Source organism: Natrix helvetica, assembly GCF_964273705.1.
Source record: "Natrix helvetica genome assembly, chromosome: Z".
Taxonomy (NCBI): Eukaryota; Metazoa; Chordata; class Lepidosauria; order Squamata; family Natricidae; genus Natrix; species Natrix helvetica.
In genome coordinates this window covers 97346992-97459096 of record NC_138554.1, presented here as the reverse complement: position 1 = coordinate 97459096, position 112105 = coordinate 97346992, and the positions used below count along the sequence as shown (strand labels likewise).

At 37.8% G+C, this 112105-nt stretch overlaps 4 protein-coding genes across 9 annotated transcripts; 2 read left to right on the top strand and 2 right to left on the bottom strand.

Annotated features, from left to right (window-relative positions):
• Positions 1-441: 441 nt before the first annotated feature.
• WIPF3 (WAS/WASL interacting protein family member 3) lies at positions 442-34178 on the top strand. The gene is made up of 8 exons (XM_081969838.1): positions 442-601; positions 14397-14629; positions 26394-26526; positions 27608-27739; positions 28829-29593; positions 30189-30308; positions 31693-31794; positions 33672-34178. Exons 2-8 carry the CDS (start codon positions 14426-14428, stop codon positions 33710-33712), a joined length of 1497 nt encoding a protein of 498 aa, XP_081825964.1. The 5' UTR covers positions 442-601; positions 14397-14425; the 3' UTR covers positions 33713-34178.
• A 3240-nt stretch (positions 34179-37418) lies between these two features.
• SCRN1 (secernin 1) lies at positions 37419-58691 on the bottom strand. Of its 3 annotated transcripts, none has more exons than XM_081969846.1 (9): positions 58513-58691; positions 51294-51453; positions 48516-48697; positions 46136-46338; positions 44465-44659; positions 42741-42906; positions 40450-40555; positions 37857-38016; positions 37419-37589 (listed from the first exon to the last, which is right to left on the bottom strand). In XM_081969846.1, the coding sequence occupies exons 2-9, from the start codon at positions 51450-51452 to the stop codon at positions 37552-37554; spliced, it is 1209 nt and encodes a 402-aa protein (XP_081825972.1). In that variant the 5' UTR covers position 51453; positions 58513-58691; the 3' UTR covers positions 37419-37551. The 3 variants fall into 3 exon arrangements, with proteins under 3 accessions (XP_081825972.1, XP_081825971.1, XP_081825973.1); XM_081969845.1 differs by having other exon boundaries at positions 40450-40630; positions 58513-58689; XM_081969847.1 differs by lacking the exon at positions 37857-38016 and having other exon boundaries at positions 37453-37589; positions 40450-40630; positions 58513-58689.
• A 4316-nt stretch (positions 58692-63007) lies between these two features.
• FKBP14 (FKBP prolyl isomerase 14) lies at positions 63008-70988 on the bottom strand. Of its 4 annotated transcripts, none has more exons than XM_081931915.1 (5): positions 70607-70967; positions 70107-70326; positions 67555-67706; positions 64884-65011; positions 63008-63641 (listed from the first exon to the last, which is right to left on the bottom strand). In XM_081931915.1, the coding sequence occupies exons 2-5, from the start codon at positions 70295-70297 to the stop codon at positions 63483-63485; spliced, it is 630 nt and encodes a 209-aa protein (XP_081788041.1). In that variant the 5' UTR covers positions 70298-70326; positions 70607-70967; the 3' UTR covers positions 63008-63482. The 4 variants fall into 4 exon arrangements, 3 of the variants coding, with proteins under 3 accessions (XP_081788041.1, XP_081788040.1, XP_081788042.1); XM_081931914.1 differs by having other exon boundaries at positions 70107-70359; positions 70607-70966; XR_014173519.1 differs by adding an exon at positions 64058-64255 and having other exon boundaries at positions 63505-63641; positions 70107-70985.
• Positions 70989-71181: 193 nt separating this feature from the next.
• On the top strand, positions 71182-104298 carry PLEKHA8 (pleckstrin homology domain containing A8). The gene is made up of 14 exons (XM_081931913.1): positions 71182-71379; positions 78368-78484; positions 85116-85271; positions 85987-86105; positions 87945-88103; positions 90365-90405; positions 91122-91237; positions 92000-92141; positions 92743-92828; positions 96192-96250; positions 98152-98282; positions 99291-99361; positions 99626-99687; positions 100503-104298. Exons 1-14 carry the CDS (start codon positions 71340-71342, stop codon positions 100695-100697), a joined length of 1494 nt encoding a protein of 497 aa, XP_081788039.1. The 5' UTR covers positions 71182-71339; the 3' UTR covers positions 100698-104298.
• The last annotated feature ends 7807 nt before the right edge of the window (positions 104299-112105 follow it).

The window sequence follows — 112105 nt, the reverse complement described above, 5'->3', positions numbered from 1 at the left end:
TCATATCTCATGTTTCATAGGTGGAAACTACCCGCAGAGCCCTCTCGTTTGATCCCACAAATGGGCGGCCCTCTGTCCAGGCTCAGAAGCAGGCTCCACTTAATCGGAATTCTAGAAATGCTGAACAAGAATCAACCTTCTAGCTCCTGAAACCGGTAATATATTCTCCTATGGCAACGGAGAGAAGCCCTGCTGGCCCTAGCGCTGTTTCAGAAAATCAAAGTTAAAGGGAACCAAGTTAAAAATTTAACCGAACTTCAGGCAGGACTAAAATCCTTCTTCTAATCTAGACCTCTTGTGGATTCCCAAAGCCCCTTGCCAGGGGTCGCGCCTGTCTGTTTCGCCTCTTAGCTTGGTCTCCCAAATTCGCTCCCCAATTCCCACCCCCTCCAAACCGCAACTTGGAAGCGGCTGCATCAGAACTCCAGGGATAAATGAGAGCGTGAGGGCGAAGCTCCACCGACGCCCCGCCTACCTTCCCACGCTGCTGCTGCTGCTGCCGGATCGAGGGAAACCGGATTCTGTAGCTTTGGAGTCGCTGCGCTGGTGCTGGCGGATAACGAAGACCGGCCGGTTGGGCTTTCTTCCTATCTTATTCCAGGTCAGTGAAAATCAACCTATGCGCTCCCTAACTCCTTTCTGTCTTGATACGGGGGCTGTGAGAGCCATTTGCCTTTCCAGCCAAGGAGTTTTACCTCCCTCCTTCGTCCTCTTCCCCCCCCCCCACTTTCCTCAACCCCATCCTAAATAGAATAAAGTCCGCCTTGTGCCGCCTGGGTGGCGTTGTTTTTCTTTCTGCTGGGGTTTACCCATCATGCTGAACCATATGCTGAACGGTACGTTAAGCCTCAATGTTGAGAATCCTAGACCTGGAGCTATTCAACAAGCCATCGTTTAGAGCGCGACGGGGAAGCGTTTCAGCTAAAAACGATATTCCTCCGGGGGGTTTTGTGGGTTTAAATTAGCACAATCCCAAACATATCTGCAAAGAACTAAGTTCCATTTAGTTGCGGGGAAGGGGCTAAGTAATGAGTTATATAACAGCTCGTCTGTTTTTCATACCCATCTCCCATGAGCAGGATACATAATACCAAAACTATGGGTATTGTAGTCTGGGATTTTTGGAGGACATAGAGTAGGGCTTGCATTCATGACTTTCACAGAGGAAAGCAGGTGTTTTACACATTAAGTTGATGCTCTCTGACAAAAGATTAGATAGTAGAAGAGAAGATAGTGCTAGTGAATTATGTCAATAAGGCAACATTAATAATAATAATGCTCCAACACTGGAAGTTTTAAAGAAGTTGTTGGATAACCATTTGTCTGGTTTTGGGTTTTCTGCCTAAGCAGGGGGTTGGACTAGAAGACCTCCAAGGTCCCTTCCAACTCTGCTATTCTGTAATATTCTACTCTATTCTATTCTATTGTGAAGGCCTTTTCTGGGAACAGATATAAAGAAAGAAAAGGTGGAATAATTGTAGGACTCCTTTTCATTGCTAATGCTGAAAATCCTGTGCCTCCAAGCAGCTACAGTTTAATGCACCAGACTACCAACAGTATCCAAACCCTCTTGATTTTTTTAACGGTGGAAAAAGAACATGTGACCTTGAAAATATCCCCTTGAAGATGTTGGTGGCTGTAGTTGCCAAAAGAAGAGCTGGAACTGTAGAACTCTGAAAAATACAGTGGATACTTGGTAGGTTGTCAAGCCTTACAGATGCTTGAAATAGATCATTGAATTGTATAATTTATGAAAGACTGCTTAAAAAGAGCTATGTTGGTTTGGTTTATAAACTGTCTGGATTTGGCTTTTGGAAACACCTTAAATGCACATGGCAGAAAATAAATTTTCCCCTCTGGTTTGACCATGGGGGCTTCTGTAGGTGGGTCTATATTTGCAAGTTGCTACATTGGCCAATGCATTTAATTATTACTTGCTTATTGCAGCCATAACTATGCAATTTCAATCTTTCAGTTGCACTTACTTAAAAATAAGTTTTGTGGAAATTCACTAGGTATAGCTCTAAATGAGAGGGTTTAGAAGAGTTACAAAGGTTTATTGAGCACAGTCAAATGAATTAGTGTTTAGCACCTGGGTTGAATTCTTGAGAACTACTGAGAGAAACCTATCTTAAATCAAGATGTTTTTATTTCCAGTTTATTCACAGAAAGTAAAGTTGCAAAAATAAAAGGGCTTCCATGCCACTGAATTTACATCAGCTGCTGAACTCTTGTTTTGTTAAGTACTTGTGTACTTAATAACACATAGATTGTGCAATTTCTGCTTTCCTGTTTTAGACCTGAGTTAGAGCTCCTTTAACCCATCACGCTCCTTTAACCCATCACCTCTCTAGGTGATCACTTCTAGTATTGAACTACTTTTCACATGAAGTTTTTTCCTCTTAACATTTAATCAGAGTAAACCTTCTTAAAACTTAAAACCATTATTCTACTGTATATTCTACACCCTGGAAAAATAGAAAGTATTGATTATATCTTCAGTGTGAGATCCTTTTAAGTACTGGTAATCCTCAACGTACAACCATAATTTCTGTTGCTTACGGTTCTTCTGTTGAATGGAACTATTACTAGCTATGATTTAGAAGCTATACTTCACATATCCCATTGCATTTGATTTTTTGTAGTATTGGTACACAGGGTCATTCTTACTTTGTAACCAACAATCCACGATCTTTTATGCAAGTAGTTGTCATCAAGCCAAGTATCCCCATGCTATATGCATTTGTTTTCTGTTTCCTAAGCAAAAGAGAAAAGTAAAAATTAATCATTTGTCTTCTATTAAATGTAATTCTGCTATTTTCAGCTTATTTTTCTTAACCTTTGAAGACTGTTTTAAATGTTATTTCTGTCTACTGGCTATCCTACCTAAGATGGTATCATCTGCAAATTGGTAAGCATTCCCTCTACCTCTTTCACCAGACTATTAATAAAGTATTGAACAAGATAAACCTATTATCATAGTACCTGACTCAGTATTTCTCTGTGATATTTGAGATAACTATGTATTAACTTAAGTATCATATCATTTAATTGTCATTTAACTAGCTTGCTAATAAGAATTTCATTTTTTGGTAATATATTTTGCTAAAATGTACATATAGTATAGCACTCCCACTATCTGCCAAATAAATGTTTAGATTAAAAATGGTTTTAAATTGAAAATATTGGTGCTTAATAAATTCATGCTGGTATCTATTACCATTTTGATATCTGGAGGTTTGAAACAATATTTTTATGATATGCTTTTAAGGTCATGAATTAATGTCAGGTTGATAGGCTTATAGATTCCTGGATCCCCTTCCAGGTATTCATTTACTTGGATTTCTGAATATGGGTGGATTTTTTAATACTTCATCCATTCCATTTGTTTTGCTTGTTTTGAACCCTTTTATTTTGCAGTAATCAAATCAGAATAGTCATCCCATCAGGTTTCGCTTGTCACATAACATGTGCACATCATGTGCATTAAATATTGTCCTTTCTGGGCTGCATTCTAGTTTATTTTTTTCATTTTGCACACATTCTGTGCATTGTTACTCTTAATTCCATTATCTTCATGAGCTAATTTTCTGATTATGTATTGAGTGGATTAATATATTCCATGAAAGTTACACTCTTCCTTTTTTTTAGCATGTAAGCAGTAGTGGGATTCAAATAATGTAACAACCAGTTCTCTGTCCTAATGATTTCTTCCAACAACCAGTTCACCAAACTGCTCAGAAAGTTAACAATCTGTTCTTCCGAAGTGATAAGAACTGGCTGAATCCCACCACTGCATGTAAGTCTACTGTGTGTAGTCAATCGCATATTAGCAATCCACCAATCTCAGTAATTAATATGATAGTCTCAGAATCCAAATGTCTCCAATAAATATTATTAGCTAAACAGTAATTCACTTCTTAATATTTTTCTTTTTTTCCCCAGTCATGTCCCAAAACTATTTGAGCCCCTACATTAGGATTTCTCAACATAGCAACTTTTCAGCTGTGAGGACTTCCGAACACTGCCCTAGATTTTGAACTTCTGTTCTGGACCTTCCAATTCCATATGAAGTTATTGTGGCTGATTTTTTCAGTGTCATTTGATCTACATGGAATAGCAGGAAATGATAATTGGACTCCATTATCATAGGACTTCAGTATACTTCAAATTTCAACAATTTGAAATCGTTGTTACATTTTTTTTCTGTGCTCCAGGCAGAGAATATGCTGCCCAGAACCCGATTATCCCAGTTGGCATGCCTTTGTTTTGGCTCCTCATGCTAAGGTGCTATCAAGTATCAGGACACACTGTCTTAAATGCAGTCACAGCTCCGCTGCCCTCTAGGATTCCTCATCTTGCTTCTTGTTCCCTTTTTTACTTCCTTGATAGCTCAAAGTTGGTATTCCTAGTAAATCAACCATTACTGTGCCACTATATCACCATCAAAGACATGCTTTATAATACTCCAACAATGGCTTGAGATTTCCATAAATCACTGGTGAGGAAATGGCTTTAGCTCTCAGGTTAGCCAAGCACAAACTTGACGTAGAGGGAAAATTTGTTAAGAACTTCCATAAATTCTTCTGTTGAACTCTACTGCCAAGCTCCTATTTCCTCTTCCTGTTCAGTAGCTCTTGAGCAAATGTAAACATAAGCAGACACATAATCAGGCTTGATATGGGACTTAACATGATGTACCTGTATTTAATAGTTTTGGCATGGTTTAGTAACTAAATTTAAATTGAGTGAAGAAAGAAATCAGTGCCAAAATTACATTGTTTCCCCCCCCCCCAATCCGCAGGAATCTTGAGGCCTCCAGATGCTGCTAAACTGTAGTTCTCAGAATTTTTAAACAGTGTTCATACTAATTGGGACTACTGAGACTTGATGTTCAGAAACATCTGGGTGATCATATGTTCCATAATCCTGTAGTGTGTAGCCTTTGCCAGTCTTATATGTTGTGGAGATAAGTCAAGCCCTGAGGTCCTTGGAGAAAAATAGATGGATACAGAAGCCTTTACTAAATAATTTATTTAGAGGTGAAATGACTAAACGAATAATTCAGTAGGTACTTCTATGTTATCTCTATGTTTATTGCAAGTCTGATCTTTTAAAAAGAATTAAATAACTTTTAAAAATGTATTCAGTTGACTACACAGTAATCTTTAGAAATGTGGTCTGGAGGAATAAATAATACAATACAATAGCAGAATTGGAAGGGACCTTGGAGGTCTTCTAGTCCAACCCCCTGCCTAGGCAGGAAATCCTATACAGTTTCAGACAAATGGCTATCCAACATCTTCTTAAAGATTTCCAGTGTTGGGCATTCACAAGCTGTTCCACTGATTAATTGTTCTTACTGTCAGGAAATTTCTCCTCAGTTCTAAGTTGCTTCTCTCCTTGATTAGTTTCCACCCATTGCTTCTTGTTCTACCCTCAGGTGCCTTGGAGAATAGTTTGACTCTCTCTTCTTTGTGGCAACCCCTGAGATATTGGAACATTGCTATCATGTCTCCCCTAGTCCTTCTTTTCATTAAACTAGACATACCCAGTTCCTGCAATCGTTCTTCATATGTTTTAGTCTCCAGTCCCCTAATCATCTTTGTTGCTCTTCTCTGCACTCTTTCTAGACTCTCCACATCTTTTCTACATCCTAGTGACCAAAACTGAATGCAGTATTCCAAGTGTGGCCTTACCAAGGCATTATAAAGTGGTATTAACACTTCACGTGATCTTGATTCTATCCCTCTTTTTATGCAGCCTAGGAATGCATTGGCTTTTTTGGCAGCTGCTGCACACTGCTGGCTCATATTTAAATGGTTGTCCACTAGGACTCCAAAATCCCTTTCACAGTTACTACTGTTGAGCAAAGTATCACCTATACTGTACCTATGCATTTCGTTTGAGCAAAGTACCACCTATACTGTACCTATGCATTTTGTTTTTGTTGCCTAAATGTAGAACCTTACTCTTTTCACCATTGAATTTCATTTATCAGATAGTGTCCAATGTTCAAGTTTGTCAAGATCCTTCTGTATCTTTAGCCTATCTTCTGGAGTGTTGGCTATTCCTGCCAGCTTGGTGTCATCTTCTAATTTGATGAGTTCCCCATTTATTCCCTCATCCATGATTACTACAGACACAAACAAGCTTTTAAGAGTGGTGTGTATGTGGTGAAATATGATTTTGTGGTGGCTTTTGGCTGCAAACAACAATGTTATGGAACTTGCCCCTGAAAGAAGAACACATATTAGAAGCATCCATTTGGTGAAAGCTCCTACAAATATTTTTAGTGCTGGAGAATATTACAGTTTTCATTTGATGTGTTATTTTACTTGTTGCTTCTTTATTTCTCTTATTCCTTCATCCCTGACTTCTGAGAAATTCAGAGTTTGAAGGAGTCATTTGGGGTATGCTCAATGCAAGAATCTAAATTAAAGCATGTCTCTGTCCTCGACATGAATAATGAAGAGAACCCATCTTCCTAAGCTGTTGGTTAAACTGTTCTTATTGTTGAGAAGTTTTTTTGTAAAATTCAAGTAGATTTTGACTTTTTGATAACTTTATCCTGTGTACCTGCATTGTAGGATAATGCAGAGTGGAACTTGACCTCCTTCTGACAACCTTTCAAGCACTTGAAAACTTTTCCCACCTCTCCTTACTTATCTTTGTCGTCAGTCATGCTCACTTCACACCATTTCTTCTCATGAAGCATAGATTCCAGTTCCCTGATTCTCTTTATCTTCATTGAACTGATTGGTCTAACTTTGTAAAGTGTGGTGCATATAACAGAATGTAGTACTCAATATACCAAATAGAGTGGAACAGGTACTATCTATGACTGTAATGAGAATAACAAAGACCACAGTCAGATAGGAGAAATCTGAGCCCAAAGCAGGAATGTAATTTGAGAAAATGTCTCAGACTTGATCCTCCCTAGTTCTCTTAAATATAAAGGCAAGGAAGGAAGACTTGCAAGATTCTGTTACTGTAAGTAACCTTATAATAAAAATAGTATTAACATCCATAAATTGGTCTTCTGGTTGGACTATTCCAAAGGGCTGGCAGTGATTTAGAAGATGTACTTCTTTTGATGCAACTTAAAATAGCAGTTCAAGTTCCTCAGTTTAGATATGAACAATAATATCAGAGCTGATTATGATCAGATTCTGTAAAAACGTGTTTGGCTGTTAAAAGAGATACAGTGGATGTAGAAAACTTTAATGGAAGTTTGAAGAATTAAAATTCAAGTGAATTGAATTTCAATGTGAATAAAAGTGAGTAATTTAAATTTATATATGAACAGGTACCTATCTTGTATAATGCCTTGTTGTGAGCGTTAGTCAAAAACCATGGCAAAAACAAATCATGACTAATCATGGGTGACTGATTTTTGATGATCAACAGCTGCAGATAACATGGGGAATTAAAGGTCACAAAATGAATAGGTTTACTTTAGATAACTGGGCAGGTATGTCTGATTTTGTTTGTGGAAATATTGATAACCTTTTATATGGGGGAATTGTTTTAATTTTGATTTGGGACAGTTTTAATCTTTCTGTCATTTCAAAGTAGCAGGAACCTGTGCTTTTTATTTTCAAGAGTTGTAATGGCAGAGTATTCCAAGGGCTTTAGAAATGGAGTTGAGGGAATACAAATTGCCAATCCAGGTATAGTATGGTCTGTGAACCAGCCCTTGTATTTGATGTATGTTTCCAGCATTATTTTCCCCAGAGGAATAAGTATTTTCTTTTAGAATACCCATATGAAAATGTAAGTACTTTTGACAGGTCCAAGTTAAGGCAATGTGTAGTCAAAGCTAAAATTTCTAGCGTTCTAAAGAGTCCCAACATCTGGGAGAGAATTTTGTTTTAATCTAGTCCTTGAAAATCTAATTGCTTTGAAGATAGAGTTGAATAGAAGCAAAAGTAAGAGCAATTTACTTAATTGTGAAAGGTGCAGCTGTGCTGCACAGCTGTTCTTAATTCAAGGCTAAGTCAAGGCTAATGTCAGACGTGTTTGGTTAATATCCTTTTCTTGGATTTTTTTTTTAAGTTGCTAACCTAACCAATGGATTTAGGACTTCCTAGAAGTCTTTATTCCAGAATAACTCCAATCCTATCCTGCTTAGTAGTTTCTAAGTCCAGAAAAGGTCACACAGGCGTATGATATGGAAATAAGATAAATACATTTATTTTTGAATTGTAGTTCAAAGTGCAATTCAAAATGAATATTAAACCATTACATTGTTTCCTAATTTAAGCTCTTTTTTGCTAACTTTATAAATTGTTAATTATCTTGCCTTATTGAGGCTCCTCTAACATAATGTTTATGAACCAGTTTGATAGTGGTTAAAGCATCGGACTAAAATTGTGAGACTGTGAGTTCTCTCTTAGGCACAAAGCCAGTCAGTTTCTTTCAGCTCTAGAAAAAAGGCAATGGCAACCCACTTTTGAAAAACCTTGCCAAAAAAAACTGCAGGAACCTATCCAGGCAATCTCCTACAAGTGGACATGACTGAATGGGGGGAGACATATATTTTCCTGATAAAATAATTGTCTTACTCCTCCTAAATATTGTTGACTCTTGTTCTGAGAAATAACATTTACATTTTCTACCAACTATATCCTATCTATTTCTGTTTAAAAGCAGCAATCTAAAAAAAGATGGAGCCAGCCAGCAAATAGTTGATTTGAATTAATTCATTTCAAAATGCAATATTGGGTTTATGACTATTTTTACCCTGTGAATGCATCTTCATAGATTATAAAAATATGTATCTTTTAACAATAAAAATAATGAAGTAAAATATTGGACAGTTCATTAAAATGTATTATGTAGTGGTGTTCTGTTATTTCAATCCATGTTTGGTGTGGTTAAATTTTAAAACTACATGACTGATAAAATGGGAGGGAGTTAAATATCACAAAATGGATAGCTTTATTTTAGAAAACTGGGCAGGCATGGAAGAGGAAAGATCAATTTATTTGGGAGAATTTTCCTGATAAAATGTAGCCGTTTAGCTAAACAGAAAAAAAAATTATTCTTGCTATTCTTTACAGGAGCAAACATACTTTGATATAGGAAGTAACTCAAAGAATGAAAGAACATGTCTTCTTATTATAATGTAAGACTGCATATTATGTATACTATCCACAAACAGCTCAAAACTGGGGCCACTGCCATATTCTGAGTCCCCTGTGCATACCTAGATTTCCCATTTCTCGTATCTTCAACCTTCCTGTCTAAATTTCCTGAAGCTTCAGTTAAAGGGAAAATCTAATTTCATCCAGGAGTGGGTGCATGCCTCAAAAAATATTTTTCCTAGAAGATGTTGATTAGTAATAGCAATAGTTTTTCTTTGCAGAACAAACCCTAGACACAGATGACTCAGTCTGGAGGCCATTAATGAGGTAAAGAAAGAGCTGCTTAAAATAGTTGTGGAGCATTATGCAGAATATAAAGAGCCTTTCTGGAGTATACCAAAAGGCTTTTTAGATGAGGGTCCAGTCTCTCAAACTATCTAACCAGGTGTCCTCAAAAGGTCCATATTTGTGACATGTGAGCAATAAGCGTTAGCAACCAGACTAGCTGTTTTGAGATCTAAGGAACCATAGTACAGAGGGACTTTCTCTGGCAAAAAATTTGCTGATACTCCACACTGTCTATAGGAATTTAAATTTTAAACCTGTTGAGTGTGCCTGCAGAACCCTCCTGTTTCTGGTAGTACCATTGGCAACTTCTTTGCTGCCGGTTGCATATAAAATGATGTTGTGCACCATGTCACTTACTGCTTCCCGGCCATAGACAGCATAACATTTATGATGTTCACATTAGATTAGATCTTCAATTGGTTTGCATGGTGTCGGAGACCATTGTTTAAGAATAATGTAGGAATTTCTTCAGGAGAAGAACCGTTACTCAAGAACAAATTCTTAATAGTGATAGAAGCCAGGTAAGAAGAGTTTTACTCTGGAATATTTATATTGATTACTGAAATTGATACCTTAATGATGTGCAAGCCTTAAATCCTGTCATCTTCTGAAAATGCAAAATGAGTCTGCTGGAAAAGTTGGGCCTAACAAATCCAGAGACTTTGAATACCATGAAAGAGTGCATGGCTTGCCCACTCTAATCTATACTAAAGATCCCCATGACATATTTCTAGGCCTTCTGAATAAATAGAGATAAAGGGTAGCACTAACCATTGCTTTCTTTGAGAGTATGTCTGCTTGCCCTGAAAAACGCCAAGTTAAAAATGGGATGTTAACTGTTTCCTTGTGCCTTAATAGTCGTGTTTCTCCAAATTCCTGTTTCTTAATTTTTTTTTCACTTCTGTATTTTGTATCAGAGGATTCTGGAAATTGAAATCCACATGTCTTAAAGATCCTCGGGCTGAAAACATTATTTAGTATATCATAATACATAGATGTGGTAGTATATATTAGTGCTAATAGAGTAGGGTGCATAATTCAACCAATAAATGTTACATTCGGCAGTGCAAGCTTGCTTATAGAGGTTGTTTTTAAGTATACTTTTTCCTCTGAATAATAGAGACTGTACAGCTATGTTTAGTTGCCATGGTACAATTATGACACAAATAGAAAGGGGGGAAGTTAAATATTTCAAGGTTTTAAGGTTAAGTATAACGGGATCCAATTGTTCAAGACTAAATATCATGGGAGTCTACAACTTCTGCTGCCTATCCTACTTCCCTTGACTCACAGCAAGGTGGGGGGGAATGAACATGTCCTCCATATGTCTTGCAGAAGAATAAGCTGCAGAGATGGGTGACATTAGCATGTGTGAAAGGAAGTGAGGGGGAGGAGGATAGATGAAATAACAGAAGTTATCTGAAAATGCAGTTCAGGCGACAGGTTTATGATGAACTGTAGAAATTCTATTCTAATAAATTCTAGACCAGAAAAAAATGGTAAAATAGTGACCTTCATTTCATCTTTAAGGAATTCAAAAATTGGAAATCGCATGCAGGTTTTGAAGAGGTCCAGGTACATGAGATGGTAATACATTATATGAAAAAAGTTAGTCTTCAAAAGCTTTAGTGACAAATAGGGATAAAATGGGATTGTTAATCCTATAGTAGGTGTGCTTTTGTGGAACTAATATGAAGCCTAGCCTCAAAGTTAAGTACTTAACAGAATAACAGAGTTGGAAGGGACCTTGAAGGCTTCTAGTCCAATCCCCTGTTCAAGCAGGAAATCCTATACCATTTCATATAAATGTTGCCCCATTTCTTCTTAAAAACATTCAATATTGAAACACCCACAACTTCTGGAGACAATTGGTTCCATTGATTAATTGTTATAATTGTCAGGCAATTTCTTCGTTCTAAATTCAATATCTCCTTGATTAGTTTCCATCCATTAGTTCGTATTCTGCATTCAGATGCACAGGTGACAATATCTTAATGGTGGCAACCTCTTAAATACTGGAACACTGCTATGATGTCACCCCCTTCTCTTCATTAAACTAGACATGCTGAATTCCTAGAATCATTCTTCAAATGTTTTAATCTCCAATTCCCTAGTCATCTTTGTTGCTCTTCTCTGCACTCTAGAGTGTCAGCATCTTTTTTTATATAATGGCAACCAAAACTGGATATCACATTCCAAGTTTTGTCTTACCCAGGCATTATGAAGTGACATTAACACTTCATGTGATCTTGATTTTATACCTCTGTTAATCAACTTAGAAATGGATTGGCTTTTCAGCAACTGCACAAAAAATGCTAGCTCATATTTAAGTGTGGCTCATATTTAACTAGGACTCCAAGATCCCTCTCGCAGTTTCCACTATTGAGCCATGTTCTACCTATTCTATAGCTGTGCATTTGTTTTTTCTTGCCTAAATGTAGAACCTTACTTGTTTCACCATTGAATTTCCTTTTGTTAGATAGGGTCCAGAAGTCAAATCTGTCAGGATCTTGAGCCTAGAGTGTTGGCTATTCCTTGATATCATTCCTTGATGAGTTCCCTTTCTATCCCCTTGTCTTGGAAGTCAAATTACTTGTAATCAGAGCAAATGCTGAGAAGATGGGGTATTTTTTTAAAAAAAGTTTCAAAGATACGAATGACAGATTGCTATTTACCCATAAAAATTAATGTATGCCGTCATCATGACCAATTGGACCTGAGGGAACATATTTCTGGGGTGGGTTCTGGCAGAAACTACTGCTGATTCGTTCAGGGACGCACACACAGCCCGTGCATGTGCAGTACAATTAAAATTGCTTTGCTATGCACAGAAGCAAAAACTAAGATGATTTATTTATTTTTATTTATTTTATTAGGCTTATAAGCCGCTCCCTCTCCTCAAAGGGACTCGGGGCGGCGTACAATAAAAATACATATCACATGTTGCACGGAGGAGGTATAAAAAAACTCACAACATCAATTATTACAATTCATAAAATAACACAATAATAATAGAGTTAAAAAACATTAAAATACCCTAAAATTTAAAATTGCCAGGGGGATTAGAAGATAGAGCTATAGTTGAGCCAGGCCGGCTAGTTGGAACAGGTGGGTCTTGAGTTTCTTGCGGAAGGAGCGGAGATCAGTAGTAGTCCTAATGTTAGGGGGGAGGTCATTCCAGAGGGCTGGGCCCATCACAGAGAAGGCCCTGCTCCTGGGCGCCGCCCTCTGGGAATTGGTTGAGAATTGGTTCGGGGGCTTGTCAGGTGTGGGTCACTGCCAGTTTCAGTGACTGAGGCTGCCAAGCTACTATCGGTTTGGCCGAACCAGTAGGAACCCACCACTGGCATTTTTGTGTCATTGGTAGTGATACTTGGGCTTGGAACTAAACAAAGTCAGGGTTGCCTAATACCTGGACAAAAAAATTTAGTGGAATATTAAAGGTGATGTAGAGGTTGAGAAATTGAAAAATCATCCCAGAAAAAGACATTGGTAAATCTGCATTGCTACCAAGAAAACTGCATATATATGTATACATCATCATCGGGAATCATTCCAATTTAATAACAGGTATGAAATAACGTTGATCAAAACTATGATGAAGTACTATAGTGGCCACAAATAAAATTGCCTCACATGCTTCTTTTTTTAATTGCTTTACAAAGTACTGGGGTTTTTAGTGGTGCATCACACACCATAAATTTGGTTGTTGTTTCATAGTGATCATTCTTATTTTCATTTTGAGATATGTGTTCAACAGAGCAAAGAATGACTTGGTGGAAGAATCATGAAAGCTACTGAAGGGTGGAGCTATAGAGTGGCATTGGCTTTTGCATAATTGATTTGTGTCACTATATTATTTGTTTTAATTAGTAGCTTCCATTTAAATAAAGACTTGCTTATTTTCCCAAATTACTTGATTGAGTGGAATAATTACATTTAGTAAAAGAGGATGTTGGAAGTCTGAAAAGGGGGATCAGAGGGGGGGGGAATATATTGAATCTTCATTACCACATCTTGAGAGAAGCTTCTTTCCAAACTCTAATTAGAAATGTCATTATTTTAACATTACTCATCATGCCACTTTTGTGTTTTTTTTTTTTAATTTTTGAATGTCTGGATAGAAATCTGTAATTCATTCTATTTTGTGTTAATGGAAAAAGTACCTATGTATAAAAGTAGAATTCTTTCTGAGAAGATGGTTCACAGAATGCTGCATAAGGGATCTAGCATGTAATTTGATTTGACTTTCAGGAAGAAAACTGACTTTCTTATAATATAAGAAAAATAGATTGGCAAATATATGTTGAATACATGTTCTGGCAGCAAAGTTGGCATTGAAGATCAGCAAATTCACTTTATAGAACAACCACAATGTTGATAAAAGGATTAGTCAGTCAATGTAATGGAGTAGCTACTGTAATGGCATCATTGCTATTCTGCTATACATGAACATATAGTATTTGGCCAGTGATCTCAATCTGATGTCCTCTAATGTATGGGATTACAATTCCTACAATTCCCAAACAAGAAATTGAATAGAGTATTAGTCTTTCATTTTCACTGAATTATATGTTTAAAATGCAGAATAGGGCATAATCATAAAATCCTCCTTTAAAGCCTTCTTGAGTTAATCAATGCGAAGAGCTACAATTGTTAAATGCATATTTTACTTAGAAACTAACAGGAATTTCTTTTGTGCATGTGATTTATCTGCTTATCATTGAGAGATCTAAGATTTGTAAAAAGCAAAACAAAGCAACCACCTTATAACCTAAGTCAGGGATGTCCAAACTTGAGAACTTTAAGATTTGTGGCCTTCAACTCCCAGAATTCCCCAACCAGCCTGCTGGAAATTCTGGGAGTTGAAGTCCACAAGTCTTAAAGTTCCCAAGTTTGGACACCCCTGACCAAAGTGAAAGATGGGCATTTAGTTATGTATATTGATTTTCCCCATAGAGCATTCGATCTCTGATTGTGGACAACAGATGCCTGTGTCACCGCCACCACCACCACCTCCTCCTCCTCTCCCACCCTCTTCCTCTGGAGGACCACCACCTCCACCTCCTCCTCCTCCACCACCACCTCTTCCATCCTCTTCCGGAGGTCCTCCATCGCTAACTTCCCCTACTTCTTTTTCATCATCATCTGGAGATCATCCTCCACCACCACCACTACCTTCATTTCCTGTGGTAAGTTTTTTTTCCCCTCCTGGTTTGATTAGACTTTAAAGAGTGCTACTCCCATTTGCCTTCTGTAGGTGGCAGCACCTAACTAGGTTTAGCTGATCTTGAAGAAAAAAAAAGGCCAGTTCTTGTCATATCTGTTTTGGTATTTAGATGGGAGGTCACTCTGAAATCTGAGATTCTAAGGTAGATCCAAAGTTGAAAAAACTTTTTTGGATGTTAACAGAAGTTGAGCCTGATTTCTGTAAAATTTTAGTAGTAATATTACTGAACATTTAAACATATACTTTAAAGCTGCATAAAGGAAACTAATGCTACTCACAAAATCTAAAATGCTGGAGCTTTGTCAATAGCTGCATTTTAAATGCATTTTAAAAAAGTAAAATAGGAGAACAGTTTATTCTTGAAAGTAGGTACATGTATTCGTTAAGTAAATGTTTATATTTTCTCTTTTTATTTAAAGTACCATGCAATTCTTTTTATTTTCCGTTTCCATTTAGTTGATCTTAGTTGCTTGGATTTGATTTTTATAATATTTTGCTTGCACGGTTTATGTATTATGATTTCTGCATTCTATAATATAGTTTATAGCTCACCTTCTGATCTTGAATGTGTTACGTTCATCAGGTATACTATTAATCCAGTATAGTTTCAGCTCATTCCTTTTCTAAATACAAAAAATATTGTGATATTCCAAAGCCAGACAAACTGTGTCACTCTAGAAAACCTCCATATAGTTATGCTTGATGCATACAATCTTGTCTTTCTAATGCAAATATAGGAATAAAAGGGGATTTTTTTCACTTTTCACAAATTACAAAAATATTTTTTGTAGGTCTATTTAGGTTCGCTATCTTTAGAAATAGTTTATCTTTAAAAATACTTTATCTCATATTTTTTTCTTGGGTTGATTTCAGGTCAATAAATTGATAGATATCAATTGAGTTCTGAGATTAAACAATTAGGTTGATGCTTACCAGGCCAGAAGGCAGGAATCTGGTCTATGGTGGACATAATTTAAATATTAAGGCAGAAAACAAAGGAAAGAAAGCCAATAAGTGCAAAACAAGGATTCAAGTTAGTATTGTAAAGTCATGTGCAGAAAATTTTAAATCATCCTCTGTTTGGACTGGAGCTGGTCTTTAAATATACTTAAACATTTAAAAAAGTCATTAGAAAGGATATCAAGATATGGAAATTGCCCCTGGCAATATGGACTGAATGGATATTTGGGTCATTTGATCTGATCAAAATCTTCCTCAGTTCTTTAGATCAATTGGTTGACTTCTGCAACTGCCTGCTTTTAACTTTACCTCATGCTTGGAGATCATCAAACTTCTAGATAGGATTTTCTGCACATTCAGAACTTAACAGGACTGAATTAAAGTATGTTAATTAACTAAAAAGCTGTTCAGATCAATGTTTGCACTCTGTTAATCTGTGACAGTGAGAGACACGTTTCCATACCTAATTTACTTATTTGTGGACTTCAGAAAACGTATTCACAAAGTATAATATATTTCTCTTTCATATTTTATTACCTTTCAAAAATAAGAATGTGAAAGGCCATATGCAGCCAAATCTACAGTTCAATTTCTGAATAATTGTACAGATCATAAAAATTAAGGTGAAGAATCCAATGACAAAAAGTATGTGTGTGTGTATGTATGTGTGTGTGTATGTGTGTGTGTGTATGTGTGTGTGTATGATTTAAAAAATATCCCTCTGAAAATGTATTGTTGGCATAGTCATATATTGCTCTGTGATTTTCAGAGATGTCTAGAGTTAACTTTGCATTTTGTCAAGTCAAATTAGACAGTAGGCAAAAACGCGAAAGTAGGAACTGCGTAGGTGAAAAACAGACACAAGTTCAACTGTTGACATAGTTGATTTGCCTACACCATTCAGTACAATGCACGACCTTTAAAAAACTGAAGTGAATTAGTTCATGGGGCTGCATCTACAAAGCCTCAAGTAGATCAACTATTATAATCCTTCTCTGACATTTCTAAAAATGGATGATAAGCATAATTTCCTCGTGATGCTTTGTTTTTTATACACATTTTCATATCTTATTTCTTTCCATATATTTACACAATGCAATCTTTTAAAAATTGAAATAAATTTACTTCGCTAAACAAGGATCAAAAAAATCATTTCTCTTCCATCCTAGGATGACATTACATCACTAGGTGGCTTCTGTAGCTGTTAGATCAGGGCAATGAGAGGACAGACTCCAGACATGAAGGCAACAACAGCTCTTTATTAGCAGTCAAATATGTACAATCCAGCAACTGTGAGGTCTGACAGCTCCCCTTTTATAGGCAGCTGTCAGGCCTCTCAACCAATCAGGTTAACCCAGGCTTCCCGCCTAAATGGAGGACTGGAGTGGAAACCTCTATAACTATTTACAATATCTAACAGTAGCCATGCATAAATTTGGAAGGCCCAACTATTATTCAGTCCCATAAAGTACTGGGTAACCTTCCCTAATATCTATATGGAATTTTTGGAAAGGGATAAATGTAGTGGCAATTATTTGATCTTGGTAAATCTCGATATTAAGAACAGGACTTTGAAGGAGTGTATGAATTGAAACTGGCCACATCTCATATCTGTAGATAGTCACTGAACATGCATGAATTGGCAATAAAAACATGCAAATCAAATCAAGCCAAAGTAACATCAGACTCTGGATTGAACACTTTATTTGCCATTTCAATGAGAGTTTATATTTCTCCATTTATAAGTATAAGTATAGTATAATCTTTATTGTACTTAAATACAACGAAATTGGTTTTAACCTCACTGGTGCAAAAATATAACAAAAACGAAAAAAGAAAGAAAAAGAAAAAAAACCTAGCATGTGCATGGAGTGATTGTGGTTGTATTTAAAAGTCTCACAGCCCAAGGATAGAAACTATCTTTAAACCTGTTTGTTCGGCTGGCTATACTTTGATGTCTTCTGCCTGATGGTAGAAGTGCAAAGAGACACACCAGGCATATCAGGAAGATTTTATGAGTTTGATAAAGAAAAAAGATTTACTGACTTCTTTCTCCCGACAATCTAGCCTGTTAAATGCATGAGTCATTCCATCCTTTTTTAAAAACTGTACTTGTTATTTAACGTGGCATTCCTTATATAAGAAATAATAGAATATCCCCTAATGGCTGCCAAAGAAAATGAACACCAACTGTTCATGTTCTGATTTCATAAAGGAAGGTCATGGGAATTAATTTTATTCTTATTTGCAGAGGCATACGTGGGATTTAATAAAAGAAGTAATCTTTTCTTTCTTGTTGATTTTGAATTCTAGGAGGGAAATCAAGAAAGTGGGGTTTTGGGGTGGTTATTTATTTTTAACTCTTTATATTTCACTTCCCTCCAGGAGCGAGTTAAAAATGAAGAATGCGCTATATCAGCAATATTTCAAAACATTAGCCTCTAATTCCTTGCTTATAGAAGTCTATTAAAGTGAGATTAACAAGTAACAACAATATGCAGTAATCACAAGGGCTTAAAAAGACCTCCAAGGATTCCAACAATATATTTTAGGGAGTTAAGATTTTTACCCATTGCCAAGATTTTTACCCATTGCCAAATATTGAGACTTGGTAAGTCGCTATTATGCTTGGAGTATGTTGGAAGAAGTAAAAGAAGATCTTTAATGTGTCCATCTCCCAATGTCATAACAGGTAACATCGTAATCTTGTGTATCATTTCAGCAGTTTTGCTTTATTCCACTCTCTTGATAATTATAATGGTTTTGTTATGTCTTATATTGTTGTAAGAGTCTATGAATCAATTATGATTTAGCAGGACATAGGTATATAACCAAAGCTGGGGGAAAGCAAATTAAGTGATTAACACAAGGTACAAGTACAAAGATGGCTGACCAGATTTGGCCAAACACTGAACAAGCTGTGGCATTCATTCTTGTTACCTGGAACTAGCAATTGGTGAAAGCATGTTAGGAGAAAATCCAAGCAGGAAATAAAGAAGAATTTCCTGGCAAGGAGAATTATTAAGCAATGGAATATCTTGCCTCCAAGAGTTGTGGGTGCTCCATTGCTGGAAGTATTCAGGAAAAAATGGGCAACCATTTGTCCAAGATGGTATGAGGACTCTTACTTTGGAAAAGGGGGTTAGAATAGAAGACCGCTAAGGTCCTTCTAGCCCCATGATCCATATTCAAATGCTGTTATGGCACACATTACAGTGATGTAATCAGAATCTGATTGGCAATCAGAACTCTCTAGTATAAGAACCTGGATGGGAAATAGAAATACAGTAAATATATTTCGATTGGGGGGGGGGGGTGTAATTCAGTTTTAAAAATAAAATGATATGTTAAGATTTTTTTCCTACTCCTATTTTCCTCCTTGTCACATTCCAACAAATTGTATTCTTATGAGGAGAGAAAATAACTACTGTGTAGTATGTCCATATGACACAACCTGTGGACATATGAATGAAAAACAAACCCCACAGCTGTTGGTTTCTAAATTTAAACCAAGAGTTTGCCCAGCACTGGACCTAGTCTAATAGCAGAGTTACAGCAAAACTATCAGGAAAGCTGCTGGAAACAGAATTTGAAGAGATTATTTAAAAATAAGGACTTTTTCAAGTTATGTTTCTTCAGTTCTTCACAGTAAGTATGCTTGATGCTTTCCAAAAGAAAAGTAATTGGCAATACATTTCATTTTAATGTGTGCCATAGCAACATTTGAATATGGAACATTCACCATTTGAAAATAGTGTATAAATGTGTGTGTGAGAGAAAGTTATCAAGGAATTTGAAGGTGAATTATGTAGGTTAATTTGTCAGACAGCATTTCAAAATGACCCTCTTTTTGGCAACAAATGTAGTCATAAGAATAGAAGCTATTAATAAGATTTTACATCATCCCCCAGGAAATCTTCTGGTGCCAATATTACCCCAGCTGAATGTGCCATCTAGAAGAGCTATCACTATATTTATGGGAAAGAGAAGGAAAATTTTGTGGCTAACCATTTAAAATACTTATAGTATTTACTAAATAGGGTCTGTGTTTTCTGCATGAACATGCAAAAATAATATGTGATCTTTTCATTATGGTTCAGATTTTTAATCAGCTATAGAGATATATTAAAATAGGATGGCATTCAGATATTATGTTGAACAGAGAATGGCATAGACACGATAGCAACATGGCTAAATCTGAATGTTGATTTAATTTCACATATATTGAGCCTTGTTTGTGAGTTATAGAAAAAAGAACCTGACAATTAGGTACAGCCTGTGGATTCCCAAGTTGCTCTCCCTACTATACTCTAACATTAAAGGCACTAGCCTTATTACCCTTTAAATATGCTTTTGTCATCTGTCTTGTGTTTATCACAGCATGAAAAAGTTGAAAACCAAATTATTTCTTCAATCATGGCTTTCAAACATTTTTAGTTTCTGCTTTTATTAGATATGTTTTTAGGTAGAATAAACTGCAAGTTGGGAATGTCACAGAACAGCCAAAATGAAAGTTCTAGCAAAAGCTAATTGACTATGTTGATAAACAGACAATTAAAAATAATTACACTTAAAGGAAAATGTGATGTATGACTGTTAAAAAAAGATTTCAGTATTTAATATGAAACTATTCCAAAATGCTTACCTGGCCATTTAGGACAGCATTCACCAGTATTCTAGTACCGTATGGTGCTGCTTAATTTCTATAACAAGGGTTAAACATTTAATCTCTAGCAGATTTCCTTCCTTTCCATTGTGCAAGAAGTAAGTTATTGAACCATGAGAGATAACAGCTTTACATATGTTTACAGGAGCACATCTTGCTTATTTCAGAACTAAACCTTTTAGGGCTAGGACTGAAATATAATTGATTCAGATCTTTGGTTTAATAGTCAGCCTACTCAGAATGATCTGTGCCTTTTGTTGCAGCCTCTTATCTTTTGGAAGTATCTGTGTTATTTGCCATTTTGTTTCCTTTTCCTTGTTTAGTTCTTTGTCTCCTTTAAAATGATGCTTTATTAAAAGAGGATCTCAGTGAGTCATGTTCAAAATAATAATGTTCAAAATAAAAATGCAGTTATTTTGGCCCTGTGGAAAAATCCAAAATCTATATTAGGGGCATTAATAGAGAGATTTACAGAAATGTGCAAAGTTTTGAGATCCCATCAGTGAACAAGATGGGGAAGCAAGAAAGGCAGAGATATGACATGATAATAAGCCATGAGGTCTGCAGTAAAGTCAGTCCCAAGTTGAAACCCTTTCCTCACTTGCACCTAATTATCATGTCAACATGGCCTGACAACCTCTTTATTCTTTCATATCCCCAGGAGTTGCCTGTATCTTGTTCTCAGCTTGCATCTTTGGCCATTCTAGTTTTAGAGTAGCTTTTTCTTCTTAATTTTCAAATCAGGTACAATCTGACATGCTTTGCTGACTCAGTACCCTTCGACTCCCTTAAGGGAGGGGATAGCCCAATGCTGATTGACTATTTCAGATTTCTTCAGACACACCCTATCCCCTGAGTTTCCACTCCCCTCTGCTGCCATTTTGTTTTCCTTTCATCTGGGTAAAAGGAATTGAGGCACAGTTGCTGACTGAGTACAAGTTTGGTGCTTTTTGAACCATCAAAATAAGCCCATTGAACTTACAGTGTGTCCGTTGGGCTGGCAAAGTTACTTGTCAATGCAGGAGATTCACTTCTGGTATATTTAGTTACTAGTCACTTAGTTCAGTCTATGGATTGGTAGGTTGTGATGGGTGGGTGCATGGGTGAGCTTCCTATGTCTTTCAAGACCTTGTTCTCCTACTTCATCTGTCTGATGGGTATACTTTCCTGATTTGGCAGAGAAAGTGTAAAGCATAAGAGGGAGAGAGTTGCTTGTTACTACTTTGCACTTTCTAAAGCCCATCCCTTCCATTCCCCTCCCCTCATTATGATTTTGACTGATAGATGGTATTCTATTACACTATGATGTCCAGAAAGTGGAAGAGTAAAAACACCAAAAGTTTTCACCATGAATTTTGCTTAAAACACACAGTTCACATGAAATCAGAAAATCCACCATTACATGCAGCCCTTTCTAGGGCAGGGGGGGGGGTCAAACTGGCGGCATGTGGACCAGATGTGTCACATGCTGGCCATGCTCACCCCCCATTTAGTGAAGGGGAAAAAACCTCACAATATGTCACAAAATGACGTGATGCCGCAAGCTTGACACTCCTTTTGTAGAGAAAGGAAAACAGTTTTGAGATGCAGTGGTTTTAAAATCAAAACTGGGAAGTAGCACTTAAGCTTTATTTCTTTATTTGAAAACGTCTATAAGTTTTAAATGTAAGTTTTAAGTTTAAGTTCTCATTTAAATGGAGAAAACCATATTTTATTTGTCTCTTAGATATGTTTAACTGTGACTAGATTTTTGCCTGGGTGTAATAATTCTGCTAAGCTAAAATTAAATAAAATTCCTTGTGTAAATGTTCCTTATATGAATGGATGTGCCCATCACTTTAATATCAAAGCAAACACCCAAATACATTTTTATGTAATACAAAATGGTCACAGCAGAATTAAGGGGAAAACTTAATCTAGGTCAACTTTCAAATGGATTCTGGTGATGTATGAAGTTTCTGTATAGGCAGATCTGTCGGTCTACCTCCAGGCCGAAGGAGCTTCCAGATCCGATTATTATATTTTGTGATTTTTATATTTTATTACGGGACAGCCTTATTTTGAATGGCATTACCTTTCATTAAAAGTTTAAAATATAATTCAATCTTTCTCAACTTGGTGCCCTGCAAATTTAATTAGCACTGTAATTACAGCAGTTCTAGCAGCTGCAGTCCCAACACATTTGCACTACCATTGAACACTTGATTCCTCCTTCCTTGTTTCTAACATTCCCAATTAAAAGATGTCTTTTGGAGCTGAATACTGTCCATAAAATGCAAATTGACTTTAAGTTTTACTATGATATCAGTTCCACCAATCATCCTGACTGCTTTGGAAGCAACAGACTTTATTATTTGGGGTTGAAGTCCAAACTCAAAAGTTGAACCATTGTACCGTTTTTGTGTAATCATTAAAGCATCCAGTTAGAAACCAAAAGACTATGCTGGGTGATTTTCCAGTGGGAGAGAGGGAGTGGTCACGTGTGGGTATTCTAAAAAGCCTGATTGGTCCAAAGACTGAGAGTAAACTTCTTAAATACTCCTTCCTTCCATTCCTGCCCAGTTTCCTCTCAGTCTCTTGGTCTGCGGGGTGCCAGCTCCAAGCCAGCTGCAGGCCTTGCGTTGTGCCTTTCCTCGGGCTGGGAGAAGCGGCGGCGGCACCATGAGGTGCACACGAGGCGCCGGAGAAGCCGCGGCTTGGTCAGGCGGCTTCTGCATGCTCCGATGAATTATTACGAGAGAGAGGCGCAAAGGGAGTGTGCGCAGTTTGCCGCGAGGCCCCAGCGCCATGAGGCTTTTCCCTTTTTACCGCAGGAGGCGGGGAGAGCCGGGACGCGCAGATTCGGCCATCCTTGGCCTCGCACTAGTTCCGGTGGCCATTTTAAATAGGCCACGTGCGCGCGGCCTTGGTTGGCCTGCAGGGCCGTTTGGAGGGGCCAGGCAGAGGCCTCAGGCCTAGTCGTTCCAGCTCCCAGTGCCAATCCAAGGCCCTGGCTCCGGTAGGTCCTACAGTGGCCTGAATTCCTACTACATCCGCACGTCCGGACACGTGAGTAGGGCTATGGAGGACGGCTCAGAGATTCCCCAAGGCTAGGCAGAAGGCCTGGCTAGGGGGGGGAGGACTTGGGGCAGGGGTTTTCACCCGGGGATCCCTCGGTCAGGCCTATTGCGGCACTGCGTCGCTCTAGGGCCTCCACCAGGGAGGAGGCCAGGAGGCATAAGGCCCTGGAAAAGACCTTCGCCAGGGCCGAGAGGCAGGCCAGGTCTGCAGGGCCTCCCTCTGCCAGCACATCAGGATCTCCTATCAGGCCTCCGTCAGTGCAATCCTCTCCTCGGGGATTCAGTCCCTCCTCCGCTTCAGTTTCCCCGGCCAGGTCCCACAGCTACTCCAGGAGAAGGGGGTCTCCCTCCCCCTCTCCTTCGGCCTCTCCAGGTTTGGCAAGGGGGGGGTCAGGCTGATCCCTTGGAAGGGACGTCCAAGGGGCATTACGCCTCATGCAGGCTGGCGCCTCAGGGTTCTGGTGATCTTTATGGGGACATGGAGGATTTGGAGCGTCTTCCTGAAGGCATTAAAAGGCTTATTTCTGCAGCCATCTCTCAGGGCATTGCCCAGTGGGACAGAAGTTCCCACTCTGCTAGGTCTCAAGGGGGAACAGGCTGTCACCAGTATAGAGCCTCATCTCCATCCATGGTTAGCGAGGCCTCGGTCATGGGGGAGGAAAATCTCCAGGATATGGGATTCTCGGAGGACAAGGATGCGACCCAGCCTGATCCTCCTTCCTCCAGCCATGTTCAAGGTTTTCCTGAACAAGGCAAGGAAGACCACCAAGGTGGGGACAGGGGATCCCACGGTTCCCCCACCTAGGGACCCAGATATTCCAACATGGCCACAAACAAGGAGGAGATTCCAGCCCCACCCTTGTTCATGGAGGTCCTGACCAACCAGTGCACCTGCCCCTCTAATTTCTCTAACCTGGGAAGTAATGACCGGCGCTTCTACAATATAAAGCAGACCTTTGCCCAGGCCATTCAATTGCCCTCCATTGACACCCCGATGGCTACCCTGGTCTCCTCTTCTCCGGTGGTGTCCGGAGATGCAGCGGATAAATTAAAACCTAGGGATAAGCGTGCAGAGCTTACCTTACAAAAAAATTAACGCCATGGTACGGGTCATAAAATCGGCCTCTGCGGTCTCATATTTCAACCATGCTACAGTCGTGACTTCGCCAGCTTCAGGATCGCATTCCGATCCAGGATGAGCGGTTACATCAAGACCTGACAAAAATATTGCTGCGTCTCAGTTTTCCGCTGATGCAACTTTGGACACTGTAAAATTTGTGTCTAGTGCTTTGGCCACCTCAGTTACTTCTCGCCGTCTTTTATGGCTGAGTAACTGGCAGATAGATAACAAGGCCAAGTGGAACCTAGTGGCCACTCCATTCAAGAGCCCTAACCTCTTTGGAGAGGCGCTCAACCCCATCCTAGTCGAGAATAAGGATAAGAAGAAGGTGCTCCAGTCTAACGCCAAAAAGCCTGAGGCTCGAGCCCACCCTTACCGTAGGCAATCTTACAGGGCTCATACGTGACCACTCCCTCTCTCCCCCTGGAAAAAGAATGTTGGTCTTACCTGAACATGTCTTTTCAGTGGGGGAGAGGGAGTGGTCACGACCCACCCTAATCGAGTTATGGGGCCATGGGGAGGGCCGGGAATTTCCTGGGAGGTTTGTTATTGTTGTGTTTGTTTTCAGTTGGATTGTTTGCCTTCAACAATCAGGAAACTGGGTAGGAATGGAGGGAAGGAGTATTTAAGAAGTTTACTCTCAGTCTTTGGACCAAACAGGCTTTGAGAATATCCACACGTGACCACTCCCTCTCCCCCAGTGAAAAGACACATTCAGGTAAGACCAACATTCTTTTTCGGCCAGTTTCTTCTTTCAGTCTTAGAAAGAAGACAATGGCAAATCCCTTTCAAAATAGCTGCTATGCCCAGTCATAAGAAATCAAAAATTACTAGATGGGACAACAATTATTTTATTTCAAGGCTGCTGAAGGGAGATCTGTAAATGAAAGTTTGATTATACCTGAATAGAATTCCTTAGTAAAGTGATTCAGTGTGGGATAAAGGAAACAAATGCAAGTTATTTCTTTGCCTGATCCTAATCATGTTTTGTGGGTGTATATTCCTTTGATTTCAGTTGCTTTGATTCCAAACTGATATGATGTACTTTCCACTATCTTCATTGATTAAAATAAATAAAAGACAATTGATATTTTTTTATATTGGCTTTACTAGCATAGTCATCAGTATCGTTGTCTGTGATTATCAGCTGAAATGGAAAATGAATTATTTTAAATAAAAGTAATTCATATTGCATTTGTAATCTGTAATATCTTTAGTTAAAAGAACGTTTGATCAGCATGTTCCACTTGTCAATCACTTACTAGAAAGCTTTGTTTTTATTGAAAAAACCTGTAAAAATTCAAGTAGGCCAAGGATCCTGATAGATAGTGATGGAAGCACTATATTATCCTGAGGAAACACCTAGTAAATTTGGCTACCAGATTGTAATTTAAAATAGCAGACACTGACAATACTTAAGTGAATGCCCCAACACTGGAAGTCTTTAAGAAGATGTTGGATAGCCATTTGTCTGGAACGGTATAGGGTTTCCTGCCTAGGCAGGGGATTGGACTAGAAGACCTCCAAGGTCCCTTCCAACTCTACTATTGTATTGTATTGTAAGTATTAAAAAATTGATACTTGTGACCAATTAGTGAAAGCCAATATGATGTAGGGTTTAAGGATGTGAACTATAACCAGGAAACTTCAAACTGCAGTCCATCCTCAGTCAGAAGAGCTAGGACTCACTCAGCTTTATTATGAGGAAAAGATGGAGAAGAGAATAGTATACTTTGAATTCCTGGAGGTAAACATGAAGTACATCTAACAAATACAATTTCTGGCCCATGTTTTAAGATGCTGATGTTGACTGTCAAACCATATACAGTGTGATGATCATCAAGGAACCAAACATTGCTAGACACATCTCCTTGTCCTTGTCTCTCCTGATGTCTGGGATTTTGACCCATTATTTTGACAGGCAAACACAGAACCACCCAAAGTGAAAAGGGAGGAATCCAAAAGTCGAAGTGCTTTACTACATGAGATCCAAAGAGGGACTCGACTGAGAAGAGTATCCCAAATCAATGATCGCAGTGCTCCACAGTTTGACCGTAAGTCTTCTGTTTATGGACATGCTCCAATGGCCGCTCAGTCCTTTTTACATTAAAAGCTCTTTCTTGGCAGAAACCTTTATTTTTTCCTTGATTACAAAACTCTTTAAAAGACTCGCTTTCATTTTTCTGATGAAAGTTTCTTATATTGGCTTGATTATTTGAAAACTGTTAATGAATCTTATCAAGCTAACATTTTTCTTAAATATTCTGAACTTCTTATTAATTAGAGGAATAATTTTCAAGTCTTCCAATTACCCCATATACAGTATTTTGGATTTTGGATTCATACTGTATTTTGTATTCATTCTTAAATCAGTTCTTAATTCCTCCTCCTCCAGTTTATGACTTTAATTCTTGCACATTTCCTGTACAAGTGACACATTTTTGAGCCTTTCTTTTTTCAGCCATTCTGAACACTTGTCATTCAGTCATATCTTTCATTAGAGAAATAGATTGACAGTTTTCTATGTAAAAAAAATGTTTCCCAGTTAATTCAATTCCCTCCAGCCAAAATCAATAAAGAAAATTGCAGCAAAGAATGCCCAAGATTCCTTGAAAATTAACAAGATAAAGAGGAAGTAGTGGAAGAAAGAAGCAGAAAAGGGAAACATATTAATCTCAGCAGTAATTGCTTGAAATTATAGAAAGTCAGTGTCAACACCTAAGTTTCTGTTTTAAAGAACAATATACAGTATATGCAGAGTTATATTATTTAGATTACAGGGAATATTTCTGCCTTAATATATGCATCAGAAAGTCCTGCTTTTTGTAACGTTTCGCAACGTGCTTTTTGTAAGGCATAGAGATTCTACATCATAACTAAGCCATGATACAGTTTGCTCAGTTATATATTTAGCATTTCGTTACATATTAAAAGTATTTTTTCTTTGGCTTAGTGTATGCGTGAATCCAGCCACAGCATGTTTGAATCATGCTTACTGGCTGAATCCTGCCACGCTTAACCATCACTGTGTTGTATATACATAGTGATTAGCCTCTGTTCGTTTTATGCCAAAAGAAAAAGAGCAGAAAAAGAAAAAGCTGACATAATACTCCTTCTTCTTCTCCTCCTTCACAGCTGACAAAAGAAGGCCAAGCAAAGATGGAGGAAGCTCTGGAAATTGTAGCAGTGAAATTCCTCAGGCATTAGGGAACCTTTTTGCAGAAGGATTCCCTGTTCTGAGACCAGTGGGCCAAAGAGACTTAGCAGGTAAAGAATACAGTTTGCAATGGAGTCTAAACACACACAAAAAATCAGAATATTTTTGTGATATAAGTTAGGACATACTAATTTGTACTTTTGTATATAAAATTAATATTCAAAGAAGAATTGAAGATTTGGAGTGCAAATAAGATACAATTTCTTGATGCATGTTAGCTATACTTCCTGTGAATTGCATAAAATACAAAATCACTTTGGTATTCATTGAGCAGAAATCAGTTATTGTGTAGTATTTATGTTTGCATTAACAACAAACATACATATTCTGCACATTATTTGCAATATATTTTCTCTTATTTCATTATATTAGGGGAGTTTTGGTCATCATTTTTGCCTTGTACAATAAATTAACTCACAAAACCTCAAGGCCTTTGAACGATATATCTGTTTCAAAATAAGTATAATCAAGCCAGTTAATAATCATGCTGCTAGGATTCATACTAGCTGTTATTCCTGGATAGTTTTCTAGGACAGTCAAGGATAATGCAACTTAAAGTAATAAACATTGTTTATTACTTATAAACATTGTTTGTCAACCAAACAGGTAAAACAAGGTTAAACTAACAAATCAAGCAAGTAAGAGAGGTATATGAGAAAAACAGATTTCAGGCACAATAGGTTAATAAGCTACAGTGCTGTGTGGAAAGACAGCTGTTCCTGAATTCACCAGAGTGTAACTGTTGCCTGGAAACATTCATCTCACCTCTGTATGGTGTAATTGAGATGTGCAGGAACAGTTCCTCCTTTCTACAGTACTATTTTAGTTTGTTTTTTGACTGGCAACAGAATGAAGCAACATTTAGGTCTTACTGATTCCCGGAATAATGGAATTGCTGGATCTGTAGTCTTTGAAAATGAATTGGCAGGATTAGAATAGCTAATTGATAGTAGGACAATCGATTTAAGAAATTAAGTTAGAAAAAAATCCTCTTGTTTTCTTCATTTGAATCCAATAATCTGGATGAATTATTTAGATTTAATTACAATGAGAATAATTTAGACTATTCAAAGAAAGAATTGTTGGCTGTAGTTTTGAAAATTAAAGGTGATTTATTTGCTTTTGCTTCATTTTTTCAGTGAATAGGACTGGAAAGCCACCTATTGCCAAAACAGCCCCAGTCCCACTCAACAATAATGGGAACTTTCAGATCTCCCCAGGTGGACTTAAGCAAGCAGATGAATCAGAAGCATCCAAGATGCAGAGTGCTATGCCAGCTCACCCCAGCATCTCTGCTCCTTCTACTCCTACTTCAGTTCCATCTTCTCCCTCTCCACCTCCTCCTCCACCACCACCACCATTACCATCACCATCTCCCTCTGGCAAACCATCTCTTATCTTTCCCCCTCCTCCCCCTGTACCACCTCCTCCTTTTGAGCATCCTAATAAGTTCCCTTCTCCAGACATGACTGCTGCTGCTGCTGTATCCTCTCATACTAGAACTCCTAAAGGTCACCTCTCCCCATTGCACATACCACCTCCACCACCATTACCCTTGTCTCCATCATCCCCCTCTGGGCTTCCAGGCAAAATTAATGAATGTTCCAGCCCAAGCTCCTCCCAACTCGATCTGAAACATAATTCTCCCCCCATGCCTCCACCACCACCACCACCTCTCCCAGGATCTTCTATGTCTACTTTTTCTTCACCTAGAACCTCAATGTTTTCACCACCGTCACCAACCTGTAACAGTGCCTTGAACAGCAGCAGTGATTCCGCTCCCCTAATGCCTCCCAAGAGCCAGTTGCAAAAGCTTCCCATTCAATCAGTGCCTCTTCCCCCTACTCCCCCAAGCACACAGCAAGCTCCTGCAATGCAGAAAAGGAGACAAGGAAGAGGTGGAGGTAACTACTTTCAATGGCACCCTATTGGATTACGTCCTGTGGAATATAACTCGTATTGGGTACGGATGTCCTTTCTATATACACTTAGGAGCGGAAGTTAGTTGGAATCCTTAGTGTTGTACATTGTGCAACTCAGAAATTGCTTTAGAATGTAACTACAATCTCTCTCTCTCTCTCTGTCTCTCTCTCTCACTTGTCCATGGAGGACTACATGCCTGCTTGGGTTGCACGACTGACTGAACGTGCAGCCTTTAACAGATTGTCCAAGGTTATATCTGCCCGTAGGCCAAAATAAGTTTCCTATAAGTCAGAGAAATTGTATCTAAAAGTGATAATACCTCACTGAATATGATGATTTGAACAGAATGTTATTTTAAAATATACGAGGAATCTATAAAAAGAAGCATGCTGGACAAAATGGGAGAACTGACTGCAATCCCACATTGGTTAATTGTGACTAATCACACTGCCTAATTCTGAGAATGAATAGGTTATGTGTATGTATGTTTTGCTGCAACTTTTTGGAATAAGAGTGAGCGGTAAGAATGCAAATAAATACTTGATTCATTCTTTTTTGCATGTTTATTCTTCTTAGCAAAATTGATGCCACCACCTGTTCCTCCTGCAAGGTCTCCCACAACTGAGCTCACAAGCAAATGCCAACTCACACAAGTATCTCCATGGCCACCAGCTATTCAGGACCCAGGAATTACAGGTAGCACTATGTCATTTATTGTTGCCAAGTAATGTATATACAAAAATAGAACTTTTCTTATCACAAGTTTACAGACTCAAGAAAGTCAGTATGCACTCATTTGCATCTTTTGCATCTCATTTGGAAACCAAGGACCCAGAGTATGGAGGAAGAATGGAGAGGCCAATCAAGCACAGTAATCCCACGATCATTGAACCAGTTTTTGGTGCTTTTGGCAAAAGTTGCTCTCATCAGAAAAGAGGACTTTGGACCAAGGAGCAACAGGACTTTGGACCACTGTGCTTTATTAAGACCAAGGTCAACGCAGCTGTTTACCAGGAGATTTTGAAGCACTTCATGTTTCCTTCCGCAAATGAGCTTTATGGGGATGCTGACTTCATTTTCCAGCTGCCCACACTGCCAAAAGCACCAAAACCTGGTTCAATGATTGTGGGATTACTGTGCTTGATTGGCCAGCAAACTCGCCTGACCTGAACCCCATAGAGAATCTATGGGGTATTGCCAAGAGAAAGATGAGAGACATGATACCGAACAATGCAGAAGAGCTGAATGCCGCTATTGAAGCATCCTGGTCTTCCATAACACCTCAGCAGTGCCACAGGCTGATGCTTCCATGCCATGCAGCATTGAGGCAGTAATTGCTGCAAAAGGGGCTCAAACCAAGTACTGAGTACATATGCATGCTTATACTTTTTAGAGGTCCAATATTGTTCTATGTACAATCCTTGTTTTATTGATTGCATGTAATATTCTAATTTTCGGAGATGGTGGATTTGGGGTTTTAATGAGCTGTGAGCCATAATCATCACAATTATGACAAATCACGGCTTGAACTATCTTGCTTTGCATATAATGAATCTTATCTCATATATTAGTTTCACTTTTTAAGTTGCATTATTGAAATAAATGAACTTTTGCACGATATTCTAATTTTTTGAGTTTTACCTGTACAATCATAGTTAGCAATATACCTAGGAAAAAACTCCAGGATCAACTATTATCATTATTTATAAGAAAACACTGGCAAATCATTTCAGTATTTTTACTAAGAAAACTACTTGAGTATTTTACTAGATTGATCGATCATAGAATTTAAACTTTTTAAGTGAAACAGTAAGATACAAAAAAGAGGATTGAGAGAGACTACTGCAATTCTAATATCTTTAGAATTGTTAGAAGTGTAAGGGGCTAAACAAGATTTAAGTAAAACGTACAGAATTTTAAAAATATGATAAAATGATGCAACTGAATTGAGAATATGCTGGATGGATTATTTTATTGTGCTTGTGTATAACATTCTATGATGGGTGCATATGTAGTACAAGCTTGTTACTTTGCTTATTGTAATTCAATATGAATTTTAATAAAATTAAACTCACTCCAGATGATTTTGAATCGAAATTTACTTTCCATTCCGTGGAAGACTTTCCTCCACCAGAAGAATTCAAGCCTTTTAAGAAAATTTATCCCAGCCAAGAAGCAAGAAGTAAGTCAACATTTCTAACTCAATATGATGTGAAATGCTTCCTAAATAGGGGCTATTATTCATCTTGGCCTTCTAGTTATGAGAGAGTGTAATGCATGGAACAGTGTTTCCACTGTAGAGAAATGTCTGCTGATTAAATAGTGCAATTTTCAAAAACATCACAGGAGCCTCCATTGATACCCACAATTTGTGGTTATATAGACCCCATGTGTCCCTGTGGTATGACTTTTGTCAGCCAGATCGAAATCATTAAGATTATACCCTGGACCTCTTTGTACTCTCCCATTTTAAGAACAATGTCAAAGCCACTGAAACTTGTTTTTGTTGTTTTTGACAATATATCTTAAAAGTTTCTCAGGCTGAGAAAAATTATCCTAGAGTGATTTGTTTACCTTGGATTCAAAACTGGTTTCAGTATATGGCATGGAGTAACCTGGGGATAGAAATTTGAGGACATGTGATAGATGCACTCAGATTATGACCTACATAGCAGACACAGCCAGTCACAAATAATCATTTACCAGAAGGTGAATTATTATTAGAACAATTATATACATACATGTCATTTTATTATATTGTATATATGTGTTTGTACATAATTAGTCAGCCAGTTTCATGTAATGGTTAAGTCTAATTAAATAAAAGCTAATCTTGAGCCAATCATTTTCTCTCAACCCTAGGAATAAGGCAATAACAAACTACTTCAGAAAACCTTGCCAGAAAGACTTGGGATTATCCAAGCAATCAGCAGCAGTCAACCTGCATGCATACATATATGTAATTGTTCTAATTAAAACTATAATTGTTTTATTAGCATATTCATATTTAAAAGATGAAAATGTTAAACAATGCAAATGAACCCTTTGTGTACTCAACTAATCTCAGTAGGACTCTGCCTTGATGCAAAGGCAATATGGTGCAAGAAACTGGTAGCTTTTGAAGCTGACTTTTGGTTTATTTTTTCACTTCTTAAAAATAGGTATAAAACCATTTAAATGGTTCTTTTAAAAAATAAATATTTTAAGAAATGACAGAGGAGATAAAAAAAATTGAGGCCCTTGAGGCAATCGTCAGTAAAAGTACAGTGGCATCATGGTGCACTGTTGCCTACCAACTACTAGATTAGATGTTCTGAGCAAGCCATGTCCTTTGTGCAGATTGCTAATTTTGGTTGGATAAGAAACATAGTACAGGTGATCCTTGACATACAACCATTAATTTAGTAACTTTGTTTAGAAGTTGCCGTGGTACTGAAAAAAATGGCTTGTGATTGTTTTTCACATGACCATTGCAACATCCACATCATCACTTAACCAAAATTGCTCAAGTTGCTCTTAGCAACTGGTATGTACTTATGACAGTTGCACTGTCCTGAGGTCATGTGATCACTATAACTTCCCAGCCCTCTTCCAACAGGCAAAGTCAATGGAGAAAATTGGATTTACTTAATGACCTCATTCACTTCATAATTGGGGTGATCTGCTTAATAAGTGAGGCAAAAAGAGTTTTAAAATGGGGCAAAACTCACTTAACAACTGCCTTGCTTAGCAATCAGTTGTGATTGTAGATCAAGGACTATCAGTACATATTGGGAAACTGCTATCTTAAGTCCTATGTCAAATAGATACTTCTTAATCCTCTAAATATATTAAATTGTTGTGATTTGAGAATCGTGTGTGCAAGCTACACATACAGTGTATGCCTACATGTGTGTCTTAGTTGAATTCAGAGGTATTATAAAGGCTTTCAACTGAGATAAGTGGTCTATAAATTTGCCTTGGTTTTCTCAGATTTATGGCTCAAACCTCTTGATTATTGGAGAAAGAAATTGATAAATGTCATGGATAATGTCATGGAAAATATCTTTCTTTTTACAGATAAAGCAAGCAACCCCCCTTTGCGAACACAAGCAAGATGAGATCAAGAATTCAAGGGTATTCCCAAAAAATCAAGTTCATCAATTGCAGTATAAAATGTAGGGCATATTTTTGTTAGTCATGTGATAGCTGCAGGCAAATATGGGCACTTAAAAGACTGCTGGATGCAGATGGGCCAGAATGGGAATGCATGTTCAGTTATTAAAAAAAATTGCAACATAATGTATTTTTATTTAAATTGCTTTAAAACTGGCCTGAATTTTATTTTTAAATGCTATGGAGTATTATAATTTACATAGCTATTCTTTCTTTTTTGGTATATTTTGGTAAAGTAAAATTGATTGCCTGTACTGTACGCAATTCAGTTGCCCATGGAGTTTCTGTTGTAATTAATTCATGATTTCCAATTGATTTACTGATTTACATTATATAATATATAAATTCCTGGCAAGTATTCTCCTTTGTTTTCTTGTATATAGCTTTTCAGTGGTGCATATGTATAGATTTCTAAAAGAAAGGAAAACAAAACATTTTCCATTAGCTTCTTCAGCCCATCAGACTAAGAACATAAAATGTTACTTGTAGTCCTCAACTTGTAGGCACAATAGGGATTGGAAAATGTGTTATTTAGCTGTGTGGTTGTTAAGTGAAGTATCTCATGACTTATCTGATTTTATAACCTTTTCTTGCCACATCATTAAGCAAATCATTTGCAATCCTTATGCAAGATATGTGACTATAACTTGCAACCTCCCTATGATTTGGGACTGTAGCAAATGATCATGACATGACCACAAGTTATTGCAACAGTTTTAAATATGACACTATAACCAACTGCCCGAATTACAATCACATGACCATAATCAGTGATCATAAATGCAAGGACTGTTTTCTTCAGTGCCATCCTAACATTCAAAGGCTGCTAAACATTAAGTGAGGACTACTTGAATTAGCAAGCTTCCATGTGATTCTGCGAAGACTGGCCCATTTGATGCCTCTACCCATCAGAAGCATTAAAAATGCATAAAACCAGAAAAAGTTCTAAAATGCAAGATCTACTTTGAATATTTTAAATAGAAAAAGCAAGTTCCTATATCTCAGGGCATCTTGTTTTTGAGTACAGGGCCAAAAGATGCTTGCAATACCAGTTGCCCCTACAGAGCAGAGTAGAAAGATATTCCCCCCCTCCTCTTTCTCCAATAAGTGGATTCGGTAACAAAATTCCTTTGAATTAGGCGTCGACACAGCCTACTAGTAGGAAGAATATGTGAACTGGAGCATGGAGTAAAGGAATATATCTTGTTTAGGAAGCATCTGAAGTCTTAAACTAGCTGTTATATATTTGGGCCCCAAATACCCCCATTGCTGACATTCCTTTGTTGCTTTTTGTGGAAAGCAAAGTTGTGTGAGACAGGAAGCTATGTTTGTCATATCCCCATTAGTTTGGTTATTAAATTTTCTTGAATTCGAGAACTTATTTCCAGAATAAAAAGGGGGAAGGAATGAGACTTTTCTACACCAAGGAAAACTAAAAGATATTATTTACTGAGCCAGACCTTATATTTAAAAACAAGACACAGAGCAGTAGTGTCTTGACAATGATGACTCAATTAGAAATGACATGTAACCATCTTTATCTGCACCGAGACCTTTAAGTATGAAAATTATTGAAACATTTTAAAAATTTCAGACTGTATCCTAAATTAATTTTAAAAAGAGTAGAGGAGAGAGAGGAAAAAAGGGGATAATTTCCCATTTAAATAACCTTATAACATATATTATGACATATAATGTGATTTAATAACTTCCAGAAAGTAAATAATTTTACATTAATAATCTTATTTCTTATTGGAAAAAAGAAAAAAAAACATATCTAATGCACTTCAGAAAATAATATTAAAGTATTTACTACCCAGACATTATTTCTGCACAGAAATAATTTATTAATTTGGTCAATCATAAATGTCTAATACATATATCCCAAATGACACCAAACTCCTGATAGCAACTTCCTACGAGAAATACCTAAAATGTACTAATTCTGCTTCAATCAGGTATTATACATCCTGAACACATCCTCAGGGAGAGAGCATGATCAAATCTTGAAGCATAGTTGGAACATTTAGAGTTTCGCAGAAAATGTCCACAAATCAATGCATTTACCATATGGATTTTCCCCTTCTCCAGCTGTCTTTTGATGCCATTATTCTTTGAAATTTTAAACCATAAAATAATAGCTGTTTGCTATACAAACTGTCCATATAAGATAAATTGCTTGACTAAGGAAAGTCTGTAGATCTCCATAGTGACAAGATATATTGGAAGAACTAGAAAAAAAGTCTGGCCCTTGAAAATTAATTCCTTGTACAGTGGAAAAATACTTTCCTTAGTTTCCTGCATAATTTTTAAATCTATTATTCCCCTCATTAATCTGTGCGTCATTCTTGACATCTGTTTTATGAGTGTCCCTAGTTAATAATATAAGCAGCATTTGTGACGTGATCACAATTGTTTAGTTGGAAGTTGATAGTTGGAAATGTTTAAAACATCAGAATCCTGATGTTTTCAATTATAGGATTAGCACCATAGTTTTGAGATTAGAATCTGATCGCCTGTCACTGCCTGATGGCATCACTTTCGCAATCACTTTCTTCCATACATCCATCTTTTCATTAAGAGGTTAACAGTAAGAGGAATGACTTGCTGATGGCCAAGATGAACTTGGTAATGTCCAATGTTATCTGGATGCATGGACAATAAGGAACTTATATAAGGAGAATGGATTCAGGATACAAAAACCTGGAGGTAAATAACACTTTCACTTTCAATTGCTTTAAGAAAGTAACTCTAATTTTATATTATTGTTGAATGTGGGGATATGAGGGAAATATGCATCATAACACAAAAACCAAGTTATATATCTGTGACAATGAGATGCAAGTACACTAGTGCAAAGTTTCTTATGTCATTACCACACATGCCATTTTAACTCAATCTTGGTTTGCTGCAAATGCAAATATATTGATCTCATTAACTGTCTGTCGATCAAAGTGTGCAAATTTAACCTTGTTCATCTGAGGCTATCTTAGTATTCATAATTATATAACAATGGTAATTGTTGTTTATTGGATTAGATCCTGTTCTATTTTAAGTAGCTATAAATGACTGCTGCTATTAGGCAAAGTAGTAACAGACTTATTAGCTGCATAAAGCAAAGGTGATAGAAGATATCCTCACATTCTACCTCACTTGAAACCTTTCCAACAGATTTCTAATAATATTGGGAACATTATAAACCAAACATTTGGAAACCTGTTTCAAATGCAGCACAAAGAAATATGAAATAATGTGGAATAGAGAACTAGGTGGGCTATTTCTCTAAGGCTTATGTAAATTTATTTCATTCTCATTTAAACTAGCATTAGTGAGAAAGCATTCCATTGCTAAAAGTTATACCCTTTTTAATGGAATTTCCTTTTTTTTAACATTTCCACATTTTCTATTCAAAAATATCATTTAGAAGTTATAAAGTGGACCATCTTTCTTTTGAAAGTGAATCAATATTTTGAAGGGAAGTTCTCGAAAGATCCTGATTAATTTGAAAACAACATTGAGACTTCTACAGTCTTTTCTAAAATTATTCATTTCTAAAGTTTTGTCACTCAAATAAAACAAAAATTCCAGCATTACACTGGCCAGCATGCATCTACTAACTGAACCAATCAGTGAATCTTCTCTTTTAGCAATACACACAGGACAACACGTAATGAAAAAGGATGTTAACTGGATACAGCTACTGAGGAAAGTTTCTCTAGAAAGACGAATATTTCCTCCCAAATTCGGCAATATGGTGAGATTATCTTTCAAGGCTTGAAGAGTTCTATGTTCTTGTGCAAAGGCTAACATTGTCTATGGGAACTGAAATGAAAAAATAAAAAATAAAGTCTTAGTTTACAAATTACAAATGCCAATCTAAAATGCAGGAGAAATATATACATATAGCAAAATAACCAAAATGTACTGAACTTGACTTCTTATTCCTATATATGCCAAAAATTGCTTTGAAGTAATTTAGGTTCAGGAGATAGAGAAGAATATTAATATCTAAGCTGACTTTTTTACTTTTAGAAGAACATTTGCTGAAATGGGAATATTAATGTGGGGGGAAAAAACATGAAGACTCACTTCGTTTGAAGAATTTAATTTCTGTATCTACACAGTCATAAAAAAGGTCTTCTATTTCTGAAGAATCAAGAATCTCAGAGCTAGAGAGTATGCCTTCCATTGCTTCCAAGCCCTGTTTTTCAAGGCTTAACATTATTCTTCTTAATGTCTGACCTTTTTCCTAAGGAATGCAAAGGCCAATAGGAAATACTGATTAAAAGGATTTAAGCTGCAATCTTATACAAATGCTTACAAATGCATCCATATAAAAAATCTCAAGAAACGAAAAAGTATGAAATGCTGTGCATTAACTTTACATATAATAAAATTTAACAAATTATAATCCAGACTTTCCTAACTTGGTTACTTCCAGATTTTGCAACATTCAGAATTATCAAAAAGTGTGTAAGAACTGCAATTCCTACAATTCCATGTCAAAATTCTGAAAGTTGCTGACTAAACACATGGAAGATGACCAGTTGGAGAAGATTGGAGTATATAGCAAGAAATATACTTCAATCAGAATAGAGCTGGAAGGGATCTTGGAGGTTTTTTAATCCAAACCCCTGTTCAAGCAAGAGAACCTATACCATTTCAAACAAGTGGCTGTCCAATGTCTTCTTAAAAACCTCCAGTGATGAAGCACTGACAATGTCTGAAGGCAATCTGTTCCACTGGTTAATTGTTCTCATTGTTAGGAAGTTTCTCCTTAATTCCAAGTTGCTTCTCTCTTTAATTAGTTTCCGACCATTGTTTCTTGTCTTGCCATCTGGTGCTTTGTAAAATAAGTTGGCTCCCCTAGTCTTTGTGGCAGCCCTTCAAATATTGGAATACTGCTATGATATCACCTATAGTTGTCCTTTTCTCTAGACTAACCATACCCAATTCCTGCAACCATTCTTCATGTGTTTTAGTATCCAGGCCTTTAAAATAATCTTAGTTGGTGTTCTCTGCACTTTTTCCAAAATCTCAAACATCTTTTTTGTAATGTGGTAACCAAAACTGGATCCAGTATTCCAGGTGTGATCTTACTAAGAATTTATAAAGCAGTACTAATACATAACATGATTTTTATTCTATGTCTCTACTTATACAACCGAGAACTCTATGCCGCTGCACACTACTGGCTTATATTTAAATGATTATAAAAACACTTTCACATGAAAGAGATTAGGACAAATGGGAATTCCCTTAGAAAAACTCTATTTTTTTCCAATAATTTCTCTAATTTTTTTCAGCTATAATTGGGGGGGAGGGGGGAAGCAAGCATCTTACTTTGAAAAACTTCCAAATTCCTCTTGCCATTTGCATGCATTGTCCTTTAATTGACAATACTTAAAATTATAAAAGGAAAAAATGGTGGCATCTTAGGAAGAACAATTGTAGTATTATTTTTTTTGACAAACCCGCTATTCATTCATGTATCTATTGAGATTCTCAGTCATCCAAGTCGTCGTCGTCCCAAAGGTGCTTTTTTCAAGAGGCACTGGGCTTTCTGTTTTTTCTTTGAAGACGTTGCACTTCTTGTCCAAGAAGCTTCTTCAGCTCTAACTGGATGGTGGAGAATGGAGTGATTTATACTCCTTACAGACAGTAGTTAAGGTCACCTGGATGTTTATCTGTGTCATCAGGGTCACCTGAGTGGTGCAAATTGGTGTGGAGCCTTCTTGGAACTGTTGAAAGGACTCTAGAAAGTCCAGTTGCCTTTTGAAAAAAGCACCTTCGGGATATTCATTCATTCATTCAGTTTCTATGGCTGCCCATCTCCTATAGTGCACATGCTCACTTGAAAAAAAAGTTATTGAAGATACTATTGTAAGCATTTCAGATATAAATACAGATATAAATAAATCTTTGCTTAGTGATAGTAATTGGAACTGGGATATCTGTAAAACATAATGTCATATCACCATGCTAGCTTGCATCAGCAGTTCCAGCAGCCTCAATTGCCATCTTTAAGTGAGTAATGTGCAATCTCAGCAACCCATGATCACAGGAATGCCTTTCGCAACCACCTGCCACTTCCTCATTGGCTTTGCTTGTCAGAAATTGGTAGTGAACGTTGCAAATATTGTTCACGTGATTGCAGGTTGCTGCAACATTATAATAGTGAGCCAGTTGCCCAGCATTCAAATTGTGATCATGTAACGGGGGATACTGCAACAGCCACAACTATGAGGACCTATTGTAAGTATCCTTGTTCAGCCCTATTGTACTGTCACTGAACAAGTAGACATTAAGTTAGGACTACATGTAGTGCTGTATTGGACATGCATGCTGGAAAAAAGCAGTTGGAGATAATATTGTTAAGTATTTCACCTATCAGTATAAAGATACAGTAATTATAGAAGATAACATTCAGTTTTTAACTATATGTGGAAAGTTTCTTTTCTTCTATTACAATGCATGCCTCTTTCTGATTACAAAAAACATCAACATGTATAATATAGAATTAAGCTATCTAGAATTATGCAAAGAAGCAATCAGCAATAAAAGGAGCACAACCTTAATATATTTTATAGAAGTATAAGAGAACTGCTTTTAAAATGCAAACCTGGACTGAACAATCAGTTTAGTAATAATTAATATTCTAAAATCGAATTGGAAGCCTTACCTCATCACTGTCTAAGATTAATCGGGCCTGCTGTTGCGCCTTGTACAGTTCATGTCTGCGATCAGGTTTCTCCTGAAACTGAGGATTTTTTTTCACAGGATCTTCACTACCAAAAATGGGTGATTGAATTTTAGGTACCATTTTCATACCATCCACAAAGATAAAAGGTTTAAATATAGACCTGAAAAAGGTTGTATGAATGGCCAACTGAGTAATTATAGTTACAGATTACATTGTCACCTAGCACCTTTTCCTACAAACAAAAACAACCTACCCAAAATAAATCTGAGCATATCAATTGCATTAAAGAATAGGGTAAATGTATGCAATGCTTTTGACAAACTGTATTTACTTTTGCTTATAATTATATTAAATCTTAAATAATCATGTTAGGACATTTTTATTGCCACTGATCACTTTTTTAATTGGTCTGTTTTGTCACACTATTCTGCACAAATTAACAGCAACTTTATGTCACATAAACTATCCCTTCAAGGATATAGGCTTTTAATATTGCAATTTTCTGTATGGAGTTGCTCATATCAACTGGAATAGACTCTGTGCTACTTTTAAGAATTGTGTGCAGTGCCCTTTTGCTGCTTCTGAATCCTTCTTCCTTTGAAATATCCTGTGATTAGAACTAATGTCTGGAATTCACAAAACTTTTGGTTCAAATTTCTATTACATCTAAAAATAAATTTAACATAATTTCCAATTAAAATATTTTTTGATGTTTTAAATACAAAAATCTTGCAAGTAATGGACAAATTACAATGCTGGATATATGCCAATATGATATTTCTTGATGTATTATAAAGGTTAAAGGTTTTCTCTGTCCAGTCATGACCGATTCAAGGGGTTGGTGCTCATCTCTAATTCTTGGCCAAAGGAACCTGTGTTATCTGAGAGATGGTTCCATTATCATGTAGCCAGCATGAAGTAAGAAACAAAGTAATCTTCCCACTGAAGCCGTGCCTATTTACCTACTTGCGTTTTCCTGCTTTCGAATTGTTAGCTGGGCAAGAGCTGTGGCAAGTAATGGGAGCACAGTCTTTGGATCTCAAACCTGGGCTGGTGACTTTTTGGCTGACAAGCACAGTGTCTTAAAGCACTGAAACATTACTCCACCCCTTTTGCATTATACTTTTGTATAAATGTTCACCTATTTGCCTTTAGCAAGAAAAATCCAAACAGTTATATTCACAGAAAGAAAAGATAAAGATGCAGGAAATGCTGACATGGCTAAATTACACATAAGCAAAGTTATTACCAAAAGAAAAAAATATTAATACAGTTCCAATGAAAACTTACCAATATACTAAAAAGGTTACCAGTTATTCCCTCCAGTCTCTCTCATTAGTTTTATACATTCATAAAACAATAGTGGCTTTATATATTTCTTTATAAATATGAGAATACCTTGCATTTTGTATCCAAAGCACAGGTGTAACTATTTATACCATTTATGTTACATCTAATAAGGTTTAGAGATTTTTAAAGAATTAGGTCTTTTCTTCAGCTTAACATAGTTGCTGCTCAATCCCAGAAGGATACATACTTCAATTAAGGAGGCTCTGATAGTGCCCTGCTCTGAAGCATCTTTAAGCTTTGGAACAAAAGTACAGCATACTTTAATGGATGTGTGCATGTTTTCTAAAACAACCCCATAGTATTAGAAAAGTAAAATTTAAAAGTTGAAGTTCTAATGCAGTGCAGAACAAAGAACTCTGGTAAAAATTTAATTAACTAATGTGCATATAACTTAGATATATGAGCCCAATATAAATAAAGTAGATAAAGAGTAATAAATAGAATAAATTAAGAAGAATGAAGCAGCCTTGATATCCCAGGATCCGTTGCAGGCAATCTACAGGAAAATAGCTAACACAGCTGAGGTATTTAAATGGACAATACAGTAGATCAAATCCGCTAACACAGTATTTCTCAAACTTAGCAAACTGAAGATGTGTAGACTTCAATTCTCAGAATTCCCAAGGTAGCATGCGAGAATTCTGCGAGTTGAAGTCCACACATCTTAAAGTTGCTAGAATTGAACAACACTGAGCTCATCTATCCTTTTTTTCCACTCTTACAAAGATGCCTTTACTCAACTACTGTTAGATTTAAATTAGCAGCTGCAAAAATAAGCCCAGAGATTTGAAAAAACAAAACAAAATGCTGAACATTTCTTTACATAATCTTATACAGAGAATAATGTATATTTTACCCATCCAAGATGTAAAATTAATTAATCTTTGAGACTATTAAAAAATGCTGGTCTTCTAACATACTTGGATGGATCTGGTGTGCCAGTGAAAAAATGAATGCATGGGGAAGTCAGATTCTGAGGTAAGATGGACACCATGCTTGCTGTTGTAAGAAAAGAGTCTGAATCCACAGAGATGCCATCAGCCTTGTTACGTAATAGGTCAATCATTGTTTCCACAGTGATGTTGCCTGGAAGAAAAACATGGAAATTGGGAATTTAGCAAGGCACGATCACTTCAGGAGGAAAAACTTTGCCAATTCATCTGGGAGGTAACAGGTTGTGTGAGACTTTTTGACTAAAATAGGGAAAAAATGAATGCGTGATGATTAAGTAGAATAGATCAGTGAAAGAAAAGTTGCAAACATAGAATAACAGGTAAAATGGACACAGAATAAGAAATAAATTAATCATCATAACTGCTGTAAAAAAAATGGAAACCACTTCTTTGTAATATTTTTCTTTCTTTTTCTTCTATTTTTTTTCTTTCTTGAAAGAAAAGGTTGCACTTTGATTTTCTTTTATTTTTCTTACTTTATATTAGTATTAGTTTTTATCTTACTTTTTAAAAATAATACATATAATTTTATATATTTATATAATACATAATTGTATATGTATATCAGGGGTGGGCTTCAAAAATTTCAGTAATGGGTCCTCTGCCCAGGTGCTGGGTGGGCATGGGCATGGCCTAGTCGGCCTCCTGCACCACAGCAGGGGGGAGCATTTGGAGGTTCTCCGAACCAGCCATAATGTTAGCAACGGATTCCCCCGAACCCAGGTGAACTCATAGCAGCCAACCCCTGATGTATGTGTGTGTGTGTGTGTGTGTGTGTGTGTTCATATGTATATGAAACTGCTTGCTTCAAAACCATCCATACACAATGCAATATGGTTATTCTCTATTTATTGCCAAGAGACAAAGGAAAAGATCCAGCAGTGTCCACAGATATATCAAAAATAGGAAAAAAGCAAGTTGCAATAATACATGCAGGGAAAGAGGCGGGACATCAAAGAAATCTCCCTTTCATACATATGCCTGTAAAGGAATTGTGATTTATAAAGATTTTTCCGGCGCCCTTATGTATGTGTGCCTAATCTAAGCAACCTCCCAGATTTTGTGCAATCTCCAGCTGCCACCAACTTTCAATATGACATCATTCTTTTTCAGGCCCCTAATATAGTTCATAAAGCCCAAGTAAGACCCTTCCTTAGCTTGCAAATGCTTGTGCCCCAGATCTAACTGAAGGTTCCTCTATTATATAACTCATTCTCTCAAATATCACTTTTAACATTGCAACCTAATATTGAGGGTAAAGTTAAACAGAATTATTAGAATTCAGAAAAGAGCAAGGGCCACAAAATAGATGCAAAATGTAATGTGGTGTGGTTTTATCAATTCCTCTTTTTAGACAATTGGAATTCATCCTTCTCTGCAGGATGAATTTGCAACTTTTCTATCATTTGCTATTTAATCAACTGGTCAACACAATAAAGATTATTTCTAAATTTTCTGAGGAATTGTTCAATCTTCTCCTATGCAAAGGGTGTTGAATTCCTTGCATGAGATCATTACCTGGATAGGACCTGGCATTCTCTGTTCCAAGTTTCTTTTGTGCCCTTTTATGCATACATTATCTAATTTATTCTCTCTAAAAATTTTGCCCTTGGTAGTAATAAATTGTCAAGTTGCCCTCCTGCTCTAATCTTGTACTTTTGAATCAGACTATGGGCAACAAAATTACTTGCCTTCTTGCTTTTTTAAGATCTCCTTCCCCAAACAACAATTTGAACAATCATCAACTTGGGAAAATACTTCAGCAAAATTGAACTCCTTATCTGTGCTCCACCATCCTTTACTTTCTGCATAACTTCTAAGCTCAGGGTGCTCTGCGTCGATTTTTGTAGTTAAGGACAGACAGTTGCAAATGCACTTCACTCCGTCTATAGAAACAAAAATAAAACATCTAAATAAAATATGGCATTAAAAAAACTAAAGTGAGATCCAATTTGCATTTTAAAAAACCCTATTAGCTAAGTGCTAATGTTGTAACAGATTTAGAAGAGTCCCTCCACTGAATTGTGCAAAGCAGTGACAAACTGATTCTTTGTCACCGCTGTTTTTATAATAAATAGCAAAACTTCTCTCCATTCACTCAAGTGTCTGTCACATTTAAGGAAGGTAGCAAAAATAGATGCACAGAGTGGCTAGATTGATTTGCAAATATGCAGATATACCTAATATATAAATCCCATTCAGAAAAATAATCAACATACTTGCTTCTATAATAAAACATGCTTAGCAGTTTATAAGCCAAGATAGGAGACTGGCTTCAAACTTCCTTGTCTGGTTAGAAAGAACAAAAGTATAATCCAAGCTTCAAGATGGAACAAAAGAGGCTTGCCTGGCTAAGGCTAAATGAAGTTTATTTTGCCTCACTCTTTCTAGTTAAAAAGATTTAATCTTAAGGCAGAGAACAGGGAGACTACTGGAGAGGTGTAATGGAAGTTATGGATGAGGGAAAGAGATGCTGCCTAGGGAAAAATCAAACAAGAAAAGTCACTTAAGGATCACTTAAGGTCACTTAAGTTCATGGTCACTTAAGGATCAGAGAAAGAAACTTAGGAAGGAACACCCCACCCCACCCCAATTGATTAGATGGTTAAAATGGTGATGGGAAGAGTTTGTACAGTCAGACTTGCAAGATTCTGTTACTGTGATGTAGCCTAATAATAAAGTAACTTTAGCTCATCTAGTTGTGTTTCCTGAATGGTTATCTAAGAAGGACACAGAAAATGTGAATGAGAATAAGAGAGAGAAAAAATGAACTGAACAAGCCAGAAAGAGAACTGGTAAGAACTTCAAGAATAGTTCTTACTACAAATGGCAAAACTCTGAAAAATGGAGAGCAGTAACATCAGGTAGATGGAGAAGTAAACTGCCTAAGACTGTGGTTGAAAACAATGCATTGGGGTGAGGTAGAGGCAAAAATTTAGGTTGGCAGGGAAACATCAGAGAAGCTAGGCCGATATGTGTGTGGTGTGTGGTATGTGGGTGTGTGAAGCCAACTGATTTGCCTCTATCTATTGGCTATTGATTTAGTGAAAGTCAGAGAAAAACTCTTTTCACACTTTAGTTCTAAATGATTAATTTTTAGAAACAATTTGAAGACCCTTACACCAGTCATTTTACTCTACAGTTATTTTTGAACTCAGGTCCATTTTATTTTTTGACTTTCAGATTTGAGGATTTCTAACTTCTATTTTATAAGCTGTCTAGAGAACTCCAGTTGGGTGGTGAAACAAAAATACAAGTATATATAAGAAATAAAATCTGAATTTATACAGTGTCACATTGGAAATTCACATTTTATAATATTTTCTTATAAGTAATAGATGGGGATAAAAATTAAAGCAGACCTATAATTTTCTCTGCTGCCCAATACTTTCCAATAGTATCCAACACCCAGGCTTCTTTTCTGTCTACTATCAGATAAGCAGACAGGAAAGTATGGCATGTATTTCCATCTTCATAGTAATTTCCACCTTGACCATATTCTTCCAGCAGCGAGACAATGACATCCAAGGCTTCTTTAGCAGTTGAACCTCTTTCAAGCCCAAGTCTGGGAAAGGAATAAAAAAAAGCTACCTTAGTTACAGAAGCACTTAGAATTTATCTTTAATTTATATACAGAAAAGAAGAAAACAATGTAGCTGTCTATTGAGTAATTAAGTAAAGTCTAAGCAGTGTTTTTCAAACTTGGCAACTTGAAGATGTATGGACTTTAACTTCCAGAATTCCTCACCTAGCATGCTAATTGCCAGGTTGAAAAAACACTGGTTTAAACAAACAATGATTGCATGTGTTTTCTGGGGAATTATTGGTACTGTAAAACAGCACAAATTCAACTGTATGACAACAATGCAACAATTAGCCTCACATCTTGAAAAATACATCCTTAGCAACTATGAATGGTGGAATAAAAAAGGATTTCCCTGTCTTTGTGAATATTCTTCAAGCACAATACTCTCCATACTGATGCTGTTCATCTATGTTGGTATTATGTTAGTAAGCTCCCAGAAAGCAAAACCAGCATCTTGTTCAACAGAGGTTGAGCAAATCTATCTTGGCTATTTCCTGGAGCCCTAATCTGTATCACCTGTAGATCAGCTTTATGAAAAAGAGAAAAGGGAGGAAGAGAAGGAGAATAATTTTGTAGTGGAAAAGTGGCAGTCAGAGGAAAAGAGTAAATTCCTAAAATTGTTTACTATTTTTAAAAATGCTGCTGGATAATTTGAAATCTGTTCCAGATAGATTTGCAAATTGTTGTCTTCCAGATGGGCAGGCTGTTGGATAAACATTAATAATTTGTGGTTCATTAAAGTGCTTCAATGAATAAAATAGCTTACTGAACAAAATTCTATTTAACAAAAGAAGGATGCAGAAATACAAGCTACTGACTTTTTTTTAAAGTGCCAAGAACAGTCTGATTAGCAGTTTGGAGTTATAATGAATTTGGGTTACAAGAAAATATATCAAATATAATTACTATTAATCTAGGACGAAACAATGGAGGGAATGAATTTCTATGTGTGTAAGGGAGGGAGGGAGGATGGATGGATGGATTTTCTGGGTCTGTAAGCTGATCTCAGAGAATATGTACCTTTAGCTGCTAGATCTTCCCCATGAATTAAAAAAAAACATTAATATACTATAATACACTGATTGAACAGAATATTGCTAGTTTAGGGTTGAACTGTGGGCTTCATAAAGTCTGGAATAAGAGTTACACTTTGTATATAATCTTCATGTATAATCTTCAAATACACTTCATGTGCATCACTATATTTGAATGTATTTTGGTTTTAAAACAGAGTGACCAATGCAATAATATTACCAAAAGTACGTACGTACGTACGCACGTACTTACTTACTTACTCTATTGAGGGGCAAATGACATGGGTTTTGTAATTTGTTAACTAACATACTTTGTATTTCAATTTGATTTATTTATCATTTTAAAATGATGTTCAGGTTTATTAGCTTTTAACATTCTTAAACTGATAAACAAGCTGTAGACTAGCTCCAGATAAGAAAAAGTTTGTTAGTACAAATTGGGGTGGTCTGGTTTATTTCTTTTGTGAACTTCAAACAACCTTTTCCCTCCAATTATACCCTTTATCATGTAAGACCTCATTTTAGTGAACATGTGTGATATTATGGGATGTAAATATATAACATGTTTGACTTAGAGGTGATATGCTGCTGTTCGCACCAGTTTGCCTGGTGGCGGCAGTGCGAGGCTTTGCCCACTCACCCTGATGTCATCACTGACCTTCTGCGCATGCTACCGAACCAGTAGTGAAGAGAATAGAATACCATTACTGGTTTGACTACATGTAATGATTGCCTATGCAAAAGGGAGGTTACTTTTACCCTGTCCAATCAACTTTCCCCTAGCATTTTCTTTGTTGTGTTAACTATAAAAAAGAGGGATGCATAGGGTTCAAGGTTTTCTTCCTTCCTTTTTCATTGCAAGATCTCATTTTATCAAGGTACCCTAATAAATTGCTTTTAAATTATCTTCCAGCTCAGATGCTTATTGGGAAGGTAAACTGAGGTAGAACCTAGGGCCAGATTTGGCTTTCTCTGTCTGTCTGTCTTTCTATCTATCTTTCTATCTATTTCCAGTGTCTTGTATGATTTTCAAAATCACCATATCAAATGATACATTGTTTTAATCTGGTAGTATTCTGGAACAGTCCCATAAATTCCTTGTTCATAAAATGAGCGTCTCACCTCACAAGATCCATTCCTAGGAGAGCTTCAGTTTCAGAGGCTGCTTCTCTGGCTAGCACAGCTTCATTAGCAATGAAGACTCCATGTTCATTGGCTCCCATTTCAGCCCCCCAGAGCCAGGAAGGTCTGCTCAGTATAACAGCATTTGTCTTAGGTACTTGATCTATTTCAATGTATGTGCACTGTATGGAAAAAGGAGATTCATTTATTTATTTAATAAATGTTATCCCACCTTTATTACTTTATAGTGATTCAAGGCAGCAAACATTCATCATGCTGCATCTTCGTCCTCTTTTTCCCTGCAACCTTGTGAGGTGGGTTGGCCTTAGAAAGTGACTGGCCCAAAGCCAGACAGATGGTTCTCATGGCTAAAACAAAACTAGAACTCACGGTCTCCAAATTTCCAAGCCATTAGTTTACTAGATCAAATTATTACTCAGTCTTCATCTTAAAATGTTAATGTCATTTTAGATTTTGGACTGGACTACATATAATTTTTATCTTAATAAACACTAAAGCATTCAGGTTTTCATGAAATTCCTAATAAATTCTTCCGCGACCTGCAATGTTCAAAATCCCCAGTTACAATGGCTAAATTCTAGGAATTGCTGTCTGAACATCATAAGTGAAACTAGTTTAGAGAAAGCCATTGTATTGTAGTTTATTATCTTATTATAATTAAGTATGAACTACATAAGCAGCCTTAAAGAGTCATAAGAGGGGCTAGGTGACTTTTGCCTACAATCTTTTTAAATATTTAAAGATTAAAGTTTTCAAATGCATTCATGATCTTAACACGTAACTCCTGATGTGTTGAGGTCATGAATGCATTATTATATACTTTATTCATTAAACATGAAACTCAGCCAATTGAACATTCAAAAATGCATTACAAATACCAGTGACTGGTGCTAATGGTTGATACAGTTTGCTGCCAGGATCCTAGATATCAACCAATACTTATAAATATAAGATGTTCCGAGTAGCACAGTTTTTTGCAGTTCCGCTGGTGTTATTGCAGGAAGCTGCAATTTTTGGATGTATCTTGTAAAATTCTTGGGCATGGTGTCAAGTGCCCCGATGACAATGGGTATCACTGTTACATGCTTTATCCATAGCTGTGTAGTTTCGATGGCCACATCACGATATTTCATTATTTTTTCTAGTTCTTTTTCTTCGACTCTGGCATCTCCAGGAACAGCAATATCAATAAACTGTACACTTCGGCCCTCTACAACCGTGATATCTGGCGTGTTGTGCTCCAAATGACGATCCGCTTGTATTCAAAAGTCCCACATAATCTTCACCTTCTCATTTTCGATAACTTTTTCCACTTTATGTTCCCATGACTTTCTGGATACAGGTAAATCATATTTTTAACATAGTGATCAGTGGATTAATTTAGCAACTCGGTCATGTAATCATGCTTTGTAATCAGTTTGTGCATTCACATATTAAATGTGAAACAGTTTCGACGTTATTGCAAAGTCAGCAGTTTGGGTTGTCAGTAGATTTTTGTATCTTCGCTTTCATGGCATTAGTTTGTAGTGCTTGTTCTTGAGCAGCCAGTATTAAACATTCCGTTTCTTTCTTGATAGTTCCCATCTTAAGCCATGTCCGTGTCAAGTTGACATCACATTTTCCTTCAATGTTTTTCAAGTGCTGTCCATGCAAAGCTTTGGTTTTCCATCTATTTAATCTGTCATCCAGCTGTTTTTCCTTATATTCTGCCTTTGTTTCTGTTGTTTTTATGATGTTTTCTGTTTTCACAGCCTGCAGCAATTGTTCTGTATTTTGGTTCACATAATCATTCAAACTTCGGTTTTCTTCTTCTACAGTTTGATGGATTTGCAACAGCCCCCTGCCCCCTCTTTTTCTTGGCAGGTACAACCTGTCGATGCCACTTCGTGGTTGTAAGGCGTGGTACATATTCAAAAGTTTGCGTGTTTTCCGGTCCAAGTTTTCAAGTTTAGCCAGAGTCCAGTTGATGATTCCAGCTGAGTAACTGCCCATGTATTAATGGCTTTAATTATGTTTCCAGCATTCAGCTTTGATTTTAATATTTTGCGGACCCTCCTGATGTATTCCTTTCGCGTTGACTCTTTGACTTTTCCATTCAAGATGTTGTCTGCTTCCAATATGCCTAGGTATTTGTAACCATCATCCTTTGGTAATGCTTTCACTATATTTCCATTTCCCAGTTCTATTCCTTCTGTTTTTTTCCATTTTCCTTGCTGCATGGATAATATAGCACATTTTTCAAGCCCAAAGTTCAAGCCCAAAGTTTTTATTATTATTATTAATATTATATTTATAATAATATTATATTTATAATAAAATCTGGATAGCTGAATCTATAATCTCAATGCTGAAGAACCAAACATGCCTATGAATAGACTACCCTTTTTAAAAAGGCTCTAAAATTGATCATCTGAGACAAGTGAATTTATCTAATCACATTACTGAAGATCCAACAGCCACATAAATTCAAACTACTGAAATACTTATGGTGTTTTTCTACAGATTTATACAGAAGATTTAAATATATCACAATCTGTCTTTGAAAAATAGGAATATCGCTGTTATGATGAACATATTGATATCTGATAAAGAAGATCTGTTAATCTCTGTTAACTGTACACTGTCTCAGATAAACAGAACCAACTGGGGACAGACAATTGGAAGGAAGGAAAAGAAAAATAGTATTTTAAGATGCTCTACAAGTGTTTCAACCATTTTCAAAAATATTTTGCCAGAACCTCAAATATTTTTATTTACCTCAACTTTACTTCCTGGATCATAAGTAGCAGCAGCAAAATAAACTACCTCCTGAACTTCATCACGGGGACGTGCAGAATTTTTTCCAACTACTACATGGCCATTTTTAGTAGATGGTGGAAATGCAACAAAACAGTAACTGGGAGGTGCTACATCCATCCTAAAACATAAAAGGTACAAGTATATATTAAAGATATGAGCTTGCCTTATTTCAGGATTAGAACCTGTAATAGAACTGGCTGCACAAATTCAGATACAGGATTTTTTTTTATTCATTTAAAACTATTTATTTGACAACTGCATATAACCTTATGCTAACCATGATTGATTGGATGGATATGAGAGTAATTGCTATTTTCTGGCTATAAAAGGAATTAGCACATGAAAACTGAGGACACAATTCAGTTTTATTGATTATTGTTTTGAGTCATTATGCCTGCCTTGATAGTTTATCCCAAGATAAAATACCTGTATCACTTTTGATGTATGCCATATCAAACAAAAGATAATGGCCAGAAAACAAACTCTCATTCTTTAAGATTAATGAAGTGACAACTTGCAACAAATTTTTCATTGTCAAGAGCAAAATGCTCTTGGATAGATGATGTATATTAATTTCAAGGGCAATTGACTGTATACAGGAATGCTACTTTTTCCACTGTGAAAAAAAAATTGCTCAGCAAATGCCTTTGTCATTACTATGACGATATGCTTAACATATTCAGTATGCTAAAATATAGTTTTGATTAATATGAAGGTGTATTATTTTTCATCAACTCACTCTGTCAAGATAAATCCCAAATAGAGTTTGTATGTAAGGTTGTCTTCAAGACTGGAATGGCTGGGGATGAATGCTAACCTCAACCTGAATTAAGAATAATACAAGAAATGAACAAAATTTGTTTATTTTTTTCCTTCTCTAAATTCTACCTGTAATCCAAGGCTTCTTTTCACATGCTTTCAAGAAACCCAGAGACACGTAAAAGTTATGTGCTATGAAACTGGGATAGCTGGCAAATCTCCAACTCCTGCTTCGTTCTTGGGGTACAGCTGTTACCATAGGTTATAAATATCTTATTAAGACTGATTCTCAAGCAGAATTTCTTTGTAGTTGAGTTTTATTTTAAAATAAGGAAATGCCAGACTTGTAAAAAAAATTGCATACATTTATAGCATTAGAAATAGGCCCTCACACTGTGTAATGGCTCACCCTGAAACAAGCAAGGAAAAGGAGGAGGAGGAGTTGTCTGCCAATCAGCTTTTGTTTCAAAGGGGTCAGCCATCAACTGTGGGTGCAAATACAGTCACTAGGAAACAGCTTCTAGAAGGCCTCGAGTGTGGGAAAATCAGACTGGCTTTGCAATTTCACTGAACTGAAAAAAATGGGGGATTGCTAGTTTTTCTGACTTATTACCCTAACATTTTGGTTCCATTAACCATGCTCAGATGCTTCCACTTGTCTGTCATAGGTTAGAAATTCAGCTTACTAGAACTGATGGCCAGATTTTCTTGAATGCTGATCATGACCCTTTTTTAGGATTTCTTCAAAAGTTCAAATATAATGGCCTATGTTTTTCAGGCAACCATTTCTATGGGACCTTCCTTCTCCTCCCCCCTTTTTCTTGCTTTTAACTCAACAGAAGCCGACAGGTAGGAGCATGTATTAAACAGTATAAATAATCTCAATGACAAAATAAATAATATCCTCCACCATTATGTCTTATCTTTCAGGAAAAATGCCATTCTAAACACTGTGATGGGGATAGTGTTTGTTTATTAAATATAAATATTTTAAAAAGATGGTTATATGTTTCTGGATTCTTCACACAGTACTCCAAAACAGGTTTCACAATTAATTTAGAAGATACATACAAGCGAGCTTGTCAAAGTGTTTAATCTTACTTCATAGTAAGAAAACCAGTCTTCTAGAATCTCTATGCCTGTAGCTGTAGCACTCTTAGTAGGTGTACAGAAGCAATTCTGACTGGCTGAAAAAAAGACGGCATCTTCTGATATCCAGCCATCGCTGCCCTTTATATGCATCAATTTCACCCCTCAGCTGTGAAACTTCTGATTAAAGATACCAGGCCAACATCCTGCCCTCTGGTGGCTTTTTATGACTTACATATTTTCCTAAATTATAAAGCATTAATTTACAAATAGTGTAGATTTTATTAGAATATTACATTTGTTATAGCTAGAAATTGTACTTGCTACAAAGTGATAATTCAATTGAACTTACCAAATTTTGGGGAAGAAACTAAAAAGCACTGATCAAAATCCATTTGTGGATAAAACCAGGCAATTGTCCTCAAAATTCAATTGAATATTATTTTGCTATTAGTTAGCCAAAAAGGTTCTGCATCTCAGAAGGTGCAGACTTGTTACCGAGTCTTTCGGTTGCTTTCACACATTGCACAACAAATTTTGTTTACATTTAGCATGCTGTTGAATTTCAATCATCATAGTTTACAAACTATGAATTATCATGGAAATCCAGCCAATGTGACCTAAGTGTGAAATACATACCATGGTTACCAGTGGCCATAAGAGGATTTTGAAAACTTACTTTTAGATAGTTAAATGTATATTTAAACATATAAATCTTTTTCTACCATAGTACGTTCCAAATGTTTTAGAGTGTAACTCTTGTCATCCCAAAGGGTTATGGAATTTCCAACATGATACATCAGGAGGTACAGAGCTGAGGTGAAGCTGCCTTATACCTCATCATTTATTTCCTTCCATTTCAGGGTACATAATCTTTCAGCATGTCAGCTGAATGTTGATCGGTCCCTAATAATATGTAAAAAATGGCTCTGCAACATTCAAGGAACAATTTGGTATTCCATCATGTTCTCCTATGTTATTATGACATCCTGCATCTTCTCCAGCTAGAATTTCAAGGATGTACAAGTAATTCTCAATTTATGACCACAACTGAGCCTAAATTTCTATCGCTAAGTGAGACAGTTGTTAAATGAATTTTGCCCCATTTTATGACCTTTCTTGCCAAAGTTAAGTGAATCGTTGCAGTTGTTTAAATTAGTAACATGATTTGTTATGCGAATCTGGCTTTCCCATTGATTTTGCTTGTCCAAAGCTTGCAAAAGGGGATCACATGATCCATCATAAATATGAATCAGTTGCCAAATGTCTGAATTTAGATCACATTATATGAAGATGCTGCAACAGTTGTAAGTATGAAAAAGGGTCATAAGTCATTTTTTCAGTGACATTGTAATTTTGAATGGTCACTAAATGAATTGTAATAAGTCAAGGACTACCTGTATTGAATAATTATGCATTTCAGCTGAGAAATGGTTCTTTATAGCAGATGTTCAAAACTTGTTTTTCCCCATTGGACTGTAGAAAGGAAGATCCTGCTGGTAATATCATTTTATTTCCCCAATAAAGCTTTTCCCTTGCTTCCACACATTCTTTTGTCTCCCTTGGATACAAGATGGTGGATAGAGATCTGAGCCAGCCACATCCAAAAGCATTTTGGAAGGATTGTCTTACTAATGAAATGAAGAAATGATGGGTGGGTTATTGTAATCACTTTTCCTTTTTGCCTATTCTACATAAATGAAATGAGTTAATGCCATATTCTACACTCCAGTGCCCTTTTTGTATTCACGAGTTACTTCCAGTGATGTTCCACTTGCTTCCATTCCTTAAAACACCTATTGATTTGGAATATTTGGGACCAGGAGTGATGTTGATAAGAGTTGTGACAATTTCCCCTTTTAGCAGGTGACAAGAGGGAAATGGAAAGAGTAAACTGCTTTCTCCCTGAATTTGACTATAACATGCCAGTTTTGTCTTCTGATTCAGATGACAGCAGAACATGAAATGGGTCTCCTCAACTGGTCCACCATTAAAATGCTTCTCTGAGCAAGCAGCTCCTGCACTGAACAGGGGATTTGTATCAAGGACCCCTAAAGTCCTTTAAGATTCTAGGATTTTATGATGCAGGATTTTTTGGCGCAGGATTCTAGGATTGTATGATATGAGGAGATACAATGGGGCAGTGGTTAGAATGCAGTACTGCAGGTTATTTCTGCTGACTGCCGGCTGCAATTTGGCAGTTTGAGTCACACTAGCTCAAGGTTGCCTTCCATCCTTCTGAGATCAATAAAATTAGGACCCAGATTGTTGGGGGCAACATGCTGACTCTGTAAACCACCTAGAGAGGGCTGTAATGCACTGTGAAGCAATATATGAATCTAGGTGCTATTGCTATTGCTATATTGGACTTGTTTGATCATGCAAATTAAAACTGTATTTCCTCACAGACCTGCTCACAGGAAAGGAAGTGATTAGTTTCCTGGCATGGATAGGAAGACTAAAGAAGCAGGAAACTTCACCATTCAGAGGATGAAGTAACTGCCATCCAGATAGACCACCTGGCCAACACCGTTGGCATAGTTTTAAATTCAGAACATCAAATTCTTAACCTGGATTCATTCTCAGTATCAGCATAAGCTGTAACATCTTAAGGTTGCCAGGCCTTTATACACATCAAACACAGTATTTCCTAAGACACTGTGTTATGTCACCCAGAAGCTAAACATGAAAGGAAATAACCCACACTCTCCAGAAATTTTGAAACTGTATATTTGATACATTTTCAAGAGAACACTTTGTATCCTTAAAAAGCTGCCTCTGGATGCAAAAGAATTGTTGCTGAATATAACTGAATAGTTCTATATTTGCCAATGATTTGAAAAACACTTGACATTTGCTTTAAAGGCCTTAGTCTTACTAGTAACTATTACATTTCATTGTTTCAAAAAACAAAAATAATGAAGCGATATATGTAGACCATTAGAACAACAATTCCAAAGTTATTTTGGAAATAATAATAATAATAATAATAATAATAATAATAATAATAATAATAATAATAATAATAATAATAATAGACTCGAGCTGTTGAGCTACCAACCAGTCCCAAAGGCTGTGAATCTCACCAAAGATTAACCACATAATAATAATAATGGACAAGTCCCATAGTTAGGGACTTGTACTTCTATATTTCAAAATGTCTATGTATTATTTATGTAGTACCTCTTCTATACTTTACCCCATCATTTTGTTTTTTGATATTTCAAAAAAAGGGGCACACCGATCTTCATTCACTATTAGGCATAAGGATCCAGTTGGCAAATTAATAAGGATTAGAGAATCGGATGGGATGGGATGGAAAAGAAGAGAAGGGGAGGGGAGGGGAGAGGGGGAAAACCTGTACTTGCAAATCAGGAATTGATCCAAGGATTATACTTGGGCTTATGTGTGCTTTGCTACTAACCTATGACCCCTTTCAAGAATGGCCAGAGATCTTGTATGGATGTATAGATAGAGGACTAGGAAAACACAGTTAAAATCTTACATCCCATGGTGATCTATGACTGTAACAATCATTTATTTGATTATATGTTATCTATAATACAAATAAAAAAGCACAGCTACAAATATATTTAAAAAAGAAAAAACCTACAAATGTCATTGGGATTCACTTCAATCAAGACTTGCATAATAGAACAAATTGTTTTAAATAGATACTGGTATAGATAAGCAATGTTCTGGACACATAATCCAATTTAAGTGCAAAAAGATTGAGGAAAAAATGCCTTTAGCAGAGCTAATTAGTTATATTAAAGATTGCAATCTTTAATCTACACTGCATTCTTTACGTATCAGCAGCAAAGGCAAAGATTGAATCTAAATATACAAAAGCTTGGCTTTGAAGAATTACTGAATTAATACTGTAATGGTAATTTAAACTGAGACTGTTTAACACATTGTTTTTTCGATTATGAGCCAGGAGTATATTGCTCATAATTTTAGATTGCATCTAGCAGTTTGCAAATTGTAGCAAAGGTTCTTGTTTCAATCTGTCCCTCGCTATTATTTAAAGGCAGCCAACTGAGACAGCCTTGTAAAAATTCTTCAGATGTTATGCATATACATATCCTTCAGATTATACATACATACACACAAAGCAGTAGTCATATTGCACAAATTTCATCTCCTTAAAAGCTAAGTCATACCTGTAAATGAAAGAGAGAGATAGAGCTTATTTAACATTATGTATGATGATTATACTGATTCTGGTTCCATCAGCTGTCAAAATCAGCTAGATATTTAACATCATAATTAAATGGGCATACTGTAATAAGCAGCTACAGTCTTATCTTAAAAGACCCACTGTTCATCTTGAATTATACACAAGCTACAATTTATTCTAGTTTCAAGTAAACCCTAAAATTTGATGGAATGGGGTTTTTTCCTATCATTCTTTTATCGATTGGTGCATTCCAGACGTGTTAAGACTACAATACTTAGAAGGTCAGACAAATGGGGCCAAAACGAGAATAATAAAGGGAGTTGTCATTCCAACATATCTAGGCTGGACCATGTTGGAAAAAGCCTGTAAAGCTTCAGTGAATCAAATTTTATATTCCTCAAACTATGCTGTGGAGCATAATGTCATCTGATATTTGAGTGACAGGAAAAGATTTCTATGCATAATCATACGGGTTGCACGAAACCATGATTTGTTTGGCCCTGGTTTAGCACCTTAAGAAAAACTCTGGGGGTTGGTTCATTAAACCACACAGCACAGTATTCAGACCTAAGTCAGTGAGTTCTGACAACATGCCAAGCCAAATTAAAACTGCTTAGCCCAATGCATGAACCCAACTTAATGCTAACCCTGATCAATGCATTGAAGTAGCCATTGTGGGCCACAGACCATAGGCCTAAGCTTTTAAAATCACTTTTTGCTGGATGTGATCATCCTCACATCCTCTTGCAAAAATAACCACCTACTGTTGAGGCATCACTATCCTAAAAGCTCTGAAGCTCTTTCTGATCCTCCTGGTTTCTTTCTAGTAAAAACATCCACAAGGAAGGGAAAAATAGAAAAGGCAAATGCGATCCACAGCCTTTTCGTTTCCCCACACGGATCCGGCTGCAAAAGAGAGGAGGGGAGGAGGGAAGCCTTGCGAGACTCCCTGAGGCGATTTAGACTGGCGCTGATTGTCCATCATCCCAAAGCGCTCCGCCGCTCGGAGCTTGAAGGCTGCAGAGCTTGAAGCGAGGCCGGGCTGAAAGCGTTCACACAGGCGATGCGCAGCAGCGGGCATGCCCTTGACGCCTAGCTGGCATCATAGCGCATCCTTTCTCCCCCTTTCGGCAAGGAAGGACTCACCTCTCGGGCCACCTTCAAGACGCTTCTCCGTGGATCTTCCTCCGCCGGCGGCTGCTTCTCTTTTTGCAGACACCAGGGGGAAAGAGGCTCGGCTCCAGGTAACAGCCAGGCTCCCACCCACGTGAACAACTTCGGCAGCAGCACAGGAGAGAAAGAGGAGGGAGGGCGGACGTCAGCGACTGCTCTGCCACCTCACCACCCGGTGGCGCCGCCTTTGTCGCAGCAGTTGACGCTCGCCTTTCCTGCGCTGGGCTCAGACGGCTGGGCTGCTGCGGCGACACTAGGGCGGGCGACAGCGGGAGGAGGGGATTGGAGCTCTTTCTATCAGACAGCAGCGGAGGGGGCACCTAGGAAACATCGGCCTCGCCCAGGGTGCGGAATATGAGCGCCGCGCTTCTGAGCATGAACAAAGTGAAATCTCAAACCAAGTTGCTAAGTAGGAGGGAAAGGTAGAAATAATAACATTATTTCCCTCTCTTTCCCGAACCCTCAAAGGTGGGTTGATGTTAATGATTTGTCTAAAGCCCGGTGTTAAGACGCCATTGACTATCATTGCCAGCCCCTGATTGGTTGAGACCGAGGAGCCAGCTGGCGGGAGAATGCAGCCATTCTATTGGTTCAGCGTCTGACAGAGCTGTCAGTTGTCAAATGTTGCTGTTTGCCTGTTCGAGGTTTGCCTTACTTTTTGCCATGTTAAACTGTTAATAAAGGTTGTGTTAGCTTCAGGTTGCCTGCCTTGCCTCACTTCCTGCCTGTCTGTTCTCCCTACAGAACACAGGCGACAAGGGTGGGATTAGGATGGAGGTAAAGGAAAAGCGAAGTCACTAATAAGAGCTGCCCCAAGTTACAGGCGACAAGACATTGCTCCAAGCCTAATTCCTCAGTTCCGTCCTTCTAAGAAAATTCACGGCATTCAGCCCGGCCATTGAAACATGGGATGCCTACCTCGAGCGGTTCGAGTGCTTCCTGGAGGCAAACAACTTCACCGGTTTGTCCAAGGGCCGTAAAAGAGGATATTTTCTCAGTGCATGTGGCCACGAGATGTTTGGAACACTAGGGCTTTAGCAGCCCCTCAATCCGTCCATTTGATGCCTTGGGAGACTCTTTTGGAGAAAATTAAAAATCATTACTCTCCAACTCCCTCGTGCATAGCCAGACGTTACGCTTTTAGGCAGAGGACCCAGAGAGAAGGGGAATCTTTGAGCAACTATATGGCTTCCCTCAGAACAGCGGCACTGCACTGTGACTTTCCTGTGCTGGACGATGCCCTGTTAGAACAACTGGTTTGTGGTATCAAAGACCTCAGACTTCAGCAACGTTTGCTGGCACGAAAAGAGCTGAGCCTTCAGGCAGCCATGGATGAAGCCACGGCATATGAAATGTCGGACAAATCCACCACAGAAATTCAGAGATTTCTGCCACCGGTCCCCCATGCCAGCAGGGGTCATGCTGTCCACCATGAAGAAGATGACAAAGAAGACTTATCTGACGAGGAAGAAGAGATTAGCCGCCTCAAACTGGCCACCAGGAAAAAAAGACTCAAGCTGATTTTTTACCTCAGGCGGGTTGCCTGAGTTGTGGCGGGAACCATACAAGGTCAGTCTGCAAATTCAAAGCCGCAATATACCGTCGGTGTGACAGGAAAGGACATTTAGCCAAGGTCTGCAGAGCGGCCATGCCAATCGGTGACCCACCTCCGGAGCACGCTTTGTCTAGACAATTCCCAAAAAGACTTCCCAAAATCCGCGAAGACTGCTTTGCCATCACAGGTGACCAGCAGCACTCTTATTGGGCTATCAGCCATGCGTCCCTGACCAAGCCTACCCATAAGATATACCTGATTGTGCGCATAGAGGGAGATCCCTGCAAGATGGAAGTGGACACTGGCTCTTCCAAATCTCTGGTCTCTTGGGCTACTATCAAACAGACCAACTCAGACAGTGCCCACTTCACCTCAGAGACTATCAAGGGCAGCCAATACCCATTGTGGGTTGCGGCACATTCACTATAGCCAGCAATAACTTCCTGGGGCCTCTTCCCTTCATCATTGTAGATGGCCATCTGCCCAGCCTCCTGGGGCATCCACTCCGTTGTTCCAGATTCCTTCGCCGTGCTGGCCAGGGAGTTCACAGATGTATTTGACAACAAGCTTGGTAAATATAATGGGACACCCATTTCTTTTAACTTGGACCCCCAGGTGGCGCCAATATGTCTAAAACCCAGGAGAGTGCCTTTTGCTCTTCGGCCCAAAGTAGATTTAGAGCTAGATAAATTAATAGCACAAGGAGTGCTCGAATCAGTAGACCACTCCCCCTGGGAGACCCCCATAGTAATACCTATTAAGCAGGATGGTAGTATTAGAATTTGCAGGGATTTTAAATGCACCATTAATAAAGGGTTGCAAGCCAACCCTTACCCAGTGCCAGTGGTTCAACATCTGCTCCATTCCTTGGGCCAGGGAAACATTTTTGCCAAGTTAGACTTGGCACAAGCGTACTAGCAGTTCCCGGTAAATGAAGCCACTGCCATGGCTCAAACCATCATAACGCACTGGGAAGCTTTCAAATGTAAATGCTTGCAATTTGGGGTTAGTGTAGTCCCGGGTATTTTCCAGAGCCTAATGGAGCAGATGCTCCAGGGGCTGCCAGAGGTGGTACCCCATTTCGATGACATGCTTATATCCACTTGGATCAAGCTGAGCTTGTCGATAAATTAAGAGCAGTCCTGATCCATTTCCGCCAAGCGGGGCTGAAACTCAAACAAGAAAAGTATAGGATAGGGGTTCCCAGTGTAGAATTTTTGGGGTATCTAGTTGATTCCAAAGGCATCCACCCTACTCCGTCCAAGGTAGAAGCAATTAAGAAAGCCCCCACTCCCTCTTCTAAGGCTGAACTGCAAGCCTTTCTGGGGCTGCTTAATTTTTACTCCATTTTTTTTACCCCATAAGGCATCTTTGGCAGAGCCTCTTCATAGGCTCCTGGACTTCAAGACGCCCTGGCATTGGGAGTCTAAAGAAGCCCAAGCCTTTAGGGCAGTTGATGTCCTTACATCCAAATCTTTATTAGTGCAATACAGTGATCGCCTCCCATTAACTTTGGCTTGCGATGCATCGCCTTATGGCATTGGGGCCATTCTGAGTCACATTCTACCTAATGGCTCAGAAGCCCCAATTGCCTATTATTCGCTCACGCTCTCAGCAGCTGAAAGAAATTACAGTCAGCTGGGTAAGGAGGCCCTAGCTGCTGTAGCAGGGGTAAAGCGGTTTCATGATTACTTTTATGGTCATTTTTTTCACTTAGTGACTGACCATAAACCCCTCTTGGGTCTTCTGGCGAGGGATCACCAGACCCCTCAGATTTTGTCTCCAAGAATGTCCAGATGGACAATCTTTCTAGCGGCATATAATTATCAGCTACAATATAGGCCAGGAAAAAACTTGGGGCACACTGATGCCCTCAGTCGCTGCCCTCTGCCAGTGCCTGTTTTGGACCCTGCCCCTGCAGTTTCGGTCCTCTTAATTGAAGAGTTGGCCATGCCAGTGCCAGGCTCTCTGCCACAGACCCCATTTTGGCCCAAGTTTTGGACTGGGTGCGCAAGGGGTGGACACAAGGGCCAGTAGGTCCTGAGTTTCACCCCTATTATATACAGCAGCATGAGCTGTCTGTCCTTAATGGGTGCCTGTTATGGAGCAATAGGGTGGTAGCTCCCCCCTTAGGTCGCCAATTTTAAATTGCCTACACATTGCTCACCCAGGCATTGTGCACATGAAGGCTTTGGGCCGAAGCTACGTGTGGTGGCCCAAGATTGACCAGGAAATAGAAAGCTGGGTAGCATCTGCAGCAGTGCCAGCAATCTAGACTGGCTCCCCCTTCTGTGCCCATCAGGGAATGGGGCATGCCCTGGGTTCCATGGGCATGATTCCATTTGGACTTCGCCGGCCCATTCTTAGGGCAGAACTTTTGGTCCTCGCAGATGCCTACTCGAAGTGGGTGTAGCTGGCACTCATGCCCTCCACCACTTCAGAGGCCGTAATTAGGGTGCTAGGGAGGCTATTCATGACCCATGGGTTGCCTGATGTGGTGGCGACTGACAATGGGCCCCAGTTCACGTTGGCACTCTTCCAGATGTTTTTAGGCCAGCATGGCATACGACATGCCCCGACGGCCCTGTTCCACCCCGCCAGAAATGACCTGGCAGAACTTACCGTCCGGTCGGTTAAGGAGGCATTGGGCCGCCTGGGCCAAGGAATTGGCACGACAAACTGTCCGAATACCTCCTGGCATGTTCACACTGCACTTGGTTTATATAGAAGAGAGAAAATCCTGCTAAGCTACAATTTTGAGACCTATTGAATTTTAAGTAGGTCTTTTCGAGCATCAGGACCCAAAACTAACCCCCTCCTTAATTGCTTTCATTCTTTTGAATTGGGAAAAAGAAGTGGTTTCTTTAATAAAAATTACTGTAAGGTCTTAAGTTGCTTATATGAGACACTGTAGTCATTTCCAGCAAAAAGCAATGTTTTATTTTTTTTACAAAAAGTTTTACTGATAAAAGGGATCTTTGGTCCTATATAAATTATACAAACAATGAAATCTACTACTACAGTGTGACAACTATCATTTAAAATATTAAGAGTTCTAAGAGCACAGAAATGAAATACTTGAACAATAGGTGTATTATCAATAAATACTTCAATGCAAACAATTGAATTTTCAATAATATTAGTTTTTGGTAATGTTTTAATTCCATGTTCTTCAACACATAATAACACTTTTACCTAAATAAAAACCTTAAAATATTTCAGTCCTATATTTAAACATTGTATCCTTTGATATCAGAAATAGATCTTGTAGAAAAATAGATGTTATAATTTATGCACACATTGATGAGTAACAGCTCCAAATTTTTTTTAAAGAACCATTCATTTTGCAAACTGTTGCTTTTTTTCAAGTCACCTTTTTCACAATGTTTCATAGCTCATCATGCTTATAAACAAATTCTCTTGCAGATATAAAGCCATCATTGTCCTCATCTTCTTTATTAAATATGTCTTTAACCAAAGTATCATGGTGGCTTATATTAATTGGTGCACCATGTTTTTCAAATTCCATCTTCAAATACTGTTTTACCTTTGAGACAAAGAAAAAACACCAACATTTAAAATTACAAATACACATTTAAAAGCAGATAAGCATAGACTTATAGAGAGGAGCCACCGTTATTGAGAGACCTTTTTTTAGTACACTTTGTAGCTTCACATAAATATTATCCCTTTGTTAGCTAGCCAAATGTGTAGGATGAACATAATATAAAAGTAGATCCATATATAATCCAGGACTACATATTTATTTATTTAAATTGTATGCTGCTCATCTTACCAGAAGTGATTCTGGGCAAACTTACAATTAAAATATACTACAAACATTAAAATAACAAATAAGAATCAAAAATTTAAAATTCAATTAAAATAAAATTAACTAGGATGCAAAAGGGAGAGGGCAAAGTGCATACAGAAAAGGGATGGGATATTATCTATTCCACTAACCATTCCAAAGTGCCACATCCCAATTGGGACCTCAGACTAGTTGTCATAACCATGTCTTCAAGGCCTTTTAAAAAGCAGAAACGATGGGTGCATACCCAGTTCTTGATTCATCTAAACTTTCCCTCAGATAATATGTTGAATTACTGTGCAACAGAACTCTGAAGGCAGGAATAATTGTTCAGTTCTAATGTAGATCACCTTGGAATGAAAATTTTATTTATAGACACATTTGCATAGAACTTCAAGGGAAATGACAGCTTGGATATTGTGCTGCCCGAGCAGTATATAGCTAGTGTAGGAATTAAGAACTGTCTCCCTTTAAGAGACTACCTCATGGGAAATGTAGGCAGAGACTACCTTATGGGAAATGTAGTTCCATGGCATGTGATCACATCTATGTTTCTGATTGGCCGCTGGGGCATTCTGCCTGCGTGCAGTTTATAGCCAGGCAGTTTAAATGCCTTTGTGAACCGGACATGTGATCACATCTGTGTTTCTGATTGGCCACTGGGGCATTCTGCCTGCTTGCAAAGTTTATAGCCAGGCAGTTTAAATGCCTTTGTGAACCGGAATAGTAGTGCTTATATCTCCGCTCAGCATGGGAGTAAAATCATCATCTTTTTACACCACGTGATGGGACAGATTATGGAAAGTCAGAAGTATCTTAACACTGAACTGTAAGTTTTGCTATTAAGAATGCCTGATAATAAACTTGATCTGAATAAGCATAGAGTTAACTGCATGCCCCGAGCAAGCCTACAACACTCGAGGCAGAACATACTGTATATCTTTTTCTATACACTGCAGAATACATTAACAAATTCACCTCTTCTTTAGATAGTTTCCAATCATCATCAAGATCCATCGCTTGAAAGGACTCATGGGATCTTGGTCCATTTCTGATTTCTAAAAGGTCAATGTGGAAGATCAGTGTGCTTTCAGGTGGAATTTTTCCTATCAAATAAATAAATAAACAATAAATATATAAAATGGGGATCACATTAAGCCTAATACTAAGAATATAACACCTATTTTGTTACCTAGAGTTAACCAAAGTATTGAAAGATTACATAATGTCTAATTAATTTAAAATGCAAATCCATGCACACTCAATTAGAAGTTAGTCTCATTGAACCTTTAAATGTATCAAACTTACAGTTCTTACATTTAACACCCAGGAAGGCACCAGAATAATGGACAAATCTCCTAATTATATTATCTTATTGTAAGTACAGAAAGATATCTAGTCTTCTATAGTTTATAGTTCAACAAATGTACACATGTTCTGTTTGTAGTCCACCCCATTTGGATTATATAAAGGTAATTATTTTATGTGTTGTTTATGCAATGTCAATGTTTGTAACATTGAATATGGCCAGAAAATGTACTGACATACACCTAGGTTAATTTGAGGAGAAAGACTTGTAATATTTCTCTTTGTTCTATAAAAGTTAAGTATAAGAAAAGTAAAAGTGAGGACCCAGAACTGGCTTCAGTTCAAATTTATGTTATCTTGCCTATATTACTTCACACAAATATCATCTTTGCAACATTTTCATATTGATATGCCTCCATTATACTCTTTTTGTCTTTCTGTCTGTCTGTCTCTCTGTGTGTGTATTTCCTATTTATATTTCTTCTATACATATTACTCATTCAATGTGCTAATTTATATAATGTATCTTAGATCTAACTGTGTACATATATTCCTCTTATAACTATTATTCTGTACTAGTTTATATACAATATAACTTACATATATCTGTCCATTTCAGCGTACTCTTTTTATCACATTTTCCTCTGTTGGTATATTTTTGTTCTTCCAATTTTGTGCATATATGATTCTTGCTGCATATATTAATACATGTAATATTAAGTATTGAATTTTTTTCTCATCATTCCCTGTAATTATCCCTAATAAAAATAATTCTGGTTTTAGCTCTATTGATTGTGTAGTTATCTCTTCCAGCCAGTTTTTTATTCTTGTCCAATATTTTTTTGCTGCTGTACACATCCACCACATATGAAAGAATGTTCCATACTTCACAATTCTTATAGCAGGGGTATCAAACTGGCGGTCCATAGGCTGGATGTGTCACACAGGCCACACCAACCCCAGGTTTGTGAAGAAACACCACGATATGTCATGTAACGGCAACATGACGCAGTGAGTTTGACACCCATGCTCTGTGGGAATGAAGCCCAAATTAAGAAGAAAGCTTCTTTGTAGCTAATTCTGCTAGTAACATACTATATAGCCTGTTTCTTCCTTAAATTTCATCAGTGCCTTAAACTGATAGTGATAAATTATGGGACAGAATGATTAGTAGTAAGTAGCCAGACATGGTAAGAAATCTTGTAGCAGTTAGATATGTGGACGCATGTGTTGTTGTAGTTGCTTCTGTGGTAGAGAAGCTGGAAAAGTACCAGGACTGAAGGAGGAAGAGAGGAGGTGGAAAGTAAAGGCCAAAGTAAAGGCCATAGTGGTAGAAGTACTTGACGCTATGACTGTTACGCTGGGAGAATGTCTCCAACATTAGAACAACAATTGCAGTGCTTGGAAAAGCTAAGATACTGAGTAGAACCTACAAATACCCAGGGGTTCTACGGAGCACCAAGGATTGATGAAGACACCTAATAGCCAAAGGATGAAAAGGGAGTGTGCGAGTGTGTGTGAGATGTTATTTTATTAGAATAAGTTACATATAAACCAGCAGTATACTCCTATATAAGAACAATAATTCTCTTTATATCAATGGAAATAATCAAGTTAAAAGGATATCAAACTAGTTTAAATTAGCCAAGGAATATTTCTGAATATATAATAGCATATGTGTATGCAAAAATTAGACCATGAACCTGATAAAATGTTTCACTAAATCCATAAGTGAACAGAAATTGATACAACTATTTTATAATCCAAAGTTAAATACAACATCTCTCTATAACTGTTAGTGCATAGTTTTTATTTATATGGAATTGTTTACAGACTCAAAATAAAAAAAAAACCATTCGCAGGTAAAAAGGTTTGGAAGGTCTATTGGTCAATACTTTGTAGCATCTCCTTTGGTAGAAATAACTCTTTCCAAAAGTCTCCTGTAGTCAATTAAGAATCTTTTTGGTCTTGCATTTGGATTCCCCTCCCCCCTCTTTCTTATAGAACGCTTCTAGCTCAAATGTCCTTCATGTCTGAGATTTCCACAAGATGTTCAGTATTATTCAAACTTTGGGCTACGGAGGTCATGCTAAAGCATGTCTCTTTCTTTTTTAAAAGCATGATTGATTTGGAGGTATGTTTCAGATGGTTGTTTTCCCAAAAATATTTTAAATCTATAAACACAGACTAAGTAAGTATATATTACAAGATACAGAAAGATGCTGTGTTTCCATGCAATTGTATTGTGTAACCTGGGTAAAGAGATAAATATTGGTAGAATATATGATTTTATGAACCATAATCTTATAATTATATGATTTTATGAACCTGAAAGTATTACCTTTGCCTTCTTTTCCATAAGCTAGGGATGAAGGTATTGTTAATTTGCGCTTCTCTCCTATACACATCTCTTTCAAACCTTTGTCCCAGCCTTGGATAACTTCCTTTATACCAAGAGTAAACCATGTTGGTTGGCCATTATTATGCTTGTGACTGAAACAAATAAAACATTCACTGAGGACATTCAGTTGAAAAAAAAAATCCTGTTGCTGGATCAGAGATTTAATATTTCAGTATTTTGTTCATGAAAGCTAATGACAGGCTAATTAAAAAGCCATCCCATTCTATTTCTTTCTATAATTTACATGGCAAATAGAATTACAGGATCCCATGAGTTATTTCCTGGAACAAGTTTTGAAAACAGACGCCAAGGAGTGTGAAGTCCCCCAGTCATTGCTAATTAAACTCAAGCAGTTCTCATCCTTGGCTTTGCTAGGTGCGGATGCAAGAGTTGTAATTCAGCAATTTCTGGAGGGCCCTATCCCCATTTTAAAGCATACACACAACAGCGGACAGATTTTAAGATCTTTTCTCCTGATTTAGCAACTGAAGCTATTAATAATAGCACAATATAAACAAAAATAAGTAACTTGTGTTTGCACTAATTGAAATCTAGGGTCTTCATGATAATCATTAGCTTAAAAGTATATCAGGAATTTTAGAACTTTGCAATATTGCAATGCTCTTGTGTGATAAATTGGGAGGAGAATGTCACAAAAATGCTTTTAATTTAATAATTAACAATGCAGCCAAAATCCCCAATAAGGAATGAATTTGGACATCCTTATTGCATTATTAATTTCTGAAATCTGGCTTTTATTCTTAAAACAACTACTGTGATTTCTCATTTATTTTCTAATCTGTAATTGTCCTTTATAGCTTTTTTTTAAAGACCTGACTCAATAGCATGCTTACAGCCTTCTCATTCATTTTCTGAATTCTTTTGGTACAGTAATACCCAAGGAAATATTTTGCTGGGAATTCAGAGTATAAGAACAAACTTCAGACATCATTTCCTTCAGTTACACATCATACTTACTTACCAGTTTAAATACGTTTCTATTACCTATCTGTTACATTAAATGGATAAAAATATTGAATGTCATTAGTATATAAAGATATTCCAGAAACTATAACCAGCAGAGATGGCAGAAGCAAGCAATATATTTGACAGAAGCTGAACCCAATTACTGGAGTCAGTGTCAATAAATTGCAAATAGATGCAACAGCTTGTCACAAATATGCTTTTTGTCAATTTCATTTCAGTAAAATAGCAAATCTTCAAAATATGCCATGCTCTAATCACAGAAAATTAAAAACGTGATTGATTTAGTGATAGATTGTAAATTTACAAGATGTTAACATTTAATGTTTAAACATCTAATTCACATGCAAGAAGTCATTTCAGAATGTTTTATAATGTAATTAGACAACCGTGAGCCATTGGGTTATTGTTTCACGAAATATTTACCTTAACAACAAAACAGAATAACCAAGGGCAAAAAAAAAAAAAAAAGCAGTGGGAATGGGAGCCACGTCAAACTTCCTACAGCTGACTGTCTTTCAGCAACTGATGATGTAACCAGTCTACCTTAGCCTCCAGACAGAGGACTAGGATGAGGTTAGTCTACTTGATTTCCAGCAGTTGAAAAAGGACCTGGTTTCTGGAGGGCTAGGATAGGACTGGTTTACAGAAGTTTCGGATGACAGCACAGAAGCATAGAAACAATCACAAATCTCCCAAATTTCTATCCCTTGGGAGTCATGGATCCCAGTTTCTGGATATCTTTTATAATGTATCCAAGAAAGTTTGATTCAAAAATTGTTGCCCTATGATGCACTATAATTTCACCCAGTAAAAGTTACTGAAGAATTTAGTAGTAGATACTTTAAACTTCTAAAGAATACAATATACCTGGTAGTCCATGGAATTCTTGTGCCTCTTCCAATGAAAAATAGCAGATAGAAAACTGATTTGTAAGCCAAATAATATTCAAGATATGATCATTCCTGAAGCAAATTTTAAAACAAATGACTCTCTGTGTTGCTCATACACCTCCAGGGTGATGCATAAACTAAGAACACTTGTATTATACTCATTTATATTTATAAAAGTATGATGGTACAAAAAGAAAGAAAGCGAAAGAGGGTCTTTCTGAAGTTAACCAGGACTTTGCTGCAAGAATGGTTTGCCATACTTCTGGATTTACAAATAAAAGTTAAAAGTGCTCTTATCCAAAAGAAAATCTCACAGTTCAGAAAAAAAGAAAGTGTATGTAATAATAGTTATGACCCAACTGAGAATAAATCCACGATATCCTAAAAACCCAATATCCCTATAATAAGGCCACCAAATATTTCCAATTAAGACTACATCATGCATTTTAATTTTGCATATTAAGGATGGATCACTTTTAAGGGCCATATTCAAAGAATAATGAGAAAAGCCAAGGTATCTTCCACTATGGTAAACTGTTTCCATTCATATATCCCATTGAGGAAAAATGTGATTTGTTTGGTTAGCGTGTCTGAATGTGCAGAACAAATACTTACGTGGAATGAAATAGTGAGCCATCTTTCTCTAAATATCCGTCATAGTGCACCAACATGAGGTCTCCAAACTTGGTCTTTCTTTTGCAAATGAAAGGTTTATGGAGAACTTCGATTTTGACTTCTGGTTTTGGAATGAGAGCGCCAGCCACCAAAGTCACTGTCCCAAAGAGAATCCAAAATGTACCTTCCATTCTGGTTACTTGAAGATGCGTTTTTCAGACTGAAAAAGCAATCAGCATGACCTTACATGCACCTGGCCATAAAAAAAAATCCAACAATCCTCAAACAGAATCTCACATTACTAAGGAATGATCTAAGATAGCTTTATTTTTATTTTTTAAAAAGCCCTCTAAAATATACTGTCTTTACTTTTTAATGTACTTAAATTGTATCTTCTGAAATTCAACTTCATAGGACTTTAAAACGTCGGACGTTTCAATAAAGGGAGATGGAAAAGGCTAACTACGGAGCCGAGATTCCTCCCAGCCTTTGTATCTCACCAGCTTTCAGTCTCATTCTCCAGATCCGCAGACGTGGCAAACGTGGCCTTAAAACTCGCAGAAAAGCAGACAAATCTCCTCCAAGCATTCGTATCCATTTAATAGCCACCTCTCCTCTTTCTCCTTTCTGGTTGGCTGAACGCGAGGGCTGGGTTTTACGCCAGCCACTCCATTGGGAAACTGACCCGTTCATCTGCGAGGCGAAAAAAAAACCGGGGAAGCTCTCTCATCGCTGAGCCACGATTGGTCTCCCAAAAATTCTTGCGAGAGAACGCCGCGCATACATTTTGGAATCCCTCAACACAATACCGCCGGCTTCGGAATGCCATCATAGGCTGACGCCACGCATGGATCCGGATTCTCATTGGTTCCCAAGAACTCATCTGCTCTCTTGGTGTTCTAGCCGCGCCCCATTTCTAATCACATGTAAACTTTGTATTCAAGAACGTATTTACGTAACTCTGCGGAGTGGATAAAGCCCGTAGCTGTAATTAAACCTGCATTTCTAATCTAGTAGCGTAAGGCTAAGAAGTTGGCTGGTAGGGTGGGGAGGGGGGGGGGGAAATAGGGCGGGGAAGGAGACAGGAAGGCGGGCCGGACTTCTACCAGCCTCAGGATGGCCTTAGCTGTCCGTGCTTCAGCTGTGGGGCTGAGAGCTTAAGTTTCCCGGGGGAAGGCCAGGGGCAAGGTTTCCCCTGTCCCAAGCAGATCTGGATGGGGGGACCTTGTCATTATGGAGGGGGTACTATACAAATGGACCAACTATCTAAGCGGTGAGTATTATCCGTCCTATCTTGTCTTTGTTAACCCGCTTAAATTGCGCCATTTCGGCAAATCCTGAACTTGACGCTGGAAACTGGTTCCTGTAACTAAAAGACCGAGGTAGTGACTTTGAAAACTAGGAAGAAAAGGAAAATGTCCTGAGTGCCTAATTTAGATGCTGCTGGCTGTTGGAGGTCCTGGCCGGGGTGTGTGTGTATGTTAAGAATCTGGGCGCTGCTGCTTTGCCTTGAAGAATCGAGGGATCCAGGCTTGGGAGGACAGTCCAGTCCTGGAAAATAACTCGCTTGCTAAAGTTTAAATTCAAGTTCAGAAATAGGAGGAGTTGTGGGAAACCATGCAGATGCTGCCCCTAAAGGAGAAAGAATTGGACAAAAAAAGGGACAGAGCACCTCATTTGATTTAAGCAAAAAAGGATTATGCACCATCTGAAAAAGTTTTTTTTTGCCTAGTATCCATCAGCGGTTGTGGTTGGAAGCTAAGATACATAGTGCTGCCAGTGTAGTGAACTACGAATAATTAACATTTACAGTTTTTTCCAACCTGCTCTTTTAAAAAAGACAAATTAGAGACATGGTTACTATAAATTATATAGATGCTGCCTCCAGTTTAATTTTTTTCAAGCTGTTTTCATAGGACAAATTGTATGAGACTAGCTTTTAATCTCCTGATCATCCTCATTGCTCACTTTCGAATCAGTTTCTTTGTGATTTTCTTATAAGGTAGTCCAGGACCTACAACTATTGAGCTCAAAATTTATGTTGCTAATCAGGGCAGTTGTTAAGTGGGTTGTGCTTCATTTTTGCCACAATTCTTAAGTGAAGCACTGAAGCTGAGGTTTTCAGGCAGTCGTGAAGCACATCTGACTTCCTCCTTTGACTTGCTTCTTGGAAGCTGACTGAAAAGATTACCAATAGTGATCACATGACCCTGGGATAGCATAATTGTAATAAATACATACCAGTTTCTAGGTGCCTGCATTTTGATCATGTGATCCTAGGGATGCTGCAACAATCATAAACGTGAAAACTGGTCATTGGTCTTTGGAGACTACCTGTATTAGAGTCTGCCAGAATCTTGATCTAAGGATTAAATTTTGTGGCGCTCTGCCTAATTTTATTAGAAACTGTTAATGCGTAACCTGTGAATACTATTTTCAGTAGGCTATATATCCACTTAGTTATTCCTCTGTTCAGCCCACACTTAATTTGCTTGCTAATCAGAATGCCTGTGGCAAATGCTTTGCTGAAATCCAGACAGTTACATTCATTTATTTTGATCACAGATTATATTATTAAGAAAAATTGGACTATAAGAATAGTAAATTCAAGCAGAATCAAATACAGAAGAATATATAGTGCATTCAAAAGCTATTCAGACCCCCCTTCACTTTTGTCAATTTTGTTATGCTGCTACCTGATTCCTATAGTTGTTGAAATTCATTTTTTCTCATTAATCTACACTCAGTACCCTATAATTACAAAGTGAAAACAGAATTTTCCGCCTCAGACACAGGCACAGATCTGGGAAAGGCTACAATAAAGTTTCTTCTGCGCTGAAGGTTCCTAAGAGCACAGTGGCCTCCATAATTCTCAAATGGAAAAAGTTTGGCACAACCAGGGCTCTACCAATGGCTGGTTGCCTGGTCAAACTGGGTAATTGAGGGAGAAGGGCCTTAGTTAAGATAGGTGACCAAGAGATCCTGTGTGGAGATGGGACAAAGTTCCAGAAGGATAACCATCAGTTCAGCCCTTCACCAATCTGGGTTTTATAGCAGGGTGGCTAGACAGAAGCATCTCTTCAGTGCCACATGAAAGCTCGCTTGGAATTTGCAAGCATCTGAAGGATTCTCAGACAATGAGGAACCAGATTCTGTGGTCTGATGAAACCAAGATCGGACTGTTTTGGCCTCAATTCTAAATGTTATGTCTGAAGGAAACCAGGCACCGCTCATAACCTGCTGAATATCATCCCAACAGTGAAGCATGGTGGTGGCAGCATCATGCTGTCAGGGTGTTTTTCAGTAGCAGGGACTGGGAGACTGGTCAGGGTTGAGGGAAAGCTGAACCAAGCAAAGTACAGGGATATTCTCAATGAAAATCTGTTCCAAAGTGCTTGGGATCTCAGACTGGAGTGAAGGTTCACTTTCCAATATGACAGCAATTTCAAGGTTGTTGCAAAAGGTCTGAATACTTATGCTAATGTGATATTTCAGGTTTTTTTTCCTTTTTGATAAATTTACAGACATTTCTAAAATTCTGTTTTCAGTTTGTCTTTATGGGATACTGAGTGTAGATTAATGAGAAAAAATGAATTTCAACAACTGTAGAATCAGGCTGCAGCATAACAAAATTGACAAAAGTGAAGGGGGTCTGAATACTTTCTGAATGCACTGTAGATAAACAATGCACATATAAGGCTTGTTCTGTTTAGTTGTAGTATAATACAATCACAGCTATCATGGTGTTCTCAGGAAAGCTGGGTATATAATGTTTACAGTGTTAATGCAATCTACAAAGATAATAAAAAAATAAGATAAAGTTTGCCTGATGTGATTGATTTTTCCATGTTATCTATGATAGAATATTATTTTCGGAGTATTCATAACGTGGTCATTTTCTCTAGAATCTTCTTGATGAAACTAATTTTAGTACCAAGATTCTTTTTTGACAGCGCCCTATAAAAGGGCTGCTGTCAGACTCAACCTTCGCTGGATTGTTCTCACGTGTTGTACTTAATAAAGAGCTATTGTTACCGTTAAGCCTGTGTGTGTCTATCCATTACCCTATCTAACACCTACTATCTTAAAGTTTTAGCCCTGCCCCTTCATACAGATTTGCGGAATTGCTTCACAGAAAAAAAATAGTGTTTTATTGGAAGATATTTGAGACAACTTATAAATTAAGAAATTTTGATTTTTCTTTGCTACTAGTTAGCATTTTGACATTCTTTATGAGCAAATGGTATATTGTTCTTTTGTCCTTAGCATCTTTTACTAACTTCTGTTCATTCCCAATTTTAATTTTCCCAATACCATCCCAGGAAGGTAGGACTACTGTTAAGCAGTCTTCCTTTATTTTTTTCAGAACTTTGTGAACTTTTTTTTTATCTTCTGCTGCCCTTCAAGTTTTTACTGAAAGGAATTTCCAACAATGGAAGCATATTTACCATTATGCTAATGTGATATTTCAGGATTTTTTTTTCTTTTTAATAAATCATGGGTGAGGCGGGTTACCCTGACTATGCTTGTAACAGAATGATTTTACAATCTTGAACAAATACAGTTTGCTCTAAAAGATTTATTTACATTATAAGTGCAGTCCAAAGTGCAAGGAGAATGAATTTAGGAAGGTGTGATATTATCATACAGTATGAAAAAAGGGAGTGTCAGGTGTTTTTTTCCTGAGTTATAGAACAAGAATCAGGTTTAAAAATAGAGCAAGGTAATATAAGAAATTCACTAAATGAATAATGTTAGTGTGAGACATATGGTACTTTTAAGTAAATATATATATTTACTAGTTTATGTTTAAACTATTTGTATCTGTTGTTATTCAACTTATTCAGAGTTACAATGGTAAATATCTAGATGTATTTCCTTTGTTAATACCAAATGTCTCTGAGTTCCTATTTTGCACTTAAAGAATGATAGGCCTGGTTAACTGAGTTTAAGCTGCAAATCTCAGTTATAGAGGTTTTATAGTAATAAGACGTTGGGCAGCACAACTTTCTTTTTAGTAAATCAGCATAAATATTTAAAAGCATAGTTATCAATGTGTCTAACAAAGATCCAAATCAATTCAATATTGAAGTTGAAATATGGATAAGATTTGCATTTGAATCATGGTTTCATACTTGATCTTTTTTCTTCTCTCTGCTTTAGGTTCATTACAGTTCACTAGCTATCCTTCAAAAGTGGTTCTAAACAAAATAAACATAATTTATTAATATTTAGTGATGGTTTCTGCAGGATATTTCTAAAATTTATATACAGTACCTATTATAGAACCTATAATCCCAAATTATTGATGAACTATAGGTCCCATCAGCCCTGGCCATCCTAGCATATGGGGATGAGAGTTAAGGGTTATAATTTAGTAATATTTTGAAGGTCAAAGATTTAAATCAATTTAAATAGCTTTAGTAGCAATTATATGATTGCAAAGTTTCTCCAAGAAAGAACAAAAGCATTCCCAAGGCAGGTTAAAAGGGTCAAATGCCATTGAAGTTACATAATATAAATTCCTTTTCTACATGTGTCTTGACATTGTATGCATGGATAAAAGAGTGGCACTTACACTGGCCATGTGTAATCTTGTGGATGCCTCTGCTATGTGTGCATGCATTTTTGTGTATGTGTGTATGTATATTTGAAATACATTCATTAGAAGAAGTAGAGTTGAGATTAGAAAGAGGCCACTACTTGTCTTTGGTATTCAGAATATAAACTGCATCCTTACTGCATTCAGAATATAAACTGCATTCTTACTATGCCAGTTTTCTTTCTAATTGACAGTGAGGATATTGAAGTAGTGTCTAGCTTGTGCTTATTAGGATATCCATCAATAGTAAAGGAACCAACAGTCCAGATATACACCACAAACTAGCACTTGATAGGACAACCATGAAGGCCTTGGAAAAGATATTCAAACACCATGATACCTACGAAGATCAGAATTGAAAGAATCAGGGACCCATAGTCTTCCCAGTGACACTCTATGAAAGTAAAATTTGGACTTCGAAGAAGAGGAATATTAACACTATTGAACTTTAATGTTGGAGAGGTTTCTTGAGAACACCATATCCAGCCAAGTAAACAATCAAATGGATCATCAAACAAATCAATCCAGAATTCTCACTCACAACACAAATCACCAACTCAATTTTTTCTGTTTTGAATATGTTATGTGAAGATGCAGCTGTCTGAAGAAGGCTGCGATGCTGGGAAAGATGGAAGGAAAGAGAAGAATAGAACAAGCAGCGGGGATAGACGCAATTGCAGTGGCAATGAGCATACAATTGGAAGACAAAGACCAAGCTAGGGATGGATCATAATGGAGAAACTCTTCATATGGAATAAGACTTTATTGAGTCTTTATTAAAATTCAGTTGCCTTGGAAAAATCTAGAAAAGTACTCTCCAAAAGTATGCTTTTTAGAATTTTCTGGCAAAAGTAACAAAATAATTCAGGAGTTATTTTAAAAACGAATAAACTTAATTCTTTGCCATTAAAATGTTATATTCTATATTTATATTCTATATAAAATTTTAATATTAAAAATTCATATTTTATATTCAATGCTTTAAAAAATCACTAGTAAGTCTTTGTATCTTTGCATCTATAAATTATGCTTTCTGTTACATTAACATTTGCAACACTTAAACGTGATTTTATTTTATTCAAGACGCCATAGCTGAAATATAAAGAAATGCTTCATTTCTTCTTCCTTCTGTCTGTATGCCATGGTGCAAATATGATAATAGCATCACAGAATGAGTGCCCAGATGGTCTCACACATATTGGGGTTAAACATGCCACCTAAACTATAACTGCAATTCATGTAGAAAACACAGTTTTTGTGCTGGAATTAGACAAAAGTGCACGATTTGTAATCACATTAACATAATCAGCATATAATCATTACAGCATTATTTATGATAATCAGCAATTCAGTTATTATATCTACTGAATCCTATGAATTATTTACACGATAATTTCTGTTTTCTTGAGATCTAAAGCTGCTTTTTTGCATGTAGGTTAAATATCAGCTGCCTTAATACAAAGGAGGAAAATTACAGTATTGGTTAATTATTTCTATCTTGGCTCTAGTATTTTTCTCATTTTGTTTTCTAATTATGTCTTATGATTCCTCCTTTTTCTATGGCTCTCACATTCATAATATTCCCCAGTAAATAACTTGTCTTGAGTAAATTCTTTCCCTTCCCACTCAACCCTTCATCAGAAGTTAATGATATCTATATACCTTCTACTTCCACTAAATATAGAACACAGTTTATGTTTTTAGTGTTAGATGGAACATCAAGTCATTAATTTGGGAAAGTGTAGGGATGCGGGAATGCTGCATGTATCTATGACTTTAATTGATGTCTATTTGTACACAGCTACAAGCAAGATTAAGTTAGATTGCTCTCCATACCTTAGCTTTACTTAATTCCAGAGCTATCTAGGTGAGCAGAATTTCAATTCTTTGAATTTCCTTTACTGACTAATTCTGATTAATTTGAGAGGCAGCTTCATTGAAACCAATGCGAACTGAATTTTTGAGCAGAAGTATCTGTTTCTCACAGATGATTCTTGTATAATAGCTTTGCCAAATCTGATGGCATGCAAATCCATGTTTAGAATGGATTGACAAGAGTTGTTATTAAAGTTTTTGATATGCATTTACTGTGGGTGTTGTAGAGTATATAATAAGTAACATAAAGGTGAGTTAAAAGCAAATTTGGTATGGAATTTTAATAAGAGTAAGTTAAATAACCCAAATTGCTCTTTCACATTAATCTTTTCTCACCTACAAACGATTTCATTTAATTTTATATTTTAAATAAAAAATTAATGACAGAGAGAAAGGGGACTGGTTGTTTAACAAAAACCATGAAAAGTAACCTTTCTTAAGACTACAGATTGGATAATAACAATATTATTCTCTTAATTGCTTTGCAATCTCTTGAGCAAAATGGCCTTTTGGAACCAACTGCTTCTAAATCAGTATTTTTCAATCTTAGCAACTTCAAGGAGTTAGGATTTCAACTCCAGAAGTCCGCTTGCTTAATGAAAGTTAACTCCTGGTTTGATGTGATGTACTTAAATCTGTATACGTTATATTTTTATAGAGCATACAGTTTTTGCTAGGGCAAATTCATTAACCATGGAGCAAGTTTGGGCTTCTTCTTTGATCTCCAATAAAATATACCTTTTTTCCAATTGTGATTTTAAAACACTGCTTTATTTCTTTCCAGGCTGGCAACCTCGGTGGTTCCTTCTTGCAGGAGGTGTGTTATCCTATTATGACTCACGGGAAGATGCTTGGAAAGGCTGTAAGGGGAGCATTCAGATGGCAGTTTGTGAAATTCAAGGTAGAGAGACGATATCCACAAAGTATATCTTCTTGCTTATTATGTTCAATGACTTCGTTTAGAAAGTCATCTGCAGCTTCATAAGCCGTGTATAGTGAGTATGTGAGTATGTGTCATAGACCCATACTTTTCCAAATACATTCCTGGTCTTTTTCTCCACCTCTTTGGAATGAAAAAACATCCTATCTTGCTTTGTTTCCTGTTAGATCTGAAAAAGAAGAGATCTACATTAATATCAGTTAACCAACAGGGACAATAATTTATTAGCTTAGTTTTTAAACTGACATGAAACCTAGAATTAACATCAATGAAGAAATTAAAAGAAAACTAATATCAGGTAAACTAGAATTTTTGTGACAAGGAAGTGAAAATCATCAATATGAGATATATTCATATTTTGATTTATTAATGCAGAATATGTTATATAGCTCTTAAGATGGTTTGCAACACTTCCTCATTTATTTATTCCTGGTGTACTGTAATTTGGCCTATGGAGCTATAATTCTGATTTTTCTCCATGGCGCTGCTTGGAGAGTCCAAGGAAGAAAGGAAGGGTTAACACAGCCTATCTGCCCAAGGACTGAGTTGATTTTTTTCCCCTGGTCACGCCTCCTTTGCCTCCACAGGGTCAGTTTTAAAAACTCAGTCCGCCCTATAGGACGTACTCAGGGGAGTTCCCGGTCTTTGGACAAATAGGCTGGGTTTCCCAAAAAGAAGACTTATTTTTTAGCTAGCATAATACTTTTCAGGATTTTTTCCCTTACCAATTCGACCTTTTTACTATTGGCTTTGCTTAAAATGGACTAAATTAAAACAGAGGCATTGGAGGAGCCCACCTGTTGCCCTAGCAACGTACTCAGCTGTGGCCACTAGTCCGGCGTCTGCCGGCGAGTGCGGGGACGATCCTGGAGTTGGCTCGCCCCCGGCCGCTTGCTAAGGGGAATTTTCGGCTGAATTTCGCCCTCGGCGGCGTCCTGGCTGGCTCCGGAGGTTGCGGAGGCCATTTTGGAAGCTGCGTGTTGGCGCGCTTTTCCAACGGCCGTTTTAGACGTCTGGCTGCATTTTGGGCGCCCTTTTAAAGCGCGCGAAACTAGCGGCGGCCGTTTTCTCTGCTCACTTTAACTGATAGCAGCAGGGAAAGCGCTTGGATTCTCCGCACCTCTCTGCCTCTCAGCAGATTGCCGCGGAGAGCTTGGAGTGTCCTGCCTGGGTCTCCAGCAGTACCGGAGCCTCTTGAGTGTCCCTTCGGCTGAAGGAGCGGCTGTGGAGTGTCCTGGTGCCTTCTTCCAGCCTCCAGAAAAATTGGAAGATCTGCAGATGCTTTGGAGCCGGCTGGCCAGCGTCAACTACCCTTCTCCTGCAGTTTGAATTGATCCAACCCCCGTACAGCCATGGCAGACGAAGGTTTGGAGCAGAGGGACGAGCTGGCTGGGCCATCCGCTAAGCGCAGTAGGCCAGATCCCTCGGGCCAGGGGAGAAAGGGTGGAAAAGGGGCTGGGGGAAACCCCCCCCATAACTCCTCAGGCAACAAGGGCCCCAAGCACCTAGGAGATAGGAGACTTGAGGGTTCCAGAGAGCAACCTGACAAGGCCCAGGCCCCTCATCTTCCTCAATCCTGTGAGGCTGAGCTTGGCCCTGTCCTGAGCAGACGTGAGAGAGAGGACTCTCTCTCTAACCAAGGGGATCAATCTCCTTCCATTAGTGGTAGGGATTCCAGATCTGTTTCTCCTGCTGCATCTCTGGGTTACCCAGATTCCCCCAGTTCCTCTGTAAGGGACGATTTGGGGCCTTTCCCTGGCTGTTCCCACATGGAGGGGCCTTTAGCTCCCACTCTCTATGCAAGGGGTTCAGGCTCTTCTAGGCCCAGGCCTGTTGAGGACAAGGGCCCAGCTATTTCGCCAGAAATGCAGGAAATAATTACTCAGGCCATCTGTCAGGGCGTGGTTGAGGCCTTGCGCCACATGGAGAGCAAAAAGGGTAAGGCCTCAAGGCCTACCTCCTCTCTAGCGGCGGGCAGGGGCCGTGAATCTGGTTCCCCAGGCACCTCTGTCACCACAGAGGTGTCCACATGGGAAGATGAGACTGCAGATGAGTTCCAGCTTTCGGAGGACGAGGATATGCCCCCGGACAAACCTGCCTTCACTGGTTTGTTCAAGCCTTCTCTGTTTAAGGCCATACTGCACAAGGCTAGAACCTCCACAGAGTTAGGGACTAAGCCTAAAGACAAGGCCTCTATTCCCATTCCTCAGGACCTTAAAGCGGGCCTATTCAGTGAGACCACTCCAGATCCGGAACTCATTCCAGTTCCTGACATGTTTATGGACGTGGTGCAGCGTCAATGGGTGCAGCCGGGGACCCTGGCCAACCCCAGTGGCGCAGACAAAACTCTGTTCCCCCTGGAACAAAAGTTGGAGGATGTACTTAAAATGCCTGAAGTGGATGCTCCAGTGGTTTCTCTGACCTCCCCTTCTTCCCTCCCAGCTGACCTGCTGGAGGGCTTGAAGGCAGAGGATAAGAGGTCTGAGAAGGCCTGCCTTAAGACGCACCAGGCGGCTGCCTGGGCGATCAAGGCCTCCACCTCCTCTTCCTTCTTCACGAGGGCTTCCTTGTTATGGCTGCGCCAATTGAGATCCAAGCCTCCCTCCGAGGCATCTCGCTGGCGTCATGATCTGGACAAAATAATTACAGCTGTAGAATATTCTGCCGACGCTTCCCTAACAGCGGCAAAATTCGCATCCAGGGCGCTCGCCTCCAACGTGACCTCACGTCGCTTGCTATGTCTCCGGCACTGGCAAGCCGACATGAAAGCCAAATGGAAGCTGGCCTCAGCTCCCTTCAAGGGGGGGTTCCTCTTCGGGGATGCTTTAGACAAATTCGTAATAGAGACGAAGGACAAACGCAAAATCCTTCCGTCTACTTTCAAAAAGAATGACAGAAAAGGTTCTGGATCCTTCAGGAAGCAGCCTTTTCGTAATCAGGACTCCGCCCAGGCCTCCACCTCTTCCTATTCCTATCAGAGGCCCTACAACCAGTCCACTGACAGGGCACAGGACAGGGGTAGTTTCAACCCCAGGGGTAGGCAGCAAAACCAGGGCTCCTTTCGTAAGCCCTTTCGAGGGGGAGGCAACAACCATCAGTTCAGGCGTGGCAAGTGACCACCACGGGACTGCTCCCATCGGCGGCCGCCTGCAACTTTATGCAGATCGGTGGGAGGAGATTACCACGGATTCGTGGATCCTAAACACTGTCAGGAAGGGGCTGACTCTAGAATTTCTATCATTCCCGCCCCGGACATTCATTCGTTGTCCTGTAGCCAGAAATCCCATAAAAAGATCCCTCATGCAAGCAGAGATCGATCATCTTCTCTTGATAAGGGCAATAGAGCCCGTTCCCCCAGAGCAGGAAGGGCAGGGATTTTACTCCATTCTATTCCTGGTCCCCAAGAGCTCGGGGGGGTGGAGGGCCATATTAGACCTAAAGCGCCTGAACCGGCATCTGGCCTACAAGCGCTTCAAAATGCAGTCCCTCCAGTCCATTCTCAGCTGCATTCGGCGAGACGACCTGCTCACCTCCATCGATCTCAAGGAGGCGTATCTGCATGTGCCCATTCACCCGGCTCACAGGAAGTTCCTTCGGCTGTTCTACAACGGCAAGCATTATCAATACAAGGCACTGCCATTCGGACTTTCTTCAGCTCCACGAACGTTTACAAAGCTGCTTGCAGCTGTGGCGGCCCACCTGCGCAAGCTTCCCATCCGTCTGGAGTGCTACCTCGACGACATCATCATTCACTCGAGGAGCCAATCACAAGCAGCAAGGGACGTAAGTGTCACCATTCGCACCTTGCAGGACCACAGGTTCTCTGTGAACTTAGAGAAGAGCCACCTGGTCCCTGCCACTCGCATACAGCACCTGGGCACCATCATAGACTTGGCCTCGTGCCATGTTTTCCTGTCTCCAGACAGACTGCGCAATCTCAGAGCCAAAATCCGTCAGTGTCGCAAGACTGCCACAATGCCAATCGTCCATCTATCCCAGTTACTGGGGATAATGATATCTTGCATCAATGTGGTTCCCTGGGCGCGTCTTCATGCCAGGGAATTGCAATGGTTTCTCCTGCCGATGCAGAGGGCGAAGGCAAGCAACTCGCCCAGGAAAGTTCGACTCCCATTGAAGGTGTCCCGCTCCCTGAAATGGTGGCAGTCACGAGCAGTGGAGAAGGGCTGTCTGTTCAAAGAGCCCGACAGGATTGTTGTCATTACAGATGCAAGCCTCTTCGGTTGGGGAGCGCATTGTCAAGGTCAGCTGGCACAGGGCAAGTGGTCTCACGCGGAAGCGGTTCGAAACATCAACTGGCTGGAGCTGAGAGCTGCCAGACTCGCTCTGCGACGGTTTTGGAAACAACTCCGGGGCCACCACGTGCTTCTGCTGACGGACAATATTGCCACAAAAGCACACGTGAACAGACAGGGTGGCACTCACTCCAAGAGACTCATGGCGGAAGCAGAGGCCCTGGGTCGTTGGGCAGAGCTTCACTTAGCGTCGCTGAGAGCAGATCACATCTCAGGCACCAGCAACGTAAGTGCAGATTGGCTGAGTCGTCAAACACTCGACAGCTCCGAGTGGAGGTTGCATCCGGACCTGTTCGACCAGATTGTGCAACGGTTTGGCCCGCCACAAGTCGACCTCTTCGCCACGGCAAAGAACACTCACCTGCAGAGATTCTTCTCTCGGTACCGGTCTCATCAGGCGGAGGGGACGGACGCCCTGAGGTCCCAATGGCCTCCCGGGCTGTTATATGCGTTCCCGCCTCTACCTCTGATTCCACAGGTAATCTCCAAACTCCTGAGGGAGAGGGCGGAGCTCATCCTGGTAGCTCCATATTGGCCCAGGAGATCCTGGTTTGCGGATCTGACCGACCTCTCAGTGGAAAGACCATGGAGAATCCCCCCACAGAAGGTGGTACTGACACAGGGGGCAATCACTCACCCAGAGCCCCAGTGGCTCCAGCTAGCCGTCTGGCGCTTGAGGGGCAGCTCCTGAGGGACCTACACCTCTCGGACAAGGTCATTCAGACCATACAAGCTTCCAGACGACCGGCCACGACTCGAATTTACGAAGCAACTTGGTCTGCGTTCTCCACTTGGTGCGAACAGCGGAACATTGTGAGCGCTGAGGCCTCTGTGCCTCAGTTACTGGACTTTCTTCAAACTGGGCTGGACAAAGGTTTGGCACCAGCTACTCTTCAGAGGCAGGTCGCGGCCCTGTCTACCATTCTGGCGAGGCACCAGCCTCAGACATTGAGTCATCACCCCCAGATCAGGAGTTTCCTAAAGGGGGCCTCCAATTTGCGACCCCAGGTGGTGCATAGATATCCAACCTGGAACCTACCATTTGTTTTGCAGGCGTTAACCTCTGCGCCCTTTGAACCGTTAAGAAAGGTTTCCCTTCGGCACCTGTCTTTAAAAACTGCCTTCCTGATAGCTATCACCTCGGCCAGACGGGTGTCGGAGATTGCGGCCTTCTCTGTCAGAGAAGAACTTTGTATCATCCACCCAGACCGTGTCATCTTACGTCTGGACCCCTCCTTTTTGCCAAAGGTAAATTCTCCTTTCCACAGAGCGCAGGAGGTGATACTCCCGAACTTCTGTCCCAAACCTCAGCACCCCAGGGAGCGCGGCTGGCACAAACTGGATGTAAGGCGTGCTGTTCGAATCTATCTGAAGAGAACTAAAGACCTCAGACGTTCTGAGGCCTTCTTTGTATCCTTTCAACCGGGGTCGTTGGGGCGCAAGGTTTCCTCATCAACTATTGGGCGTTGGCTCCGGGCCTGCATTAAAATGTCTTATGAACACCAAGGCAAGACAGTTCCAGCCCGTGTGACGGCCCACTCCACGAGAAGCGCGGCCACGACTGCAGCATGGGCGACCCAGGCGTCCATCCTGGACATTTGCAGAGCTGCTACGTGGGCATCTCCAACGGCCTTCATCAGAAATTACAAAGTGGATTCCTTTGCCTCTGCCGAAGCCTCCTTTGGGAGGAGAGTATTGCAACAAGTGGTCGAGGCTCCGGCCAGTGGTGACATTTCCCTCCCTGGGACAAAATAGCTTGGGCATGTCCCTTCCTTGGACTCTCCAAGCAGCGCCATGGAGAATGACCGTTGTCTTACCTGAACGGTCGTTCTTGGGGCGCTGCGGGAGAGTCCAAGACCCACCCAGGGTTCATAACTGAATAAGTGACAATTTCCGTGAACTTGCTGAAGCATTGAACTTCCTTGACGGTCAAGACTTCGTTTTTAAAACTGACCCTGTGGAGGCAAAGGAGGCGTGACCAGGGGAAAAAAATCAACTCAGTCCTTGGGCAGATAGGCTGTGTTAACCCTTCCTTTCTTCCTTGGACTCTCCCGCAGCGCCCCGAGAACGACCGTTCAGGTAAGACAACGGTCATTTTCTGTTTTTCCTATCCATAAATTTGTAGAAAAGAACTCTGATTAGTAATTCCGGGAGTTTTCATTTGGTTTATTTAGGAAGAAAAAGGGTGTTTATAATTAGACAAATTGCATCTGAATAAAGTTAGTCTAAATGTGACTATAGGAAATGTTGATTGAGTCTCACCTAACTCTTGATATTAGTTCATTCTATAGATAATACACGCATGGATTTGATGATTCCTGGAGAACAGTGCTTTTATCTCAAAGCTAAAGATACAGCTGAAAGACAAAAATGGTTGGTTGCCCTGGGAACTGCCAAGGCTTGTTTGACAGATATTCGGACATTAAAAGAAAAAGGCAAGTAATTCTCATATGGGGATCAAATTAATGTAATATTTCTCAGCTTCCCCCAAAGTAATATTTTCTATTTATGTTCATATCCAATCTTTGAATTACTTGTTGCACACAAGCTTTGTTGAACAGGCTTTGTTTTATTTCTTTCAAAAATCTCTGAGATTTTTTTATTCCTGGGAATCTTTACGCTGAATAGGGATTTAAGTATGAATGTCTCCTGAACATCTGACAATTTAACAACTGTGCAACAATGAATTCCTTCTTTTATAAGTCATATCAGTTAATTAAAAGCGTTAGAGTTATGTATAATGTAGGGAAAAGGTGTTATAATAAAAATTGCATTTACTCAAATATTACTTCTAATTTCCACCAAGTGAAAAGTTATAATCTATCAAAATCTATCTTTAAAACAAGATCTAAAAAAGATCTGGTTTTGTCATTTAAGAATATATTATATTCTTATATAAAGACAAATCTTTCTAATTTGAAATCTTGTATATTGTTTTAGAGTCAAAAATCAATATACGTACTATATTAATATCAAATTTGGTTTCATGGGTTTTTTTTTATTCTGCTTTCCAGAATTTAAGGAATAATTAAATGATCACTTTCCTAAATAGAGTATTCTTTGGAAAAATATTTGTTGAGAAGATATAGGAGATGCCTTTGATAGAATAACATATTAACAACTATGACTGATTTTTCTAATTTAATTTAGAATTTACAGAAAACACTGAAATATTGAAAACAAAAATGGCAGAACTTAGATTATATTGTGACCTACTGGTTCAGCAAGTGGAAAAAATTAAAGCAACTACTACAACTTCACATGTTCAGGTAATACATTCCAAAAAGCACTTCCATTGTCAGAAGTATTAGAGTTGAGATGTTTGCAAAAGACTTCAGTTACAAGTATCTTATAGAGGGAGTTTGAGAAAACAAATGTTTCCTTCAGATTATATTATTATAATTTTTGCTCTAATATCAGGCCTTTCTTCTGTTCTTACAAAGTTGTTTGATCGAAATTTCATTCTGGCTTCCATACAGCAACCAATATTCGGCTTTGAAATATAATTCAGGCCTTCCAAAAGTAGATTTGGCCTGCCTCTTTTGTTGATCTGAGTCACGGTGTTCTGATCACCATGAACTGTGTCTACAGGTGAATTAATTGATTTTCACATGTACACAATATGGAAGTGATAAGAAATCTAGACCTGGGTGTATTCTAAACAGTACCATATTTGGTAGGTGCTTGACACATAGCTCTAAAACACTGATGGCTAACCTTTTTGTCTTTGTGCGTGGGGACATGCCCCGCCCCCTGCACATGCATGCACGACCCTCCCCCGTGCTCCTGCTCATGCACATGGCTCCCCCCACCCCCTGTTTGGGTCAAGCAGGCTTCCCTGAAGCCTCCTGAAACAAAAAACGGGGTGCAGGCAGTGCTGCACCCCACGCACTCTCCCCCCATGAAAGTGTGCATATCCTCCGCATGCACAGCAGAGACCTGAAAATCAGCTGGATAGTGGGAGGTGCGCACACATGTGTGATGGAACTGAACTGGGAATGGCTCATGTGCCCACAGAGAGGGCTCCGCATTTTATAGATTTGCCATCACGGCTCTAAAGCGTAGCAAAACCCTGCTCCTTTTGTTAGATTGTAAAGAACTAACCAGGACACTAAGAAATCACCTCTCGTGTTTGATTAGAACTAATACTATAGAGAAAATACTCTTGGAAGAGAGAAGCTATTTATATTCCTCTTACTCAGATAATTCATGCAGGATATCATTACACAAAGAGTGAATTTTGAAATGGAGGGTTGCCTTGCCCTGTCATTCACTTTTAAATGGAAAGGCAAATAGGCAAGAGACATCCTGACAACTCAAGAGTGGCCTCATTTTTAAAGATGCAAAAGCTTCTGAGTTTTCCAGGAAACCTCAGTCCTACCTGGATAATAAGGTCTTGGTAAAAATACATTATATGTTCTGGCAGTCAGCAGTACAATCTGAATCAAGGTGTCTTGCTTTTAATGAACCTTCAATGTCAAGTTCAGTATCAGAAATCTGCCTAGGTACTTTCATGTCAGGAAACCTGACAGACAGAGTTGGAGTTCTTTTGGTGGAGGCATGAAAAATGTTTAAGGTCTTCCTCTTTATACATCCCCCATGAGAGACATATGTCAAGAAAAGAACTCCTGTGGCATCCAGCTGTGGCATCCAGATATGGAATATACTCCCTAAGAAGATCTGCTTGTCATTAATTGTTGGCTGGAAGCAAAAACACTTTTTTTTCCCCAGACACTTTTAAAATTAAAATCAGTAATTGATTTTATTATTGCTTTGTTTTGAAATTTCATATCTTCCAGATCAGTTAAACTTATTTCAGTTGAGCAATTATTTCTATACAGCATATACATTCTCAATTGTTAGGAAGAGACTAACAAAATCTACTCTAGCTTTTTAAAAATTGTAGCTTCCAATGCTATACCTCTAAATGCAAACTATCCTGGAATTTACCAATGAAGGACAGTTAATTAATTTGCGATATAAATAAATATGTCATCTGAGCTGGGAAAAGTGAATTCTGATATTGAAGATTTGCAATTGGGATAATGATGATGGCATGTTGGAAAGCCAAAAGATTGGGTAATGCTTGAAAACTTTTAATTTTGCAGCATGGAATTAATATGGGAGTACTATTGAACTCCAGCTGTGCCACATTCCTGAAGACTCTTGAAGAATGTATGCAGATTGCAAATGCTGCCTTTTCTTCTGAATTGCTTCACCATACTCCAGGAGAAACTTCATATTCGGTTATTCGCAAATTAAACAAGGTAAATTTATATAATCTCAGATGCTACAAAATAGTTTATGAACTGACAACTTACGTTTGCTTATGGTTCAGAATATGGTTTGCTCTTTTCATGAGTCCTAAAATCATCCACAAATTAGTGTTATTGCTCAGCATAAACTACTGAACAATAAAGGCACCACATTTTGGCAATCTTCAGTGAGAATCGAAGCTAAATGCTGGGCAAGTCATCAGATGGACCTAAAACAAATACAAAAGATTCTTTCTCAAACACAGCAAACAACTCCCTCCAAATTTTAGCATTATTAATATGTCATGAAACAGTAGCTTTCTGTCAAGGAAAATCATTGTAACAAACAAGCACTGTAGATCTCAGCTGCCAAAAGGGTGACTTTCTATTATGGAAATCATTCATTAGATATTCATAGAATGAGCAATTCCAAATGCATATATAATTGAATTTTGGCTTGAGATGTGTTATTCTGGAAAACAGGCTTATGATTTTTTTTTTGTCAAGAAAGCCTGTAATATGTCTACGTTTTTGTGGAAAAAGGCATTAAGGAACAAATTTTAAATATGAGTGAGAAATTTATTAACAGACTGTGCATTTTTAACAGATATTACAAATATGGTTTGTTCCTAAGGTTTTTTTTTAAGATGCATTTCAGTGTCATGGTTAAAAAAACCCAATTACCAAGCAAGTTTGTCAAGTGCTGCTTTGGGTGTGGTCTGCAATATTTCAGAAGTTTATTTCTTGCTCGTTGTTCATAGATTGTATACAGGTAGTCTGCAATTTACAACAGTTCATTTAATGACTTTGAAGCTACAATGGCACTGAAAAAAGTGACATGATCATTTTTCACACTTATGATCATTGCAGCATCTCCATGGTCCTGTGATTTACCTTCGGATATTTGACAACTGATTCATATTTGTGATGGTTGCAATGTCCCAGGGTCATGTGATCACCTTTTGTGAACTTCTGACAAGTTGAGTTAAAGGGAAAGCCAAGTTCACTTAAAAATGGTGTTACTGATTTAACAATTGTACTGATTTACTTAACAAATATGGCAAGAAAGGTCATAAAATGGGAGAAAACTCACTTAATAAATTTCTAAGCAATATAAATGTTGGGTTTAATTGTGGTCATAAGTCAAAGACTACCTTTATTTTATTTATTTATTCAATTTATCAGTCGCGCCCTCTCCACGAAGGGACTCGGGGCGACGTACAATCAAATAAATAGGCGTGTGGCATGGAGGAGGTAAATACATCAACATTTAACAATTCAAATAGAAATAAAAGCCACGAAATTAAGATAAATAACAGTAAAATTACAACAATTAAAACAATAAAATACCCAAAAGATTTAAATTTACAGTTTAAAATTGCCAGGGAGGTTAGAGAGTTCTAATTAAGCCAGGCCAGCTAGTTGGAACAGGTGGGTCTTGAGTTTCGTACGGAAGGAGCGGAGATCAGTCGTTGTCCTAATACCTGGGGGAGGTCATTCCAGAGGGCTGGGCCCATCACAGAGAAGGCCCTACTCCTGGGCGCCGCCCTGTAACTGGGATGAAATGTGGAGTACAGGATTTGTTTCCTTCTGCAATATATCATATGGTTTTTGCTGGTTTATGCTTTTACTAATATGATAGTCTGCTGTACTAGAATATGATGACTTCCACCTGCCTAACTGACATGATGAAAGGTGGCTGGAAAAAGTGATAACAGAGTTCAGAGTCAGCAGTCAAATTTGGATCTCAAATAGTTTGAACATTTTTTTCATAGATTTCTCAGCTTTTAAAGCAGTATGCAAAAAACCTGATCATATTTAGAAAATCATTGTCATTGTTTTCAGATACTAAAAATATAAGCCAAACAGAGGGAGCAGTATAATATTTCAAACTGGAAAACAAAATAATTGAGATAAAAATGACATAAATAAACTTGTCTGTGCCCCTCAACAAATATTTTGGGTTGTAAGGTTGTTAAATTTTGAAATTCTAGAATTAATACTTTATATGATATCCCCTTCACTTCTCTTCTTTACTTGCCATAGCTGAAGATTGCTATTTATGTGTAGTGTGGTATTAGCATGAATTTTAGATTTGCTTAGCTTGGTTATTTCCTATTCACTCGTTAGACTAAATTAAGTGGAGTACTGTAGCATTCATACATAATGTTTTAATTTTTTCCATATTTTGATGAAGTTAAGGTACAGTATCGAACCCGGAAGAATGTTGCCAGTGCTTGAACTCATAACCAATCTTTTTTTCCCCCTTGCAGCTAAAACTTCCGGCCATACTTAGCCGCAATGTAACAGAAAGGTACAACTTTTTTTTTCTTCATTTTATCAATATCTAATCTTTCTGTGGTGATCCCAATCCTCTATTAGTGGTAGCATCAACAGGGAGAAGCTATTGCAAAGAATGGTATTTTAATAAGGTGGTCCTGTAGGTGCCAAACAACATCTGGATAGCCACAAGTTACTTTCAACTTCCTTTCTTTTTTTTTAATGACCAGAGATTTCTATTCCTTTTGAACTCTGTCCATATAAAAATTTTGAATTTAGACTCGAGTCCATCCAAAGAATTTGTCTTACATTTCTGTATATTAAGCTAATGCCATTAGATAATTTTAAATGGATACCTTATAAACAAACAAACAAACAAACAAATAAATAAATAAACAAATAAACAAATAAATAAATAAATAAATAAATAAATGCATATTAACATACTGTAAAATTCACATGGCACCCATAGAACCATCTGCTTCTGCTGCCAATACTGTGTTTATGTTTTTAAAATAAATTTCATTCTTCTTTTATTAGCATGAAAAATAAACTTCCAACTGAACAGTCAATAGTGAGACTTTTGCTTTCTAAAGATGCAAATGCAGCTACTCGATCAGAAAAGTAAACTCTTAAAAATGTAGTATTATACATAAAAATGGAAGGAAAGGTGAGAACATGTAAGACAAGCATTAATTTTAAGCATTCATTTGGCTTTCCCTTTTTTTTTTTTAATTTCTTTCCTCCCAGGAAGATGCAACTAAAGAAATGTGAAAATGGGTCTATTTATAAAAATACTACCCTTTGTGAAAAAACTTTTATTGAAAAATCATCCCCTGTACCCCTAAAGAGAAGCGAAAAGAAAGGTAAGAAAATAGCCCTTATTTGTTCTCTGGAGAATCTGTGGAGAAATTATTTCATATCTAGCCATAACAGAATCCTGAGTTGGTACAGACTACACATGTGTGAGCTTGGAGGGGGCCAGTTAGAACACAATGTTATACAGTACTTTGCAATGTGCTTTTCATTCTGTGGCTGTCCTGCTGGTTTCAGGTCATGAAAGACTAATAAAGCCACATCTGAAGGGGAAAAAGAGGGATGAAAGTCAGAAGAATAAAGACATAGAAAGAAAGATGAGTGAGTGGATATGTGTTTGTGAAGAGATGTGATCGACCTCTCTATTAATAACCAAGCATTTGAATAATGGATGTTTGACATCTGTTGTTATGTTAAGAGTTTGTCTTCAAGACAAAGAGACAGTAGAGCAGGACTGTCAAGGCATCACGTGACATATCGGGACTTTTTTCCACTTTACTAAACCGGGCGTGGGCGTGGCCAGCATTTGACACATCTGGCTCACGGGCCTGGAGTTTGACAGCCCTGCACTAGAGAATTGAATTAGAGTAATAAGGATATAGAGTCTGCTTAAATTTGATTTGTTGTTTATTTTCCTATTGTTTGGAAAAATATTTATGGATTTGCTAACTAAATTAATGATAATGCACCTCCAGCTTTGTTACCTGGATACTGCACATAGAAATCCATTCTGGTCTAATATTAATTAGAAGTTATTTTTTACACAATTAGCTTCCATACCATTTAAATATTTTTGTTTCCTTAAATCTAAGGTAGCCCCAGTAAAGATGGAGAAAACAAGCTGCTACCGGAAAGGAACATTCAAGAGGACAAAACTTTAGAGCTTTTAGAAGAATCTGTAAACAGATCAGCAGACACTGATTTTCCTACTTTCTTCAGTGTTATGAACTATAGGTAATATGCCACCTGGATGGAGCATGCCCCAAACATCTTAATTAATGGAATTTGGTCCAGAACAGCATAAATCTCCATAGAATTTGGAGAGCTACATGCTTGCCTAATATGGTTTATAAGCGAAGAAAAACTAGTAAACATTTATAAATATTATAAACTACAGATCGTCCCTAATTCTTAACCAGTCATTTTATCATCGTTCAAAGTTATGACAGAAACAAAGCCCATAAAGCATCCCCAATCATCACAAATGCTCACACCACCTTCCTCCTGCGATCATGTGACTGCATATTGGGCAGGGCAGCTTTATGACCAATTGGGGCATTCCATAATTTGTAATATTTTTTGGTGGGGCCAGAAAATGCTAGTTCATTTAATGATCACAGCATTTGGTTAATAGTGGCTTGAAAAAGACCGTAAAATTATTCCTTGTTGCAGAAATGCCTCTACCTATGGCCATAACACAACTGACCAATCGTAATTACATTTGTAAATCAAAGACTACCAGTGGAAAGTTTTGAAATAGGATTCAGGGTGGAATTATTTTTATTGCTGTTGCAAGATTGACTTCTCCATGTTCTGTTTGCATTCTTTTCCAAAGATTTAGTGATATCAAGCTTTTTGAGGATGGAGGAATACCAACAGAAGAATTTCTCAATTCTTGTTATGAAATAGTTCCAGTCTTGGGTAACTATAATTGCTGTTTTTTTCCATAACATCTATTATATATGAATATCTCTGTATGGCTGCTATGGGTATTCTATGCTGAGACATAGAATACATTCTGTAATTTGTAAATAGGTGATCCTTACTTATCCTCAGTATTTGCTGGTTGCCTTAGACTTTTCCAAAGTAATTCAGTAAAGTAAGTAGGTCTCTCTTTGTTATGATAGTTAGGAAGATAGAGAATGATTTGAGAAGTTGTTATGGATTATTGGTGGCAATAACCCATAATAATCCATAGTTGTTAAGGGTTATTGGTGGCAGGAAGGAACCTTGAGAATAATGAACTTGATTACAGGTTTTAGGCAGATTTATTTTAGGCAGATACAGCAGATCTTTGTCACTTTTTAAAATAATACCTTTATATAACTTTATAACTTTATTTTCCTGCAGAATTTTTTCTTGAAGGATGTTTCAGCATGTATTTTATTTTTATTCTGTGTTTATTATTATTATCTAATAAATTGAACCTAATATTCCTTCCTTCTCCTGACTTTCCCACAGCAACCCTTTGAGGTGAGCTGGGCTAAGAGAGAGTGACTGGTCCAAAGTCACCCAGGTGGCTTTCTTGCCAAAATGGGATTAGGGCTCACCATCTGCTATATTCTAGCCTGGTACATAAATCAAATTGCCTTGCAATGTGCAAGTTCAGACATTCAGCGTGTCTGAAACAAGCCTTAAATAAAACTTCACTTCGAAACGTTGAAGGTTACATATAGCCAACTGTAGTTCTATGGACCTGCTTGGGTGACCTTCATTAGGGACAGCTTTTAATTTGTTTCCTTCGTACTAAGCAATAATCTATGAAACTTACTTCTAATAGACCTATTTATAGATGTTTCATTGTTTATTTTTCATCTGGCTCTTGCTTTATTTCCATGGAACTCCATTGATTTCCATAGTGCTTTCTTAGGAAGCTGCCTTCTATCTTCTATCTAGGCATGAAACAATTCAAGATCTATAGAGCATCTTGCTCTTGATTTGTCTGAAAGACTGATTTCAATAAAATGATTTCATCTCCCTAATCAAAGTAAAATAATTTCAGAGTGTAATTTAGAAACTGCTAAACATTTAGCTCATTTTGACCAGGTTCAATCTCTTATGCATTTCCATTGCATCTTCACCACTTTAGCTTGAGTTTTACAGATAGTCCCCAACTTGCAATCTTAAGGGAAACTAGGATTCCTGTTGTAAGTCGTGCATTGTAAGTTGAAGCACCCAAGTGACTGGGCCTGGTTTTATGACTTTTTTGTGGCAGTTGTTAAATGAACACCATGGTTGTTAAGTTAAAGTGATCATTAAGTAAATTAACATTCCTATAAGCATTTTCAGCTGGAAATGACCTGGAAAGACCAGAAATGGCAAAACTCATCATAAATTATAGTCACATGACCTCAAAAAGGTGAGTCGGTTGTCCAACACGTGAAATGAGGTCATGTGACTGATGGTCAAAGAATGCAACTATTGGAACTACAGAACCAAGTCATGTAATTTGGGCGGGGGGAGATCCATCCTAACTGAGCAGTTGCTAAGTCATTGTCATCAAATGTGGACTATAGGGACCAATCTTATAAACAGTTGTTCGTCAGGCTTAATCTGATCTCTTAAAATAGTTCTAAATGTGTGTTAGTGGCCATGGAATTTCTAAAGCCATTGCTTTAGGGTAGAGGTGTCAAACTCAATTCCACTGAGTGCTGCATCAGGGTTGTGTTTGACCTTGGGGGGCTGGGGTTTTAGCGTGGCCATCTTGACGTCACTTGTTCCTGTGGTGGCCCGAGCACTCTGCCAGCGACAACAGGTTCCCAAGTTCTGTTTTCGACTGTGATGGCCTCCTGCAACACTCTGCCAGCGAAAACAGAGCTCAGGTGGCCCTCCTGCACTCCGCTTTAGCTGGCAGAGGCACCGCGGACTGGTTCTTTGCTGTTTCTAGGGCAACCGCACAGGCCAGATTTAAGCACCCCTGCGCCGGATCCAGCTCTCGGGCCTTGAGTTTGAAACCCTGCTCTAGGAAGTCTGCAAAGCCTGAACATGTTAAATGTTATCGCGAAGATGTTTCCCTTCAAATGCCAGTGGGGAAGGCTAGTGAGATGCTCCAGATGTTTATCACAAAAGACTTAAAAATATCATTAGTAGACCATAAGCCAATTCAAGCATTTTGCTGTGACTGATGACTTTTAAACTCTCTTTTTTTAGGACTTGAGATAGATTTCTGTTCAGTAACTTATCATTGCAGGTGGCCCTCACTTAACAGCATCCTGTTCTGTAACTATGTAAACTTATGATGGTACTGAGTGAATGGTACTTCCAACTATTTTTCACAGTTACAGTGGTTGCAGCATCTCCACATATATATAATCATGGTCTGGACCCTTGGCACCCAGCTTGCAATTATGACATCTTTCCATCCTGCAATCACCATTTGTGATCTTCTTTGCCAGTTTCTGACAAGCAAAGTCAGTGGGGAAGCCAGTCACAAATGGTAATCACATGACATCATGCTTAACAGCGACTAGAAGTACTAGAATACTTCTCTAAGGACATGATGGTGTGATGTTGCATTTTATGATTTAAATTCCTGTTCCAATTATTGTCATTAAGTGAGGACTAGCTATATTTTTCTCAGAAATTATGTCGGAACCTGGGATCAATACTTTGTATCCAATACAGATTGTTTGAAAATAGTTTGCAGCTTTAGCATTTGGGGTGAAAGGAGGTTTCTTAAATAATAATTATTTTATTCTGTTCTTTAAAAGAATGAGATCAGTGAACTAAGAACAATGATGTCATGTACACTTTTGAAGAAGAAGCATGCCAAATTTATGTTATCAGAAAATTGAGATATATTCCACAATGTCTCTATGGGGAGACAATGTTTTTTTTTTCCTTTTTACAACCCTGTAATCCCTTTTATCAAGGTGGAGTTGGGGTGAATGAAAGAAGCTGAGTGTTTACTGGCCAGATGCCATTCCTGACGCCTACATGGAGTTTGCAGTAGACATTTTCTGATTGTGTCCTGATAGAGAAACATCTGTTTCTGCTTAGGACTGAACTCAAATTTCCAAATCAGAGGCAACCGTCTTCACCTCTAGGCCACTAGCTACTCATAAGGAGACAATATCTGACAGCAAAAATAATAATTCTTCCACTGTTTCATTGAGTAAGAGGGAGAAGAGAAATTCTGATACACAGGCAAAATTCCCTTGTGTAATAGTCCAGGGGTGCTACCCTTCTGTTCTTCTGTGCTAAATCAGAATTTTGTAGATGCCAGTTAAGGAGGGCCTTGAGGGAACCAAACTTTTGAAAAAGACAATGTTTTCTTTTTTCTAGACAAACTTGGACCCACAGTCTTTGCCCCTGTTAAAATGGATTTTGAAGGAAATATAAAGGTAATAGATTCAGTATAACATTCAGCAGCCATTAATGTATAACTTTCATAGCATTGTAGAATTAAAAGGAACCATTTAGACTATTGTGTACTCAAGTTGAAAACAAAGTAAGCCTGGCCAAGATATGTCAATATATATCACTGTAGAAGAGCCTATCACCTCCTAGGTATTAAGTTCAGAGGTAAAGTGCTTTTAGAATTAGGCAGATTTTTGTAATTTTCACCGGCATTTGCCTTTCTCTAACTTCAGTTTATTCTCCCATGATTCACTTCTCTATCTCTCTCTATCTCTCTTCCATTCAATCGTGTCTGATTTTTGGAGACTGCAGCTTTTTTTCTGAGTTTTTCACAAGTGCTTTGCCTTTGTGCCCTTTCTAGATAAAATGACAAGTCCAAGTTAGCTTCATGCCCAAGGCGGGACTAGAATTCTCAGCCTCCCAGTTTCTAGCTTGATGCTTACTATACCATACTTATTTCATGTTTTACATTCCTATATGTTATAAAACAAACTATACTTTATTTTATGCTGTTGATGATGTACCTTCATGTACTTAAAGAGAGCTATATTAAAAAGAGCTGCTGTATCCCCTCACAAGGCCCTTTTCTATGTTTACTATTTGGGCTGCTGTCTTTGCCACTCTGTTGCAAAGGAGCTTTCTCACATGAGGTCCGTAAAACTGCTTGTTTTAGCAGGCCAATGGGAGAACCCAAATGAGAAAGCAGTGAATGGTCTAGTCCAGGTCTATGGTACGCGGGCTGGAAGTGGCAGGTAGAGCCATCTTTCTGGGCATGTCAGCCGTCGAACATTGCTCTTCCGGGGTCTGGCACACACATATGTGGCGGCCAGCTGATCTTCACACATGCAGGAACATCAGAAACCAGAAGAGCAGCGCACCGGGAAGCTGAGCTTCCGGTTTCCAGCATGCGCATACGCACCGCCCAGCTGGTCTTTGCACGTGCATGCATGCCAGAAACTAGAAGGCCAGATGTCCAGCATGTGCACCCCGGAAACTGGAAGCTCAGCTTCCCAGCATGTGTGGAACTGCTTTTCTGGTTTCCGGCACTCCCACACGTGCACTCCAGGAAGCTGCTTTTCTGGTTTCTGGTGCTCTGCGTGCGCACTCCCATTTCAGCACTTGGTGCTGAAAATGTTCGTCAACACTGGTCTAGTCCTATCCCAGTTCTTTTTCATGCACCATTAACTTTTTGTCGTAACAAAAATTTTTGTGCTATATGATAGGGAAGGAGTGATGATAACAGTACCTTAGTTTCTAAAAGCAGTAGAAATCTTGATAAAAATCGAGTTCCTGTCAATGAAAAGCCACCTTTCCTTGTAGTTCTAGAGGAAATGCTGCCTAAATGTTTCATCTGAATGGAAAACTGGAGAGTTAACTCTGAAAGTTCTCCAAGTCCAAAAATGGAGAATTGCAAGGAAAATTGTTACCTGCAGAAAGCTCTTCTGTTACCTTTCCTCTAGGTTGAAATATATTCCATTATCTCTTTCCTTTTATGGTTTAATTTCTAATCTTTTCGTTATTACTTAGCTTTTTTCAAAGAGAAAAAAGACTTTTCAGAAAAAGAAAAAAATCGCTCTTGGAAGAAACCACCAGCAGAATGTATATTTAGAGTTTTAAAGACTAGTTTTTCCATTGCTAGTCTAGAGGCATGCAGTATTTGGATTGGAACCTGGCAAAAATCCTTCCTGTTTTACATGGCACAACACCAGTGTCTGTTTTCACACTGAATTCAATACATCTTTGCCTGCTTTAAATCCAAATAGGGTAACTCTCAGTCCCATCATTACATTAAGTAAAGATGTTGGATACCAGCAGGTTTATATCTTTAAAGCGTGTTTTCTTTGTTTGCTAAAAAGTCTAAAATGTATGTTTGACATCCTTTCAGAAAATAAATCAGAAATATATAACCAACAAAGAGCATTTCTGTACCCTTCAAAAAATTGTCCTTCATGAGTTGAGCACTGAAGTGGCCCAAATTCGACACTCTGCTACACAGGCCCTCCTCTGGCTTAAAAGGTCAGTTTTCTGCTCTGGGGTGGTGATTGAGATTATTCTGTAGAAGGGACTTGCCTTTGCTCTAAAATCTGTTAAATCATGTTTACTTTTTTAAAAAAAACAGTTGCATTTTTGTCACATTACATGCAAAACAATACCCAAGATATCACTTGTGTTTAAAAACACAAAAAATATATGGACTTGTGCATCATGATCTGTCTTTGGGTGTAGATTACAGACTAGTCAGTCATTGGGAATGTTATAAAGTTTAGGAAAACATTCTCCATATTACAAAGAAGAAATAGTGGCAGGACAATGTGTTTAGTTTTCCCTTATTAAATATACAAGGTATCAAAGGGGTCTTTATTGCTGGTATTTGATAATCACATGCATGAAACAATATAGAGACATTGAATATGCATATTGGACTTGTTAGCAATTTTCCACCATAATAGTGCCCTTTATACTTTCAAAACCAGTGCCTGCATTCTAGGACGAGTTTTGCTTTGTTGCTGTCATTCAAGATACTTTCAGAAACATAAAAATAAGAAAACATCTTCAGTCAACCTAATGCGATGAATTAAATTTAAAAAATGGTCACTGCTTGCTAATAATTTTGTCATGGTTTTCTTACAACTTGGAAATAGCTGGAAAAATGTCTTTGCCTTTACAAGAACTGGTTCGTGCAATTGGAATAAAATGTTTGTTCTTTAGGAATTTTTTCTAGAAAGGTGTGTTTTTATTTGCTTGAGATTATATTTGATTTTAAATATTTATAATTTAAAAACCAGTGCTTATTTTCAGAAATAGTAGTTTGATATATTGATATACACAGAATTCATAGATATGGATTCACAGAGCTAAGAGGTATATTGGGCAGCTTTCTATTGTTATACAAAAAGCTTTCAAACAGTATCTTAAAATTAAATCACAGAGATGCAAAAGGCCTCACTATCCTGTGTTTGTGTTCCTTTGCAAAATGAATGGAATGTTTTCAGAGATATAATATACCTTGTTTGTCATAAACAGAGGTTTAAAATTTTTGAAGGAGTTCTTGACAGAACTAAAGAACGGAGAGAAAAACATCCAAACAGCGCTAAGTAAGTACGAAATATTTTGTAAAATTTTATAAATGCAAGAACTTTAGGAAAGAAAAACCAATAAATCTGTCCAATCATTGCCTTTGTTTAGATTACATGTACTAAATAAAAAGCAAAGCTTCAACTAAAAAAGAAACGTAATATTTTGTGTCAGTAAAATATCATGATTAGAAAGATTTTGCATGAATAAGAAACCTCTTTTTCCTTTTGGCTGCTTCTGATCTAAATTCAGCATCTTGCAACTGATTTCCTTTCTCTTTCCAGACAAATCTTATGGCAAAACATTACGACAGTATCATGGCTGGGTTGTTCGAGGAGTTTTTGCAGTAAGTCCTCACTGCTTTCCCAAACAAAGAGTGTAGATGAAGATGATCCACTGTTTTGAAATATTTGTTCCTGCCCTGTTGGACAAGCAGGAAATATTTCTGTTGACACATCAATAGTCCTCTTTTTTTCTCCTGTATTGGTTCTGGTCAGGAAAATATCAACTACACCAAGTATAGGTCAACCTAATTTACAGGTCTGATATTGAATGCAAGGTTTCATGGGAAGAACATCTAAGGCTGTGTCCTGTCCCATCCTCAGTTCTGGAGGATCCCGTGGAGCCAGAGATGTTGCTTCTCAATCTTACCAACTTTAAGATGTGTGGACAACAACTCCCAAATATCTTAAAGTTGACAAAGTTGATGAACACTGCTTTGGAGGTTGAAGCTTTGATCCAAATAGGGATGTGTCAGAATAAACTGAATGGATCCATTAAAAAAAAAGTAATTGGAAAAACATCTCCTTACAAAATAAATGTTCAGCTTGGATGAGTAATAGATTGCTATATGCACTCTTTCTGGTTTATGTGATAATTGTATCCATGTGTTACTTTAAACAGTATCATTTGCTAATAGGCTTTAGGAGGCATTCCAGATGCTCAAGCCGATTGAAAGTATCTGTGTCTACATCTGGCCCTGGGGCTTCAGATGGTTGACTTCTATGTAGAGCTGATAACCATTTTAAAATAATTTACCTTACTTATGTAGACCTAAAATAATTTATGTCTCCATTTATCATCATCATCCAGTGAAAATGATAAAAGTAGAAATTAGAAGATACCATGCTTGACTTTCTTTTTTCCCTCTTTTCCTCGCAGCTAGCTCTAAGAGCATCTCCCACCTATGAAGGCTTTGTGGCTGCATTGTCGCTTGCAGAATGTGAAAATCACGAAGCTTTTTATCATGGAATGCAGCGAGACCTTAATGTTTACCTACCAGCCATGGAAAAGCAGCTCAACATCTTAGATGCATTGTACGAAGAACATGGACTGGAGTCAGATGAAGTGGTCTGATCTTAGTCCAACATTACTTTTGCATATTCAGGGATTCTGTCCATCAGTGTACTACGTTGCTCTTTTCCTCAGAAAGCTGTATCTGTTTTTGTTTTTTCCATACATGGGAAAGAATTCCATGGTTCTTCTTTTTTTTAATATACAGTTTTAAAAAAATACTTGTTTTGTGTTTTAAATGCAAAGTTGCTGTATAATCTAGCTGGGTTCCTCCTATCTTTATGGCAAGGTCCTTAAAATACATATATTGCTTATTTGCTGGCCAAATATAGCAGTGGTTTTAATCTGAAGAGTTTAGTACCATTTGGTTGGACATTTAGAACTTGCTGGAACATTTATTCCAATACAGTGACTGCAACTATAAAATTCAGCCAGGATATCCAAGCTACACATCCCATTCAAGTTAGAGTCTGTCTTATAAAGGACTTATATCACAACTACATCTCTTGTTCTCCCTTCCTTTGCCAAGTTCATCATTGAATTTTGAAACAATTGGCTGTATCTATTAAGAGAGCTGTAGCAACGAACCAACTCCATTCTACTTACAGGGATTATATATCACCTCTTAATAGCATTAACTTCTTCTGTCCTGCAGCAGTATTTTAATGCTACCCCAGAAACACCAGGGAAAAAAGAGGGGTAATTCTGATACTCTGCCCTGTGTCATAATTGGGTGTAGTCCTTTCCAGTGCTAATAACCAAATGCCATTGAATTCTATGACTGGAAGTATATACCTAACATCATATAGTGCAGAAGTACTTTAAGTCTCAAACTGATATGCTTTGGATTGGGCTGAACTCTGAAATCCTTATCATTGCAATTCCCACACTTTTCATATTAGAAGCCTACATTTTATAGTTTGTCCAGCACTATCCGATCTGGCTAAATTTAGAACAGAATGAGATTAATGAGTTGAAAGTAGTGGGAAACCTTTAACGTTCTGTATAGGCTGCTGAGTCATCTATATGAATGTACTTAAAGCAAACTTACAGCATTATGGCGTTTTTAGAATGTAAATTATTAGGAGCTATTTATTAGAAATTTCAAAAAAACCTCTTGAAGTTCTAGGATTAGAAAACTAAAGTTGGTACCTGATGATCTACTTGGGTAAAAAATTGCTAGTCTATCAAATTTGGAACATTCTATAATTAACTAGACACAAATGCTATCATTTATATGTACCTGCAATTTTCTACAATAGAATTATTGTAGAAAATAGTATTTTGCCATCTTAATCAAATGCAATGACTGGATAACTCAGGAAATCCAGAAACTTTTTGTATTATTTCTCTTTTTTTAAGCATTTATATTTTGCTTTTATATTCAGTATACAAAGTAGAGAGTTTGGAATTCATTATAGAAACACTTAGCCAATGGTCTTATCATGTTATTTTGTGAACAGTTTGTACATGAAATGTGTTTTTTCCTTCACACATTTATAAACCCATGCTCTTTTAGAAATAGTTTTTTAAAATCATAAGGCCATGTTAAAAAAGAAAAAAGGAAAGCTGATTTTCCTATATCGAATGTACAATACTGCAATTAGAATTTTGAGGCACTTTATAAATATACTTTTGTTAATATTCTAACCTGGAGAAATTTCCCGCTTGTAAATTTTTCTACAACAATATTTTTTTTTGTTTCAGGAGAGGGAAAAAAATGAAAATATTTTCCAATTTTTGTATTATAGATGATTAGCAGCATTTCAAGCTGAGGCTTGGGAATATCTTTTAATTTTCATTTCTTTTATTCACCAAGTAAACTCCAAAGGGAAGAACTGACCAATTTCCTTGTTTACTTCACTATTTTCAACCAAACTAAGTAAGCAAATCAATAGTATAACTGGGTGGAGCTTGAAGGTGTAGGAAAAAGACTAATATCGAGTCCTTAACTTTTAGTGGCCAGAATAGATATCTGAAAATAGCTTTCTTTATCTCCCTTCCAGCTTGCTTTTCCCCCACCACCTGCCACCACCCAGCTTTGGGGCATGAGAGGGAATTAACTACCCTAGCTTAGGGATTGTCTTACATAAGGACTTTGGAGTGGGGGAATTCATTGGATTTTCAGCACCCCTCCGGTGTCCCATATTTTCTTCTTCTGTAAGAGCACCACTAATGGGAGATCTACAAGTTTTCTGCAGACACCTTGGAGCAAAACTGGCTTGTGGAAATCCATCAGCATAAGTGCCATCCTAGCAGTGGGATTTTCTCACGTCTATTAGAATGGCCTCTGGACTACTTTTGAGGCTTTCTCATTTAAGACAACACCAAAGCATATCTATGCAGAATTTAGAGTAATGATTACCTGATCAGGCAATGTGTTGTCTTCTACATGCTTTACTCCTTTTGTTACCCATCATGCTAGCCTGCTTTACAGGTTGACAGTGATGACAGTGAATGTAATTTGAGCTGTAAACTATGCACACTTCTGATTGTTGACTAAGGTCAGCCTGCAGTTCTAGTTATGTATCATGTTTTGCCATTGTTTTGTATAAGACATTGTTTTTTTTACCCTAATCATTCTTTCACATTCTCTTAATTAGATGATTTTCTTAGGATGAAGGGTTGCGTAATTTATTATGGAAACCTGGCTTTTCCAAGGATTATGAATTTTTTTCAGTTACCCCACGATATGCATGATGTAAAGTTATAATTTTTTATATTACAGTATGTTGCCATTTCTAAGACATCATGCTTTTGTCAACCAAATTAAGTGATAGTAATGTCCAATTGATAAGTTACACCGTATATTATGAGGGTTGCAATGAAAAATGCCTTTGTTTTTACTAAAAAAATTGGAAAAACAAGGATGCAGTTTTCCACCAAATAATATAGAAAAGTAAGTGAATTTGTAAATAACTCTAAACATGGATGTGATTTGCTTTACTTGGATGAAATGAATGTTAGCCCTGGTTGGTTTAAATCAGTTAATTCTTTTTTAATTGCGTATTCTCAGGGAAATGTGCAGCAAGGCAAAAATAGTCTGTATTTTACAGTGAAGCTGTTTTTTTCATGTAAATACACTATAAGTTTCATATCTCTGTTCTTACAAATTGTTTGGGATTTGGATAACTTATGAGATAGCAATTGGGAACTTCATAAATTGCAATTGACTTGTATGATTTGCATAATCTAAACTTCTATCAAGCAACATATAGCGAAATTGTTAGAATTTCTTCTCACCCTCAGTAATTGAATATATCATACTTTGATCATTTGTAATCTTCCTTTTAAAATATACTCCTGGAAGCAAAATTGCCACATTCTGATGCTGTTTCAGATTCAAGATAACAGTGGATCAGAAAAATGTTATGAAACATTGTTATAGCAGGAATTTAAACATAATTGTCCTAAAAAAAAGCAAATAGAGTATTATCATAAGAATTATTACAGGTAATGCACAAAATTCTGTCATGCTGTTTGTTTTATTTTCTTTATTATTTTTTGTTCAACATAGTCCATGCCTTGAAAATGGAAAATATTTCTTTTAGTTACTGGACTTTGAAGTGCAATCCAAAGATGATGATCTCTTTATTGGAAATGACAGTACGCAGAATACAATCTTATTAACCTGCATAATAAATGTTGGATTTTATTGTCTCCAGTTTCCTGTAATCCAGTCATGATTTTTAGCTGCTCTAAAGCAGGTGGAGACCTTCTAGCTTCGATAAAGTGAAGCCTGTTTTTAGGAGTATTCCGTGTGTTTAAAATTCTGGGTTATCTGTTGGAATCAATTTACATTATTTGCACGTTGTTCCTACAGTCCAACTTACATTGCTGTAGGCAATATAAAAGCTGAAAGTGGCCAATCTCAGTCTTTACGTGGGACCTAATTACTTTTAGAATTGAAGTTTTATAAGTGACACTCTATTGAACAAACTGATAATTCTGAATGAACAGAGATAGGGTTGTCTTGTAATATGGGCTGAATTTGTGTCTTAAAAGTAGGAATTTCCGCAATACATTCTTGCTTTGATAGTACCCATCTTAGATTTGGCTCTCAAAGAATGGTATAATGGTACAGGAGAAGGACCTTGGGAAACTGGACAAAGAGATATCAGCAAGGGAATAATAAGGTAAGAGATATCATATCCACCATTGCAGAGTGGACAAGGCAAAAGGCTCAGGAAAAAGAACACCTTGGTTTTTTAGGTTGTTAAGAGAGACAGGAGTATTGTGCTTTAAGATGTGCAAGATTGATGCTGGCCTTGTGGGATAAACCAGATAGGAATCACAATCAGGAGTTCCAATTCAATTTATTACAGAGACCAGGAGTTAGTTCTACTTTTTTGCAAAGCTATATTGACAGAATTTTAAAAGCAACTCCCTTCTCCCCTCCTCTTTGCAGCTCAAGAAACTAGGGAGGATCTTGAACTTCTTGCCACACCAAATGTGGCCTATGCCATCTTCTAATCTGATTGTTCTCCCCTCCCAAATTCGCTTGCAACTATACAAAGATCCATGACCCTAGTATAAGAACAGTATAAGGACATAAGCTCAGAGATACTTGCGGTATTAAAATACGGGACTGAAAGAACTTTGGTTCACTAATACTAAATGTGTTAATAAGAATCAATATAGAAGGAATGAAGTGTTATTTTAAAAAAGTTGCAACCGGGACTATAGCCATTTACTGTATAATTAAAAGGCAATTAAGGAATAACAGCACAATTATTATAAGAACATTTCTCCAAATTTCTGATGGATGTACAATGAAAATGATGTGCAACAGGAAAAGAAAGCTTGAGCACAGAGTAGTCTTAATAATAGGCTCTAAATTTTGTTCAATCGGATTAGGATGAGTTGACCTTTACACACACAATATTGTTTTATTCCGTGTATTTTAATTAACTTAGATTTATGTGAAAGAACTGCATTGACCACAGCATAGAAGGAGTGGATGCTTAGGCATCAGCATATCAATCATATGATGCTTCTCTGCACTATAGTCTTCTAAATTGCCAGGCTAGAGATGTGCAAAAGTAATAGTTAAATTGATAGAATATTCCAAAGAACTGGAGAACATTCCATTTGTCTACAGACAAAACTATATTTCCTTCTGATCATTTCACTTATGAAACCAAATGGGGGGTTTTCATGCTGGAAATGGCTGCTGAACTGAAGGCAAACTCCACCACCACCACCACCACTCCTTCTCCACCCACCCACCCATCTTTTTGTTATCAAATATATATCAGATAATATGATATATTGTCATTTTCTTTTGCATTGTTTTATTTTTCTAGTATTTTACTTCAGTTTTGTTAAGACTCTTCATTTCTTTTTATTGTTGTAAGCCACCTAAGTATCCTCTCAGCATGATAGGTGCCAAATATATTTAACAATAAATAAAAAATAAAATTTGGGGGATAGTTTTTTCAAAAGTAAATCCTCCAGATGTGAACAAATTCGAGATGTTTTGTACATGTTGTTCCAGATAGTGTGGCCTGGGAGGATGTTTGCAATTGTCCAGAATAAAATAGAAATTCCTCCTCTTCCTCCTCTCTCCCCACCTTCAGATTACAAACCATCTATTCAACTGAGAAAAAGGGAGACTATTGTGCCATGCAGTTTAGGCTAATCACATGATGTTAGCAGTGGTGAGATTCAAATAATTTAACAACTGGTTCTCTGCCCTAATGACCAACTGGGTAGGCATGGCTCGATCGTTATGTGTCTGGGTAGGCGTGGCCAATTCAATACCACTCAGGTCAATGGGCGCTTCGTCTTACCTGTTACAAAGTAATAAGGGTTAACCAGAGAGGCAGTTTCTGTAAGCAGGGCAGTAAAGATTAGGCTAGAAACAACCCCAGAATGTTTCCTTCCTGCCTTCCTTGCAGGAATAGCCCTGTAAAGTGGAAAAAAAATTGAAATAAAATTTATTCCAACAACTGGTTCTCTGAACTGCTTAGAAAGTTAACAACCGGTCCCAAATAGGTGCGAATTGGCTGAATCCTTCCAAGACAATGCAGACCCCTAAATTAAAATCAAGAATACTAATACTACCTTTATTGTAAGGTTACAATAAGTTTGAAAGTATGTTCTTCCTCCAGTTTCATCAGTTTAGATAGGGAAGCTGCTAGGCAGGGATGCACAATTAAACAGCAGAATATTCGCGATTTATCCCAAATGCCCCGAATAAGATTACAATTCATGGACTTTCTTCTGGCCACTATCCGCCAGCATGTGCTTTTTGTGGCAACAAGATCAAACTGGAATTGTGGTGCAACTTTCCTCCTACTGGTGATACCTGGAGGGACTTTTTGTTTTGTTTTGTTTTAATCAACACACTCATTTTATTTATAGGTTTACAAAAGTTCTCGGTTGTTTAGAATTGTAATATGTCCTAGCTACTATAGTTACACTAAACTGATAAATAGTAGATGTGTATTTCTATGTAATTAAAATAGTCTACATAATTTTCCACAAGAATATTCATTCAGGTTCCACTGGGTGGCATGAATGAGCATTGCTTAGAAAATACTTCAAGAGCAAAGAGATTTTGAGGCAACAAATTATTTGTAAACATTTTTTCTATTAAAACTATTTGAAAATAACATAAAATGTTTCTTTAAGAGCAGTCTTTATTGCCTGAATATGCAGTCTGTCCACAAACAAAGCCAATCCATTTCCCCCTAAAAACAGTTGATAGCAGGATAATTATTCCTTATAATTTTCACTATGGGGCAGTCTTCACCAACCTGTAGAAACAGAAAGTGATTGGTAAAAACAATTCTTCTGTTATCAAATAATATTTTATTTGTAGTATTCATACACTTTAGAAGGCCACTTGATGCCTGCATATACATTAGGGGTTTCCATGAATATGATGCTCAAAAATAATTGTACTTAAACTAGTACTGTTTAAGCAGTATATATGTTATTTGTTTTCACTTCAAGCAGTATATATGTTATTTGTTTTCACTTCAAGCAGTATATATGTTATTTGTTTTTATGGCAAGTGAAATGCCAGGACAATCGCACTCTGTTCAATATATTTATATGTAAATAATAAAAACATTTTAAAAAAGAAAAACAGGGCACCCAGTTCACCCACTGAACACCTTCAGCTTTTAACAGAGGTGTACACTCTGCCTTATGTGTTTCCTAAAAGTCATAGATGTGGCTCCCAGAGGCCTCCATCAGCTGCCACTAAATCACAATTTTAATGGGGAAATTAAGAAATTGATTGAATATATTGCTGATGGGTTATTTTAACTTTAGTAACATAAGAGTGCTGTTTGTTACTCCCCCCCCACAACACACTATTTTTTAGAGTATACTTCCCTCTCCCCTCATGTACCACTCAAAAGACTATAATGACTCTCAGCTCAAAAAAAGGTATGTGCTGGTTTTCAATGCTCATGAAATTTTCTAGCCCATTCTTTTATCATATGTAGTATAATGAATGATTATTTATTAGTTATCCAACTTGCAATATAATACAATGGCAGCATAAAACAAATATATAAATCAGATGAAGCATGGGAAAGTGTTGGGCTAGAGTAGAAATAATTTAACCCCAGATATTATATACAAAGCAGCCATTAGCTATTGAAACACTTAATAGTATATATGAAGTTAGAACACTATATATCAACTTAGTACAGGCCAGAGCTCACTTCCTGAATAAGTTGGCTTATGATTCCTATCCTCTTCCCAACTGCAGCTGTAGTTCTAACTTCATCACTTATGTAGAATGCCAACTTACCACAAACTATAAAGTTAAACAGCTGTTTAAATAGTGTTGTTGGTGACATCTTACATATTCAGTCATGACGACCCATCAAGTCTGTTGTGAGCACAGGCTATTTGTGGGCAAAAAAGAGGCAATGCAATGTTGGACTGTTGAGAATTCAGAGGTTGCAAACATGGGCCCTTGACCGGGTCCTTGAATCCAACTTAATCAGGAACTTTCTATACATACAATGTATGTATAGATATCCAAGTTGGGTAATTTATGGTGTAGATTTTTATTGCTAGCCATTACCTGCAAAATCAACTAGATCTAATATGCATACAGTTCTAGATGGCTTTTCTCCTTCTCTCCAGAGTAGTTTTTTTCTACCACTCTGATTATGGCTTTCTGCCAAATCTATTCTAATTAATTTTGCATCTGTTTGCAGGGTTGATGTAGTCTGCCCATAGCTCTTCTTCAGAGACTAGGCATGTCTCACATATTTTCCAATAGATCATATAGCTTCCCACTTGGTTTTTTCTTAACAGCTGGTATACAATCTTCATGCAACTGAGAAGTCATTCATTACCGATGGATCCTTGGGTTCCTCCCCAAGTCACAATTCAATATTCAGTTCTTTCCTATAATTTGAAACCAAGACAGGTATATAACCCGGAACCTGATACTTCCCCCTCCCCCATCATATTAAGTAAATGCCTTCAAGCCACAAAGCTTTATGTAAAACTAGTAGGGGGAAAAAATTGGAATCCAATAATTGTCTTTTATACAAGTGTGGAGTTGGGGTTTTTTTTGGGGGGGGGGAGGCTTTTCCAATCTGCAAAGCAGATTTCCATTTTACTAAGTATTTGAATTGCCTACATTATCAAGCGGGGAAAACGTTGGGACACTGCCACAATTTATGTCTCTCTAAATAAAGTGTGGAAACTTCTGATCATCTGCCTAAGTCAGGATTGTTAAATATGTGTCCTTCAAGCCCACATTTAGCATGTGATCGAGTGAATGCTGGGGACATATACCCTTTCAGAGGAGAAATCCTTCCATTCTAGAGTGCTGACAATATGGAAAATTGTAGCCTATTCTGCACTGGTTCTCTCAAGCTATCTGAAAGTAAAATGTGGTGAGAGACTTGAAATATGAGCCTTCTTGCAGTTTGAAGGAGGTATATTATAGGATGTTTACAAATCCTTCCCATTGCCTTAGCACAAATCTTATTGTTCATTAAACAAAAGCATCTGTGTGTCTTATGTTTTTGATCAGGGACTATTTCTTACATATTCTTTTATCTTCTGATACCCAAGTGGTTTATAAATAAAATAAAAAGAAACTGAAGATAAATACACTACAAATAGCAATAAAATTTGGGCTTTGCATACAACAGATACATACATTAAAAAGTTTAACTTTTAAAGTTCCTGAACAAATTGTTTTTGACCAAATAATCCAATGTGACACCAGATTCTGTTCCATGGGAAATTAGGTGACATCTTTGAAAGGATAATATGTGTGTATGCTTCCTTTTCTATTCTCTTTTGGAAATTGCTTATTGACTGTTTTTCTGTTATTCAGCTAAAATCTGGTAGAAAGAAAACTTTCTATCAAATTTTACAGCATTGTGAGTTATTTTCAATCCCTAGCAAAAAAAAAACAAAAAACTTTTAATTACAAGTTTAAGATTTTGTTTTTTAAAAAACCTTTTTTTGGAATAAATAGCAAAAGGATAATTCAAACTTTGATTGTGGAAAGTTACAAATGGACTAAAGGTCCAGATAAATTTGAAATAAGACTTGGGTATTAACTGTAAAGAATCCTTCTAATGGCTTGCACAAATTGGGAACTAGAGGAGAACTAAAGATTATAATTGTAAATTCACTCAAACTGAACTTACAATTATAGAATGAAGAACAATATTTTAACATTGGAGATATCAAAGGATGTTTTTGAACAAGGAACCCAGAAGTTAAATTTAAGACTACTATACTATATCTGTCTATATAGATAGACTGTGTTAGGAACAACTTTTATCTGGCAAGATTGAGACTGATTTGAAAGCGAATTTACAGGCTGTTTCTTCAGCTTCATTGCTGATTATTGCTGCCTTCTGAATTCTAGCTATTTTATTTATTTATTTATTTTTCTCTCATCTGAACCTTCTTTTTTCTGTTTCCCTTTAGTATGTATTAGTTTTTTAACTGTTGTAATTATTACTAAAATTACTATTAAAAGAATTATGTTTTCCAGATGGGAAAATCTTCCCAAGAAGATTCCCTCCCTCCCTCCCTCCCTCCCTCCTTTCCTTCCTCCTTTTTTTTTGTGGGATGATAATAATATTTTCAAGTCCCTACAGTTTCTTTAGCAAGGTGTGTTTTTTTTGGAAGTGGTCTGTGATTGCCTGCTTCCTAGGACTGAGAGAGAGCAGGAGAGCCCACAATCACACATCTGGCTTTGTTACGTATGCTGAATCGGCATGATGCATTTCCCTCTGATTAACACAACTGTATTTTATCCAACTCCATATTTTTACACAATGCCCTGAACTATAAATTAAAGAAACCAATTGGGGTTTCACAATAAGCTAGGTTAATGTAGCCACCTTTCTGGTTAAATGATGATGTGATCACCATCAGATTACATAAGACATGTCTGATGAGTTTAAAGTTATGGCAGGCTGGAATTAGAAGAGGCAATCTTTGATAACATGCAGAGATTTTGGTTGTTCCCATATTGACCTGTTCTTTATATCACCTGTTGCATTAATTAATTAAGGTTAATGGGGAAAATGAAGTGGTTACTCTGTAAAAAGATTGTGTCACTTTACGGGTCTCCCACATAGGAGCTGTGGAATTCCAGATCTCTTTTCTGACTACTGTGAGCATTTTCCTTCATTGTAGTTCAAGCTTTTCTGGAATGTAGGATCAGCAAAAACTGTTTCCCAAGGAGTTTCAGGGTGTTCAAAATAGGCTTTGGATTGTCCAGATGTCCCCTCTTTCAACCCTATAGAGTTTTATTATATTTGTTTTCTCGCAGTGAATTGATACTATATAATTTGCAATTAACCTTCTTAGTAGACTCTAAATGGGATGGTTTTGGGTGAAACCCTGGCTTTTTAAAGCTTTTGTGCATGCTTTTTATTATGTAAATATTAATTAAACATCTTCCAGCTGTGTTTTTTGTTATTCCATACGCTAATAGGATATTGTCCGGTTTGCATTTATTCAATTGAATGGCATTTCTAATTTAACCTCTTGTTCTTGCCAAGAGCAGGCAGACAGCAAATGAAAATAAACCTTCCATCACAGTGATTGTGTCTCTGCATGACAAGGAAAGTTGGATGCAAATATTTTCCCAGTTGAGGGTTTCCAGATCACCAAGGCTTCCGTTTCCCAAGCTTTACACTGCAAATTTAAATACATTTGGATCAATTATTTTCTTCTTTCAATTCAGATGTATGCTGACATTCAAAGTTCTACTCTCACAGGATCTCTCTATTTTATACAATTTCCCTGAAAATAAGACCGCCCCAAAAATATTGCAACACAGCAGCAGCCATGAGGTGACCACATTCGCTGTCTCCTGCATCTCAAAAAGAATAAGACCTCCCCAAAAATAAGGCCAAGTGCTTATTTTGGGGGTCAAAAGAAAATGACCCTGTCTTATTTTGGGGGAAGCACAGTAGTTTTTTAGTTCTAAACTCAGGTCTATAGGCTACTTAGCA

Coding starts and splice junctions, on each gene's coding strand:
- PLEKHA8 (XM_081931913.1), top strand. CDS start 71,340: ATGGAGGGGGTACTATACAAATGGACCAACTATCTAAGCG. Junction 91,238..91,999: donor AAAGAGAAGCGAAAAGAAAG/GTAAGAAAATAG, acceptor CTTAAATCTAAG/GTAGCCCCAGTAAAGATGGA. Junction 98,283..99,290: donor GCCCTCCTCTGGCTTAAAAG/GTCAGTTTTCTG, acceptor TGTCATAAACAG/AGGTTTAAAATTTTTGAAGG.
- FKBP14 (XM_081931915.1), bottom strand. CDS start 70,297: ATGGAAGGTACATTTTGGATTCTCTTTGGGACAGTGACTTTGGTGGCT. Junction 65,012..67,554: donor TTATGGAAAAGAAGGCAAAG/GTAATACTTTCA, acceptor TTTATTTGATAG/GAAAAATTCCACCTGAAAGC. Junction 63,642..64,883: donor GGAAACTATCTAAAGAAGAG/GTGAATTTGTTA, acceptor TTTGTCTCAAAG/GTAAAACAGTATTTGAAGAT.
- SCRN1 (XM_081969845.1), bottom strand. CDS start 51,452: ATGGATGTAGCACCTCCCAGTTACTGTTTTGTTGCATTTCCACCATCT. Junction 48,698..51,293: donor ATCCAGGAAGTAAAGTTGAG/GTAAATAAAAAT, acceptor TTTTCCATACAG/TGCACATACATTGAAATAGA. Junction 37,590..37,856: donor AATTAAATTCTTCAAACGAA/GTGAGTCTTCAT, acceptor TTTTCATTTCAG/TTCCCATAGACAATGTTAGC.
- WIPF3 (XM_081969838.1), top strand. CDS start 14,426: ATGCCTGTGTCACCGCCACCACCACCACCTCCTCCTCCTCTCCCACCC. Junction 14,630..26,393: donor CACTACCTTCATTTCCTGTG/GTAAGTTTTTTT, acceptor TTATTTTGACAG/GCAAACACAGAACCACCCAA. Junction 31,795..33,671: donor TCCCAGCCAAGAAGCAAGAA/GTAAGTCAACAT, acceptor TTCTTTTTACAG/ATAAAGCAAGCAACCCCCCT.